Source organism: Bos grunniens, chromosome 9 (genome assembly GCF_055505025.1).
Source record: "Bos grunniens cultivar Pamir isolate PY7600 chromosome 9, Bosgru_T2T1.0, whole genome shotgun sequence".
In the NCBI taxonomy this organism is placed as follows: domain Eukaryota; kingdom Metazoa; phylum Chordata; class Mammalia; order Artiodactyla; family Bovidae; genus Bos; species Bos grunniens.
The window spans coordinates 71,943,039-72,087,217 of NC_141173.1; the positions used below are offsets into that span (position 1 = coordinate 71,943,039).

The 144,179-nt window shown below is 39.1% G+C and overlaps 2 protein-coding genes, 2 long non-coding RNA genes and 3 other non-coding genes across 13 annotated transcripts; 6 read left to right on the top strand and 1 right to left on the bottom strand.

Moving 5' to 3' along the window:
- Positions 1-725: 725 nt before the first annotated feature.
- LOC147366153 (uncharacterized) lies at positions 726-5,577 on the top strand. 2 transcript variants are annotated; one of them, XR_015133196.1, is made up of 2 exons: positions 726-978; positions 2,647-5,577. It is a non-coding gene; the product is annotated as an uncharacterized LOC147366153 (long non-coding RNA). The 2 variants fall into 2 exon arrangements; XR_015133197.1 differs by having other exon boundaries at positions 777-978; positions 2,606-5,577.
- SLC18B1 (solute carrier family 18 member B1) lies at positions 4,302-40,528 on the bottom strand. Of its 5 annotated transcripts, XM_086317900.1 has the most exons (15): positions 40,320-40,528; positions 39,140-39,482; positions 38,602-38,741; positions 27,258-27,353; positions 26,869-26,942; positions 25,989-26,136; positions 23,549-23,705; positions 16,832-16,968; positions 12,714-12,815; positions 11,314-11,405; positions 9,742-9,837; positions 7,591-7,665; positions 5,420-5,513; positions 5,272-5,324; positions 4,302-5,049 (listed from the first exon to the last, which is right to left on the bottom strand). In XM_086317900.1, the coding sequence occupies exons 2-15, from the start codon at positions 39,198-39,200 to the stop codon at positions 4,983-4,985; spliced, it is 1,392 nt and encodes a 463-aa protein (XP_086174026.1). In that variant the 5' UTR covers positions 39,201-39,482; positions 40,320-40,528; the 3' UTR covers positions 4,302-4,982. The 5 variants fall into 5 exon arrangements, with proteins under 5 accessions (XP_086174026.1, XP_086174027.1, XP_086174025.1 ...); XM_086317901.1 differs by lacking the exon at positions 39,140-39,482; XM_086317899.1 differs by having other exon boundaries at positions 39,140-40,528.
- Positions 40,529-51,865: 11,337 nt separating this feature from the next.
- On the top strand, positions 51,866-55,370 carry RPS12 (ribosomal protein S12). Of its 2 annotated transcripts, none has more exons than XM_086317905.1 (6): positions 51,866-51,924; positions 52,032-52,082; positions 52,267-52,383; positions 53,616-53,718; positions 54,157-54,258; positions 55,281-55,370. In XM_086317905.1, the coding sequence occupies exons 2-6, from the start codon at positions 52,069-52,071 to the stop codon at positions 55,341-55,343; spliced, it is 399 nt and encodes a 132-aa protein (XP_086174031.1). In that variant the 5' UTR covers positions 51,866-51,924; positions 52,032-52,068; the 3' UTR covers positions 55,344-55,370. The 2 variants fall into 2 exon arrangements, with proteins under 2 accessions (XP_086174031.1, XP_086174030.1); XM_086317904.1 differs by having other exon boundaries at positions 51,866-51,910.
- Positions 52,604-52,676, top strand: LOC147366156 (small nucleolar RNA SNORD101). The gene has a single exon (XR_015133503.1). It is a non-coding gene; the product is annotated as a small nucleolar RNA SNORD101 (small nucleolar RNA).
- LOC147366157 (small nucleolar RNA SNORD100) lies at positions 53,999-54,075 on the top strand. Its single transcript, XR_015133513.1, has one exon. It is a non-coding gene; the product is annotated as a small nucleolar RNA SNORD100 (small nucleolar RNA).
- LOC147366158 (small nucleolar RNA SNORA33) lies at positions 55,028-55,157 on the top strand. The gene has a single exon (XR_015133511.1). It is a non-coding gene; the product is annotated as a small nucleolar RNA SNORA33 (small nucleolar RNA).
- A 6,246-nt stretch (positions 55,371-61,616) lies between the features above and the next one.
- Positions 61,617-64,788, top strand: LOC147366159 (uncharacterized). The gene is made up of 2 exons (XR_015133199.1): positions 61,617-61,726; positions 63,494-64,788. It is a non-coding gene; the product is annotated as an uncharacterized LOC147366159 (long non-coding RNA).
- Positions 64,789-144,179: the final 79,391 nt, after the last annotated feature.

A 144,179-nucleotide genomic window follows, 5' to 3' on the forward strand; every position in this document is an offset into this window, starting at 1 on the left:
TAGCAATAGAAAACAACAGAGGAAATGAATATAACCATTTCACTTTCATTCTGAAAATGTTTGAATGAAAAGTATTAATATGATGTTTGCAAAAATTTAGTAAACAGAAATCTCAATTAAATAGAGTTGGGAGATCAGAGGGGAAGCTCTCATATCCTGCAAGGATAGCAGCGACCAATGGGGAAAAGAAAAATTCATCTTCTTTCCTGGCAAGGACTCTCCCAATGAAATCCTAAGGCCTGTTTGTTTACCAGTGGCCTTCCAACTTCCTTTTTCCCTTTATAAAAGTGTTCTCCTTCCCTTGCTGTGTGGGGACTTGTACATGGCTCACCATGGCTACGAACCCTGAATTGCAGTTCTCTGTTGATTCCAAATAAACCCATCTTTGTTGAAGAAATATCTGGCCATCTATTTGTTTCAGGTCAACGTATTCAAACAAAATATTTACCTACAATGGCTTTAATTCTCTTAAAAGAAAAAAAGAAGCTCTTTTCAAATTCTGATTTGAAACTGATTTCATGCCAACAAGAAACTGAAATCAGCCAACAACTGATTTCATGGCTGTAATTTTTGAAACATATAACAATGGGACTTAACTGATTTGGTGTTCAAACTTATCTTGAATGACAAAAACTTAAAAATGATAATCATGTACTGCTTTTTGTATTTGTTGTGCTACTGTTGACCATGATCAGTAAGAAATAACATTCCAGATTATTTTTGTACTGCTGATGCAATGGCACTAAACTATAAACCACAAGCTATTTTTGAACATCATGTTTCTTAGATTGTCACCTACAAATAAACTGGGATTCAAAGTGGATCTGTCGATTTTCTGAAAGAAAGGTCAACTTAAGAAAACACACAACATGGAAGTTGCCAGTTAAGTTTTATTTTGGGCAAAATGAGGACTGCAGCCTGGAAGACTGCACTTCAGATAGCTCTGAGAAACTGCTTCAAAGAGACAGATGGAGGAAGGTCAGTATATCTATGATTTTGGTGAAGGGGGAAATACATGCAATCAAGCACATATTTTTCCAGAAGTTGCTGCTAGTCAGGAGGAACAGTTTCCACCATGAAGGATTTTAGTGCTTTTCTAGATATGAGGAGATACAAGAGTTGGCCTCATAAAATAGGCTCCTGAAAATGTCTAACAACGTGAAGACCTGTCCTGCTAGTTTTTCCCCCTGAGCACAGAGTGCCTCACTTTTGCTCTCCACACTGAACTCCTTCCAGAGGGTGTTGAAACTCAGTAGAGGTGGCAGCAAATAATTTAATCTTCGTAGAGATAGAGGGTAAGTGCCCATGGCAAGTGCCAATTTGTAGTTGACAGAAAATAGTGCAAATATTTTAAGAGTTGCAGGTTGCTCTTAATGGAAAACTGAATATGTAAAGTTTTGTTTCATTTGTTAATACTTTAGATAACATTTTACTTTTTCTAAGTATGCTGTTTCAGAGTCTTACTCTCCTGCATGTTTATTTCATAAATTGAAGACATATGATACTGATACCAAAGGAAAAAAAACCATCATAACTAGTCTTTAAATCATTCCCTTTTGCAATGATTGTTTATAAATAAAAGATACCAGCTCTTTACTTCTCACTTACTAATTGTATTTAGTGAAAATCATTTGGCAGTTCAGTATTTGTTACCCACCTCTCTTGCCGGCTAGATATGAGAAGGTATGTTTAACATATTTAAATCTGGATAACTTAATAAGCAAGTAAATAGAATATTTCATTGATGTGTAATATTTAATATTTATTGTCCAAATCTAATTTCCTATGTAAAATATATGGGTTATTTGGGGGAAAAACTAATCATGCAATTACCTTACAACTCAACAGCTGTATTGCTGGGCATTTATCCCAGAGAAGACATTTTCACACAAAAACCTGTACATGAATGTTAATAGCAGCTTTGTTTTACCTAAAAACTGAAAACAACCCAAATGCCCTTCAGTGGGTGAACAACCCAGCTGTATGCCCATATCATATACTACTACTCAGTGAGAAATGACCTACTGAAACATGCAACAATGTGGATGGGTTTCAAGAGTCTTATGCTGAGTGAAATAAGGCAATCCCAGAAGATAACATACTATATGATTTTATTTATGCAGCATTCTTGAAATGACAAAATTACAGAAATGGAGAACAGATTAGTGATTGCCAGAGATTAAGGAAGGAGTAGATGTGAAAGAAAAGTGGCAGTCTGGGCAATCTGAAGACTGGGAATCTTTCTTTATCTTGAATCTACCAGTATAACCTGGTTATAATATTGTACTATATGTATTACAAGCTGTTGCCTTTGGGGGAACCTGGATAAAGAATAAGATGATCTCTGGGTATTATTTCTTATAACTACATGTGAATCAACAATTATCACAAATTTTTTTAAGTTTAATTTCTAAAAATCTGTGATTTTTATTTATCTGTCCTGTTTATTCTTTGGATTACTCTATGTCATATATGTATATAGGGTGCAATATGATCTTAACATAAAAATATTTTTTACTTATATTCTACATTCAGCCTCATTAAAAAAAAAAAAAAAAGGAGTTCTTTTAAACTGGGTACTTTTGTTACATTTTGTTACATTTAGAAGACCACAACTCAATCGATAAATTATCTGCCTCAACGCAGGAGACCTGGGTTGGGAAGATCCCCTGGAGAAGGAAATGGCAACTCACTCCAGTATTCTTGCCTGGAGAATTCCATGGACAGAGGAGCCCGGCGTATTACAATCCATGGGGTCGCAAGAGTCGGACATGATTTAGCCACTAAACCAACCAACCGTAAACACAAAGATTCCCCTTGATAGTTTTGACCTACTTCTTGGTTTCATCGTTCAAAGTTCTGCTATCATTTCTCATACTTCTAACCTTTCTGTCATTTACTTTAATATTTCAAAATCATAACATAAGGAAAGTGCAAAGTTGGTTTGGTACAAAGTGGCTTTAAATACACCAGTACCCACAGCACGTATGGACAGCGGTGTTTGGGGAGTCGGAACAAAAACTTCTCTCGCCAGACAGCCTGGAATCTTTGCGTTGACTTTGAACTTCTCTCCAACAGTCAGCAGCGCACTAACGGTAATAGGCCGACAGTCCTGAGTGACGTCTGGACGCCAGATCGGGGCGTTTCAAGCTGCGGCGCCACTGCCCTGCTTTGAGCCGCTGACGGATCCCGGGGGTGCTTTAATAGCGGCCCTACGTGGCAGAATTGGGAACTGCAGGCACTCGGCGGCATCCTTGACCGCTGCGCGGAGGAGCAGCAGCTCCGTATTTTCCTCTAGCCTTCGCCCCTGGAAGAAAAGCACTGGAATGGAGCCAGGATGCTCCGGGCCTGGCCCTTTCCGCACTGCACACGAGTGCAGCGGGCTGGGGTCACAGTGGTCCTAGAGCCGCTCCAGCAAGCGGGGGAGGAGTGATAGGCCATTTGTGCTTGGCTTGGCACTCCCTGGACCACATCCTTTTCTCTCTACATCATCACCTTCTTGCTTGGTACTATTAATGACTTTCTCAAAGCTTCCAAGATTTCCCTCTACCCCTAGTATGCAAACACAATGAGCTTCCTGAAATATGAATCAAATTCTGGCATCCTCCATTCATAAGCCACTCCCTCCCCACCTCTCCAAAGTCCTCTGTTTACTGGTCTCCAGCCTTGTGGACCACGGCCGCCTTCTCTCTGACCATGTCAAGCCTTTTTGTGCAAACTGAGGAGGGCTCTTCCCTGTCAATGGCTGCCTCATTGTCATCCTTCAGATCTCAGTTCAAAAGCCCCTCCACAGACAGGCCTTATCTAAAGGAGGATCCTCACACCTAATCAACTCCAGCCAATTACTCTTTCATATCACCAGATTTTTCTGTCATAGATAGAGATTCTGGTATTTATTTATTGTTTATCCCTTCCACTGAAATATTAGTTCCATAAAGGCTAGACTGTTTATCTTGATCACGGCTAACTTTGTAATACCAAGCACAATGTCTGCTTAGAGAAGGCATTCAATATGTTTGAATTACTAAATAGATGAAAAACCATTTAGTCTACTAAAAAATTGGGGGGGGTGGTAAATGTGGCTACTACACTATGAAAATGGGTCAGGAGGTATGAGAGCTGCTCAGCAGAGATTCACTCAAAACAACGACATGGATTTTACATGAAGTCAGAGGACCCCCTTCCCTAACACAGAATAGGTATTCCTGTGGACTCACTTGCTCTGTAAATGGGATACATCTATTGGAAATATTTAATTTTTTAAAGGATAGAACTAAAACAGAGACATTAAGAGAAATGAATAATATTAAACCAAGCATTATTTATAAGTCAAGATCCTAATTCACAGTATGTTACAAAATTGGAAGTGCTAAGTAATATTATTCTTGTATCTTTCACACAAACAAAATTTTTAGAAGAGCTGATGGCCATGATATACAATAGAGTTTTTATACCATAGGCTGGAAATTGCTTTTTGAACAAAAACAAACAAACAAACAAAAACTCAGGACACAGGGAAAGCAACTACTTTAAAAACTGATTTCACAGTAATTATTCTGTATATTTTGAGTTATCTTTACATTACTTATAGGCATGTCAAATAAATTCATTTCTTTTCCTGTTAATAAAAAAGGTACATTCACAGAATCAGTGCACTCAATAAAGTAAACAGATGAAACAGGACACCTAGAGTCAACACATCTTCAAGGCCAAGTCTAGCCACTCAAAACCACAAACTTCTGTTCATTTTCAACGACTCCTCTCATCTTTAAGATTTCAAATATGACTGTTCAGTAGGCCAGTTCTTCAGGACGACAGGATGTGTAGCCCAACACAGGATCACCCAAAACTATGTTAACATTTCCAGGATGCTCGTGTGGCGTCCACGGAGTTTTGTGCATAAAAATTAAGAAAGTCCAACACTAATGTTCAAGGCCAGGAGCATCCATCTTCCAGTCCTGTACTGGTTGAAATTCCTAAGGCTACCTTTCATCAGACAAGAGAGCAGTCCGTTCCTCCTCTGTGCCAAGGATATTTTGAAGTTCAGATCTATATTGAAAGAAAAAAGAAGCCAATCTCAATATTTCTCACCTTAAAAAAAAACTCAGTACCTACGTCACTACCCAACTATTTCCATATATGTGTCTATCAAGTAATGAGACACAGAGTGCCCAGAGATCTTCAGACTGGAAGAATGGGTATAAAATGTTGTTTTGATCTCCCACAAGCCAAATTTTAAAGGGAGGAAAAAAGGTCCAGAGTTGACCATACCTCCTCCTTCTCCTCAAGTGCTCCAACAGATAAAACAAGCCCATCGCTAGTCCCTTTAACAAAATGAAAGATATGGTTAACGTCAATTATCCAAGTCATGTTTCTCCATAAACATAAGAAAAATGAAAGGAAAAGACTAATTACTCACGCTTGTCAGAGCCCAGAGACCCTGTAGAGCAGCTGCCCACTCGAAACCAATTTTCTCATAGAGAAATCCCCCCAGCGTTGGTCCTACAAAAGCACTAACAGTGGAAAAAAGAAAGAGAATTAAATAGAGCCAAAAAAAGTTACTTCTTACGGACTACATGACCTCTTCAATTCATTATATTGAAACTACGTGTGCATGCATGCTAAGTCGCTTCAGTCCTGTCTGACTATTTGTGACCCCATGGACTGTAGCCCGTTAGGCTCCTCTGTCCATGGGAGTCTCCAGGCAAGAATACTGGAGTGGGTCACCATGCCCTCCTCCAGGGGATCTTCCCGACCCAGGGATCAAACCCTCATCTTGTCTCCTGCTTTGTAGGCGGATCCTTTACCACTAGAGCCACCTGGAAAGCCCTGAACAGGGCACTGCTGCTGCTGCTAAGTCGCTTCAGTCATGTCCGACTCTGTGCGACTTCATAGACGGCAGCCCACCAGGCTCCCCTGTCCCTGGGATTCTCCAGGCAAGAACATTGGATTGGGTTGCCATTTCCTTCTCGAATGCATGAAAGTGAAAGGTGAAAGTGAAGTCGCTCAGTTGTATCCAACTCCTAGTGACCCCATGGACTGCAGCGTACCAGGCTCCTCTGTCCATGGGATTTTCCAGGCAAGAGTACTGGAGTGGGTTGCCATTGCCTTCTCCAGAACAAGGCATTAGGTGTAAGAAAATAGAAAGTGAAAGTCGCTCAGACGTGTCCAACTCTTTTTGACCCCGTGGACTGTATAGTTCATGGAATTCTCTAGGCCAGAATACTGGAGTGGGTAGCCTTTCCCTTTTCCAGGGTATCTTCCCAACACAGGGATTGAACCCAGGTCTCCCACATTGCAGGCAGATTCTTTACCAGCTGAGCCACAAGGGAAGTAAGAAAATAATTCTACCTGAAAAGGATGATGTTTTAAATGTTTAAACAATCCTAAAATTATGACTGCTTCTGAAAAGTTGGTGCCTTATATGAGAATTTTAAAAAGATGGCATGCATTCAAAAGAGTTTTTATTATATTCTCTCCAGGTATTTGTATTTAAAATAACTCAGTACATACTGATTGATGCTAGCTACGCAGCTAGCATATAATTATCTCTCTGGTATAGTACAGAGTGGGCTCCCCTGGTGACTCAAAGGAAAAGAATCCGCCTGCCAATGCAGAAGACACAGTAGATGTGGGTTTGATCCCTGGGTCAGGAAGATGCCCTGGAGGAGGGCATAGCAACCCACTCGGTATTCTTGCCTGGGAAATCCCATGGACAGAGGAGCCTGACAGGCTATAGTCCATGGGGTTGCAAAGAGTCAGACACGACTTAGCAAATGAACAACAACACAGTACAGAGTAAAAAACAGATACAAAAATGAATGAACACTCAGCCATTAAAAAGAATACATTTGAATCAGTTCTAATGAGGTGGATGAAACTGGAGCCTATTATACAGAGTGAAGTAAGCCAGAAGGAAAAACACCAATACAGTATACTAACGCATATATATGGAATTTAGAAAGATGGGTAACAATAACTCTGTGTATGAGACAGCAAAAGAGACACTGATGTATAGAACAGTCTTATGGACTCTATGGGAGAGGGAGAGGGTGGGAAGATTTGGGAGAATGGCATTGAAACATGTAAAATATCATGTATGAAATGAGATGCCAGTCCAGGTTCGATGCACGATACTGGATGCTTGGAGCTAGAGCACTGGGACGACCCAGAGGGATGGTATGAGGAGGGAGGAGGGAGGAGGATTCAGGATGGGGAACACATGTATACCGGTGGCGGATTCATTTTGATATTTGGCAAAACTAATACAATTATGTAAAGTTTAAAAATAAAATAAAATTTAAAAAAAAATGAATGAATAAATGAATACATTTTTAAACCTGAGACATGCTCCTGTTAAAAGAACTTTAAAATATCACTTAAATAAGACAAAGTATATGAGAAAACTGTTGGTATAACCACTTATCTTGAAGTCAGATAGCATGGGTCAAAACTGCAGCAATTGCCCTAAGAGAATTATGCACCTTCCTGCAGCTCATCTGACCTCTCAGTGTCTGAATTTCTCCATGTGTAAAGTGGGAGTAGTGGTCTCCAACTGACAAGCGTGAAGTAAATTCCAAAGCTACTCACCCAACTGACCACATTGCACCAAAGAGACCTGACACAAGTCCCAGGGTACTTAATCCTTCTTCAAATCCATTTTCACTGCAAAAAGAAACAAGAGTATATTCATGATTAAAAGGGAAACTTTCATGAAACAAAGGAATAGCGTATGGTAGATAAATTAAACCAAACCAGGGATAATCTGGACAAACCCAACAGCAAGAGCACTCCATTTCTAAAATAAAAAGTTAACCTAATTTGAAGATATTCTCCTAGTTATGGTTACTCCAGGGTTTTCTAGAAATGCTTCTACTGTATATATAGGATATAATATTAAGAATCATGACCCGCATACATTACATGTTTATGAAAGTTTACAATTAAGAAACCTTAAAATGAAATGAACATGTAAAGAGAGCAATGGGCAACTTTCAGAAAGTACAGAAGCAGCTCCTTATTCCTATGAGGATTGTTGAATTGGCACATCAGAACCAACAGTTATTTTCCTGCTCAAGTTCACTTTGTGTTCTTCATCATCACATCTACTAAAGACTGACGGCCAAGTCACAAATGCCTGATGTGGTATTCAGTTCAGTTCAGTTCAGTCGCTCAGTCGTGTCTGACTCTTTGCAACCCCATGAATTGCAGCACGCCAGGCCTCCCTGTCCATCACGAACTCCCAGAGTTCACTCAAACTCATAGTACTTCATAATAAAAAGATATATTTGGTCTTCTTCCCCATTCCTGGCACAGAGCTCCTAAAATTTGTGGACTTTCCTAAAAGATGAAAGCCATTTAAAAAAAAAAAAAGTGTCTTATGTTGTATCAATGAAATGATTTTGGGACCAGCACCCAGGTTTCGTGGAGAATCAATATGGATTAGAGGGTTGGAACTTTCAGCCCCCACAAACCCCTTCCTCATAGGGATGGGAATGGGGCTGGAGATTAAATCAATTGCCAATTGGCCAATGATTTAATCAGCCATGCCCACGTAATGAAGCTTTCATAAACATCCAAAGGGACTGAGTTCAGAATGCTCCAGCTTGGGTAACCAGAATGCTTCCACGTGCCACAGTGCTGGGCCCAGATAGAGGCTCCATTGCTTGGGACCTCACTGCCCTTTGTGTCTTGTCATCTGACTGGTTTCCTGAGATCTATGAGCTAGTCTAGTAAGTTAATCAAATCCAAATCATGGGAACTGCTGATTTACAGCCAGTGGGTCAGAAGCACAGGTAACAACTTGTACTTGAAATTGGCTTCTGAAGCAGAGAGCAGTCTTGTGGGACTGAGCCCTTAACCTGTGGGATCTGCTGCTATCTCCAGATAAGTGGTTTCAGAATTAATTGAACTGCAGGACACCCACCCGGTTTCAGAGACGTGCTTGGTGGTGTGAGGGAGGAAAACACACACACTGGAATTGGTACTAAAATCATTTTACTGGTCACTCTGTGTCCTTGTATGGACCTCCATTGTGAGAAGGAAATGATGCTGAGGTCTTTCCACTGTGCTTTGGCTTTATTTTAAAATTTATTGAAGTATGATTTACAATGTTGTATTCATTCCTAACTGGAGAAGGCAATGGCACCCCACTCCAGTACTCTTGCCTGGAAAATCCCATGGACAGAGGAACCTGGTAGGCTCCAGTCCATGGGGTTGCTAAGAGTTGGACATGACTGGGCGACTTCACTTTCACTTTTCACTTTCATGCATTGGAAAAGGAAATGGCAACCCACTCCAGTGTTCTTGCCTGGAGAATCCCAGGGACAGAGGAGCCTGGTGGGCTGCCATCTATGGGGTCACACAGAGTCTGACACGACTGAAGCGACTTAGCAGCAGCAGCAGCAGCATTCATTCCTATTGTACAGCAAAGGGCTTCAGTTATGCATATACATATATATATGCTTTAACTTTTTAAAAGTAAATCTGTACCAAGGTGTAAACCAAGCCAAGCTTCTATCCACAACCCATTTTACCTATCACTGTATTAATATTACTCTATATCATCATTTATATTATTGTATAGTTGCTTATAATATTTATAACAATATTGTGTGACATGAAATCATGAAGATTTAATAATGTAAAAAAATATCCAACATCCTACAAAATTGAGAAATTCAAGAAAGCTTGTGATGTTTACTGCTAATTACAACAGTTCAAGCAACAGAATTAACTTACTGTGCGCAACTGAGAATCTCTGGGAAAGTTGGAATCAAGCCAATTCCAGCAGAGATACCATTTATGACTAATATCAGCACCAACAACCAGAGCTGACTGCAAAAAAGTTTTAGAGAAAAAAAAAAATTAACATTGAAAGAGACAACGAAGCTTCATACCAAAAAGGGCAGGCAGGATCTTGGGAGAAGTTTCTTTCACAGATTACAAGACTAGTCTGATTCTTATTCCCATCTGATCTTTACATTTTGATGGGGAAAAAAATCAATTCATTCTGCTATCCCAAGGTCTTTGGCCACACATGTCACATGCCTGGAGTCAACTTGCCTTATCACCATATAAAATCCTTTCAAAGTTGATTAAAATGTCAATATTAACATCCCTCCTTCAAGCACTTAGTTTTAAAATTCCATTGACTGAAAAAGGGCACAAAAGGGATGTGGTAAAGGAAGTGACAGGAACCTGCTATTCCTTCCGTGCCAGGCCCTATGTCAGTTACTTCATATCCACTGCTCTTTTGAATCCTTGCAGCGACCCTGCCATGTGAGTCTGTTAAAACAATTAAAGAAGACAATCTAGGTGATAGAAGCAAACTTTACTTAACACTTCATGAGGTGTATGGTCTCCTTTCAGAGGACTGCAAAATGGGATGGAAAGCAGGAAGCTTTTACAGGTAAAGCGTAAAGAACAAGGAAGAGAAAATCAGAAAATATTTGATTGGCCAGGGCCACACAGTCTATCTTGTCTAGGGTGAGAGAGCCAGAGCAGGGTTGGCGACTGGGGGGTGACTGGCTGACTGGATATACTGCTTTCTGGTCAGGAGGGACATTTACAGGGACATGAAAGGTTTCTAAGCTTTGGTTTGCTGATATGGCACCCTGGGCTGGAGTCACTCCATCCTGAGCCTAGAAAGTTATTCCAGTGGCACAATTATCACCTGTTGTGTGTGTGTGTGTGGATAAGAAGACCTAGGCTCTTGGAAGTTAAATGAGTTACCCAAGTTCACACACCAAAGAAGGCAGAAAGTCCGAATACAAACCCAAACATGAAGGACTCTGAAATCCTTGCTTTTTTCCATGTCATGTTTTGTCCCAGAGGTACCTAAAAGTCTCTAAGTAGCTCACTTTATTTTAGCAAAGAAATTATAATAAACAAGCTTTAGTAAGCAGCTACCACATACTAACGATGACACAGAAACAAAAAAATTTAGTTCCTACCTCAAGGAGCAAGAAGTAGTGAAAATAAAAAAAGAAAAGGCATATTCTAAGAACAATCAGCTAAAGGTAGATAACAAATGCTATTTTTAAAATAAAGTACAAATTGCAACTGAAACACAAAGGAAAAATAAGCATTTTTCTCATTTGATATAGATTTTATGCACTGATGTTTGCTTAGACCATTGCTAGCATCCAGTAATACTGTCAGTAAAACAAATATTTCAGTATAGTCCTAAATCTGATAATTATTTAAATAATAAGATTCAAAGATACTAAGCATATCAGTGTTACACCAAAATTTTAAAAAATAATTCTTAATAATATTTGGCCAAAAATTTCAAAGAAGAAAAAAGATTACCTCTTAATGTGCAAGAATGGGGCAGGTCCTAAGAGCATGTAGCAACCTGCTAAGGTTAAGTTTCCAAAAACCAGAAGCCATTTCCTCAGGTGCTGAGAAAGAAAGTCCAAAGAGACTTAGAGGTAAAAACCTCCCATAATCCAAGAATATAAAGAAATCATCAAGGAATATAAGTCATGATATTAAAAAAGAATACATTGAAGAAAACAAAATTTTACATGTAAGAGAAAACAGGGTAGATGGTAAACACAAAAGCAAGTGCAATCAGTATACCACAAGACAGGGTGTGAGCAAAGGACAAGATCCCTTGGAATGGGAGTATATTCTGAATTTTGCAAATGATGAGCTGTTTCAAATATAACAATTTTAAAGAAGCAGTCACCACAAGAAACAGCCAAGTAGATGCATTATCTAGAAAAATTCACCTTTTAAAAAGTATCAAATAAAATGTTTTCTTATAAACTACTGAAATGCAGGCTAAACATTACAAGGGTATGATATCCGTTCAGTTATATATATGGCTACATCTTAAAACTAAGCTCCAAACACTTTAAGACACTTGCTTTTTGTCACCTGGATTACCAAGTAATCTCCACATAATCAGTCTTCATAAATATATACCCACGTGCAACAAAGAGCGGAAACATGAAAATAAGCACCAGTATCACAGAAGCTTGAGACTTGGTGAATAGTACTAAGCCTCTATATTAGTCATCTAGACTGAATCATTTAAACCTAGTTAAAGGAGAATAGAAGAAATTTTCTTTCAGGATGGCTCTGGGATAATGATGCATATTGACATGACCAGTCCTTTCATTCTCATAGAAAAACTACATTTTATCTTTTCAAGTTGGTCAAGTCGTAAGTACCTTTGAGCTCTGTCCTGATTATTAACGTCAATCCATTTTTTTTTCATCAAGGGAATTTTTTCCTTTAGAAAATCTAATCCAGGAGTTTTTCAACAGTTTTGGCATAAGCTTCCCCTTTTCCCAGCTGAAGCAATTAAAAAGTGAATCTGCTCAGGGTGATGACAAGTTGGAAGATACTGAGAACTCACACTGAAATGTCTCCATCAGCTCAAAAAAAAATGAATATTTAAGAGTTTAAATGTTCTCACTGCCCCCCCTCCCCCACAAAAATAAACTGTGGGGATGGATATATTAATTAACTAGATGGAGTGAATCCTTTCACAATGTATAGATATACCAAATCCCCATGATGTATACTTCAAATATCTTAAAGTTTTATTTGTCAACTATACTTCAATAAAGATAACATTTAAAAAAATTTGAATATGTTCATTCTGATCAGTAGCCCTGCAGAACTCCAGAAGTACAGTTGGACAACCACCAGTCTAGACATACACAAGTCATTCTTAAATATCAATGAAGTGTACATACTGGCATTTTATCACTGAGTAGGCCCACCAGTGGTGAAGAAATGGCATAGGATAATGCCAAACCCAGGAATACCAGTCCCACATATCCAGCTGGTAAATTAAACTGTAAAAGAAATCCCGTGTTAAAGTTACATGGTTAAGTCATTTAAAAAAAATAAACATCTATCTTTTCCTTCTACATCTCTTCAGCTCTTATCACCTGCCATGAGGCTACGACTAACACTTAGCATCCTTCATGATTTTTGTCTTACGCTTGTAAATGGATTATTTTTTCATTATGGGAGAAGAAACCTAACCAGAGGTCAGAAATACAGGATGTTTTTGCTTTGTTAGCATTTGATAGTAAATATTGTATAATTACCCTTCTATGAAACACAGCATTTTTACATGTCAACCTGTGCTTTGCAAACATTAGTATACACAAAAAATTACCTGAAGAACTTGTTATAAGAGGTTCGTGAACCCCAGCCCAAGAATTTCTAATTCAAAAAGTCTGGGAGAAGGCCTGAGAATCTGCATGTCAAACAACAATCCCAGGTATGCTGTCTGTCCACAGACTAAAGTGCATTGCTGTAAAAAGCACTGACGATAATATCTATTCTATCCATCTCAAAGGGATATTAATATCTAATTAAAGAATTAGATGGTATGACACTTTTAAAAAGACTTTTATAATAGTAAGCTACCTCATAACTCTGTTACTGTTACCAACATGATATAAATGCCTTTATTGGTTATCTGAGTCATTCTCATTTTCCTTAATCTCCTTCAGTTCAGTTCAGTTCAGTTGAGTTGCTCAATCATGTCCAACTCTTTGCAATCCCATGAATTGCAGCATGCCAGGCCTCCCTGTCCACTAGCAACTCCCGGACTTCATTCAAACTCACGTCCATTAAGTCGGTGATGTCATCCAGCCATCTCATCCTCTGTTGTCCCCTTCTCCTCCTGCCCCCAATCCCTCCCAGCATCAGAGTCTTTTCCAATGAGTCAACACTTCGCATGGGGTGGCCAAAGTACTGGAGTTTCAGCTTTAGCATCATTCCTTCCAAAGAACACCCAGGATCGATCTCCTTTAGAATGGACTGGTTGGATCTTCTTGCAGTCCAAGGGACCCTCAAGAGTCTTCTTCAACACCACAGTTCAAAAGCATCAATTCTTCGGCACTCAGAAAATAGGAACCCACTCCAGTGTTCTTGTCTGGAGAATCCCAGGGACGGGGGAGCCTGGTGGGCAGCCGTCTATGAGGTCACACAGAGTCAGACACGACTGAAGCGACTAAGCAGCAGCAGCAGCAGCAGCAGCTTTCTTCACAGTCCAACTCTCACATCCATACATGACCACTGGAAAAACCATAGCCTTGACCTTTGTTGGCAAAGTAATGTCTCTGCTTTTGAATATGTTATCTAGGTTAGTCATAACTTTCCTTCCAAGGAGTAAGCGTCTTTTAATTTCATGGCTGCAATCACCATCTGCAGTGATTTTGGAGCCCCAAAAAATAAAGTTTGACACTGTTTCCACTGTTTCTCCATCTATTTCCCAGGAAGTGATGGGACCAGATGCCATGATCTTCGTTTTCTGAATGTTGAGCTTTAAGACAACTTTTTCACTCTCCTCTTTCACTTTCATCAAGAGGCTTTTTAGTTCCTCTTCACTTTCTGCCATAAGAATGGTGTCATCTGCATATCTGAGGTTATTGATATTTCTCTCAGCAATCATGATTCCAGCTTGTGCTTCTTCCAGCCCAGCATTTCTCATGATGTACTCTGTATATAAGTTAAATAAGCAGGATGACAATATACAGCCTTGACATACTCCTTTTCCTATTTGGAACCAGTCTGTTGTTCCATGTCCAGTTCTAACTGTTGCTTCCTGACCTGCATATAGGTTTCTCAAGAGGCAGGTCAGGTGGTCTGGTATTCCCATCTCTTTCAGAATTTTCCACAGTTTACTGTGATCCACACAGTCAAAGGCTTTGGCGTAGTCAATAAAGCAGAAATAGATGTCTTTCTGGAACTCTCTTGCTTTTTCCATGATCCAGTGGACGTTGGCAATTTGATCTCTGGTTCCTCTGCCTTTTCTAAAACCAGCTTGAACATCAGGAAGTTCAAGGTTCACATATTGCTGAAGCCTGGCTTGGAGAATTTTGAGCATTACTTTACTAGCGTGTGAGATGAGTGCAATTGTGCGGTAGTTTGAGCATTCTTTGGCATTGCCTTTCTTTGGGATTGGAATGAAAACTGACCTTTTCCAGTCCTGTGGCCACTGCTGAGTTGTCCAAATTTGCTGGCATATTGAATGCAGCGCTTTCACAGCATCATCTTTCAGGATTTGAAATAGCTCCCCTGAAATTCCATCACCTCCACTAGCTTTGTTCATAGTGATGCTTTCTAAAGCCCACTTGACTTCACATTCCAGATGTCTGGCTCTAGGTCAGTGATCACACCATCGTGATTATCTGGGTCGTGAAGATCTTTTTTTGTACAGTTCTTCTGTGTATTCTTGCCACCTCTTCTTACTATCTTCTGCTTCTGTTAGGTCCATACCATTTCTGTCCTTTATCGAGCCCATCTTCGCATGAAATGTCCCCTTGGTATCTCTAATTTTCTTGAAGAGATCTCTAGTCATTCCCATTCTGTTGCTTTCCTCTATTTCTTTGCACTGATGGCTGAGGAAGGCTTTCTTATCTCTCCTTGCTATTCTTTGGAACTCTGCATTCAGATGTTTATATCTTTCCTTTTCTCCTTTGCTTTTCACTTCTCTTCTTTTCACAGCTATTTGTAAGGCCTCCCCAGACAGCCATTTTGCTTTTTTGCATTTCTTTTCCATGGGGATGGTCTTGATCCCTCTCTCGTGTACAATACTACTCTTTAATTAGGCACATGGGATCTACTTAGGTCAGTATATGTTTTAACAATTTTTATCACATAATTCAAGCTAAAAATTAGCCTTTTAAAGACAGTAGTGAGATATAAAAGTCAGAAATATCCTCTTCTGATTTTAAAACAGGGTGGACCCCTTCCTTCCCTAAAAGACTGGTCGACCAATAATGGGACAGTAAAAAGCCAATTCAAACAACAGATAAGGCAGAAGAAGGGCAACAGGAAAAAAAAATGTGATAGAAAAACAGGGAAGTACATTTCTAAAGATTTTTATAAGTTAGACATGAGCAACCTGGGTTTAGGAAAGATTGTTAAAATTTTTTTCAAGGTTTGGACAGAGTTCTTAAAAGGAAGAAAAATGACTCTTAAGCAGACTTGTTGTTGATAATATGAATGGAATGTGTCATTGAAAACACAAGATATTTCTCTTATGCATTACCTCATAGATGCTCACTGCTTAATTGTAATATTATATTATTTTCCAAAACTTGGGCCTGACAGTAAAATTACAGTCCCCAAGTTTACCCATAGAATACCCTAAACTGTCGAGTGACTTGAAGGGGTTGTGTTTCTGATAATGGTACTTTCTTCATTCTAGGGCCTCAAAGTGAACACGGGCTGCAGCTAGTAGATTTCTGTCTTTATAAACACAGCTTAACTCTCTAGTATAATTAACTATCAGGCCCAGTAATATACTCTATTGCATTATTTCTTAATAATCTTTTTTCAAAAATATCAAAGAACAAATTGGTATGACATCAAACTTTAAAATTCAGTCATTTTTAGCATTAAAAAAATAGAGACTCCTGGTTCCTTTCTCCCATTTCAGATCAGTATAGTTCATAGTCTTTCACATATATGCAATAGACTAAAAGTAAATGGACCCAGAGGGGATCTGTTAGAAAAGAAGGACACCTCACATTAAATGAGCCACTCAGAACCTCAAATGCCTCAATGGAATTTAAAACAGAGGAAAGTATCCTTGTTAAGCAGTCAGGATGCTGTCCAAGCCAGATCTATGATGACTAGAGCAAGGCCTAGGAGAAAGAGATCATTTACACAAATCAGACCCCTAGTTATAGGGACATCACAGAGGGAAGGTACAGGCTATCTTGATGTATAGATTTCATTCTGCCTCCTCCTTGCAGCCACACCCGGGACTTTCTAGCAAGCAGGGCCTAAGAACAAGCAATTATGTGCATCTACCACAATGGGGAGTTTTCATCACCAGGCTACTCACCTTCTCCAAAACAAAGAGGGACAGTGTAGGATCAAGGAAGCCAAAACAGGAGCTGAATGAGGTGATGACAATGGATAAAAAGGCAACCTTGGGTAAAGTGATGAGTTTCCAGAATGAGTGTTTCCCTTTATCAGACTCTTTGGGGTAAAAATTTAAAAAGAAATTAGACTAATTAACATTGCTGAACTTAATCTTTCAGTCTACTTTCAAAAGTAAAATTGGTAAGGCCATCTTTATCCAGTAATCAAAACAACCATACCTCTGAGTTTGCCTAAAATTGCACATTATCAACATCTGCATATAAGTTATTCAAACCTAGAGGCCATTTTCAGGTACTTAAAAAATAATTTCTCAGATTCAAAAAAAAATCAACTGGAATCAGAGTATGAGGAGAAGTGGTCTTGATTATAGGTCATCATCTAGAAGGCTTTCCCCAGATGGGAGAGAGAACATATAAAGTTGCCCTTGGTGGTAGGAAAAACCAGACGCTCTATCAGGCAACAATGTGTGTGTGCTGAGGAGGAATCTGAGTCAATCAAAGAACACAAGACAATTTTTTTCTGCTTATGGAAAAACACTGGATTGAAAGGGATGCTAGTGAATCACGAGTACATTCAATTTGGCATCAAGGTCAGCTGACAGCCAACCTCGTGTCAGTCGCTCAGTCGTGTCTGACTCTTTGCAACGCCACAGCCTTTAGTCCGCCAGGCTCCTGTATCCATGGGATTCTCCAGGCAAGAATACTGGAGTGGCTTGCCATTCCCTTCTCCAGAGGATCTTCTCAACCCAAGGATCAAATCCTGGTCTTTTGCATTGCAAGCAGATTCTTTACTGTTTGAGCTACAGGAAATCCTTTGAGCTATAAGGAAGCACCAACCTCAGGTGCTGTCATTTCCCCAACAGCAACACAACTTCTGCACTGTCCCAAGCACCAGGCATGGTTGTTCCCAAGCCTCCAATCATATCCTATAACTCCCTTCTTCTTTCCCTGCTAATTTTTCAATCTCTAGCCACTCTGTAAAGCCTCATTCTGGTCCTAAGCATCCTGCAAATTTTACCTCCATTATCATGTAATTGAGCAGCCTAAACTGCGTTTCATCTTCCATGGTTTATTGTTTGATCACTTTCCTATCTTCCACCTAATGTGCTCAACAAAATCTTTGCTGAGTCAGATATCATGCCAAATCACTGGGCACACAAAGCCAAAGAAGACAAACTCAGATCCTGATCTCACAGAGAACTTACAAAAAGGTGTGGTTGAGAGCCAGGATGGAGGGTAGCATTTGTAGCATATGAGAGGGTTGCCTAATAAAGAGGGAAAGCTGTTTAAGAGAGAATTTATGAAAGTTGTAATATCTAAATTACTGTCTAAAGGATGAGCTTGAGATGAGCAAGGAAAGAAGGAGGAAAGAATAACCCAGGCATATTATCCAGGAATGGCTCATTGTGAGACTCGAAAGTGAGGGGAAAGTATTCTGTTTGAGGAAATGGAAGAGCAAAAGTAAAGAAGGAGGGTGGAGCTTGGAGTGTCAGGAGGAGAGATCATACTGCAGAAGGATGTAGTGATAAGATGATGCAGGACTTTGTAAAGTAGGCTAAGAAGCCCAGGAAATCACTAGAGGTTTCAAACAAGAAGTGAGAATCAGATTTGCAGTTCAAAGAGCTACACCTGTGGTCTCCTGGGAAATAGAGACAGGAGGCGAGTTAGGAGACTGTGCCGTGAGCTAGGCCAGGAAGCTCTGAGGGCCAGAGCAGCACTGACATATCCTCATTTCAACAGAACTCATTATGTAATAAATTCTTGGTGAATAATGATTTGGTAGGAAGCAAAGTACAAAAGAAGCATCAAGTGTGGTCCAGCTATATTTGTCAGGATAAGAGGGATACAGTTAAACTGTGGTGTTGGTTTCTTAATTATTGCCAAATAGTCAATGATGAACCAAACGCGAACCCAACCTGTTTCACTACAGATTTGACTTAGAAAAGGGCTAAGCCCACCATGTGGCTCAGTGAGGCAGGCCAGTAGGGAGACTTCACTGATTATGGATTTTGGATTGTGTATTACCAATGTTTAAAATAACAATGATAAAGGATCAACTTTAATCAATTACATTTATTGTGTATATAGAAGTATTACGGGTCTATGGCATAAGACAAACTATTATGAAATAAATAGTCCCTTTCTCTGAATGCAAGGTGGGAAAGGGGATTATCACCATAAGAACATACAGGAATGTCCATGAAAATGAACACATCATGAGTTTAGCCAAGCTGTTGAAGAAGCCCAAGTAATGAAAACTTAGGGTGATACCTGTTTCCAGAGACACATAGCAGAATCACCCAGGGAGCTTTTCCAACCTCCTTAAAAATCTCTCTGCTTCCTCCAATTCTGATACATTCTTCTTGGAGGACATGACTCCATAGTTGACAGTGCCTGCCACAGGAAGCTGCTCTGAGAGGTAAGGAAGCTGAGAGGCCTTCAGGTGTGAAGGGACAGGAAAAACGCAGAGCACTGCGGCACTACTGACTCAGCATTTAGATCAACGATTGAGAGGGTTCAGGGAAACTTTCCAGAAGAGGTCATACAATTAAGTTTTGAAGGGTGAGTTGGAGTTTGGTAGAGTGGAAGTGGGAGACAGTCCAGCTCATGTGACTTGCCTGAGAAACCTCTAACAACAGCTTTTAGTGGCTTTCAAGGTAAAGCTCACAATTCATGGATTCAGGCATTTTTATTAAGAGGATTGTCATCCCTACAGGGGGCTTCCCCAGTGGCTCAGTGGTTGAAAAAAAAAAAAATCCACTGGCAACGCAGGAGACGCAGGAGATGTGGGTTCAGTCCCTGGGTAGGGCAGATCCCCTGGAGGAGACCGTGACAACACACTCCAGTATTCCTGCCTGGAGTATCCCATGGACAGGGGAGCCTGGCAGGCTACTATCCACAGGGTCTCAAAGAGTGAGACATGATCGAAGGGACTGAGCGCCACACACAGGCATCCCTAGATGGGTGGGAGGAGGGAGTGGTGGTGGTAGGGAGACTCTAGAGGGAGGAGATATGTGTATACTAATGACTAATTCACGTTTTGTATGGCAGAAATCAGTACAACATTCTAAAGCAATTATCCGCCAGTTAAAAACATAAATTTTAAAAAACTAAATTAAAAAAAGAGGATTGTCATGTACATGACTGTGTTTTAAAAATATTTCTTTAGGGACTTCCCCGGCAGTCCAATGGTTAAGATTCTGCATTGCCACTGCAGGGCGCATGGGTTCATCCCTGGTCCCCTGGTCAGGGAACTAAGATCCCACATGCCAAATAGCATGGCTGGCAGGGGCAGGGGGGGTGGTGTTTGGGGGCGGGGGGAGCTGTGCAGGATTTTTCTTTAGCACAATACAGAAGAGGAGACTTGGCAAGCAAATATTAAGGATGAGAGACAGCGAGGGACTGAAATCGACTCTTCGTAACCCAAATCCACAGTGTTTATGGGTTTAAAAGGAAGTAAACAAGTGGAGTAGAACTTATAGAACACAAAATTCTGCCAATATCATCAAAATAAAAGGAAATTTAACTTTCCAGCCTTACCTATAAGCTTTCCTAAAACAATAATTTTTAAAGGTACTCCTTAATGGGAACACCTAAATTTATATTTATAGCTTTAACATTATAAATTGTGATATTTAAAAATATATATATCAGTTTCTCCCATTCAATCTAAATACAAGATCCTTACTTGGATAAACAGAAAGTTTGCCAAACCATTTTGTTCATAAAAATATAGTGGGCCTTAGGAAGCAAAACAAAGCATAGTGGGCCAAACAAAAGCTAGTGGAGGTGATGCAATTCCAGCTAAGCTATTTTAAACCCTAAAAGATGATGCTGTGAAAATGTTGCACTCAATATGCCAGCAGATATGGAAAACTCATCAGTGGCCACAAGACTGGAAAAGGTCAGTTTTCATTCCAATCCCAAAGAAAGGCAATGCCAAAGAATGTTCAAACTACTGCACAATTGCACTCATCTCACATCCTAGCAAAGTATTGCTCAAAATTCTCCAAGCCAGGCTTCAATAGTTCGTGAACTGAGAAATTCCAGATGTTCAAGCTGAACTTAGAAAAGGCAGAGGAACCAGAGATCAAATGGTCAACATCTGTTGGATCATAGAAAAAGCAAGAGAATTCCAGAAAAACATCTGCTGCTGCTTCATTGACTACACTAAAGCATTTAACTGTGTGGATCACAACAAACTGTGGGAAATTCTTAAAAAGAAGGGAATACCAGACCACCTTACCTGCCTCCTGAGAAATCTGTATGCAGGTCAAGAAGCAACAGTTAGAACCAGACATGGAGAAACTGACTGGTTCCAAACTGGGAAAGAAGTACATCAAGGTTGTATATTGTCACCCTGCTTATTTAACTTACATGCAGAGTACATTATGTGAAATGCCAGGCTGGATGAAGCACAAGCTAGAATCAAGGTTATGTGAGAAATATCAATAACCTCAGGTACACAGATGACACCACCCTAATGGCAGAAACTGAAGAGGAACTAAAGAGCCTCTTGATGAAAGTGAAAGAGGAGAGTTGAGAAAGCTGGCTTAAAATTCAACATTCAAAAAATGAAGATCATGGCATCTTGTCCTATCACTTCATGGCAAATAGATGGGCAAACAATGGAAACAGTGACAGACTTTATTTTTTTAGGCTCCAAAACCACTGCAGATGGTGACTGTGGCCATGAAATAAAAAGATGCTTGCTCCTTGAAAGAAAAGCTATGACCAACCTAAATAGTGTATTAAAAAGCAGAGGCATTATTTTACTGACAAAGCTCCATATAGTCAAAGCTATGGTTTTTCCAGTAGTCATGTATGGATGTGAGAGCTAGACCATAAAGAAGGCTGAACAATGAAAAATTGATGCTTTTGAGCTGTAGTGTTGGAGAAGACTCTTGAGAGTCCCCTGGACTGCAAGGAGATTAAACCAGTCAATCTTAAGGGAAATCTATCCTGAATATTCATTCAAAGGACTGTTGTTGAAGCTGAAGCTCCAATTCTTTGGCCACTTGATTCAAAGAGCTGACTCATTAGAAAAAACTCTTATGCTGGGAAAGACTGAAGGCAGGAGGAGAAGGGGACGACAGAGGATGAGATGATTAGATGGCCTTGCTGACTCAATAGACATGAGTTTGAGCAAGCTCTGGGAGATAGCCTGACATGCTGCACTCCATGGCGTTGCAAAGAGTCAGATACGACTGAGCAAATGAACAACTGGAGCTTTACGTTAATTAAAGATGCAGGAAATTTTTAATTGAGGAATAACAGGAACAAAGAGAAATAAGTACCAAGTAACTAGGCTGACAGTGATTAGAGGGGCTTCAAAAGATACCATGTTGTGGGAGGGAGGGGAAGAGATGAGGAGAGCAGGCCAGGACTCAAAGAATTACTGATGCTGGGGCCAGTCCAGCACCTAATCACAGAAGTTCTAAATACCACATCTCACAATTAACTAGTAAGCCATCTTTTCTCCCTATATGATGTTATTGATAAAGAGTAAACAGAACTCTTTCCCCTATTGCAAGAGAATCTGACCTGGTGTCAGTTTCTTAGTTGACAGCCAAGTGTTCACCTGTGAACCCAATAGGAGGCCAGTCCGGGATGCCTGACTAGAGAAACAACTATCACTATGCACAGAAAGACGACAGGCTCTCCTCCAGCTCTCGAGCTAACTCGGTGGCTGTGTCACAGTAGGAATCTGATAATGGTAAAATACCGATTCCATTACTAGGCAATCTGGCTTATAATGAAAATAATCCTTGACTCGTAAATTTCATCTGTACAGAAAGAACTATAAACCAGCCATCAGTACTCGACGCTTTGTGCCTCCCTGAGCTTGGGGACTCCTGTACCCAGAACGTGCCTTGTGGAGACCCAGGCAGCTGTGCCTATGGAGTTGTTATGGGATAGGTTGACTCCTACAGGGCATGAAGCTTCGGAGCCAAGACGATTTCCATTACTGCCTGATGTGGCCCTGAGTCCTCACACTTGAGCTATGCTGCACACACAGCTACAAGAAACCTTCGGAAGGAAGGTCTAACTTTGTCCTCCTGTCACAGTGCCTTTGGAGAAGGCAATGGCACCCCACTCCAGTATTCTTGCCTGGAAAATCCCATGGATGGAGGAGCCTGGTGGGCTGCAGTCCATGGGGTTGCTAAGAGTCAGATACGGCTGAGCGACTTCACTTTCACTTTTCACTTTCATGCATTGGAGAAGGAAATGGCAACCCACTCCAGTGTTCTTGCCTGGAGAATCCCAGGGACGAGGGAGCCTGGTGGGCTGCCGTCTATGGGGTTGCACAGAGTTGGACACGATTGAAGTGACATAGCAGCATAGTGCCTTGTAATGGAAAGATTCTTTACATTAAAAGATGTAAAGAATCTTTAATTTAGAATTCAGGAAGACATCTGGTGGGCATTGCATATGTTTTATGATAAGAAATTTAATATTTGCTAATTCTATAGGTCAGAAAGAGTTTATGACAATTTATATAAACTAATTGCCCACTGCAACATTTCTGAAAAGAGAATTGATTCTTTCAGCATGCACTACAAATCTATTAGTGATTATATAAAATGAAAGTGAGTATATGTTAAATTGGTCTCCTACAAAGGCATAAAAATACTTAAATTTAAGATTCTTAAAATGAGCAATAAATTAGGTCTTACCATAATTGGGTAAAATACACATGTTGAGGGGAACCATCAGCAGAACTATGCATCCCAGAAAAATGAAAGGCACCTCATAGCCAAAGGACTGATACAAAAAGCCACCCAAAGGAGGCCCCAGCACTAGTCCCAGTCCAGAGAAAGTCTCAAGACTTCCCTAAAAATGGGAAAACAAAAGAAAATTGAGTTAATATGTTTCATTTGAAAAATGAACAAAGCATTAATAGAAAGTTCTGAAAAAAATTCTATCCACTTTACAATTTATACACACACCACCCACCAAGATAGACCAAAAATTTAAACATGCACATTGAAATTATTAAAGTACTAGAAAAATAAAATATGAGAGTTTTTTCCTAATCCTTACAGTGAACCAAATTTTCTAATTATGACATAAAAACTCAGAAGACACAAAAGAAGACTGATAACTCTGATTACATGAATATATGAAAAACTATGGACAGCAAAAAAAAAAAGACAAACAAAGAATGGCGAAAAAGTACTGATAAAAGACTAATTTCCCAAAAGCACCATGACAGCAACTGTTAATGAATGAGGCAAATCAGCAGTACTGTGGGAAAATGGGCAAATGTTATAGTCTATGCTATGCTATGCTAAGTCACTCCAGTCGTGTCCGACTCTGTGCGACCCCATAGACGGCAGCCCACCAGGCTCCCTCGTCCCTGGGATTCTCCAAGCAAGAACACTGGAGTGGGTTGCCATTTCCTTCTCCAATGCATGAAAGTGAAAAGTGAAAGTAAAGTCGCTCAGTTGTGTCCGACTCCTAGCAACCCCATGGACCGCAGCCTACCAGGCTCCTCCGTCCATGGGATTTTCCAGGCAAGAGTACTGGAGTGGGGTGCCATTGCTTTCTCCGATGTTATAGTCTGTTCACACATAAAATGAAAACAACTCACGCTAATGTGAACTGACCACCTCTAACTTGCAGGACAGCAAAGCCCTACTCCAAATATGTTCAGCCACAAAACCTTGTTTTACAGAGCATGTCAACTGACTAGCATCTTTCTGAACCCCTCTGAAAAATATACTTTATGGAAATGGAAATAGTGTATCTGTTACAGTGGCCACCATGGCATGACAAATTGCCATAGAACCTAAAGCGAATTTATCCAGTTATACAATACATATACAGATATATGTACTTACATTAATTGTATAAATACATATGGGTATATACTTAATAAAAGTGTGGATATTTATATTTATACAGCAAATAGTTTACCTGATGGTCAAAACTTTCAAACTGTAGTATTAATACAGGTAAATGAGGGAACATGGTACTGAGCTGATTAGATCTGAGGTCTCTGAAAGTGAAAGAAAGAAAGAAAAGGAAGTGAAGTCGCTCAGTCGTGTCTGACTCTTTGCGACCCCATGGACTGTTGCCTACCAGGCTTCTCCGTCCATGGGATTCTCCAGGCAAGAATGTTGGAGTGGGTTACCATTTCCTTCTCCAGGGGATCTTCCTGACCCAGGGATTGAACCTGGGTCTCCCGCATTGGAGGAAGAGGCATTAACCTCTGAGCCACCAGGAAAGGTGAGGGTGGTGCCTATTCTCATATACAAACCAGGAGTCCTTCAGAAATGCCTGGTTCCAGAGGAGAGAAGGCAGCAGATAAAAGCTGGGACAAGAATCTGCTATGTCACTAATACTCTGTGTCAAGGCATCTGGGCAATATATGAAAATGTATGTCAATATGATGCTACCAGGCTCTGGATTTTTATGGTAAAGTAAGTTGGAGAAGACTCTTGAGAGTCCCTTGGACTGCAAGGAGATCCAACCAGTCCATCGTAAAGGAGACCAGTCCTGAGTGTTCATTGGAAGGACTGATGCTGAGGCTGAAACTCCAATACTTTTGGCCACCTCATTCGAAGAGTTGACTCATTGGAAAAGACTCTGATGCTGGGAGGGATTGGGGGCAGGAGGAGAAGGGGACGACAGAGGATGAGATGGCTGGATGGCATCACCGACTCGATACACATGAGTTTGGGTGAACTCTGGGAGTTGGTGATGGACAGAGAGGCCTGGCATGCTGCGATTCATGGGGTCATCCTTTCCATGACTCTGGGAAAAGTGGAAACAGGACTCTAGTATAAATCTGCTTCAGGCAGCCCAGCCACAATCTAGGCTACAGAGAGATAGCAAATATTACTATGGAGGCTTTTTTTTTAAGAGGTAAAAAGGAGTATTTGGTTTTGCCATTTAAGGGCTTGTAAGGCCAGGAAAAGCACCTAAGTAAGACTAAGGGTACATTTATTGACAGCCTGCTGCTGAAAGTAGAAACTGGGGTAAAAGGTAACAAACATAGAGAGTAGAAAAAAAGCAGGTCTAGAAGAATGGGCCCCAGCTTTGGCTTGAAAGGTCAAGCAAACATTTTAGCTACACTAAAAGGAAAACAGGAACAGTGTATAAAATACTTACCAATACTGTAGCCACATTGTTTGGAAAAGCCTTTGCAACGATAGAAGAAGAGGCAGTTATTGCTGCCTCGAAACTTATTGCATCAGTTATTCTCAGTAGAAAGCACATAGCAATAAACACTGGTCCTTCTGGAACTTGGTCCAAGAGACTAAAAGAGAATAAAACAATCCTCAAATGCCAAATTGATTTTATTTTTTTTTCAACTGTACTCACTGAAAACAGTAACACCTCAATCATAGTTATTAAAGTAAGTCACTTTAGAATATGAATTTTTAAGAGTTTCTTTGTTATATTTTTAGTTGGAGGAATTTGAGTCATAATAACAGCCTTATTGTCCTTTTCTTTGACATATTTTATGGCTTAAATAATAATACTAAATAGGTCTTTTGAAAAATGTAGAGTCAATCTAACAAGAACCTATGCAGAAAGACTTAGATTTAGGTCTTCCCCAAACAACAACAACAAAAAAAGCAAAATCAGGAACCTGAGAAAGACTTCTGATACATTAGCTTAACATCTATATTCTGATCTTCTTTAGCTGATTGTTTAGACAAGAAACTCACCTTTTTGCTTGAGCCAAAAAAATTTGTGACTCAGAAAAGTGAGTTAAGTTTCTGTCACTCAAGTCACAGAAGTCCTAAAGAACAGATTCAGCAGCCAAATTAATGGTGATCCCCTAGAGGATTTTTTTTCTTAAGATCAATGTCATTCATTTCATTCTCCACACCATCCAACTCCCTTCACCATTAGTCATATGCCAGGCATTTGATAATCAATGGTAATGATTGATTTAAAGAAACCATTAACCATTAACCATTTTAAACTGAAGATAAATTAGGAAATCTGTTCAGGCTCCCAAACATATCAGAACATGACTTACCCAAAGAGAACTGTAACTGCTCCTGAGACAAACATTCCTGCTACAAACATAAATTTTGCTCCAATATGTACAAGCTATAATAAACGTAAAAGAAAATGGTAAATTGATGACTGCTACAAGTCTATACTGACATAAACAAATCCACTGTATCAGGAAACAGAAGATTTGGGGAAGATATATACAGTTAACAAAAGGTAATTCTTTAGTGGAATGACAACACACATTCTTACAAACACGGAAGAAGTTAAAAATCAGTCAGCCATAAGAGGGGAATTGTCAACTGAAGCACAGTTCATAACATACGATGCTGGTTATTTCTGCATCAGTGGAAATTTTAGACTTGTAAATTAGAATAACTCATTACACCATTTAAAAAAAATAATACTTACATATTTTCCAAATACCAAAGATGCCAGAAAGTCAAACAAAGCATAACATCCAAAGATTGTACCAATAACTGTATTGCTGGCTCCTTTCTTTTCAGCCTTTAAAAAAAAAAAACAGAAAAGAAAAAGTTTGAAAGATAAACTAGCAACAGTATGGGGAAAAAATGGAGCTACTAGATCAGAGGATCATCCTCCTGTAATCTTATCTGTAAAGCAGTTTCAAAGATTATTATTTCAGAATAAACAGGCTAAGAAAGGAAAGGAAACTGTAGTAAAACTTAGTTCTCTGACATGAAAATAATTCACTCACCAAGCCTTAAACAAATTGTTAACTTTATGATCTTGAGAGAAAAAGAGCAAAACTGGAGGTATCACACCTCTTGATTTTGAAAATAGATTACAAAGGTGTAATAATTAAAACAGTACAATACTGGCCTAAAGACAGACATATGTCTCAATGGAACAGAACAGAGAGCTCAGAAATAAACCTAAACAAACATGGTCAATTCGTCTTCCATGAGGGTGCCAAGGACACAGAATGGGGAAGAGATATTCTCTTCAACAAATGATGTCAGAACAACTGGACATCCACATGCTAAAGAATGAAACTGGATCCCTATCTTATACCACCCACAAACTAAACTCAAAGCAAACTAGACTTAAACATAAAATCTGAAACTGTTAAACTTTTTGAAGAAAATGGCAGATGCGGGACTTTTTAAAAATTATTTTTATTGGAGTATAGTTGGTTTACAGTGTTGTGTTAGTTCACTGTACTGCAAAGTAAATCAGTTATACATATACACATGTCTACTCTTATTTATTTTTCCATATAGGTCATGACATTGGTCTTGGCAATGATTTCTTATATGTGACACCAAAAATCTAAGCAACAAGACAAATCAAACAAATGGAATTACACTGAACTAAAAAGCTTCACAGCAAAGAAAATGATCAAAAGAGTGAAAGGGCAATCTACAGAATGGGAGAAAGCTATCTGTAAACCATCTCCATATAAGTAGCTAATATCCAAAATATGTAAGACTCTCCTACAATTCAATAATCTATTAATAAAAAACCACCACAAAGAACATGACTTAAAATGAGAAAAGGATTTCAACAGACATTTCTCTAAAAAAGAGACATACAAACGGCCACCAGGTATAAGAAAAGCTGCTCAAGATCACTAACCATCAGGGAAATGCAAATTAAAATCATAATGAGATATCATCTCACAGCAGTTAGGATAGACAGCAATAATTGAAAGCACAGAAGATAACAAGTGTTGGTGAGGAGGTGAAGAAATCAGAACCTTTATACACTGTTGGCAGGAATGCAGAATGGTGCAGCCTCTATGGAAAACAATATGGAGGATCCCCAAAACATTAAAAACAGAACTACCATATAATCCAACAATCCCTCTACTGTGTATATACCCAAAAGAATTGAGAGCAGCGTCTCAGAGATATTTGCAATCCCATGCTCACTGTGGCACTAGCTGAGATAATACAGAAACAACTAAGAAATAGCTAAGATAATATAGAAATAACCCAAATGTCCATTGACAGATGAATGGACAAAGAAAATGTGGTATATACATAACACAGGATATTATTCACTTCAAAAATAAGGACATCTTGGCATCTGCAACAATATGGATGAAACTTGAGGAAATTATGCTAAACGAAGTAAGCCTCACAGAAGAACAAACACTGCATGATTCCGCTTGTATCAAGTATCTACAATAGCCAAATTCATAAAAGCAGAGCTTAAAATGGTGGTTGTCAGGGACTTTGGGAAGGAGGAAGTGGGGAATTATAGCTCTTTGGATATAAATTTTCTGTTAAGTAAGATAAACTCATGTTATGTTCTCACCACAAAAAGAAGAAGAAGAAAGAAAAAGTCCACAAGAAAACCCAAGGGATTTTTTGGAGGTGCTGAATAAGTTTAGTATTTTGATTGCAGTGATGAGTGAAGAGGAACTAAAAAGCCTCTTGATGAAGGTGAAAGAGGAGAGTGAAAAAGTTGGCTTAAAACTCAACATTCAAAAAACGAAGATCATGGCATCTGGTCCCATCACTTCATGGGAAATGGATGGGGAAACAGTGGAAGCAGTGTCAGACATTATTTTTGGGGGCTCCAAAATCACTGCAGATGGTGACTGCAGCCATGAAATTAAAAGACGCTTACTCCTTGGAAGGAAAGTTATGACCAACCTAGATAGCATATTCAAAAGCAGAGACATTACTTTGCCAACAAAGGTCCATCTAGTCAAGACTATGGTTTTTCCAGTGGTCATGTATGGATGTGAGAGTTGGACTGTGAAGAAAGCGGAGCACCGAAGAATTGATGATGCTTTTGAACTGTGGTGTTGGAGAAGACTCTTGAGAGTCCCTTGGACTGCAAGGAGATCCAACTAGTCCATTCTGAAGGAGATCAGCCCTGGGATTTCTTTGGAAGGAATGATGCTAAAGCTGAAACTCCAGTACTTTGGCCACCTCATGCGAAGAGTTGACTCATTGGAAAAGACTCTGATGCTGGGAGGGATTGGGGGCAGGAGGAGAAGGGGATGACAGAGGATGAGATGGCTGGATGGCATCACTGACTCAATGGACATGAGTCTGAGTGAACTCCGGGAGTTGCGGATGGACAGGGAGGCTGGTGTGCTGCGATTCATGGGGTCTCAAGGAGTCGGACACGACTGAGCAACTGAACTGAACTGAACTGAACTGATGACATCATAGATGGTGTGCATGTGTCTAAACTCATCAAGATAGATATATTAAATAAGTGTAAATTTTTGTATAACAATTATACCTCAATAAAGTCTGCCCCCAACCAAAATAAGAATTGTTAGCTTTAGCAGGCCAAAATCAGAATTAGAGTATAAACAAAACAAAAAGCCTTGGTTGAGGAAAGGTAAGCTCTGCTTCTCCTGTAGAACTAAGCCAACAGTTGATCTTGAAATGCTTTCTTTTTGGTATATTTGAGTTCATAGAATATATACTTATTCATCTCTGCCCCCAGTTTTTGGCACAGAACTCTGACTATCCTTGTAACTTCCTTAGTGATAAGAGCCCTAGGAGTAATAATGTTCTAATATTTGGTCTTTGACCCTGGTTCCTGACACCAAGCTCCTAGTCCCTTGGCATCTCTGGGTGACTCTTGGTGATTCCTGCTTGGGGATTAGTCACCAGAAAGACCAAGCCATGATTAGTTTAGAACTTTTGGTTCCACACCCCATTCTCCAGAGAAGGGCTGGAAACTGAGTTAATGATTGATCATGCCTATGTGATTAAGTCCCCATAAAAATCCCTAAGGTGTGGGACTTGGGGACCTCTGGGGTCAGTGAACACATGGAGGATCTGGGAATGTGGCTCACCTGCAGGGGACATGGGAGCTGCATGCCCCTGCCACATACCTCCCGCTCTGTATCTCTTCCATCTACATGCCCAGCTATATACTTTATTACATCCTTTTATAATAGTGTTAAGCAAGTGTTTCCCTGAGTTGTGGAAGCCATTCCAGCAAGTAACTGAATCCTAGGCGGAGAGGTGGGAGGGTCATTGTGTCTTGCCTAAAGTTTTACCTGTAAGTTCAAAGGATTTGCTAACAAAAGAAACCATTTATTACACACAAATAATTTCAATTTTTTAGATTTGGCTTAATTTCAACATGCAGTCATTAAAAAAAAAACAAAAGAAATAGAAACAAGAGAGAGAACTAACAGACAATACACCACCAAACTGAGCCAACAACCTACATCCAGACTTAAACAGTGCTGGGAAGTCCCTTGTTAATAGCAATCTGGAGTCACAATGGGAAAGGGTCCTGAGTGGTGTGTCCACCCCATGGGTGAGACTTCAAATTGTGGTTAGGGGTCTCCCACTTATAATCCCAGGCCTCAAACTGATATCATCATCAGTTTGCATGCAAAGCTGCAGCTCTGGCTTTGGGGTTCTTTGTTAACTTTTACACTGCAGTTTGCTTCACTTTGTGAGTCATAGGATTTTGTTAGACCCCAGGGATTGGCCAGATTTTCAGAGGCTCGAGAATTCCAAGACCCACTCCTTTTCTTATCTAAGCACTACCTGTGCTTGGAGGCAGGATCCGCGGTGTCCAGGCAGGTCAGAAGTAGGTCAGAGGCCCACTCTCCTGCTTCTGAAGCCTGAACAAGGTTTCCTCCATTTTAATTTCCCTAACACATGGGAGGGAGACAAGAGGCACAGGTTCAATCCCTGGGTTGGGAAGACCCCCTAGAGAAGGGTATGGCAACCTACACCAGTATTCTTGCCTGGAGAATCCCATGGACAGAGGAGCCTGGCGGGCTACAGTTCATAGGGTCGCAAAGAGTTGGACATGACTGAAGAAGCTTCACACACACACACACACACACACAACACATGGGAACCTGTAACTTGTAGCCAAGTTGGATGGAAGCTGGGGGTAACATGGAGACCTACTACTTGCAATTGGCATCTGAAGTGGAGGGCAGTCTTGTGGGACTGAGCTCTTAATTTGTGGGGTCTGGCCTAATACAGATCAGCATTAGAACTGAATTGAATGGCAGGACATCCAACTGGTGTCACAGAGAATTGCTTGGTGTGGGGAAAAGATCTACACTGCTGCTGCTAAGTCGCTTCAGTTGTGTCTGACTCTGCGACCCCATAGATGGCAGCCCACCAGGCTCCCCTGTCCCTGGGATTCTCCAGACAAGAACACTGGAGTGGGTTGCCATTCCCTTCTCCAATGCATGAAAGTGAAAAGTGAAAGTGAAGTCGCTCAGTCATGTCCGACCCTCAGCGACCCCATGGACTGCATGCAGCCTTCCAAGCTCTTCTGTCCATGGGATTTGCCAGGCAAGAGTACTGGAGTGGGGTGCCATTGCCTTCTCCAAGACCTACACATCTGGTGTCAAATGTGTTGTGAGTGTGGTAGCAGTGTGAGCATAAAGGTGAAACACACGGGAGGAAGGTTTTCCAACTCAATATCACATTTAGTTACAGGATCAAATGCCACTAAAAAAACCCAAAACCCCCAAACAACCACTTTACTTTGCTGGTCAAAAAAATCTAACAGAAAGTTCCTTAAGCTAGTACATGAGTCATCCCAAGGACCGTTCAGACCATTCAGTTCTCTATTTCTAATACCAACTACCTAACAGTTCATAGAAGATAAAGTTTCCTTTCCTGACATCAATGACACAGATGAAAGAAGCTCCCTCTCCTCCCAACATGCTGCTGAAACATTTGGAGTAATTTATCACCCATCAATGATTCCTATGATTGTTTATAGACTACTCTATCATGGCTCCTAAATTTGCTACACGTGGTGGTGCTGCTGCTGCTGGTGCTTTAGTCACTAAGTTGTGTCCGACTCTTATGACCCCAGGGACTGTAGCCTGCCAGGCTCCTCTATCTATGGGATTCTCCAGGCAAGAATACTGGAGTGGGTTGCCATTACATTCTCTAATTGCTATAGATGATATAGTGTTTATTCTAAAACTGCTTCTTTTGAACTTCAAATGCTACTATTAGTTGTGTTGTACAACTGAACAGACAGAGGTTTGAAAACCTTTCTAAAACCTTGGAATTATGGTGGATCCTTAGACCAGGTTCTAGCTATAACCATTTAAGAGGTTAAAATATGAGTTTAATTTTTTGAGATAAGATTGGCAACTTGGCAAACCATGAAGCACTAAGTCTGAAACACACATCTGTCCTCTCGGGCAGTCAGTGGTCATTTATCCAGCACCTTCTATGCATCACATAGGAGCCAGCAGTGAATATTTATAATTAGAAGATGTGACTTAGATTCATCCTTTGCCAGGGCTTCAGCTCTTCCACAAATCACTCTACTCTGAATACAGAAATGTGTGTGTACACACATACTCCCTTTAAAATCTGTCATCCACAACAGCCTTAATTCTATTTATTTATCTTTTCACTCTAACTACATTTTTTAAGATAAAAAATAAGTTTATCACTTCCTATAGTAAGTTATGATAACCATTCAATCCTTGTCTTTAAAAATATATATTCTTACATTGTGTTTCTAAATAAAGCCTACATTTCTCAAAGCATCATACCACAGGAAACCAGATGGGTGAACTCTATCTTTTTCTAATTTTGGCCCTATCACATGGCTTGTGAAACTTCCAGACTAGGGATTGAATCTGTATCCCCTGCAGTGGAAGCACAGTCTTAACTCTTAGACCACCAGGGAAGTCCAGGTGAACTCTACTTTTCATTGCTAAACTATAGGAAGGAAAGGCCCTCTCACTCTGGGAAGCACTACCTACCCCTGAAGTGCAGTCCCTAAGTGCCTGGTTGTGGGAGAGAGTGGAGAAGTTGAACCTAGAGCATTCTAGAAACTGCTTGGGTGGCATTTTGGCCCATAATTTGATGAGACTCAGGATTAACCATTTCTTTGACTTAAAGCTCAACATTCAGAAAATGAAGATCATGGCATCCGGTCCCATCACTTCATGGGAAATGGATGGGGAAACAGTGGAAACAATGTCAGACTTTATTTTTCTGGGCTCCAAAATCACTGCAGATGGTGATTGCAGCCATGAAATTAAAACACGTTTACTCCTTGGAAGGAAAGTTATGACCAACCTAGATAGCATATTCAAAAGCAGAAACATTACTTTGCCAACAAAGGTTCGTCTAGTCAAGGCTATGGTTTTTCCTGTGGTCATGTATGGATGTGAGAGTTGGACTGTGAAGAAGGCTGAGTGCCAAAGAATTGATGCTTTTGAACTGTGGTGTTGGAGAAGACTCTTGAGAGTCCCTTGGACTGCAAGGAGATCCAACTAGTCCATTCTGAAGGAGATCAGCCCTGGGAATTCTTTGGAAGGAATGATGCTAAAGCTTAAACTCCAGTACTTTGGCCACCTCATGTGAAGAGTTAACTCATTGGAGAAGACTCTGATGCTGGGAGGGATTGGGGGCAAGAGGAGACGGGGACGACAGAGGATGAGATGGCTGGATGGCATCAGGGACTCGATGGACGTGAGTCTGAGTGAACTCTGGGAGTTGGTGATGGACAGGGAGGCCTGGTCTGCTGCGATTCATGGGGTCACAAAGAGTCGGACACGACCGAGCGATTGATCTGATCTGATCTTCCATCACTAATCATCATATGAGATAACGGTATAGAGAAAAGAGAGCTCTCACTATTAAAAATGTCTTCACTGGCATCCTAGCCAAAGGTTATTCTGTATGTAGACAGGAACATGGAGTCCATGTTTCTACCACACCAAGCATCAGGGGGTGCCAGGGGGCTCACTGTGTCCCTCAAACTTCTTATGCCGATGTCCTAACTCTCAGTACTTCAGCTGTTGTTGTTGTTGAGTCACTAAGTCATGTCTGACTCTTTGTGACGCCATGGACTGCAACATGTCAGGCTTCTCTGTCCTTCACTATTTTCTGGAGTTTGCTCAAACTCATGTCCATTGAGACAGTGATGCCATCCAACCATCTCATCCTCTGTCACCCTCTTCTCTTCCTGCCTTCAATCTTTCCCAGCATCAGGGTCTTTTTCGATGAGTCAGTTCTTTGCATCAGGTGGCCAAAGTATTGGAGCTTCAGCTTCAGCATCAGTTCTTCCAATGAATATTCAGGATTGATCTCCTTTAGGACTGGCTGGTTTGATCTCCTCACTGTCCAAGGGATTCTCAAGAGTCTTCTCCAGCACCACAGTTCAAAAGTATCAATTCTTTGGCACTCAGCCTTCTTTATGGTCTAAATTTCACATCTTCACATGACTACTGGAAAAGCCATAGCTTTTGACTATATGGATCTTTGTTGGCAAAGTGGTATCTCTGCTTTAAATACACTGTCTAGGTTTCTCATAGCAACTTAGAAGATGACCTTATTTGGAGAGAGTCTTTGCGGGAGTAACCAGTTGAAAGACGTCACGAAGGGTGGAGTCTAACCCAGTATTACTCGTATCTTTGTAAAAAGGGGAAGTGCCTTCAGAGAGACACGTGTAGAGGGAAGATAATGTGAGAAGACACAGGGAGAAGTTGCCCACCTACAAGCCAAAGAGAGAGGCCTGGGACAGATCCTCTCCTTATAACCCTCAGAAGGAACTGACCCTACCAATGACAATGATTTTGGACTTCAGAGCTGTGAGACAATACATTTCTGTTGTCCCCAGTCTGTGGTACTTTGTCATAGCAGCCCTAGTCACATAGAACAGGTAACTCCAAGGGAAGGTGTTATCAAAGGGGTCGATTGAGATGTGGAAACAATAACTTCCCTGGTGGTCCAGTGGTTAAGACTCCATGTTCCCAATGCAGGAGGCACAGGTTTGATCCTGATTAGGGAACTAAGATCCCAATGGCCAAGATGTGGCCAAAAAATAGATGAGGAAAGAACATTCATTGGTCAAGTTATATCCATGTTGTTTGCTTAATAGATCTGAAAGTTATTAGTTCTCAAGTCTGGCTGAAAATGTATAGAAGTTACAGCAACTAACATTTATTGGCCCCTCATTATGAGCCATGCTGATCTATATGGTTTCAAACAAGTAAGGGATGTACTTTTAGCTGGCCCCTTTTTATAGATGAGGACACAGACTTGCAAAAGTTACTTGTGTCATGGTCATAGTAGTCCTGTCCGTTTCCATCTTGCACAGGTTCCCACATTCTCTGTGAAAGTGGGATGGGGACTTAGCATGTTCGAGAATCACACACCACAGCAGCAACTGAATACTGCTTTTGACATGCGGATCCTGCTGCATGTTAGGATGGCAAGAACGGTTGTCAAAAGCAAAATTCATTATCCTCTGCCAAAGGAGGAGGGGGCCAGGAAAAGGATGAGTAGAAACATTAATTCTACACCACAAATTAAGAAGAAGGACCTTGTTTTTCCTTGACCTAATTAGCTCGTTAATAAGAAGCATGATGGGGCTTCCCCGGTGGCCCAGTGGTAAAGAAATGGTCTGCCAATGCAGGAGATGAGGGTTCAATCCCCGGGTCAGGAAGATTCCCTGGAGGAGGAAATGGCAACCCACTCCAGTATTCTTGCTTAGGAAAGCCCATAGACAGAGGAGCCTGACAGGCTACAATCCATGGGATTGCACTGAGTCAGGCACAACTTAGCAACTAAACACAAACAAAACAGGAAAGAAAAACAGAATACACAGGGGGAAGAGCAAGTTTTGCCAGTGTGTTTGTCAACCCTAATGCTTTTATTAAAAATGAAAAAGAGCCCACTCTTCATGTCTATACCTTTTAAAGTTAGAACGCTCTCTCTCCTGCATCTTGCAAGCAAAAAACTAAATCAAATGCTTAAAAAAAAAGAAAGAAAGCACACATCCACAGCCTGCTTTTCCTCTGTCTGTATTTCACTGCTGCTAAGTTGCTTCAGTCGTGTCTGGTCCGACTCTGTGCAACCCCATAGACGGCAGCCCACCAGTCTCCCCCATCCCTGGGATTCTCCAGGCAAGAATACTGGAGTGGGTTGCCATTTCCTTTTCCAATGCATGAAAGTGAAAAGTGAAAGTCAAGTCTCTCAGTTGTGTCCAACTTCTAGCAACCCCATGGACTGTAGCCTACCAGGCTCCTCTGTCCATGGGATTTTCCAGACAAGAATACTGGAGTGGGTTCTCATTGCCTTCTCCACTGTATTTCACTAAGAAGAATCTAACACTAGTTACTCTCACTGAGTTCCAGCTGAATCAGACATGCCTTTCTATCTAGTTGGCCACTACTCCTGTTCTTCTCTGTCTTAATTCCACAGCTTCCATTCCTCATTTTCTTCCCCCCAAATCCATATCTGTCCAGTCTAATCTGTCTTGCCCAAACATTTCTGATGACTTCTCACTGACGACATCTTTGACCTGCATAGAAGGACCCTTGCCTTTGAGCACCAACCTGCCTTTTCAGATCCTCAGCTCCCATGGACCTTACTGCGCCCAGACACAAGCCCCACCATTGTCCATGGTTCCCTAAGAACATGCTATTTACTTTGCTAATTTCGTGACTGTCTCCTGTGAGTTTCTCACCTAGAGGACCCTTGCCTCTCTTGTTCACCTTGGGAACTAACATTTCTCAAGACTCACCTTGGGCTTACCCTGCCAAGTCCCTTTCAGTATTACTCCTTCTCTCCTTCCCTCCCACATCTGCCAGTCTCACTCATCACAAAATTAACCATTCCCGTCCCTAGAGTCTCCTTACACTTTGGACATCCTCTTCAAGGAGATTCAAATACTCTGCAACTTTCTTTTCATACTTTTTCCCTCCCAATGGACCGATGAGAGAGGGACATTTTCCTAATTTTTTTCCAACCCCAATACATCCAATACCTAGCATACTCTAAGGTGGGAAATGGTTGAACCTCCCACTCCCATTCAGTAAACAGAACTGAACTGGGCCAGTCACTTAACTTTGAGGTCTGTTTCTTCATTTGCAATAGGATGAGATTCTGACTATTCTGCCTATCTTACAGAGTTGCTCCAGAAACCAAATGGGATAAACATGTTGGGAAGTACACTGAAAACTAAAAAGAACTTAATGGGTACAGGGTTGTACTACTGTTCTTTTAGCAGAGAAGCCATGTTTATCGTCTTTTGTAGCACACAGAAGGAAGGACCATATGTTATCAAAGAAGTCAGAGGACTGGGAAGGACCCCTGCATCATGAGCTGAGGCTTTCCAAGACGGCATGAAGCAGAACACACAGGCATATTGTCCACACCCAGCCAAGACAGTGTCATTTCCTCCATACTGCACCTCACCAACCTCCAGATTTCAGGTGGATCCTCTAGGGGTTACTCCTTCATGTCTGTGCCATTATCCATAGACCCGAACATCACATAAAATGCTATGATTAGAAGGACCTGATCAATATTAATCAGAATTCCTCCTTGGCACAAATATTGCAACTAGATTCCATACAAAATTCAACTCAGAAAAGGGAGTGGACCATGCCTTCCTAATTCCAAAATATTCATAAACCCAAAATCCAGGAAGCTGTCACTGTCTTAATATAGATCTTTCGCAATAACATTGAAATCTCAGTTATTCAGTGCACTTCCTTTTTTTTTCTTTTTTATCGGTTGCAGAAGCCAAACAGATGAATCAAACTTCATGATGAGCAAAGCAATCTTCAGAAGGTCAATTATATTTAGGTGAATTACTTCTCAAGATGATGTTATTATGACTGATTTTTTTTCCTTCTAGTATCAAATATTCTATAAGAATTCTTCTGTTGGCTTAAGTTCTATACATTATCTTTGCTATATGCAGGTTTTCACATTCTCCATACTGTCAAGTGAAATTTGTCAAAGGCTTTTAAAAAACATTAATAGTTCATATGAATATCAAAATGTCTTACCTCCTTGGGGAAAAAGGGTCCAAGGATAGAATAGCACATCATGGAACCTAAGTTAATGGAAGCTGCTGATATCAGTACAAAAATCTGTTCTCTTGAAAGCCGCCTGGATGTCTCCACTGCACCTCCTGGAGGGCCATCACCTTGAAAGCAAATAGGCTGCAATTAAATACGGTAATTGGGGCTACTGATCAAAGTACAGAAATGTCATTTCTGTGTACAGACAATGTACTCTGAAGGTAATATCTGCTGAGCTAAAGGCTATTTTGAATATAGCATATTTGGTCTAATGTAACACAATCCTTGTATATCACTGCAATTTTCAAAACATATCACTTTCATTTGCATTACTATTCCCTATTAGAATTTCAGTGCAGAATTTATCAAACCATCTGCTTTGTTTTGCCTTCACCTTAAGGCTTATTTGTTTCACCTTTAATAGATTCTTTCAAGAATGATGAGGTCACAGGATGCTCTCCAAATGGTACTATCCTCTGAAGTAATGTACTTTCTCAGGTTGAAAAGTGAAAGTGTTACTCACCCAGTTGTATCCAATTCTTTGGGACCCCTTGGATTGTAGCCCGCCAGGTTCCTCTGTCCATGGAATTCTCCAGGCAAGAATCCTGGAGTGGACAGCCATTCTCTTCTCCAAGGGGATCTTCCCGACCCAGGGATCAAACCCGGGTCTACTTCATTGCAGGTGGATCCTTTACTGTCAGAGCCGCCAGGGAAGTCCACATTCACAGGTTACTAGCTTCATATGCTACATGGACTCAATCATGTTTTAATCACTTCCTGTTAGTGGTTTATTAAGGTGGCTCAGTGGCAAAGAAGCTGCCTGCCAAGCAGGAGATGTGGTTCGATCCCTGGCTCAGGAAGATCACCTGGAGAAGGAAATGGCAACCACTCCAGTATTCCTGCCTGGAGAATCCCATGGACAGAGGAGCCTGGCCGGCTATAGTCCATGGAATCTGAAACAGTCAGACATGACTTACTGACTGAACAGCAGAAAAATTATTGAAGTGTAAGTAGGAAAAAACAAACTAAATCATTCAATTGGAGAAGTAATACTTACAGTGGCAGCTCCTGGAAAAACAAGTGTCATAAATCTATAAATCAGTAGTGTTTTACAGTAATTACTGGTCTTCTGCATCAATTAACTTAATATTTATTCCCAGGGCTAAATTACCATTTAATTTAAAGACATCAGGTCAATTACTCAGTTCCAAACACCCAGTAAATCTATTTGCAATTTTTAAATTATACATGGTTTTGAAAGAAAAGAAGTTTAAGAAAATATATTTTGTATTTTCTGTATTTTCAGAGGTTGCCATTAAATCTGTGAGACAGAAGCAAGTCTTAAGAAGTTTTAAAAATTTTGGTAGTGGACGAGGAAAGGAACTGAAAGAGTTAAAAGGGTTAGGGGGATAACAGTGGGGCTGGAACTGTCACCATTTGCACTTTCCTAAAGGGCATTCTTATTTGAATGCATTCTTAAACACAAACTACTTAAAAGTAGAGCCACAGAAAGTCATCAGAGACCACATCCTGTCACGCCAGTATCCAAACTTTAACCCTTTCCAGGGAGAAAAAATACCCACTGCCAGGACCCTGCCTTTTCCAATCTCTCTAAAACAAACCAAGCTAAAAGCAATTCAATCGCTGTTAAAGACACAGAACCCAAGCCACAGAGGTGCAACTGGCCTCCGGCTCTCCGTCACCTCCTGGGGGGCGTGGGCCTTCGGGGTCTCCCGGTGAGTCCATATGCGGTGCGCGGTCTCGGCGGCTCCCGGGTCCAAGCCCCTGGGACTCGACCTCGAACGAGCAGAAGCGCAGACGGCCACCGCTCAGCGAGGCCTAGACATCCCTGATTGCCTAAGGACAGCGCGCCTCAGAATTCCACGCAGACCTGGACAACAGCGAGTAGCTCCCGGAGGCGGGGCGGAGAGGGGGCGGAGCAATGACTTTTTTTTTTTTTTTTTTTTTTAAGGCTCAGCCTGTTATCCACCAACAGCCAGGACCTGTTCTGTCCACAAATACTCATGTCTTGTCCATTTTCTTTCTGTATGGGAAAGAAAAATAAAAATGAGTCTGTATTTCATATAACTGAACCCCATATCTTAAAATGAGTAAAATTTAGGAATACCAAGAGTAAGAAAGGAAGCTTATGTAGACACAGAAAAGATAGGTAGTACATAAAATTAAAAACTGGCTTCCCTGGTGGTTCAGTGATTAAGAATGCACCTGCAATGCAGGAGAGTGTGATCCATCCCTGGGTGGGGAAGGCCCCCTGGAGAAGGAAATGGCAACCAACTCCAGAATTCTTGCCTAAGAAATCCCATGGACAGAAGAGCCTGGTGGGCTACAGTCCACGGTCGCAAACAGTCGGACACGACTGTGAAATTTAAAAATGCAAATGTGAATTAGAAAATTAGGTTTATAACGACTCTTTTTTTTTTTTTTTTAAGTAAAATCAAGTTTATTTAGAGAGATGCATATTCCATAGGCAGAATGCAGCCCATCTCAGAAGGGGAGAGTAGCCAGGACATTTTATTGAGTGAGTTATTCTTTAGAATGGGTGAATGGCGTAGTGTTTGTAACCACTGAAGCCAGACATTAGTAACCTGGAAATGAATTAACTGATGTGAAGTACTCTGAGTTTAAAAAAAAAATTGCAAGAATTATAATGAATGTTGAAGACACATGGTGGAGTTGCTGGGAGAACCACTTCTGGAAGGAGAGGCTCGAGGTTCAGTTCAGGCACTTGTCCTCAGCGGGACATACCCTCCTTCTGCATTCCTGGGATTGAAATAAGGAGGAAGGAAATTGAAAATATTTTTTAAATTTTTTTCTAGAAATTTCCAAAAAGTGAAACTTGAATTTGCCAAGCAGAAGCAACTATTTGTAAATTATTTAAATTTCATTTATAACATTTACATTGCATTGGGTATTATAAATCATCCAGAAATGATTTAAAGCACATAGAAGGATGTGCTATAGGTTATATGCAAAGGCTATGCCATTTTATATAGGGGACTTCAGCATCTGTGTTGGGGTGTTGGGGGTCCCAGAACAGATACCCTTGGATATCCAGGGATGACTGTACTAGCTGATTGTGACTGCGTCACAGGTCAGTTTCTCCATCTGTGTGACTGGGATTGTAACGCCTGTCATGGAGAGTGGTTGTGAGCACTGGTGATAAAGTATGTGAAGGGCTTGGCTCTGGAAAGTGAAGCCTGCTATGTTATTCTCACCCTTACAATTTTCTGGCACAAAAAAATAGAGGCTTCACTTATCTTCAACTGATTTACTGTTTGGGAAGGGTTAAAGTTTAAGGAATGGAAAATTCTTAATTTGGGGCCAAGATAAAATACAATAACTTAGGACTATTGAGCTACTCTCCTGTGCCAGGCATTGTGAATTCAAAAATAAGTGAGCCCCATCCAGTCTCTGCCCTTAGGTAACATATATACTCCCTTCTAGCAGATAAAACAGACACCGATTAACAATTTATTATAATGCAATGCGTTCTGTAAGAGAAACATATTGGAAGAACTGTTTACTTGTATTACAGTGTGTGTCGAAGATTATGTAAACATTTCTGGGAAAGCAAGTAGGTAAGGAGAGCCTGTAGAAACACTAAACAGGATTAGCTCTAGCAAAGTTTTCTTAAAGTGGACTCCAAAATCTTTTTGATCTAACCCCTGCCAGTTTCTCCAATCTTATTTTACTCTACATTCTTGCTCCAATCTAACATCAAACCATAGAAGATAATGTTCTTGAATTACTTATTTGATGACTGCCTTCTCCCTCTCTTTTTTTTTTTGTTCTTTCTTTCCAGACTGTTCTTTAAGCAGCTATTGGATTGCTAGACTGGTCCTCTTACTTATTACTCTACTAAGAAGTTTCCTTAACTTCATCTTCCAATCAATCCTTCAACTGAATTTTTAATTTGTTGTAGGCCTGGCGTGCTGCAATTCATGCGGTCGCAAGGAGTCGGACACAACTGAGCTACTGAACTGAACTGAATTTGTTGTCATCTCTTTCTCTGTATCCCTAGTCCCATTCTCTCCCTATCAACAATAATTCTTGCATGTTTAATACAAAATTTGTTTGTATATATTTTCATAAAATGTACATTTTTGTTTTGCAACTATCTTTTAATTTACATAAAGATTTTGTGGTACATATATTCATACTCCTGTCTTCCTCTCACATCTAACCTCTCCTTCCAATCCTCCTTCCAGATCCTTAGTGTTATCATGGAAAATATTATCATGTTCTTATTTTTCTGCACCCACTGTAACAAATAACATGAATTTGGCAGCTTAAAATAACACAGCCCTGCAAGCCAATAGTTCAAGATCAATTTCACTGAGACAAAATCCAAAATAATCTCTTAATCTCAAGATATTTAACTTAATCACACCTGGCCCCCCCTTTTTTTTTTACAAAAGGTAACATTTATAACTTGCAGGGATTTAGAATTTGGACATATCTTTAGGATCCATTATCAGCCTACCACAACTATCTATTCATGTTTTTATATGTTCATCTAGACATATATACACATATGAAACATTTTTTTTTCTTTACAAACTAAAATGGAATAATAATATGGTCTTTGTTTAAATGTTACCTCGAGTTCAGTCTTACCCCTCTATCCAAAATACAGCCCCTTAACTCTTTGTCTCTTCATCCTTCTTTATTTTTCTTCCTAGTATCTGTATCAATCCAGGTTGCCTGTTTCTATTAAAATAACTGACTTCTGTTCATTTGAGCAGAAAATGAATTTACCCTAAGTTATTTGGTAACACATCAGGAGGGTTGTACACACCACTCAGGGACTACATGCCTAAAACCATACCCAGTGTTTATTGGTTGCGTGGTATAGATCTTTTTCCATCCTCTTACTCTTAACCTATCCATATCTTGGATATTAAAAATGCATCTCTAATAGACAGAATATATGATTTTTTAAAAATCCATTCTAATGATCTCTATTTTTTTAATTTGAGCAAATAGCTTATTTACATTTAAGGTGAGTATTGACATGGTGGGATGGGATTTAAGTCTACTATTTTAAAAAATTTTATTTACTTATTTGTTTTTGGCTGTGCTGGGTCTTCATTGATGCTTCTGCTTTCCTCTAGTTGTGGCAAGTGGGGCTACTCTTCGTTGCGGAGCACAGGCTCTAGGCGTGGGGGCTTCGGTGGTCGTGGCGCGTGGGTTCAGCGGTTGCGGCTTGAGTACAGGCTCAGTAGTTGTGGCACACAGGTTTAGCTGCTCTGCGGCATGTGGGATCCTCCCGGACCAGGGATCAAACCCATATCTCTCCTGCATTGGCAGGCGAATTCTTTACCACTGAGCCACCAGGGAAGTCCCCTAAGTCTACTATTTTATTATTTGTTTTATATCTTCCCATCTGTTTTTTTTTTAAATTAGTTTCTTTTTTATTATGGTCTTTTTGTCTAATTGAAAACAAATTTTGGAATTACATTGGAATTTATCTGTTGTGTTTCTAGCTATGTCATTTTGTGTTATTTTTTAGTGGTTGCTTAGTGTTTTCAAAACACATTCCTAACATTTCTGGTCTATTTTGAGTTAATATTGTAGCACTTTATGCAAAGCATGAGAACCTTACCACCATATAGGTCCAGTTATCCAGTGTCAGCTTCCAATTATTTATGTTCTAGTTTTTGTAAGTATTACAATTTTTTGCTTTAAATAGTTGTATGTATTTTTAATTAATAGGTGTATGTATTTTTAATTAATAAGAGAAAAATAATGTATCATGAATAATACTTTGTAGAAACTCTGGATTCTCTTGTGTTCTTTCAAAGAGTTTTGATTGCTTTTTCTTTTCTAATTTCAGCAGAGTTAAGCTACCTTGACTCAAACTTTATGATTAGATAGCATCACAAACTCAAGGGACATGAATCTGAGCAAATTCTGGGAGATAGTGAAGACCAGGGGAGCTTGGTGTGCTGCAGTCCAGAGTGTCAGAGATTTGGACAGGACGTTGTGACTGAACAACAACAATGAACAATACGCGTGTGTACAGGGGCCAATCAGAGATTTAGCTGAGTCTCTACACAGAATCACTACACAGAATACTGGTCTTCACTTTCTGGCTCTCTCCTTTCTGGGACTACCCCTCCCCTCCATTTTCGGCAGCTGTGTTTGCTCTAAAGTCTGTCCTCTGGTTTTCAAGGCAGTAAAATTGAGGCCCTCTGACTATTAGCTGTTCCACGTGGTGCTGACTGCAGGCTCCCCTCATACTGAAATCCATAAACATGGGAATGCAGCCAGTGCCATTCCTTTTCACAGCTGTCAGTCTCCAACCCCACTGTCCACTTCTTCTGCTTTGGGCCATCCTCCAGGATCTGCAGGTAGTTGTTTCCAAACTTTTTAGACTTACATTTGTTATCTGCAAGAGGGTTAGTCTTGCAAAACCACTAGTAATGAATATTTATTGTATTTTATTAAATTATTTAACTGTGATGGATAGGGTGAAAGATCTTCATTTAGTCATATAGTAAGCCAGACAGTTTGAGAAGCACTAAAACTCAGCAGTGGCCACAGGACTGGAAAAGGTCAGTTTTCATTCCAATCCCAAAGAAAGACAATGCCAAAGAATGCTCAAACTACCACACAATTGCAATCATCTCACACGCTAGTAAAGTAATACTGAAAATTCTCCAAGCCAAGCATCAGCAATACGTGAACCGTGAACTTCTAGATGTTCAAGCTGGTTTTAGAAAAGGCAGAGGAACCAGAAATCAAATTGCCAACAGCCACTGGATCATCGAAAAAGCAAGAGAGTTCCAGAAAAACATCTGTTTCTGCTTTATTGACTATGCCAAAGCCTTTGACTGTGTGGATCACACTAAACTGTGGAAAATTCTGAAAGAGATGTGAATACCAGACCACCTGATCTGCCTCTTGAGAAACCTATATGCAGGTCAGGAAGCAACAGTTAGAACTGGACATGGAACAACAGACTGGTTCCAAATAGGAAAAGAAGTACGCCAAGGCTGTATACTGTCACCCTGCTTATTTAACTTATATACAGAGTACGTCATGAGAAACGCTGGGCTGGAAGAAGCACAAGCTGGAATCAAGATTGCTGGGAGAAATATCAATCACCTCAGATATGCAAATGACACCACCCATATGGCAGAAAGTGAAGAGGAACTAAAAAGCCTCTTGATGAAAGTGAAAGAGGAGAGTGAAAAAGTTGTCTTAAAGCTCAACATTCAGAAAACAAAGATCATGGCATCTGGTCCCATCACTTCATGGGAAATAGATGGGGAAACAGTGGAAACAGTGGCAGACTTTATTTTTCTGGGCTCCAAAATCACTGCAGATGGTGACTGCAGCCATGAAATTAAAAGACGCTTACTCCTTGGAAGGAAAGTTATGACCAACCTAGATAGCATATTGAAAAGCAGAGACATTACTTTGCCAACAAAGGTCCGTCTAGTCAAGCCTATGGTTTTTCCAGTAGTCATGTATGGATGTGAGAGTTGGACTGTGAAGAAAGCTGAGCACCAAAGAATTGATGCTTTTGAACTGTGGTGTTGGAGAAGACTCTTGAGAGTCCCTTGGACTGCAAGGAGATCCAACCAGTCCATTCTGAAGGAGATCAGCCCTGGGAGTTCTTTGCAAGGAATGATGCTAAAGCTTAAACTCCAGTACTTTGGCTACCTCATGCGAAGAGTTGACTCATTGGAAAAGACTGATGCTGGGAGGGATTGGGGGCAGGAGGAGAAGGGGACGACAGAGGATGAGATGTCTGGATGGCATCATGGACTCGATGGACATGAGTTTGAGTGAACTCCGGGAATTTGTGATGGACAGGGAGGCCTGGAGTGCTGATTCATGGGGTCGCAAAGAGTCAGACACCACTGAGTGACTGAACTGAACTGAACTGAACTGAACTTAAAATAATTTGTAAAAGTTCCTGTAACCAAAATCTCTGGAGTTACCTTGTTTCTATCATTCCCTAAACCTGATTGCTCAGCAAACCCTTTTATTCTCAGAGCCAACTCATTGCTACAAAGTATATTCATTTTGTAGTGGGAGGGGGTGGGGGTGTGGGAGGGTTATGTAGACCATAGGTTACTCTGTTGCATGCAGTGAACTATAATTGATACAATATTATCCAAATTTTCTATTACTTGTCCTAATATAAAAAAGGAACAGCTGTCATTTACAAATAAAGAAACCATTTGTAATCAGAGACGAGGGAAGCTGACAGCAACTACAGCTAAGTGTCATGTGGCTGAAGTCATACAATATCTCAAAATGACTATGGCAGACCACATAGATGCTCAACATTTACTAAAAGTTAAAATTAGTGTTTAAATGATGCCATAGAATGTCCAAACCATGTGCTAAAGAGCATCTCATCAATTCTCTGCTTCATTTTACAGCCGAAGCACTTTTGAGACCCGGAGATTAGAAGTACTTTGACCAAGACTACAGAGTCAGAAAATAGTATAGAGTGGAATCTATATGAAGAATTCTTAACTACCAGTCTGCCTTTTAACTTCTTTGTTGGGGTTAAAACTGGTTGTGTAAGAAGGACTTTTTTTTCCCCTTTAATGTATGTGCTTAGTTGCTCAGTCGTGTTAGAGCCTTTGCAACCCCAGGGATTGTAGCCCACCAGGCTCCTCTGTCCACAGGGATTCTCCAGGCAAGAATACTGGAGTGGGTTGCCATGCTCTCCTCCAGGGGGTCTTCCCAACCCAGAAATCGAATTGCAGGCAGATTCTTTACTGTCTGAGTCACCAGGGAAGCAGTCCCCACCCCCCCACCCCACCCCTTTAATATTTTAAGTTTTAAGCACAGCAGCAGACCTGCCTTCATTCCAATGATTCTTCAATAAAAACTGCAGTTGTCGAGTACATGTTAGTGCATCAGGACCCATTTTTCAAAAAAAAAAAAAAAAAAGTTACACAGATAACAGCAGAGCTGGTCTATAGGAAGCAGTATTGGGAGCTGAAATTTTGCACACCCAGGTTCTCCTTGTTGGCCAAGTGAATAAATTGCCCATGTTGCTGGTTTACAATTAATTTATTCATGAATATTAAGTATTGCCTCTAATTGTTTCGTTCCTACCAATCCTGAACCAGGCCTGTGGTGAGCTGCCACAGCACCCAGACAGCTCTGGGTAGCATCTGGTAGCAAGGAAAACAAGGGCTGAGGAAACATTTTTAGTAATACTTCAGAAAACTTACACATTATTTTTACAAACTGCTACTTAGAGACTTCATTAATCTATTCCACTCCACTCTCATTCATCTATTTTATTCTTTTTTATGCTGTTTCCTCTCACCAACTGCTTTCTCCTTTGATTTGTCCTTTGATATAATTGGATTCTGCCAGAGCTATTTTTCAGCTACAATTATTTTTCTTCAATATGTTTAAAATCATATGCTACATAAGCCAAGGCTAGACCTATGTTCTGGAGCTTCAGCAGGATAATAGTTTTGAGTTGTTTTCATGTTTTTAGCTTCCATTTCCATCCATTATATTTATTTCTACTCCCCAAAGTGGAAACATTTAAAAGTTTTCAAATTAAAAGTGGTTTTCTGGGATTCCCAAAGCCTCCAACTAGCTCACAACAGGCATAAATTTGTCACAGAAGATGTCAACATGGCTTTCTTTTTGGTGTGCTGACTATCCAGATGCTTCTTTAATCTTATTTCATTTCATGAATTCATTTAGTACACACTGGTTTAGTGACTCCAATATGTAAGTCACGGTACTGAATGCCAGATGCTTTAGGACAGGAGAAAGGTTATATTAAGAACCTTTCCATGTATTCTCCTGTGAAGTTATTTATAAGGTAAGTAACTATGTCACTGGAGAAGACTCTTGACAGTCCCTTGGACAGCAAGATGATCAAGCCAGTCAATCCTGAGGGAAACCAACCCTGAATACTCACTGAAGGACTGATGCTGAAACTGAAGCTCCAATACTTCAGCCACCTCATGTGAAGAGCTGACCCATTGGAAAAGACTCTGATGCTGGGAAAGATTGAAGGCAGGAGGAGAAGGGGCCGACAAAGGATGAGATGGTTGGAGGGCATCACCGACTCGATGGACATGACTTTGAGCAAGCTTTGGGGGTTGGTCATGGACAGGGAAGCCTGGCGTGCTGCAGTCCATGGGGTCACTAAGAGTCGAACGTGACTGAGACTGAACAACAGCTACTACTTCACAGGCAGTGGTGAACACTTTTAACAATTATCTCTTTTTACTCCTCATAATATTCTAGTATTATCACTTTACTGGCTCAGAAAAATAAGCCATTTGCCAAAGGCCACAGAGTTAGCCAGAATTTGAACTCAGCTCAGCTACGCCCCACCACTCCCTGATATAAAATCTTTCCTGTGCACTGGTTTAGCTTCTGTTCCCACTTTTGGTCTTTTAAGTAAAGCTTTTTTCAGTTCAACACAAACATCTTTCCTAGTATTTAAACTGTTCTTCATCCCCTTCTTTTTTGACATCTGTCGTGGGTTGAATTGTGTCCCCACAAAATATATAGGTCAAAGTCCCAATCCCAGCACCCCATATCAAGACCTTATTTGGAAATAGAATTATTCTATATATAATTAATTTGGACACAGAGACAGATATGCACACAGGGAGAACATCCTGTGAAGACTGGAGTTATGCTGTCACAAACGAAGGAACATCAAAATTGCTGGCAAACCTCAGAAGTTAAGAGAAAGGCATGGAACAGATTCCCCACCTTAGCGGTAACCAGTCCTGCAAATACCTTGATTTCAAACTTCCTGTCTTCAAAATTATGAGAAAATAACTTTGCTGTTTAAGCTACCAGTTTGCCATACTTTGTTATGGCAGCCTTAGCAAACTAGTACATCTACACTTAAACGATTCAGAAACTCAGATTTCTACTGTTGTGTCTTTTTCTGCTTGACACTGCAATATTCCCCTTCTCTGTTTATGTGATTTTTTACATGATGAAGGTAGAACCAGTGGTATCATTGCCAAATGTGAGATGTCAAGAGTTATCTTTGAAATCTTGATCTCCCTCCCACATTTGGGCAATCATCCAAATGGCTGAAGGCTTAGAAGCATCAGCTTTGAAGTCAATGGGGCTCAAATACCAGTTTCCACATTTACTAGCTGTGTAGCTTGGGCAACTCCTTAAGCCTAAGTTTCTTTCCCCATTAAAAGGGCTAACACCACCACTACCACATGAAGTTTCGATGATACTTAAGGGAGAAAATATAATAATTAGTACATAAACTGACATCTAAACAAAATTACCTATTATCATTAACGTTTCTAAAACACACAAACTTTAGAATTTATTTTTCATAGGTATTTCAGACACATATTTGTATACATTATTTAAGCGTTATAATCTGCCAGTATGAGAGTGACTCTAGCTATTAACTCCCCTGAGGCCTTCAGGTGTTATCAACTTTGGCTCAAATCTTAATCTCACCACAAACATGAGAGCAGCAGGAATAAATATACTCATCTTTATAAACTGTTCCCCACCTCCCAAAAGCTCAATAGTTAAGTGAATAAGTGAACAACTTTTTAGGATGAGCTATGGATGGAAATAAGTAGGTTCAACATGTATACAACAAAAGCTTGAAAGTTAATATTGAACAACATGGATTAAAATTCCATTACATCATTACTCTGGCTAATTCTACCTCACACTCTGAACACGTTACTCATTGTTTTTTGTTTTTGTTTTTGTTTTCCACAGTACTCAAAAATTTAACATTATCTTTGTTTGTTTGTTTGTTCTTCGTTGTTCGCTGGATTCATGGGTGCTAGAATCCCAGGGACGGGGGAGCCTGGTGGGCTGCCGTCAATGGGGTCGCACAGAGTCGGATACGACTGAAGCGACTTAGCAGCAGCAGCAGCAGCACCTATCAAACGCTTAATAATTGCTGTCTTGGCTACTTGTCAGAAGAGGAAGTTAGAACACAAGAAATGACATCAGGCTGTATTTCATTACCATGTATTTCATTAGCGTTCGAAATGCTGGTGGGGGAATGGTCAGTCAATGCAAAATTCAGAATATTGCTTTCTGAGAAAGTCAAAGTTAAAACTGACTTCTCAGAGAAGATTCCACTAACTCCGCCAGTCCTGGAAGGCGAAATTAACGCCGGATTTCTCAAAGACTACGTTTTCTTCTCTGTATTCCCAGACCTTGTCCCTATGTTTGGTACACTGTGTTTCAAATGCACCTGCTGAATCCCGATTTGGGCGGGATTACGAATCCACCGGGCAATTTAGCGTTAAAAACAAAACAAAACCCTAAAAACAAAAACCCCCAAACCAAAACTTCTTTTAGAACCAACTACATTAGGGAACCGTAACCAATCATTAGGCTGGCCAGGGGTTTCACTTAACAGTGGTCAGCAAAGTGGAATTTGAGATGCGCTTCAGAAGTAGCGAAAACGTGTTGGCTGTCGTTTCAGGAAAACACAGACACACAAGTACGCGCGCAATCACCCACAGACTGACAAATCACGAACATTCAGAGTGACTTAGAAACGAAGCGAGAGTGTGCCGCTCAGGGAGGCCCAGTTAGCGGGGTCGACAGGAAATTACAAGTACGGCGTAGTAAGGGTTAAAATTTGGCACCCTACTCCAGTACTCTTGCCTGGAAAATCCCATGGACGGAGGAGCCTGGTAGGCTGCAGACCATGGGGTCACGAAGAGTCGGACACGACTGAGCAACTTCACTTTCACTTTTCCCTTTCATGCATTGGAGAAGGAAATGGCAACCCACTCCAGTGTTCTTGCCTGGAGAATCCCAGGGACGGGGGAGCCTGGTGGGCCGCCGTCTATGGGGTCGCACAGAGTCGGACACGACTGAAGCGACTTAGCAGCAGCAAGGGTTAAAATTAGTTTTCCACCTCAGCCTGGGGTGCCTGGGCTCCCAGAGCTTTAAAAGATCGCGCGGACAGCAGCCGGGCCCTTCTCGCGCTCCGTAGAAGAAGCTCTCTGGGCCTCCGCAGGCCGCGCCTCCAGCGGGAAATGACGTTAAGAAGCTGCCCGCGCTAGTGCCTGCTTCGTGAGCCAATGACCGGCCGAGCAGAGTCAGAAAGTTAGTAAGAGTCCTGTCTCAGGACCGCCTCAATCCGGAAACAGAAATTCTCCAGGCCCGGCATTGCCAGAGCCAGCTCTTCCATAGAAGAGAGTGCGCACGCGCCCAGGGGTCCTGGGAAACCCTTAAATACCGTCATGCGGGCGCAGTCGTTCTCTTTCCCTGCCGCCGCGGAGCCGCGCGGAGGCGGAGGCTCGGGGTGAGTGAGGCAAAGTAAGGGTGTTGGTTATGCAGCGTGGCTGCATTTTACTTGGAGTTGGCGTTGAGTATGGGGGGCTAATCGGGATCATTTCTTTAACTTATTGCTGTTTGTTTTGCAGTGCATTCAAGATTCGGCTCCACCCGTAACCCACCGCCATGGCCGAGGAAGGGTGAGCCCAGGGCTGGGTGGTGGGGCGGGCAAAGCGTGGGCCTGGACCCAGTCGCGTGGTTTCTAGATGTGCCCTGGAGCCGTAAGCGCATCTGGCCTACCTTGCTGATGACTGCCGAGTCCAAGGCGTTAGATTGTGGGCGAGAATTTACCACATTAAAAAACTTCAAATTTTTGTTTTTTAGCATTGCTGCTGGAGGTGTAATGGACGTTAATACTGCTCTGCAAGAGGTACTGAAGACCGCCCTCATCCACGATGGCTTAGCACGTGGAATTCGCGAAGCTGCGAAAGCTTTAGACAAGTACGTGTATCAGTCTCAATACTGTGGGTTGTTGGAACCGGAGCAAAACTGCAGCCGAGGGAAGAAAGCGTGAAGTTCATGGTGTTAGCACAAAAGTTCTGAATGACATCCGTTCTACAGGAAACATAGGAAAAGGTATCAGCTCAGAACTCTAATGGCCCGCTGAGTGTGTGGGTTTTGAATGGGGATGAACGTTTGATTCTTGAAGTAAAACTACAGTGTTTGAATGATGACTTAAGTTGTCGGATACCCCTTCACTCCTTCTATGAGTGAAATCTCATAGTCTGACAAACCTGTAGATTTGGGGACTAATTTCATTGTTAGTTCGGGAATAGATGGGAACCTTCATTTTGAACTTCGGAGACTTAAACCACTAAATTACTGTGGCAGAAACATTTGGATTTAGCATGAAGTCTCCACTGTTCTTGCCTGGAGAATCCCAGGGATGGTGGGGCCTGATGGGCTGCTGTCTATGGGGTCGCACAGAGTCAGACACGACTGAAGCGACTTAGCAGCAGCAGCAGCAGTTAGTAGTAGCTGTAGGGGTCAATGTGGATGAGAAATACTTGTAAATTTACTCAGGTCTTTGGGCTGGTTATCTTGGCAAAACAACTTTTTAAGATTTAAAGCCAAAATTAAGGACCACTAAGCTGCAGTCCATGGGATCGGAGGAGTCGGACCGACTGAGCGACTTCACTTTCACTTTTTATTTTCATGCATTGGAGAAGGAAATGGCAACCCACTCCAGTGTTATTGCCTGAAGATCCCAGGGACGGGGGAGCCTGATGGGCTGCTGTCTATGGGGTTGCACAGAGTCGGACACGAGTGAAGCGACTTAGTAGCAGCAGCAGCAAGCTGAGTGAATTTAAATCTATGAATTTGGGGTGAATTTGCCAGTGGAACCAGCCTTTCTTGGAAAGCTGGTAGAATCTACTTTACTATTCTGCAGGAAAATACTGTGCAATATTAGATTGGGCCCAGTAACAGGTAACAGTTAAACAGTTGCTATATGTGAAATTTAGAGTTTTACAAGTTTTTGAAGATTAGGTGGTTCTATAGACAGATCGAAGTAAAGAAATAATATGCTTTCTGGCAGCTACTTCAAACTGAAGTTGTGTTCTCCAATGCCTGGTTAGGTTTTTGCCAGTGTATCCAGTGCAAAGATAATTCTCTTACAGACTGCAGGTGGATTTAGACCCAAATTTTAGTTTCTGTTGGATTTTGCATTTCAGGCGCCAAGCCCATCTGTGTGTGCTCGCATCCAACTGTGATGAGCCTATGTATGTCAAGTTGGTGGAGGCCCTTTGTGCTGAGCATCAAATCAACCTGATTAAGGTAAGTTACTCTTTGGATTTTGTTTTTGTGAAAGAGAAATCAGCTTATTGTAAATTAGGCCAGTTACAGACGTGTGTCCACATAAAGGTTATCCATAATTTTTGTCATACCAGAGAAAGTTTGTAAAGAACTCTTCTGCAGGTCTGAAAAGCATCACAAACTTGGCATTTGTTGGCTATGCTAAAGCTAGTTAGGGAAGCATTTTTATTCCTGAAGATTTAAATGCTAGTTTTACGTTGATACAGAATAACCTGCGTAGGGTATTGATAGGTTTCTTTGGGCTGTACATGATGACAACTGGCTCCCTCTACTGAACCGTGGTGAGGAAACTGCCATGTCACCCTATCTGACTACAGCCACCTTTCATCTAATGTATTGTCAGTAGTATTAGTGCCTACTTGTGTGGTGATTTATTTTTGTTCTTATTTCCTCTAATAGGTTGATGACAACAAGAAACTAGGGGAATGGGTAGGCCTCTGTAAAATTGACAGAGAGGGGAAACCTCGTAAAGTGGTTGGTTGCAGTTGTGTGGTGGTTAAGGTAAGCTGATATTTATGTCTGGCATAAATGTTGTACTGGGTAACCATGTCTGTTTGGAGAAGTGATACTAGTTACATTACCATGCAAAACTTAAAAGCTTAAAAGTGATCTAGGGTTCATTATACAAAGTATGACTGTTAAATTTTGTGGTTAGATTTTTGTCCCATCCTTGTGTATATTACAAACACAAACAAGTTACGGTAAAATTGTCAGAAATGACACAACGTGGAATTTTGTGTGAATATTTGAATGAGTTTTATGTAGATACCTTCTGTCCAAGTGACGTTAGTGTGTCAGATGATTGTTTTTCAGTGTGTTAGTCATGCAGTCATATCTGACTCTTTGTGACCCCACGGACTGCAGCCCACCAAGAGCCTCTGTCCGAGGAATTCTCCAGGCAAGGATACTGGAGTGGCTAGCCATTCTCTTTCAGGGGTAATCCTGACCCAGGGATCAAACCCGGGTCTCCCACATTACAGGCAGATTCAAAACAAGCAAAAACATCTTAGTGATTGATTCTGATATAGAAAGTGAAAATGAAACTCATGGTGCTGGATAATACAGTTGTATCAGATATAAATATTGAATGTAATAGTTCTCAAAGTGTAAATGAAATAACAATTTTTGGCCAGGCCACAGGTGTTAGTTTCAGCAAAAATCTCCTGGTCAATAATTACAGAGTTAACCCTGTAATAAGTCTTAAAAGCAAATGTGTAATTCTCAACAGACATAAAGTCTTTCTTACAGAAAAAGGAAATAAGCCATAATTAAGCCAGCCAAAGAATCTGCTAACCTGAATGTGTTTCTGCAGAAATTTAGAAAATGCTGGCAATAGGAAAGCCATGTTACGAGCCTTAAAGACATTGAAGTCATTAAGGTCCCTGAAAATGGCTACAAGGCATTTTAATGGTGGGAAATACTTAATAAGGTGTGCTTTTTTTTTTTTCTTGGTAAAGCTTCACTAACTGGTGCTAACAACTTGGGAGTTTGTAAATTTTAGTAAAATCACATTTGTTTTTTAGGACTATGGCAAAGAATCTCAGGCCAAGGATGTCATCGAGGAGTACTTCAAATGCAAGAAATGATGAAATAAACTGATTTCTTGTTTTCCATCTCTGGCTTTTTATTTGGGGCAGGAAAATTAAAGTGTGTTAATGAAGGACAAAAGATTCATTGTAAAATAACTGGATGCATGCTGTTTGTCCTGCTTTCTAAGTGAAAGCATTTTTCCCAACCAGTAAGTAATTTCATTTGGCAAGTAGAGCCCAAGTGAAGATAGGCTTGGTGATGGTCAGGGTTTTATTGGGTGGGTGTTTATGACTGACAGACTAATCTATAGCCTAGAAAAGTAAACTGGACAAATCAGCAACATGCAAAGGGAACTGGATTGGATTTAGGCTGTGGGGCACTAGAAGGTATGTGAAGTGCAGGTGTGCTTTTGTACAGCCCATTAGGGTAGGTCAGGGTTTCTTGTTTAAATATCAGTCACAGAAACATGTGCTTTCATGTACTCAAGTCCCCAAAATTCTCACGGAAAGGCAATGGTGATCTGTGTACTTGAAGCCTCAGTCAAGTTGAGATTGTAGGAATATGAAATTCCCGTATAGATAACCAAGTGGGGTACTTTGAGTTTCTCTTAGTTTACCAGTCTAAGTATGCAGTGACAGGGCACATGGGAAAAGGAATTAGTTTTAATTGCAGTTTCTTTATATGTCTTAATAGATTCTCTGTATATTTGGTGCTGTTTGAGTGTGTTTATGCAGTGGGAAAACCATATGTTTGATCTTTTATGGGAAATAGTGTAATTCAGGCTAGGAAAAATAGAATTACTGCAATGTGCATTTTCATACTGATTTCGCTGGCCTCTCTCAAAATTAGTGCTAGGAAGGCTTGCTTTGGCCTTTGTTATTCTCAGTTCATGAAGTTGTGTCTGACTGCAACCCCATGGACCTGTCCATCATGGGGCAGTATAATGGCACAAAGCCCTTGATTAAGGGACATGAGTTTGAGCAAACACCAAGAAATGATGGACAGAGAAGCCTGGCAAACTGCAGTAAATGGGGTTGCAGAGTTGGGCAGGACTCAATGAACAACTGAATTTTTTCCCTTTTTTGTGTAAGAGTAAGGGGTTTCCCTGGTGGCGTAGCTGTAAAGAATCCACCTGCATTGTGGGAGACCTGGGATCAATCCCTGTATTGGGAAGATTCCCTGGAGAAAGGAATGGCTACCCACTCCAGTATCCTGGCCTGGAGAATTCCATAGATTGAGCAAGGCAGGCCAGTCTATGGGGTTGCAGAGTTGGACATTGAGTGACTTTCAGAGCAAGAGGAAGAGCTATTGATCTAGACAGTGGGTTTACTAGGCTCTTCATTAAGTAATTAGCTAGCTTGTGTTCCCCAAGCTAGATCTCTAGAGTGTCCTCTGCTCCTACCTTGTTTCACAGTCCATAGACACCAGGTTTCAATGGCCCCAGTGTTGGATCTGCACTGCTCAGTTGCAGTCATGTTCTTCATAATCTGTTCTACCTCTCCTGAGGTGCATCCTTCAAGACCCAGCTCTAAGAATTTTAGTTGTGATTTCTGGTTGTGACTTGTCTGTAGTTTATATGAAACTGAAGTTGCTCAGTTGGGTCGGACTCTCTGACTGTGACCCCATGGACTAGCCCACCAGGCTCCTCTGTCCATGGAGTTTTCCAGGCGAGAGTACTGGAGTGGGCTGCCATTTCCTTTTCCAGGGGATCTTCCCGACCTAGGGATCGAACCTTGGTCTCCTGCACTGAAGACTGACACTTTTACCATCTGAACCAACAGGGAAGCCCAGGTTTATCTGAGGGAGCTCATCCAAAATGTCAGGGCAGATGCAGGTATCTTTAGTGGGGAAAATAGCATTACCAAAGGAATTCTGGCCAGTCCATTACATGATACTGTTTTTTTCTCCCAGGGAGAGTGAGACTTCAGTTCACTTGAGCTACAAGAAAACCTCCATGGCAGTTTTTTTCCTGTTCCTAATTTTTTGTCTGGTTCTGACTTTATTAAAATTTCTAGTATGTGTATTTTTGGTAAGCCACTTCAAATTCTTAACAAAGAACAACCAGGACATCCATAGAAAAACTGTAAAAACGCTGTATCAGGCTGAGACCTGGAGGCAGTGAAACCACTGAGGGTAACAGGCAAGAAGGCCAGGGGTCTCCAAACGGAGGAAATAGCCTGCAAGTGTCAAACGTTTTTACCTCTCTTATGTGGCAGGAGGAAAGAAACGAGCGATATTTTTTCCCTTCTCTATACAAATTTAAAAGGTTTCTCTTAAAATACTGTGTTGCCATAATGACACTTGGTTTCACCTGAAGTTAACTATTCTCAAACCTGGTGATAACCAATGCATTTTTATTGTAGAAATGTTTGTCTTAAACTATGCTAATGTGCTATGCATTTACCCCAAACTCTGTCTTCAAGTCAGTTCTGCCTCGTGGCTTAGAACCTACTTGACAAACCAGTATGTTATATTCAGATATTGTTCCCCTAATCTATGTAAACGAAACTATTTGTATGGTAATCTGTCCTTCTACAAGATTCAAGTTAATCATTTTATGGCCCAGATGAACCATTTGGTGCCAAGATATCCCAAAATGCATCTTATACGTGAAGGGCCTGGTGCCATTATGAGTTTTAAGACATTGCTTTCTTTCAATTAACAGACTGCTAGTGACTATAACATCCAGCTGAAGACTAGCAGGGGGGTACTCTTTCTGCTCCCTTCTGATGCCTATGTCAGAAGCTTTCTCTATCTCCATTATACTTAAATAAAACTTCATTACACAAAGCTCTGAGCGACCAAGCATGTCTCTGGCCCCAGACTGAATTTTTCTCCGGAGGCCAAGAATCCTGGCCATCTTTTCATTCATCAACAACTTTTCACCACTATATAGGTAGAGGTGTTACAAAGCCTGGAAACATGGAAATACCTGTTAGTATTACTGAAGACCAACCTAACCCTTAATATGGTGCTTGAATTTGCTTTTTTAATTGTCTATATAGATGAGTGTACAAAGAGCTGGGCTCAAGGAAAATGTTAGCCACAAGCAAAATTTGAATGCACCCTACACTTGATCCATGGTGGGAAGAGAGGGTATTTAACCAAGGAGGGGAAATAAGATCTTGGCCTTCATTCCAGGCTGAGGATGGGGCAGGTTGATGGCACAGAAGGATGGGCTTTGTCCCAGCTGGGGTCCTCATGAAGCTCAAGCTGCAAGGCAGAATTTGAAGCAGTAATATCTAAGAGCAGCGGAGGTGTCATGGCTGGGCTGTAGAGGTGCCCAAAAGGCCATCACACCTTCCCAACCTCCCAGTGAGAACCTGTTGGGTGAAGTCTGAATCGTTGCAGGTGCTCAAGTGCTGGGGGAAGAGGAGTAGTTGGGGATCAAAGTCGAAGATGAATTTCCCAGAGGGTGATCAGTTTGGGCTATATAAATAATACATCAGTGTTTAGAAGGACTGGTGGTGATGTTGCTCTCGGCAAAAACTTCAACCCTTTTTAAAAAGCACTGCTTACACTTCGGATGGCATCAGTTCAGTTCAGTCACTCAGTCGTGTCCGACTCTTTGCGACCCCATGAATCGCAGCACGCCAGGCCTCACACCTAAATTAATGCTTTATCACGTGTAAGATACTTTAGCTTTTTATCCAAAACCTACAAGGCCAAGTCACAGCTGATGAGAATTGCATTGCAACCTGGGTTTTGTTTGAAAAGACTTAGAAATGAGGGAGGTGGGTTGCCCTGAGTTTTTTAAGACCTGCACTAAAATGGACAGTTTTCTAAGCTCTCTCCTAATTTATATGAAGCGTACCTTCCTTAAGAGTGTTGACTTATGTTCAATGACTACCTTCACCACATACATTCCTAATTTGTTTTCAGTGGCACATTGGCTTTGGGAAGGGAGTGAACAGGAGAAGAAACCGAAGTGTTTTTGTAGGTAGAAGCTGAGCCTCAAATTTACTGTTAAGGAGCTAAACTGGGTTGTGAAACAAAGACTGGTGGTTATTCCATGGCTCCGCCAACCTGGAGGATTCCGTTAACCTTGCGTTTTCTGATGATAAAGGGTACATCTTAGTGGGATTTTTCGGTGCTATAAGGACAGAATGGAAGGGCATTTTCTTAAAAATATTGCTTATTTTTTAAGAAAATGTACAGTAAGACCACATTTTGTAAAAATTAAAGGAATATAAGGGCACATCCCTGCAGAAGAAAGAGTTACACATCAAGGTTTTAATGGTTGTTTCTGGAAAGGTGGGTGTTTTGCTGCTTTTGCTTTTTTTTTTTTTTGCTTTAATGTGCATTGCATTTTTAGTAAAAAATTCTTGAAGAAATGAAAGAATGGTACAAGATATTCTTAGGGTTAATTTTAAGTAGCATTAACATAAAGCTTTAACAATTTTTTATGTTTTGCAAACACGTGGTTTGTCTAATAAAAATGGCATTTGGATGCATCAGGACAGGTTTAAAAGACTGAATTTAGACCTGGCCAGCAGAGGGCGGTAAGAAGCTAGTGTCAGAGCGACCTATCCGTGTGAAGACAAGCATAGACTATACTGCAAACTCCCAGTAGAAAAAGATTCTCCCACCCCCTGGAAAATTGTTGGGCTTTAGTGTACTATTTCTGGTTGCGCTTGCTTTTTTGTCGTGATATTGCAGAATCCACACTCCCTAGCTGGGGAAGTCAATAGTGGTGACTGACTACAACTAAGAAATTGAAACTCCACATGTTCCTAGAGGAAGAGGTTTTGCTCTGTGATAGTCGATTGTGTATTCTTATTAAGCCTCTTTCTCTGCCACTATACCAAGAATTTATCTGATGCCATCTGAAAGCCAAAAGGTTTCAGAGCAGGCCTATTCTGAAAAATGGGCATAATTTCAAAAGCAGCAAAGCCACAGCTGTACTCTGGATTATAACCCACTGTACAGCTCCATGGAAGCACTGACTTTGTTCTGAGCTGTATCTCTGGTGCCTAGAATAGTGCTTGGTGTGGTAGGTATTCAAATATTTTCTGTCGGATGAGTAGATATGAACTGCCAATTTATGTTTAGTTAATATGAGAGTTCTCTTCATAGGCTTAAATTCCTCAACCATTTTTGACACTTTAATTTCTTCTTCTTATTTTTTTCTGGCAACAGGATGACTCCAAGTTGGGCCCCTTCTAGACTAGGATGGTGCCAAATTGTCTGAACTTCCCCTGTCTCCAACTCTCCTCTAGGGAGCAGGGCAGAGAAACATATCCTATCACAATATGGGGTACATGGCTCTAAGAGTCTGAAAAAATAATTTTAAAAGCTATTATGAGACCCGGGAACAGTAAAAAGCACATGAGTTCAGGGAAACTTTTTACACTGCAGTGATTTCTTTTTGAAGCCTATTTATTGAGACACATTCCAACAGCACAGTATTGTACAACTGATGTGAATTAAACCTTACACAAATGTAGTATTTGTCTTTATTTTTCCATCTCTCAACTGCCCCCAACTAAAATTTACAAACAGATGTAAAAATCCCATTTGAACCTGGTTGGCTTGTTAGAGAAATACGGGGTCAAAGGCTTGTGACATTTTGTAGGGCTGACACCGGGTTAAAAGGAGCAAAATGCACATAAAAAAATAAATATGAGATCCATAAGGGGAAAATAAAGTATTAACATACAAAACGCTGCAAATTAAAAATCCTGTCTTCTCTTTTAGATTTGATGCTTGGATATACTTTAGTGAGTTCCAGGGGTCAGCAGATGTGTGGCTAAATGGGTGTGTGTTGTGTCTTGCTGGGAGGTACCTACCCACATGTGGATCATAAAGTGATACAGTTATGCCATTATTTAGTAGGGAGTATACATGTATAATTTTAAAGAAGAAATAAAACCTTTTCCATCTCCATCCACAAGCTGCATTTTGAAATAAAATAATCCAGTTCAAAATTTGATTCCAGATTTCTGTCATGTGAAGAGTCTAGAAATTTTATTTTCAAGAAAATACGAAAATGATAATGTGGATGATGTTAACGTGCAGAAGCAAAGTTCAAAGCCCTATGTGGAGAGGAACCTGTGAGGTTTTTTTAGATTTTTAAATAACTGGTCAAGGCATAACACTTGTTATTACCTTTATTATTGCCTGCCTAGTGTTACTGTGTAAAGTGAGGCTCATTCAAAGGGTCCCAGGTTGCATTGCTGCCCTGTGGAGTCTTGCTAATAGACTACAGGGTGGATGGAGGTTTAGCTAACATTCAGTTACAGTTTGAAACTATCCTTTGGGTGGTAGTAAAAATAAGACAGGTTAAGAAATGAGCTTCTCTTCAAAGAAATTTCTGTGTTTTGGTAAATCTTCTAAGGACCTTTCTCCTATCAGGCTAGTAGAACAGTGGACAACAACAGTGTCTTTAATGAAGCAGTAACCTGCCTGTTGGATGAATCTCAGGACTCTCCATTTTCAGGTAAGATTACAGATTATTTGTGGCAAGTGAAGGTAACATTTTTAAAGCAAGCTGTATTTCTGAGGGATGCAGGAGAGAAGAAGGCAGAGAAAGACAAGACTGGAGAGGAGTGATGGGCGGGTGGAGAAGGAGACAGAAAGGAAGAGAGATGGAAGGAGGGAGATGTGGGGAGGGGAGAAAGAGAAGGAGAGAGGGAAATGATGCATATCAGGTTATTATGAAACAGTTTAAAAGATTTATTTATTCTACACATTATTTTCTTCAGTTAAAAAAGAATGTCAACATTCACCTTTGATTTTAGAAGGTCAGCATTCACTTAACATTAGAAATCATTTGTTGAAAATAAATATAATTTAGTTGCATATAGCTGACCAGTCACACTTCTATTGCATTGAGTACTGCCCCAGTAGTTATTTTCCCTGGTGGGTCTCAACTGAAATGGTATCTGTATGCTTTAATCATTGCCAGTCCCCAGACTTGTGCTTATGTGTTGAAATTTTTTCTCAGCAGCAAAGTAAAATATTTTGCTCTACCTATACAGTTCAACTCTGCCTTCCTAGTAAGGCATTCACATTTGGCAGTTACCAACCAGTTTGGATAAGAGATGCAAAGTATTATTTATTGCTTTATCTAAACTGGAAAATAACCAAAGAAAAATTTCCCCAACATATAAACAACATGTAACAAAAACAAAACCCCTATGTAGCATTGAGTGGAACAGCATGTAAACTGTTCCTTTACTCCTATAATTCTATGATTCCTTCATTTCTGCTTTGGTACTGTGATAATGAAAGTTAAACAACTGTGAAAAGAAATACAGACATTTCCTTTATCTTGACATTTGGCTGTCCTAGGCAGTTCCCAAACTGCTTCCTGTTTGATTTTAGTCCTTTGAAGGGGTTCTTACGTAATTCTGGGTTCTGGATTCTATTTAAGATGAATCATTTAGTGTAAAAAAATTATATTTCTATAATATCTATCATGATTACCTCTCAGCTTATTTCTAAATGATACACAGTTTAGGGAATTAGACAAAGTCTTCTATTTAATGGCACAAGTGATATTCTTTAATACGATCATCTAAAATAATCATTAATGGTGACTGTGGTAAATTATTCTCTAGAGTTAGTAGAATCATTACTGGCTGTGTTATTTTCTAGAAGTAACTGTGTATGCCGACCAAAACGTGGCCTTGCTACTTTCTTCCTGTATTTCTGGAGAAGATGCTCTGTCTTGACCAGAGAGGACTGAGCTGGGAATGTAGGCCTGAAGTCTCCCATTGCAGACTCTACTTGCAGTTAGAACCTGAATTTTTTCAGTTGGAAAGACCTGAAAAATGATCTCATTTGGTTCTCTTATTTTCCATCTGAGATGACAGAGCCCCATATCCCAGGATATGCTCCAAGAAGCCTCTGGACATGAGGCTAAACTGATGATAGGAACTGTCATTTTGTTGAAGATTAAAATATTCTCTGTTTAATATATGTGGAAGGAATATACTTTGTAAATTGATACGGGTATATTGGTGAAGAATATCAGGGATGAGCATCATAAACATACAATGAGTCCAGAAATGCTTTTTAGTGCCTGAAAAATAAGCTAACAAGGGCAATTTGTTAGCTTCCATGGAGGTGTGTACAGATGTGGAAGAATTTCTTTTACAAAGCCAGTATGTATAAGCATCATCTCCCTCAGGCCATCATTTGCACTGTACACTTTGAGTTTGTGCAGTATTTTCCTGATCTGCACTTGTTCCCTTTAATTTAGGCCACCAGCAGTGATGTAGGACAATGGAGTCTCCTGAATTAGGGACTTAACAACAGAATCCTTGCTGGGCCCTTAATACACAGGTGAACTAGCAGATTCAAGGATGTGCCTTTAAAGAGAAGGAAAGACGAGGGGAGCCATTTGTCCGGAAATGAGTGATGTGAAGAAAACCTGCCTGAAGGTGAAATCATGAAAGAGTATTTTACAAAAGATTACAGCTAGTTCTTTGCCTTGCCATCAAATAAAGTAAAAATTAATGTAATTTTTGGAAGCAGTTATAAATAAAGGAATATTGCTATCTATAATTGGTTGTTAGGGGAATTGGACTTTTAAAAAATAATCCAGGATTAGGTATCCATTCCATAGTGTTGACAGAATGTTGCTAATATTTGCAGAGAACAACCTGCTTTTTAAAGATCTCTTTAAGATGAATGAACCTAAGACATAGATTCTCATGCTAGACTAACATGCAGTTCCTGTCCACAAAAATCTGGAGAGACAATTGCATTAACATGCCAGTTATTGATTTGTAGTAATAACAAGAGCAGAAGAAAAACTATTTTTTTGAGATATGGAATTCTAGTGGATATGTTTTCAGATTCTGAAAATTAGAGACAAAAAGAATCTTTTGAAAAGTGCCTGTATTTTCTTGTATTTGTGCTTTGGTGAAATTCCAGTGTAATTTCTGTTGTTGTTAGCTTTTGTCTTCCACTTCCTTGCTTCCCTTTGAGTGTTTCTAAATTTGGATTCACTGGAGAGAAATAGAATGCCTTAGCCAATATTACAGTTTACCATACATGATTGTTATTTTTAATATTTTTAAATGTTTTATTTATGTTCACATTGTACAAAATAGATCATTAAAATTTAGGTAATATGAAAACCATATTCAAAAACATCAGAGCTATCAATTTAATGTTTAGATAAAGACTTCAAAACTTCTCAGGAATAGCTTCTATCTAAAACATACCAAATTTAAAATTATTATAGCATTGCCATCTTGAATAAAATTGGTTTTAATTTACTGGCTGAAAAACACTTTATAAACGAGACAACAATCTCTAGTTCTCCACTTTGCATTCCTTTCGAGGGTCATTTCAGGACATTCTGTGCAGTGACCAGAAGAGGGCAGCATGACCTCAGCTGTGGGAAAAGCTGCTCAAACCAGTGCTTTCTGAATTGAGAAGGCTGGAAGCTGACGAAGAGCAGACTTAGAGCAGCAGGTGCTGCAGTGTGTCTATCAAGCAGGATACACAGGAAACAAATGTGAAATAAAACTGTTTAATGCCTCTGAATGCTGCGGATTTTTACGCATATTTTCCAGAGCAATCGCCCCTTCCCTTGTAAAAATGAAATGGGTCAGATGTTGAGATTTTTATGGGATTTAGAAAGCTGTACATGCCTAACTAAGACCTTGACTCCCCAGCTGGGGGATTTCTAATCTCTATTTTTATTTTTCCTATGGAGTCGTGATTTTCTAAGAACAGTAGACTCATCTTCCTTATTTCTTCTCAAATTTCTAAAGTGATCTTAATGATAAGGAATAAGGAACCCAGATCTCAGGCTGAAAAAATTACGTGTATGCATCTGAACTATTACCATCTGTTTTGTTGCAATATTAGTGCAGGAGAGAAAAGATTAGATTGGTAAATCTATGGACCTCAAGATCTTAAGACCTCAACTTCTATTTAGTATCCAGTTTGCTTTCCTTGAGGGGGCAGCTTCCAGGGAATCCAAGCCTGCAGTGTGCAACTGGGATATATTTTGGTGAAATACACATATATCAATATCTATATCTCTCTATCTCTATCTCTATCTATCTATATACATAAATTTGCATGTGTGTAAAGAACTTGTATGCTTTCTTAGCTTCTTTCAGGAAATTTAACCATGGCGAATTACCATGTATTGGTTTTAAGAAAAAGAGGAGAAAATGAGGGCCGAAATTGAGAAATTTTCTTGCTACCTATGTTAGGTCTTCACCCTGGTTAGAAAAGAAAAGATTCAAAGGATTATTTTACATTGGTGAGTTGCATTCCAGCCTCAACTTTCATTTAAAAATTCTGTATTCTTTAAAGTTTCATTTAGGAGATATTAAAAACCTTACTTCTGAAATATGGATTTCTGTTGCTCATTTTCATTTACTTTTCATTTTTAATTTCCTCATGTCTGCATATAATCTGCTTTGGGTAGTGCTTGCCTTTCCCCGACCCTGGCCCCATTTTGAGAAAACAACCCTTCCTTAATGGCATAAATTTGACTTGTGTATTCTAAATAGAACATTTTATTAATATGTTCATTTTTTTCCATTAAAATCTTGGGTTAACAAATGCATAAATATAGCATTTATGGATTCAGCAGGTGAACTTGAAATCTAGTTTACCACTTGGCAGCTAATATCATTGGCAGGATTACTTTATCAGAAATAATGACTTAAGTGTGAATTTGAATAAATGAAAACCATAGACATTTAATCATAATGTGGTCAGAGGTTTATCCTGGCTTCCATACTTAGTGTGTGTGCACTCAATTGTGTCTGACTTTTTGCAACCCCATGGACTGTAGCCCACCAGACTCCTCTGTCCTTGAGATTTCTCAGTCCGGAATACTGGAACGGGTTGCCATTTCTTCCTTCAGGGGATCTTTCTGACAGGGATCGAACCTTCGTCTCCTGCATTGGCAGACGGATTCTTTACCACTGAGCCTATACTTAGTAGGGAGGGAATATCTGATTTTAAAACCCATTCCGCATTTCTTTTTCAATATGCTGGGTCTCCCCATTAAATAATTGTAAACAAAGACACTGGTACTAATTTTCATCCCTTTTGACAGATGAAGAATTTAAAAATTGGATTTGACAGGTTTTTGGTTTTTGTAAGGCTGATGTCTGGGCAACAGATTGGTTAGTATAGGTTGTTATAGTGTCCATACCAATCTGCTTGATAAGGGTATTGCAGTGCGCGCACACACACACACACACACACATAATGATTGCTCAGCCCACACTGGCTTTATGGTCAGTAATTGGGGTGGAGGCTTGGGTGTGAATCCTGGTTTTCCTGGTTAGTTATCATAAGATGCTAAAAAGTCATTTAGTTTATTTACATCCCCATTCTTTTTCTCTAAAATAGAAATACTATTACTGTTTCATAGTTTTGTGTGTATGTGTGTGTGTGAAGATTAACTGAGAAAATATATGTAAAGTGCTTAGTTTAGTGTCTAGAAGATAAATGATGGTGGTTATTATGATGATAAAGAATTATCACAGCAGATTTGAATACATATAAAAAGTATAATCAGACTACTTTTTCTTTGCAAATCCCTAACCTACATAAAGATAGCTTTAAGATCTGTTAAAAACTTGGATATCCTCTAAGGAATAGGTTATAACTTTTCGTTACACAGTGCTTGAGACAATATATTTGTGTAACCTTCTCAGAAAAGTTTTATAAATAGCTTTCATAGGCCATGGACTTTATTAGGGTCCTGTTCCTAAGGGATTCATAGAAGCTGGTCTGAAGATTATTTAAAAAGATTATAGAAAACTGTTCTGCCCAGTGGGAGTTTATGTCTGTTCAGACTTCTATTCTTGGCTTCAGCTCTCAACTGGCTTTGCACCTCCATAGATAACATGTGTGTTGAGTTAAGAGCATTGGTTGTGGTCATTTGGAACTTTTATTCTGAACAGTATTTCCCAAACAAGAAAATTTTGCTCTGTACTAGCATACTGGATGTTTAACACAAAGTGTTCAGTTTATTTCTGTAGAATTACTCTGTTGTTTTTGCCTAAGAAACAAAATAAGTATTTTGAAAATCTTGGTCTTTTCCTTGAAAACCCTTTGACTTTGGGTCCTTTGTTTGCTTGTTTGAACTTTAAAGCTACTGTAAGCTGCTGCCATCTTGACAGTTCCACCAAGATTCAGTTCAGTTCAGTTCAGTTGCTCAGTCATGTCCAACTCTTTGCGACCCCATGGACTGCAGCACGCCAGGCTTCCTTGTCCATCACCAACTCCCATAGCTTACTCAAACTCATGTCCATTGAGTCCATGATGCCTTCTAACCATATCTTTCTCTGTCATCCCCTTATCCCACCTTCAATCTTTCCCACCATCAGGGTCTTATTCAGTGGGTCAGTTCTTTGCATCAGGTGGCCAAAGTATTGAAGCTTCAGCTTCAGCATCAGTCCTTCTAGTGAATATTCAGAACTGATTTCTTTTAGGATGGACTGGTTGGATCTCCTTGCAGGCCAAGGGACTCTCAAGAGTCTTCTCCAACACTACAGTCAAAAGCATCAGTTCTTCAGCACTCAGCTTTCTTTATAGTCCAGCTCTCACATCCATACATCACCAATGGAAAAACCATAGCTTTGACTAGATGGACCTTTGTTGGCAAAGTAGTGTCTCTGCTTTTTAATACGCTGTAAGGTTGGTCGTAGCTTTTCTTCCAAGGAACAAGTGTCTTTTAATTTCATGGCTGCAGTCACCATCTGCAGTGATTTTGGAGCCCCCCTACATAAAGTCTCTCACTGTTTCCATTGTTTACCCATCCATTTGCCATGAAGTGATGGGACTGGATGCATGATCTTAGTTTTCTGAATGTTGAGTTTTAAGCCAAAATTTTCACTCTCCTCTTTCACTTTCATCAAGAGGCTCTTTAGTTCTTCTTCACTTTCTGCCATAAGGGTGTTGTCATCTGTGTATCTGAATTATTGATATTTCTCCTGGCAATCTTGATTCTAGTTTGTGCTTCATCCAGCCTGGCATTTCACATGATGTACTCTGCATAGCAGTTACATAAGTGGGTGACAATATACAGCTTCAAGGTACTCCTTTCCCGATTTGGAACCAGTCTGTTGTTCCATGTCCAGTTCTAATTGTTGCTTCTTGACCTGCATACAGGTTTCTCAGGAGGCAGGTCAGATGGTATTCCCATCTCTTTAAGATTTCCACAGTTTGCTGTGATCCACACAGTCAAAGGCTTTGTTGTAGTCAGTAAAGTAGAAGTAGATGTTCTTCTGGAACTCTCTTACTTTTTTGATGATCCAACAGATGTTGACAATTTGATCTCTGGTTCCTCTGCCTTTTCAAAATCCAGCCCGAACATCTGGAAGTTCACTGTTCATGTACCTTTGAACCTGTCTTGGAGAATTTTGAGCATTACTTTGCTAGCATGTGAGATGAGTGCAATTGTGCAGAGGTTTGAATATTCTTTGGCGTTGCCATTCTTTGGCATTGCCTTTCTTTAGGATTAGAATGAAAACTGACCTTTTCCAGTCCTGTGGCCACTGCTGAGTTTTCCAAATTTGCTGGCATATTGAGTGCAGCACTTTCACAGCATCATCTCTTAGGATTTGAAATAGCTCAACTGGAATTCCATCACCTCCACTAGCTTTGTTCGTAGTGATGCTTCCTAAGGTCCACTTGACTTCACATTTCAGGATGTCTGGCTCTAGGTGAGTGATCACACCATTGTGGTTATCTGGGTCATGAAGATCTTTTTTGTATAATTCTTCTGTGTATTCTTGCTACCTCTTCTTAATATCTTCTGCTTCTGTTAGGTCCATACCATTTATGTCCTTTATTGTGTCCATCTTCGCATGAAATGTTCCCTTGGTATCTCTAATTTTCTTGAAGAGACCTCTAGTCTTTCCTATTCTGTTGTTTTCCTCTATTTCTTTGCATTTAATGCTAAGGAAAACTGTCTTATCTCTCCTTGCTGTTCTTTGGCACTCTGCATTCAAATGGTATATCTTTCCTTTTTCTTTTGCCTTTAGCTTCTCTTCTTTTCTCAGCTATTTGTAAGGCCTCCTCAGACAACCATTTTGCCTTTTTCCATTTCTTTTTCTTGGGGCTGGCCTTGATCACTGCCTCTTGTACAATGTCACGAACCCCCCCGTCCATAGTTCTTCAGGCACTCTGTCTCGCAGATCTAATGCCTTCAATCTATTTGTTACTTCCACTGTATAATCACAAGGGATTTGATTTAGGTCATACCTGAATGGTCTAGTGGTTTTCCCTACTTTAATTTAAGAGCAAGAATCCCTCAGAAGAAATGGAGTAGCCATCATAGTCAACAAAAGAGCCCAAAATGCAGTACTTGGATGTGATCTCAAAAATGACAGAATGATCTCTATTCATTTCCAAAGCAAACCATTCAATATCACAGTAATCCAAGTCTATGCCACAACCAGTAATGCTGAACTTAATGGTTTATAAGACCTACAAGACCTTCTAGAACTAACACCCAAAAAAGATGTCCTTTTAATTATAGGGGACAGGAATGCAAAAGTAGGAAGTCAAGAGATACCTGGAGTAACAGGCAAATTTGGCCTTGGAGTACAAACTGAAGCAGGTCAAAGGCTAACAGAGTTTTGCCAAGAGAACACACTGGTTATAGCAAACACCCTCTTTCAAAAACACAAGAGAAGACTCTACACACGGACATCACCAGATGATCAATATCAAAATCAAATCGATTATACCAGCCAAAAATGGGGTAGCTCTATACAGTGAGCAAAAACAAGACCGGGAGCTGACTGTGGCTCAGATCATGAACTCCTTATTGCCAAATTCTACCAAGACTGAGTCATTCTATTAGACTGGCAGGTCCCTGACTTTGAGAATGGTGTCATTTGGTTGCTAAATCACGTCCAACTCTTTTGAGACCCCATGGACTCTAGCCCTCCAGGCTCCTCTGTCACTGGGATTTCCCAGGGAAGAATTCTACAGTGGGTTGCTATTTCTTCTCCAGAGGATCTTCCCAACCCAGGGATCGAACCCACATATCTTGTGTCTCCTGCATTGGCAGGCGGATGCTTTCCTATTGAGCCACCAGGGAAGCCTGACTTTGACAATCAGGCTGTCTTGTTTTTTAGGAGTCAAAAAGAATGGAATGTATAAGTTATAAGTATTTTATTCTTGTCCCTACACCCTTCATCATCCTCACCTAGCAATCCCCTAACCCTGGTTAATACAGTACTTCTCCTGCTCCATCCATGAACCACATAGGCATACACCACTGCAGAAAAGCATACAGCCAAACCAACAGGTTTCATGTTGAATATATAAGAATGCAGGTAGGAGGTTAAAATTGTGGTGGCAACTTGATGTTTCTTCCTGACTGTTTCTATTTTTTTCTTACTGAAATAAACAAGGTCACCAACCAGAATCAGCATGTGGGGTGAGGTGAAGATTTGAGGTGAGAGGAGAGTGACAAAGTCCACGAGCAAAGCATATGATCCCAAATCCCCTTCAGATATTGTCCCTGTTACTCAGTTCTTATTTAGAGCAGAACTACCCACAAGAGTTGCTTATACTCCCCGTCTTTGGTTCTGCTTCCAGTTCATCTTAAAATCACTCCAGTCATATATTCACTCAGAATTTCTCTGAAACTTCTCAGGGTCACTGGTGAGTTCAGTTCAGTCACTCAGTCATGTCCAACTCTTTGGGACGCCATGGACTGCAGCACGCCAGGCTTCCCAGTCCATCACTAAGTCCCAGAACTTGCTCAAACTCATGTCCTTGTTGTTAAACTTAATGGTCACTTCTCAGCCCTTATCTTTTTTTTACTTCTCTGTAGCATTTGACAGTTGACCACTCCCTCCTCTCTGAAATACTTTCTAGTCTTCTGTTTTTTCCTATTTCATTGGCTCCTTCTTCTTGGTCTGAAGAATCACCAATTCTTCATCCTGTCTCTGACCCAATGTTGGAGAATGCAAGTTTCATCCCTCGAATCTCCTCTCTGTCCACGCACACTCTTAGTGGTCTCATCCACACAGATGTGGAGGGCTTCCAATGTATGTCTGTTGCAGACCTTTTCCCTGAACTTTGGAAGCATACTCACACTGCTTACTTGACATCTGTGGTTGAATATGTAACAGGCTTCTCAAACATCTGGTATTTCCTCGAAAAACCTCCTTCCTTCCTGATTCTTCCCCATTGCAAATAATTACAACTTTAGCCTCTTAATTGCTCAGGCTAAAAAGTTGGGAGTCAAACTTGCCTCCTTTCTTTCCTATATACTCCACATTCAGTCTGTTAGAATATCCTGTTGCTTTCAAGATACAGACAACATGTGGTCACCTCTTAGTCCCTATAGAGAATAGAACAATCTGATGTCACATGGTTCAAGTCCATGGTGAGCATCACAAAAGTAGCAACATGAGTAAGGATACATTTTGGACAAGTTTATAGACTGATGTTGCTTTTTCTTCACTACCAAACTCCAGCCAGTCAAATATTCATGGAGAGGTGATGATAATAAATCATTTTTTCATTTTCTTGGCATCTACACCCTCCAACCTTAATACCGCCTTCACTGTTAAATTTATTTAGCATGTCCTGTGATACTTACATGATACTTATTTGCAAAATAGGATTAACAAACAGACTATCACAAGTACACCTGTGTCACAAGAGCTCTAAAGGAGAAGCCATCTATGGAGGGTAAATAAGAGGCACTTACATGGTCAGAGGAACTTAAACAGAAGGGAAAAAAAACCAGATGCTGCAGAACCTGGGGGCAGGTTTTTATATCAGTTCTACAAGGGTAGAGAGAAATTCAGGAGAAAATCTCATATTCACCTGTGATGCGGAAAGCAGGAGGCTGGGCACTCAGGGGATCACAGGCATAGTTTTTCAACCGTGTGTGTATTGGCCTTGTGTTTGTATTTGCAAGTATGCACAGAGCTCATAGACTGAACATAAAGAACAAATTGTTCTTTATTATGGGACTTTCCTGGGGTCCAGCGGTTAGGATTCTGTGCTTCCATTGCAGGGTGCATGGGTTCAGTTCCTGGTCAGGGAACTAAGATCCTGCATGCCACAAATAAAACAATTTTTAGAAATTATAAAAGAACAAAGTGTTCTTTATTATAATTTTAACTTAGTGCAGCACCTAACAAAGGGCTTTGCATGTTAAAAATACAAGCACTGGTTGAATGAGTAAATAAAAATCTGAAAAATGAGCACTAACTATAGTATATTAATGTTGGGTTGGCCAAAATATTCATATGGGTTTTCCTGTTACTTCAAATGGAAAATCCTGAAAGAACTTTCAGACCAACCCAGTAAGTTAACACTTGGTCTCAGTGTAATGTTTTGCTTATTTAATGCTGTCTTGATTAGAATTTGTTAATTGAAAACAGCCAGTTATTAAATCTACCCAAGAGATACATTGAGATACATATCTGTTTACTTTGCTAAAAGTTAATTGCTGTGATTTTATACACCTTTTGAATCTACCGCTAAAGGAGTTACAGAAAAATCTATATTAATCTGTCAATCATTAATATACAGCCATTGTGACTTACATGTATAAATTTATAAACTAGATGCTCATGTTGTCAAGTTACTGCTTATTTATAATTTGCATCCTGTATTTCCTTGGCCACTTCTAACCTGATCAAAAGTACAGACCAGTGAAAATCCTGTGCCTCTACTGGGTGAACAAATAAAAGATGTGTCTGCAAATGGAGGATCAGTAGCATCATTTTATGCATTTATGAATGAAAGAGTTCAGCTTTAAATCAAATTACTAGAATTTTATCAATGCCTCTATAGTTACTTCAAAAGCTGATTTTGTGCCATTGAATGTCACTAGGTAAGAGGAAAATGAAAAAATGCAGTTCATATGTTAGATTCATATATACATTGAGGTGCAGTGTTAGGCTTCAGATGAAACACGGGGCTCCTATAGAATTTTTTACACACTGTAAAATAAGCGTCTGCAATCCGATACTTCACACATTTCTATTAACCTTTGACATTGAATTTGTTCTATTCTGATTGTTTTTTCATTGATACAAGTGTTTGGTGAGGAATTAAGGAGCTTTCCTTCACAAATGTTTTGTTTGATTTATAGCATTTTTCGCTGTGATATTCCTGGTTAGAATACTTTACTGTTGAAATCTTTAAAAAAATTAGTTAAATTCCCAAAGGATAATGTGCATCAGTTCTATGTTAAGCTCTTTGTTCAGACTTATTATTTCTGCCTCCAAAATGTGTTTTCACTAACATCATAGCATGATAAATGAAAAAAGTGTGTGCACAGCTTAAAACATTTGGAAAAGCTTCTATAAGTTGCTTTTATACTGGGAAGTTTACTTTTTCCGTAGAGATATTTCTTTTTTAAAAACGTATTTATTCATTATTTTTGGCAGTGTTGAGTCTTCATTGCTGTACAGGCTTTTATCTAGTTGTGGTGAGCAGGGACTACTCGCCAGTTTTGGTGTGCAAGCTTCTCATCATGGAGGCTTCTCTTGTTGCCGAGTACCGACTCTAGGGAACACAGGCTTCAGTAGTTGCAGCGTGTGGGCTCGGCAGTTTTGGTTCCCGGGTTCCAGAGCACAGGCTCAGTAGTTGTGACTCACAACTACTAGTTGCTCCCAGCCTGTGGGGTTTTCCTGGGTGGGGGATTGAATTCATGTCTCCTGCATTGGCAGGTGGATTCTTATTCACTGAGCTACCAGGGAAACTCCCATAAAGATATTTCTATTCCATACTCTACTGTCCCACATGTTTCTGAAGCATGAGCATGAACTCTGTAGGAATTTTATTTTTGGACTCAAAAACTAGAGTTGTATGGTAGACAGTTTTTGTTTAATAGAATTCTCCAACCTTCCCCTTCTTCCTTACATAGACATTAGTTTTATTTCATTTTTCTGAATATTTATGTTCTCTTCCTTAACTTACAGTACAAAAACCTTCCAGTTAACAAAGAGCTAAGTATCATATTCATCCTTCATTTTCCATACTATTTCATTCTCCTTTTTGACCTTTCTAATCACTTTCTTGCCTCAAGCACTTAATAGTTGTGAAACATCAAAATAAAGTACCATCACTTAGATAGTCCACGTCGCTGAGATGATTTACCCTGTTACACTTCAGATCTGCTCTTCCCCATATGGCAACCGTATTGGGCTATGGGTGGTTGTTGAGTACTTGCAGTGTGGCTGGTCCAAATTGAGATGTGCTGTGACACTCGATTTCAAAGACTTGGTACAAGTAAAAAGGATGTAAAATATCTAATTAATAATTTTTATGTTGATTACATGTTGAAATGGCAGTATTCTGAGTTTACTGATTCAAAGAAAATGTCTTAGTAAGAAATTTTTTTTTTCAAATGAGGCCACTAGAAAATCCTTTTGAAATGTAGCTACCAGAAAATGTGGCTTGCATTGTATTTAGATTAGACAGTGCTGCTCAACACTAGCCTTCCTCAAACCTGGTTACCCATGAGAAGCATTTAGGAAACTTTAAAAAAAACCTCACAGTTTCCTAGGTCTTACCAATTATTGTATCCAAATAATGGACATGGGTCTTAGGAATCTGTACTTTTAGAAATCTCTCCTGATAATTTTGAGGATGTCAGTTAGTAGAGCAATGCTTGAGAACTTCTGCTCCAAATGCCCCTCTTTTGCTACCTCATGGCAACACTTTTTGGCCTGAATCTCATGTATTAAAGGAAATAGTATTTTATGTGACTGACTATGGTTGTGGGAAAAACACAAGAACAAGTCCCTATCTACTTGCTAAAGTAGTTCCCTTTCCTTAACCTATTTAAGTTTAGAACTTTAAAAACCAGCTTAGTGAGTTAAGTATTTGAATAATGCTATATCTAATTTGGGCTTTCCAGGTAATGCTAGTGGTAAAGAACCCACCTGCCAATGCAGGAGACATAAGAGACTCAGGTTGGGTTGGGAAGATCCTCTGGAGGAGGCATGGCAATCCACTCCAGTATTCTTGCCTGGATAATCCCATGGACAGAGGAGCCTGGCAAGCTACAGTCCAAAGGGCCACAAAGAATTGGACACGACTGAAGTGACTTAGCACACATATATATCAAATTCAGTTGGGACCAGCAATGATCATTTACCTAACCTTTTCTTAAAGACATTTTACTTACTCTTTTAGGAACAGTTTTAGACACACAGCAAAACTGAGAGGGAGGTACATAAATTTCCCATATACTCTATGCCCTCACACATGCATTCAGTTCAGTTCAGTCACTCAGTCGTGTCCAACTCTTTGCAACCCCATGAATCGCATCACGCCAGGCCTCCCTGTCCATCACCAACTCCCGGAGTTCATCCAAACTCACGTCCATTGAGTCGGTGATGCCATCCAGCCATCTCATCCTCTGTAGTCCCCTTCTCCTCCTGCCCCCAATCCCTCCCAGCATCAGAGTCTTTTCCAATGAGTCAACTCTTCGCATGAGGTGGCCAAAGTACTGGAGTTTCAGCTTCAGTATCATTCCTTCCAAAGAACACCCAGGACCGATCTTTAGAATGGACTGGTTGGATCTCCTTGCAGTCCAAGGGACTCTCAAGAGTCTTCTCCAACACCACAATTCAAAAGCATCAATTCTTCGGTGCTCAGTCTTCTTCACAGTCCAACTCTCACATCCACACATGACCACTGGAAAAACCATAGCCTTGACTAGACGGACCTTTGTTGGCAAAGTAATGTCTCTGCTTTTCAATATACTATCTAGGTTGGTCATAACTTTCCTTCCAAGGAGTAAGCATCTTTTAATTTCATGGCTACAATCACCATCTGCAGTGATTTTGGAGCCCCAAAAAATAAAGTCTGACATGCATAGCTTCCCCAATATCAACATCCCTCATCAGAGTGATGCATTTGTTACAATTAATTGATGAACCTAGTATGAGACATCATCATCACCGAAAGTCTATAGTTTACATTAGAGTTCACTCTTGGTGTTGTATTGTTTGCTTTCAAATATACCAATGGAGTCAGGGGGAACAATGTATTCATTTACCAAATATTTGATTTTAACTTAAAAAATATGTATAGACATTCCATTGTCAATCTTTTGATTTAGGGCCAGAAGGTTTTCTTGACATACTTATCTGCTGATCAGAGATCTCTAGTATCTTTCTTTCAATAAGCAACATCCAAAATGCCTTCTTTACAATTTCCACTTCTGTTTCTTTAAAATGCAGAATGATCTTAAATAAACATATGAGGCAATTTACATACATAACTTTCTAGATTATTGTGATCTTTCTCCCTAACCTTCTGTAGTTTTGTCACTTAATTTGGCAGAAATCATTTTTCTCCTTATCTTTCCAAAGCATTTCACTTAGCTTCCACAGTGATAATAACTCTTTGTTTTTGCTTTATAAGTTTATAAAATATTTATTAAGTTACAAAATTTCGATAAGAATTAAAGTGGTCACAGTCAAGTTTGAGAATAAATTTATTTGGCTTTTATTAAGCATAAAACTCAATGTACAGGCTTCTCAGATGTAGATTGCTGTTGAGAGCATTCAGAATTTCCTGGGCATCAGTCTATATGCTTAACAGTAGGAAAGGATAATTAATTAATGGGATAGATAATTAATTAAAATAATTAATGGATAATTAATATGGTGAATTAATCTGACAAATGAGTTAATGGACAGTCATTGATAGAAGCTAGACTATAAAAAATAAGGATATAAATAAGAGTAATGTAACTGATATTTATTGAACACTTACTATGTGCCAGACATGAACACTTTATATATATATCATACCTCATTTTCACTCACAAACATCCTTTGAGGCATGATTTATAGTTAGTCTCCTTTTACGCTGGAGAGAATTGAGACTTCCAGAGGTTAAGTCACTTAAGGTCATACAATTTTAAGTCTGGAGATAAAATTCAAACCCAAGTCCGTTTGATCCCGGAATCAGGGACCAACTTTTAGCTTCAAAAGCCTAACCTTGGCGAGAGGGTTCATGCTATCCCTTGCTGGAGATCTCACTTGGCCTGACATTGATCTATAGGATCAGGTCAAGGGCAGAGACCCTGCAAAGCAAGCAATCACCATAACAAATAACTTGCATGTGTGTCTTAGATCAGAGGACAACTCTATAAAGCTTTTTAGAATATGATGGAGCATCATGTAATGAATGTATCTAATGTCTTAAACCAATGAATAGATGGGGCATTTTAAAGCAAATTTTGCTGAGACTATTATTTGAGCTAGAGCCCAGGCTTGAAGGAAATAAATAAATTCTTATCCTCATTTCTGGACACTCTATCCTGGGATCCCCAAACCAGGTATTTATCATGCTGTCTCCTTTGTGATGCTATTCTTTGGTGTGATAAATGTGGCTTCTTGGAAAGGCTGCTTTACTCCAGCCTTGAGGCAGAATCCTTTTAGCTCAAAGAAAAATAAATTGGCTTCAGAAAAAAAGGATCATTGTCAACTTTTTAATCCTTCCTTTTCCATCTTCTTTTTCCTGCTATGGCACCATGCATAGTTCAGTCTTCAGGGATCCATTGTTCATTTCCGGAAGAGCATCAGGTGACCCAGATGTGCACTTTGAGTGCCTTTTAAATGCTTTGTCACACCCATATTTGTATGCAGTAATTAATCACCCATGGATCAATCACCTGTAACATTGCCCCAGGCTATCTCTGCCCCCACCACAATTTTCCTCCCACAGGAAAGTGGGGTGGCTTAGCTTTGCCAAGGTGTCATTTGGTAATAAAATATTTTTCCAAGACATTTTCCAGTGAGCTATGGAGCACTTACAGTGATTTGCACCTATTTTCTTGTCTTTTCAAGTGAATAATAGCATTTACTTTCTTTGAAGTATAATTATGCCCAAAGAAGTCATTCTATTTATTTGGTGGTTCTAGATTTTCTGAAACTTTACTTTTGAGTCTGCCACATTGAAAATGTTTTTTTCTAGTGATAATTTTGATCTGAGTGTTAAAAAATCAAGCTGTGTAGCTTCTTTTTTTGCACTGTTAAGAGCAATCAAAATTATTCTGTAAAGTTTTGAGTTCATAAAAACTTGCCAGGGAAGTGAGCAACTTTGTGAGTGTCTTAAACTCAGTTGGACATAGATTGGCGATGCTGTGTCATTTGAAGTTAAAAATTTCTGAATGCTGGAAAATAAGCAGCTGCCACAAGTAGGTCCAAAGGGAATAAAAATACTGAAATTTCTCTTCTGTCAAGGCTGTCTCTGGGTTTCTGTGAGACAATATTGAACATGAGTTTCATCTAATTTCAAAAACATTAGCTTTATGGCTAAAGAGGCATCACATTGAAAAGAAATTCTGTCATTGTTTTTCGCATTTCAGGGTTGGAAATTAAATTGAATATCAAAAGTAGATGGGAAGCTTGCAGATGTCTTTATAGATGGACAAACACCAAAGGGCACTGGAATTTGGATAATGGCTCACATGTGTTTTGTAGAATAGATACTGCTTATGTAGTAGATCAGCAGTCTACTAGCATCACCTTCATCTTCAGAAGACAAATTTTCCATCATTACCCAAATCTTCTTAAATCAAAAACTCTGGGGAATTCCCTGGTGGTCCAGTAGTTAGGACTCGGCTCTTTTACTTCCAGGGCTGAGTTTGATCCAGCTGTGTGGCGCCACCAAAAACAAAACCAAACGAAACAAAACAAAAACACTCTGAGAAGTGGAGTCCAGTATCTGAGTTTAAACATCCCTTCAAGTGACTCTGTATACAAATGTTTGAGAAATTGTTTTATTTAGAAGGAAATTTTGCCATCTTCTCTCCAAACTCACATTTCATAAGTGAAGGTTGGAGGCTCAGTGAAGTTGTGTAGTTCATCTAAGATATTATCAAGTTGCAAGGAACAATATCAAACAACAATGATTTAGTTAATGGACTTTTTGTATGGTATCACTAATCACAAGTCTTAGAGTCTATTGTGTGGACTCCGGCATCTTTCTCACTGTCTCTGTTATTTCTAACATTTCTGACCAAAGAATGACCTTCTCTCCTCTGTTCTACCTCATGGCTTCTGCTTATGTCTTTTATTGCCTAACTGTTTTTGCTTAATGCCTTCCATTGATAGTTTTGTGTTGATTTGTTTTGTCTTGTTTTTCAGGTTCTTTATAGTCCATCACCTGTATTCCACTCTGTATTACTCTTTAAATAATAATAAACTCTGTATTATTATTTAAAATCTTTAAGAGAGAGAATCTGGTATAAATTATGGAGTTCTTCTATGAGACAGAACTCTAGTGCCAGACCATCTCATTCATTCATTCATTCACTCAACAGCTGTTTATTGAGGTTGTGTGTCTTTATTCTGGACTTTGGAGATAAAATGAAAAAGATAAACAAAATATTCAGGTCTCCAAAGCTCTTAAATCTTAGTTGGGAGGCTGGATAGAAAATAGACCAAGAATAAATATTTACAATTCCACAATCTTTTATCTGTGATTCTGAAATTCAAAAAGCTCTTCAAACTGAAAGGTATTTCCTAACTCAGTTGGCAGCAAAACCTGACCTGACTTGAACTTCTCTGGCAGCAGAACGTGACCTGGGGAAAGGTGAAGCTATTTGTAGTCTTTGTTTATCCCTCTTGGTATGAATGCCCATGCACTGCATTGAAGGAATGTTGGTGTTTGATTATAAGGATTCATCACAAAACCTGATGGGAGTATGCCCATAAGGCCTTCATAAAAAGTCTAAAAATATAAATTTGGAAGTTCAAGTGCTACCAAGGATTTTGGATAAAGGTTACAACTCTGTAATCAGGGTTGTGAAAGTGCTATGAAGAAAAATTATCAAGGAAAAAGGATAGAGACAAACAGGCAATGCTCTGTTGATCCTAAACATTAATGATTTTTATTGTTCTCAGTATTCATCCAACTCTGGGAGCAGTCACTAAAGTGTGGAGATGAAGAAATGTAATGACCAGACAGAGGAGCTGTTGCAGATAAGTCATGCAAAAGGAACGTGCTAATTTCAAAACTTCTAATCCATTCCCACCAAGTAATTCCTTAAATGTAATGGAAAATATTATTAAAATTATAGCCTGTTCTGGTTGAACATTAAGGCTTTTAAAGCATTTAGAGTCCAAGGAGATGGATTTAAATGATGCCCTTCTATAAGGAGGGCAAACATATGTTTAGAGAAATGATGAGTAAGTGGATTAATTATTGACATGGACAAGAGAATATGAAGAGCAAGAGGATTTGAATGATCCCTCTGTGTGTGTGGTCCAACCTAAGCAAACAAGTGACCCTGTTTTTTACATGCAGAAACAGCATATGGAAATCTAGGCAATGTTAGTGATAGCATCAGTCATGCCAACTTCAAATTCTGTGCCACTGTTTATATTTAAATTGTTTCTCCTTTTATACTGCATGCAATATAGTCTTCACCTGCTAGAAGTATTATTACTAAGCTGTTATCAACATGTTTCAAAATATAAGTGCTGTCTGACTCTATTGCCTTTCCCTATTATTTTAGTGTATAATTTGTAACAGTATTTAATGTACACTGAAACTTTTAAGTGACTTCTGGCTTTTTGATCTCTAAAAATTTTAAATAAAAAGTTATGTTTGGCAAAGGATCATGCATTGAGATCCACAAAATCATAGTGCTGGGTGAAAAGTTAAGAATTTCTTCATCGTCCCCCTTGGCACGTGATCACAGGATCTCTGCTTGGATGCTCAAAGTAATAATACTCAGCCACCTCTATTTCTTTTTATCACTTTATTTCTGCATTATGTGGAGTAAAATACTGTATTTGCAAAAGTGCCTGGTTGTGTTTTTTGAAGTTGCAGAGACTGGTCTATTCTTCTAGTTTTTGACATATATCACCATAGTCTATCTTCCTCTTTCTTTTGCCAAGTTGTCAGAAAAATTAATCTGTGCAACTTTTCCTCATAGCTCATGATTTCTAAACCAATCGTTCTCCAGTAGACATTTATTTTGTATTGTTCATCTAAAGTTGTAATGCCCAGATCCAAGCATTTAGTATTGTTTTGATCCATACAGAGTAGAATGACGCTAAAAGTTTCCTAAATCCAGAACCATACTGTTATTTCACATTCCTGTCATATATTTTCTTATTTATGTTCTTACTTAGAGCTGTCATCTTTGGCACTTTCCTGGCACCTCACTTGGGCTGCTCTGTATCTTGGATCATGGTTGATGGTAGAACTGCTTCACAGTTTACTAGTAAGCTGGTAGGGTGATGTGATCCTACACATAAGAACAGTTCCAGATAACTGGAAAAAATGATTACATTCACTGAAACTTTAAAACCAAGATTTTCATTCTGTTTTAAATTTTGAGGAGTAGTACAATCGTTAACCCTGTGGTTCACAGTATTCTCATTGCTTTGTGCCCTACATTTATTGATTTTAGAAAGCTGAAATAGTAATGGCTTCAAGCAGTGTTGATGTATAAAAAGTGTTTTTGAGAAAGAAAAAAGCTATCTTATTTTTGTACTTGTTTTCTAGAATTGACCATCAGGATTATGGTTAGAGGATTTCTTAATTTTTTTAACTTCTGTGCTTAGAAGAATGAGTTACAGTGTTGATTACAGATCTTCATTGCAGACCCGCAGCTTACGAGGTTAGGGAGTGATTTATAATGTTGACTATAGGTCAAATTGTCTTTGAGAAAGCTGTGCTTTCAACACCACAGGATTAAACGGAAAAACCAAAGGGAAAAACAGTATATTAAAAACAACCGTCCTCCCAGCTCCTATTCTCAGCCCCCCTCTCCCCAATATCCTGGTTTATAAACCAGTGTAAAATTGATGCTGGTGACTGAAGGTCTTTGCCTCCAAGCATGGACTTCCTCCCCTACCGTTTCATTTTTCCCAGACTTCTCTGTCTGTGCTCATTACTTTCACTCACTCTGGTTCTATCAGGATTATTAAAGTGGTTGGGTCCTGCTTTGTGGTCTCTTCGAAAGGAAACTCATAGCTGCAGCCAAAGATAATGGAGGAAATGTCACTTTCTTGGTTTTAGTACCACATTGCTAAGGGAGTTACATTGTGTCATGAAAAATTCGTTGGTTACCAGATTTCCAAGACCTCACTCATGGATGTAACCCTTATGCAATATCAATAAAGGCAAGAATCCAAGAAAGCCATATTAAACTCCCCGATGGGAGTTATATTTTCAAGATAGTAAACTTTGAAATGTATTACGTATGATCCTTTTACAGAGAAGGCAATGGCACCCCACTCCAGTACTCTTGCCTGGAAAATCCCATGGATGGAGGAGCCTGTTAGGCTACAATCCATGGGGTCGCTAAGAGTTGGCCACGACTGAGCGACTTCACTTTCACTTTTATGCATTGGAGAAGGAAATGGCAACCCACTCCAGTGTTCTTGCCTGGAGAATCCCAGGGACGGGGGAGCCTGGTGGGCTGCCGTCTATGGGGTCGCGCAGAGTCGGACACGACTGAAGTGACTTAGCATGATCCTTTTAAATGTTATAACTGATGTCCTGGTTATAGAGAGTGAAGTGGCCAAAAACACAAGTAAAAATATAGAAAATAATAGTTTAGAAAAACTTCCATTTAAATATTCAAACAAACTGGTTGTGGCAATAATGTATACTGCATATTTGTCTCACAAATGCATTAGGCATTTACTTAAGATTTTAAATGGTCTTACATTTTATGTTTTATTCCAACCTCTTCCCTCATTCTGGAATTTTCAAATTGACAAAACTTTCTTAATTGTACCTCTATTTAACGTGGATAATTTAGAAATTAGAAATTCTAATTTATCTGGTATAGAGCCAAGTTAAGGTTTCTCTGGTGGCTCAGATGGTAAAGAATCTGCCTGCAATGCAGGACACCGGGGTTCGATTGCTGGGTCGGGAAGATCTCCTGGAGAAAGGAATGGCAACCCACTCCAGTATTCTTGCCTAGAGAATTCCATGGACAGAGGACCTGGTCTGCTACAGTCCTCAGGACTGGAAAGAGTCGGACACGACTGAATGACTAACAAACACACACACACCTAGCTAAGTTACCAAAAATAGATGTGTGATATTATTTTTCATAAAGATTATTCTCTTGGGAAAAAACTATTGACAATGATAAAGTGCCCATATTTTATTCTTATAGCAGGTAATACAATCAGAAGACTTTGGGGAGCAAGTCCTTAACAAATGTAAAATATTTCTTTGGAGGAGTCTAATTATTGACAAATTATAAGAGTCTTCAAATGTGCACTACTGTACAAATAGACTGTATTTCCACTGAACTTGTTTAATGACCTTGTAAGCTAAAAGCAAACCAAAGCCGAGTGGTTTATCAATGTCAACAACACTAGCTAGATGAAACTTGAGTCACATAAGAACTCCTTAAGTGTATATATGTTTTTCATTATCAGTTCAGTTCAGTTGCTCAGTCCTGTCCAACTCTTTGCAACCGTGGACTGCAGCACGCCGGGCTTCCCTGTCCATCACCAACTTCCAGAGCTTGCTCAAACACATGTCCATCAAGTCGGTGATGCCATCCAACCATCTCATCATAATAATTTGCTTTTAAAAAGGCATGTCTATATTAAAGGTGTATGGGAAACAGAATTGCTTTCTGGAAAGAAATAACCAAACACTGAAGTGTAGGCCACAGATGATCTTCAGGTATGAACTCTGGATGGTAGAGGACATGTGCTACTTACAAGTCTTCCCTAGTCTCTTCATCCAGTTAGAATGATTCATTTAAAACTTGACATTTCCTCTCTTCCTAGTTCTAAAAGCAATGCAACCTATTTTTAAAAACAAGCCCCCAAAATCTTCTATAGTTTTTTCCTTATAATTTTATTGAAGTATAATATAAAAGAAAATTGAAGCAGAAAAAAATTTTTTTAAATTCTAAAGATAATTGATAGCATTACCTCCAAGTAATCTTTTGACTCCAATAATCTCTTCCAGGTTTACATTGCCACTGTAGTCTGACCAGGTTGTTCTATCTCAGCTTTCCTGTTGTGGCTGTTCAGTTGCTTTTGGCTGAAATTTTTGTGACCCCATGGACTGCAACACACCAGGCTTTCCTGTCTTTCACTATCTCCCTGAGTTTGCTCAAACTCATGTCCACTCTGTCGTGATGCCATCCAACCATCTCATCCTCTGTCGTCCCCTTCTCCTCCTGCCCTCAGTATTTCCCAGCCTCAGAGTCTTTTCCAATGAGTTGGCTCTTTGCAGCAAGTGGCCAAAACACTGGAGCTTCAGGTTCAGCATCAGTCCTTCCAATTACAATTCAAGGCTCATTTCCTTTAAGATTGACTAGTTTAATCTCCTTGCTGTCCAAGGGACTCTCAAGAGTCTTCTACAGCACCACAATTTGAAAGCATCAATTTGGTGTTCACCCTTCATAGTCCAACTCTCATATCCATATGTGACCACTGGCAAAACCATAGCTTTGACTACATGGACCTTTGTCAGCAAAGTAATGTCTCTTCCATCTAGGTTTGTCATAGTTTTTCTCCCAAGGAGCAAGTGCCTTTCAATTTTGTGATTGCAGTCACTGTGAACAGTGATTTTGGAACCCAAGGAAATAAAATCTGCCACTTTTTCCCCATCCATTTGTCATGAAGTGATGGGAATGGTTGCCATGATCTTAGTTTTATGAATGTTGAGTTTTAAGCCAGCTTTTTCACTCTCTTCTTTCACCTTCATCAAGAGGTTCTTTAGTTCCTCTTCACTTTCTGCCGTAAGGGTGGTGTCATCTGCATATCTGAGGTTATCAATATTTCTCCCAGCAATCTTGACTCCAGCTTGTGCTTCTTTCAGCCTGGCATTTTTCATGATGTACTCTGCATATAAGTTAAATAAGCAGGGTGACAATATACAGCCTTGATGTACTCCTTTCCCAATTTGGAACCAGTCTGTTGTCCCATGTCCAGTTCTAACTGTTGCTTCTTGACTTGAATAAAGGTTTCTCAGGAGGCAGGTCAGGTAGTCTGGTACTCTTATCTCTCTAAGAATTTTCCACACTTTATTGTGATCCACATAGTCAAAGGTATTAGTATAGTCAGTGAAGCAGAAGTAGATGTTTTTCTGGAGTTCTCTTGCTTTTTCTATGATCCAGCAGATGTTGGCAATTTGATCTCTGGTTCCTTTGCCTTTTCTAAATCCTGCCTGTACATCTGGAAGTTCTTGGTTCACATACTGTTGAAGCCTGGCTTGAAGGATTTTAAGCATTACCTTGCTAGCATGTGAAATGAGTGCAACTGTACCACAGTTTGAACATTCTTTAGCATTGCCTTTCTTTGGGATTGAAATGATAACTTATCTTTTCCAGTCCTGTGGTCACTGCCGAGTTTTCCAAATTTGCTGGCATATCAAGTGTAGCACTTTAATAGCATCATAAATTAAATTGTATTATTACTGCTTTTTAACAACCAATATTTACTTAGAATTACCAACATCTGGAGAAAAGGGAATCCTCCTAAACTGTTGGTGGGAATGTAAATTAATGCAGCCCCTATGGAAAACAATATGGAGGTTCTTCAAAAAAATGAAAAATTCTACAATTTTGGTACTTGCTGATGACAGTTTAATGTACTAATTTAAGTTATTCCTAATATTCATGGTCTCTATTTAGATCAGCTGTGCTTCTTTCCATCATTTTCTTAGATCCCAGTTCTGGGTGGCACAGGCACCAAAGTTTGGTGTGAGCGAATGGTGGGGGCTGGGGATAGGGAGTGGTGGTGGGCAAGGGAGGTTCAGAAATCAGCTAGCCAGGAGTTAATAGACTCTCAGATCAAAGTGACATTAAGAAATTGGATCCTCTAACTCCTATGTCCTCAAATCTCTCTTGCTAGTTGTTTCTCCACCCGGGAGAGGCCGGTTATGAGACTGACTCCAAGTACGGACAATACACTATAGTCCAGGTCCCGTCCAGCCATGGAAAACAGTGAGAACTCTCAGAGGACTAGAATGGAAGCTGTCCAGGATTAAGGTTAGGAGCACTCAGTGCAGAGGCAGAGCTGGATCCTTCAAGCATTTCTTTTGGAAACTGAGCTTGGAAAAAAAAGAGAATAGGGCCTAATCCCAAAGATTTGCAACGCAAGAACCATGAGGATGTTTGGATGGGTTAGGAAAGAATGTGGCTTCCCTGGGTATCTGGAAGAATGTGCAATAACTTCTGAACACTATCAAAACTTCTCACTCTGTTCATGGTTAATTCCTCTCCTTCCATGTCTTACTGCAGCCCTAGAGGTCTACCTAAGAATTGACGCTTTTGAACTGTGGTGTTGGAGAAGACTCTTGAAAGCCCCTTAGGCTGCAAGGAGATCCAACCAGTCCATCTTAAAGGAAATCAGTCCTGAACATTCATAGGAAGGACTGATATTGAAGCTGAAACTCCAGTTCTTTGGCCACCTGATGTAAAGAACTGACTCATTTGAAAAGACGTTGATGCTGGGAAAGATTGAAGGCAGGAGGAGAAGGGGACGACAAAGGATGAGATGGTTGGAGGACATCACCAACTCAGTGGACATGAATTTGAGTAAACTACAGGAATTGGTAATGGACAGGGAAGCCTGGCGTGCTGCAGTCCATGGGGTCACAAAGAGTCGGACATGACTGAGCAACTGAACTGAACTGAGGGGTCTACCAGATATTCTTCTGGGCACTGATTTCTGGACTTCTTCTTTGACATGGATACTGAGATGCTGATTTTTTATTAAAAGAATTACAGTAAAGAAATACTGTCAGATTTCCCCCAAATATCTGAATAATTTTAAGGTAGCAAGAAGTCACTAAGAGAATGCTTTTAGACCATTACAAGTTGAATTACACCCACCAAGTATTGTAGTCCTTGAGCCCCACTGAATCGAGTGCTGTGGGCTGAATGGAGCAGTTCAACTGCAAATCAGCGCAGACTATGATCAGTGTCAAAATGGATTGTTTCAAAGGATGAGTGTGATGGAAGTTCAGAAAAAAGAATGGACTCCATGGACTTGAGTGACCAAGGGCCCTGAATGGAAGAAGTGTCACTAGTTAGACCTTAGGGTATTCAGAGAGAAGATCAGGGGTACTTATCATATACATTCTCTGATGACAGAGAAGTTATGTTAACGGAGATGGTGAGGAACTTTGGCTAAAACAGGGGTAAAATTATATTTGGGTTTGAAAGTTAGTCTGAGGAGTATAAACTTTATACTGACGGTAATGATGAACTATTGATTTATGGACCAAATCTTAAACCAGAGCATCCTGATAAATTAAGGGTTTTAGGAAAGTTATTTGTCTAGCAGAAATGCAGTTTGGCTTGGAGAGTGAAGAACTGGAGTCAGGGAAGTCATTAAGCGGAAATCTCACCGAGGGTGGCAAAGGCCTAGAAAAGGTAAGAAGGAGAAGAGGATGAAGTGAAGTAGCACTTTCTTTGTGCTGCAGAAATTATGAAGAGTGAACACGGGACCTCAATTAAGAATGAGCAGAACTTTGGGAAGTGACAATCACGGTGTTCCACCCCGGGAGAAGAAACCTACATTCTACATGGAGAAAATGACTCAGTGCCTTGATTTTGTGTGACAAATCTTCATGACACAACTAGCTTAATTACCGAGGCTTTGAGCTCTGATTGGCTCCACTAACAGGCATTCTGGAAAGGTTTTTCTAAGAAATTAACTCCATGGTGTATTGAGGCCTGTCGCATCTATATTGGTTCTAATCTTTCTGACATGGTTGTACTTGCCAAACTAAGCATGTCAGTTTTATATTCATCACTTTGGCTGAGAATATTTGGAGCAGGAAAGTCAATTCCATGGCTGGAATTTTCTGGGTACATGGATTTCAGTGCCCTCAGATGGTTGCCACAACTTAATTCCTGCAAGCTGCCAAGCTCCTTGTCCTTGAAGTTCTTTAAAAGCAAGTTTCAGAACCCTAGGAGATAATGCAAGCAATTGGTCAGCCTTCTACTGTCCACTCTTCTTGATCCTAAACTAAATTATTATGATTTTATTATTCTCCCAACACTTATTGACAGCCTATTATGTATCAGGTTTGCCCCCATGGAGATCATAAGGTAGTGAGAAAGTCAAATAACCAGACTGGGAGTAAAATGAAGCCTCAGACATACTATGAAAGGTGCAGTGTAAGATAGGACTCTGGAGCCAGACTGCATTCGAACTCCAGCTCTACTACTTACTAGCTGTGTGACATTGGCCAGGTGACTTCACATTTCTGTGTCTCAATTTTGCTATCTGTAAATGAAAATAATAATAGCATCTAGTTTATAGAATTATCTTGAAAATTAATTGAAGTGATGTAAGAAAAGTGCTTAGAACAACATTTGGCACAAAGGAAGTGTTCAGTAAATATCAACCAATATATTTCAGTCCAGAGGAAAGATGGGTGCAGTGAAACAGAGCATGGGGCAGCTGGTTCTTGTTGGTACAGGCTAGTACATACGAGAGCTTGATAGCCAGAGTGTACTTTTACTGTCATGGCATCTGTCTTGATCGGTCAATTTTGATTGATGGGGAATTGTGTTATATGGGTTGTTTATTTTTACTTATATCATCTCAGAGTCAACATCATTTGTCCTAAAACATGAATAAGTAAAATGCTTGCCAAAAATGTAGTTTCCTGGATCCCAGCCCAGTGAAGTTTGATTCAGTTAACATGGTATGGACCTAGAAATATTTTAAATAAGCACTGCTGCCCTCTGAGAAGCTCTAAATTGGAGGGTCAGGGAAGGTCATCTAGAGGAAGTACCATTTAAACCAAGATCTAAAATTCTAATATCTGTAGGCAAGGAGGTGGTGAGAGCAGGATGGAGTAGGAGATCATTCTTCTCTGAGGGAACTTCCTGGGCAAAGGCTCAGAAGTTGACGGAGAGAAGTTCAGAATGGCTGTAGTACTGAGTACAGGGTGGAAGCAGCAAGAAAGGCTCTGATCACAAGAGCATCATAAGCCATGGAGCTTTATTTTATCCTGGATGAGGAATAGAAAATTTCTCACAGAGTTTAAGGAGCGGTGACAGGACTGTATTCACACACTTGAAGAGCTCTGGTTTTGTGCATAGGGAAGAATGATGGGCAAGTCAGAGGTGAGAGGCCAGCCAGTGGGTTCTCTAGCAAGAACTGTCTCCTTGGTGGCCTGTCTCTGTGCTCACTCTTGCACACGGCTCTCTCCCTGACTCCTCTTTCCTTGACCTTTGGACCGCTCTTGGCTCACCCAACCACTCAAGTCTTATTGGCTTTCTTCATATCAGTGTGGCCTCCCTGCTTCAGTCCCTGGCGAGACAGACACTCTGGCCTCAGTGCTTGGTCACATAGGTGCCTGAAGAAGAGGAGAAAGAGGAGGGAGAGGCTGGAGGTGACTCCAATGTGCGATGTAGGAAGGCACTTCATGTCCATATCTCTCTGGCCACAGAAGTGGTAACGAGTAGCAGTCGTGCCTAGGAGAGTACGGTGCAATATGTGTGTGAGTGGCTCAGTCATGTCTGACTCTTTGCAACCCTATGGACTGTAGCCTGCCAGGTTCCTCTGTTCATGGAATTCTCCAGGCAAGAATACTGGAGTGGATTGCCATTCCTTCTCCAGAGGATCTTCCCGACCCAGGGATCAAACCCGGGGTCTCCCTAATTGCAGGCAGATTCTTTACCTTCTGGGCCACCAAGGAATCCCAGTGTTCAGTAAGTGCTCATTAAATACTTGCTTGAAAGAAGAAGAGCTCTGTCTCAGACAGGAGACACATCCATAGATACCCAAGGGCAATTCTAACTGCTACAACCTTGTCACTGTCAATTAGCAGTCATTTTAATTCATCCGTTTGATCATACTTTCTTCTCTTTTTTTCCTCCTTATTCTCTGTGTATTCCCTAACACGTAAAGACAATTGGACATCATTTTTTTCATTCCGGAGTCGATCTCAGAATGTTGTATTTTAGAGATGCTTGTTATCCTGCTGCTGTATCTTTGGCTTTTTGGAATTATTTTGCCAAAGCAGAGAAAGTCCAAATCCTAGAAACCTGTTCCTCTCTAAACTCACTTCATAAACCAGTCCCGAGTCATTTTCCACAATACAACTGAAAAAGCAAGAGGAACAGTTGGTAATAACATGTAACACTTACTAGCTTACCCTTTAGATCCTGTCCTTCAGCCAGCACTTTGGTGCGGGGTCCCAGAAGAGCAAGTAGTGCAGAATAGGGGTTAAATAAACTGCTAAATTTTCCAAGGGCCATGTTTTAAAACCCTGGGATTAGTCCCTGGAAAACCATTTATTTAAATAATTATTAAAACAAAGTTATAGATGATGCTTTTCCCTCCACCTGACCGGATGTTTGCTAGAGCTGGGCTGTACCTATGGACAATAGGGATTAGGAAGGCTTTGCTATTAAGGGCCAATTGTGTGTTTAATCGTTACTGCAAGAAAAATGAAATTTACTGGTAAACTGTGCAGAATTTGAAAAAAAGTACCCTTTTTCCTTTTGTAGGAATGTGGATGCTAACCAAATGTGTCCGCATGGTTTCAATTAAGCAGAGGAATGTTAAATGTAAAGCTAAATTGATGAAAATAACCAAACTTTCTGACAAACCAATAAATTGGAGTCTAGAACTCATTGCCCATACTGTATGGCAGCCAGAGAAACATTGCTAGATCATCAATTTTTACTTAATTTTTTTAGTTAGTTTATACTTGAAAAGAAGAAAGGAATGCTAGGCAAGTAATTTAAATTCTTCCCAGCTATAAACAGAGAATGTGCACACTGGATGTGGACCTTACCCTTCACCGTATGCAATTGAATGGATTGTTTATTCTTTTAGCAATTTCCTCAGTGAAATTTTTGGAAACCTAAGACAAAGTTTTCAGGGAACTCTTATGTCAACATTTTGGCAAATGATCTGGCAAAATGCTAGTCATTGGACTATTTTTCTAAACTCCTCAGACTGCTCCATAGCAGTCCTTAATCTTTTAAAATGATGTTTTAATTTTCCTGCCCTCAAATTTTTTTACTCCTTCAAGCTGCCATTGTGTTGAGATGACAATATTTTAAAAGAAAGTATGAGTTTGGAGAAAATTCTAAATTTCTTGCTGAAGACAGAGGATAAAATTACATAGTCAGAATCTAACTCTTTTCACATTTCTGCATATGTCAGAAATTTCTAGGGCATAAATTTACCTCTGAATAGGTCTTTTTATTTTGTGGGAAATGGCAGGAAATAAACTGTTTAAATAAAAAATAAATTGTGGAAGCTGGGGCCATCATCTTTACTACTGTGATAATTGTGTGATGTGAAATGCGTACCCTTTGCTGAATCATGGCCAGGGAACCCAGATGCCACATCTTGGTCCCCACCACCCTACAGATTCAAAAGTCTCCTGAGATCCTCGTGCTTACAAAGTAGAACTGCTGCCAAGTGTAAGGTGGAGTCTCCTGGTTTTCATGGCCCTGACTAAGGTTCAGAAATTGCCAGTGTTCTAATTTGGAACATTCCTAGCCAAAGGCCTATCAAAATCTATTTTTTGCTATAATTTTAACAACATAGGAGAACAATCAATTTTTTAAAATTAGATGATCATCCAGCACATTTTGTTTGGTGATTGCTCAGTAAGTGTTGTTTCTGCCAAATTATTTTTTTTGCGCTGTCGTGAAATAGTCTCTTTATGTGCTTTAAGATCAAGTTTTCAAACCCCTTTTCAACGTTTTTCTAATTCACCTAAAATTTAAAATCAGATATAATTAAATATATTATATCTTTACTTAGACTCCACCTAAATTTCACTATCTATTTAATTTCACTGCCTATTAAAATGGTATATAGAAGGGGGAAACAAGCTCGTTTGAGAGGAGGTAACTCAATTTTTCCTAAATTTACCTTTGGATAATTGTTTTGAATGGTTCTGACTTCACTCACTTAATATTGCTGCTACTGTATCCTGTTAACTGCTGTATTTAATACATATTAAGATGCTCTACTGATTATAAAGTATTCATAGCATTTTATTATTAACCATTCAAATGTATCATTTGCACATTAAAACTTTATACCTTAAACCTCTAAAGTGCAGTGAAGTGAAGTCGCTCAGTTGTGTCCGACTCTTTGCAACCCAATGGACTGTAGCCCACCAGGCTCCTTGGTCCATGGGATTTTCCAGGCATGAATACTGGAGTGGGTTGCCATTTCTTTCTCCAGGGGATCTTCCCGACCCAGGGATCGAACCCAGGTCTCCCATACTGTAGGCAGACGCTTTACTGTCTGAGCTACCAGGGAAGGCCTTAAACCTCTAAGGTATAGATAAAAATGTTGAAAATCTGAGTTTTATGATAAGTCACTAAATATCTCCTTCCAAGTTCAGTAGATCTGAAAATATTTATTGTGCTCAGCCTTGGGATTCAAAGATAAAGATTATTAAATGATCTTTGCCCTATTTAGAATTCAATAGAGGTTATAGTGGCTCAGTGGCAAAGAATCCACTTGCCAATGCAAGAGTGGCAGGTTTGATCCCTGGGTTGAGAAGATCTCCCAGAGGAGGGCAACCCACTCCAGTATTATTGCCTGGAGAATCCCATGGACAGAGGAACTTGGTGGGCTAAGGTTCATGGGGCCGCCAAGAGGCATGTACAACTGAAGCAACTTAGAGTGCAAATATGCAGAAAATTCTTTGTATTTATTTTCCAAAATAATAGTGTGAAAATTTCCCATATGCCAGAATCTTAGACACAATCTCAGAACAACAAGAAAGCAAAATGAGAAACTTTTATGATTGGAATATTGTTATTTTTATTTGATTTTCTCAACAGAATGCAGAACAAAGTAAAGATCTTGTTTTGGGGAAATATATACATTTTCCCTTTTTTTTTCCTGCTTGAAATTCACAACAATGTACAGAGGATATAAACATACAACATATTTAATAAATTTGTATTTTATATGAATTTTGATGTAAATATTCAAATTCAAACAATTGTTTGGATAAATCCAATTCATATATGAACAACATAATTTTGGTCACCAGGAAACTTGTGTAACCTACTTGCTAGTGGATTCCTTTATATTCTCTTTTCAAAAATGCTGAGTTGTCAGTGTTAATTACATTGTAAAAAGAGATTAGCATGGAACTCAGAATAGGCTCAGAATTCAGATAGAACACCTTGTTCCTAGTTCTTATTTAGGCTGTGGCATTAGCTGTATTCTTTTGCTTCTCCATATTTGGAATTGGTAAATTTCTATTAAATAACAATCTATAGGAATTCACTAAAAATAATTTTAATTTTAAGAAGTTTAAAATAATAATGATAAAACAACAGCAACATAAATAACAGTAGTTAACATTTATAAGGCTGTTTTAAATATACATTTTTTAAATCCTTATAATACGTTATGGTTGCAGGTTATCAAAATTATGTCATCTGAAAAACTGAAGTTTTGAGAAGTTAAATGTCTGCTATGTTCTTAAAGTATATTTTTTTGAACCTCCTTTGGATTTTTTCTCAGCATTTTGTTTGTCTTATATAAATATTTATGGTGATAATAGGTATATCTGAAAACCCAAAGCCAATTCTCATCACCACTCTTTGACAGATTGTGTGTAAATATGTGTGTGTGTGTTCATATAAATGCTTCTCTAAATAGTGTATACAATCTGGTATAATATATAAAATTACTAAAGAAATGCTAAATTTGAAATTTTAGACTAAAAATAGGATGTTCAATTATTAGTAGCAATGAAGAAATATTTGAAAATAATATAGATGTTTAAACAAATGGGAGAGGGGTTACATTCTCAGGCAGTCCTTGAGATTTAGTGAGAAACCAATGGGGTCCTTACAACAGTCTTTAGAAAATGCTTTTGCACTGGATGACCTTTCTTTCCCCTTCGGGCTATAACAAAGGGCATTTTGTTAAAAGAGTAATTTATATCAAATTCTTTTCTGAGCCTAAGAAGACCAGATTTTTGCTCCTAGGTTAGATTTCTCTCATCCTTCCAAGGCCAAGTTTTGCGGGGGGGGGTGGGGGGGGGTGGGGGGTGGAATCTCTAAAAGCAAGATGCAATAAATACATGAACTTGCTAGTAATATTTAGTCACTTAGTCTTGTGACTGTGGCAAATCATTCATTTGAGCAGAACCCAAAGGGTTTTTATTTCCCTTTATGGGAAATACAATCTGGGTGAGATGGAGAAGGTTCTTTAAGAGGAGAGGTTTGTGGGTCACTTCAAAGTTACATGTGCTTACCCAGGGCTCTCTCCTTGAGGAAAGTCTGTTAGCATCAGCATCCACATTTCTGGTTTTAGTTTTGAATGCATTTTTTCTCCTCCACACTCAGCCCTCCCTTTCTGGTTTTTTTTTTTTTTTTCCTGGTAGTTTTGCAGTCCCCAAACACCTCTCTCAAGACACAGTGTAGATAGAGGCTTGGGATGTGATGCTGAACCATCAGCCATGATTTAGAGCAATCAAGGCCCCCTGGATGTATTTTTCTACTTTACTAGCAGTTTGATAACTAAGGACTATAAATTTTGAATAGTGATTCCAAATCCCTGTAGACCATCTGGATTACAATTCACATTCCATGCTATTTTATAGAGAATGACATTAGCTTCTCCTTTTTTTTTTTTACTTTACAATATTGTATTGGTTTTGCCATACATCAACATGAATCTGCCACGAGTGTACACGTGTTCCCCATCCTGAACCCCCCTCCCACCTCCCTCCCCGTACCATCCCTCTGGGTTATCCCAGTGTACCAGCCCCGAGCATCCTGTATCATGCATCGAACCTGGACTGGTGATTCGTTTCACATATGATACTATACGTGCTTCAGTGCCATTCTCCCAAATCATCCCACCCTTGCCCTCTCCCACAGAGTCCAAAAGACTGTTCTATACATCTGTGTCTCTTTTGCTGTCTCGCATACAGGGTTATCGTTACCATCTTTCTAAATTCCATATATATGCGTTAGTATACTGTATTGGTGTTTTTCTTTCTGGCTTATTGCACTCTGTATAATAGGCTCCAGTTTCATCCACTTCATTAGAACTGATTCAAATGTATTGTTTCTAATGGCTGAGTAATACTGCATTGTGTATATGTACCACAGCTTTCTTATCCATTTGTCTGCTGATGGACATCTAGGTTGCTTCCGTGTCCTGACTATTATAAACAGTGCTGCGATGAACATTGGGGTACATGTGTCTCTTTCAATTCTGGTTTCCTCTGTGTGTATGCCCAGCAGTGGGATTGCTGGGTCATATGGCAGTTCTATTTCCAGTTTTTAAAGAATCTCCACACTGTTCTCCATAGTGGCTGTATTAGTTTGCATTCCCACCAACAGTGTAAGAGGGTTCCCTTTTCTCCACACCCTCTCCAGCATTTATTGCTTGTAGACTTTTTTAAAAAAAATTTCTGGTTCTTTAGAAATATTGAAACATGGTATTTTATAAATGCTGAGAAACTATGATGGTTGATGGTATTCTTGTATACATTTCTTGTTTTGGATGATGTTTCCTTATTTTTTTACTTATAGAAGTAGCAAATCATCAACCCAAATAGGTTATTTGAATGTACAGACTCATCACATAAAGCCCATTATAAATACTCATCACATCCTTGATGATACAGTGAGAATATCTTTTCTCATGTAAAAAATGGATTCTATTTTGAATTTTTAAAATTTAGCAAACATTCACTGAGAACTGTTTCAATATCTTTGCTGTTCTAAGTGTTGGAGAGTGAAAAACAATGGATCCTGTACTCAAGTAGCTTATAGGTTAGAATATTTAATTTCCACAAAAGTAGTTCTATGCTATGGTTTACTGTGCTTATTAAGAATACATTAAATATTATAACCAAAAAAAGGCAGTGATTTTTAAGATATGTTCTTAGCGGAACTACTGTTTAAACTGTGGTGTATTAGTAGACAATATTGCTAGGAAGTGTTCTGCAGTCAAGTAAATTTTGAAAATGCTGATTAGGCAAAGTTCAACAGGATTCTTTTTATGCTCTGCTCCAGGAGATGTGATGGTGTGTGAGGTGTGTGTCTATGTGTGTGTGTGTGTGTCTGTGTGCTCAGTCGTGTCTGACTTGTTGGGACCTTGTGGATTTAGCCTGCCAGTCTCCTCTATGCATGGAATTTTCCAGGCAAGAATACTGGAGTGGGTTGCTGTTTCCTACTCCAGGGGATCTTCTCAACCCAGGGATCAAACCTGAGTCTCCTGCATCTTCTGCATTAGCAGGCAGATTCTTTACCACTGTGCCAGCCACCTGGGAAACCCAGGGTGGTATGCAACATTCCCAATTTACCTGAGCTCAGAATCCTTTTTTCCTAAACATCTCCAGGATCAGGGTCTTGTGGAACACAATTTTTAGTAATGGAATGTTCATTTTTAATGACTTTAAGGTTTTCATTAAAGGAGGCTTGCGGCTAGAAACACCTAAGTGACAGTTCTCAGGGGACTGAAGGATTGGCTGTGTGACAGTCTGCTTTCACTGTTGGAGAGCACTCCAAGCCTGTTAGCCTTTTACCTGACAAGGTACTGCTCAGAAAAGCCTACCTTCTGCCTTGCCTTGTTCCCTCAGCCATCCCACAGTCTTCTGCTGATAAAAGATGGGAAGCACGGAAAGGAAGTAACCAGGAATGTCACAGAGCAGTGGCAGGTGCACTGACATGATGGCAAATTCCTTGGCTTGATCTGGAGAGCAGCTGGGTCAGATAGCACTCCATGAATCTCCTGGGATAACTCAGATCCATGACATATTCATAGACCTGAGTATTTGTTTTACCAAGTGGGATGTTTCCTGAGCTTTTGTTTATACACAGGGCTCGTGAAGGCAGCTGTGAGGGATGTGGCCAAGACATTCCAGACACCAGCCCTGGCCCCTTGGATTTTCCTTGTATGCAAACGCCTATTTTAGGTGAGACTTCTAATGACACTCTATAGATTTTAAAGTACTTTCACATAATTCATTGCCTTTGATCCTTTAATCAGTCCTCTGAATTAGTGTAGCAGGGACCCTTTCCACTTTAGAGATGAGCAATTTAGATTTAGAGATTAAGAGATTTGCCTAGAGTTACATGCTAAGGAAATAACCAAATCAGCATTAGGACGCAGGCATAAGTGCTTCCTAAGAATCACCTTGAGATTTAGGAGGCCTGTGATATGGCCAAAGGTTCTGCCGTTCTAATAATCTTGCAGGTGATTTTGATATGGCTGATTCCTATGAGATTATACTTTGAAAAACAAGATTCTAGACTAATTGCCTTACATAAATAAAAAATTAATTGAAAAGATATGGGCAATTTAATTCATTCCTTTGTTCAAAAATTTCCAGTGACTTCCTGTTTCACTCAGAGTGAAAAAGCCAATCCCTTTGTAATGGCCTATGTGCTGTGCTGTGCTAAGATGCTCAGTCGTGTCTGACTCTTTGCGACCCCATGGAATGTAGATCACCAGGCTCCTCTGTCCATGGGATTCTCCTACTGGAGTGGGTTGCCATACTCTCCTGCAGGGAATCTTCCTGACCCCGGGATTGAGCCCACGTACCTTGAGTCTCCTGCCAGTGCAGGTGGGTTCTTTACCACTAGCGCTGCCTGGGAAGCCCATGATGGCCATGAAAGTGAAAGTGAAAGTCGCTCAGTCTTGTGCGACTCTTTGTGATCCCATGGACTATACAGTCCATGAAATTCTCCAAGCCAGAATCCTGGAGTGGGTAGCCTTTCCCGTCTCCAGGGGATCTTCCACCCCAGGGATTGAACCTAGGTCTCCCACATTGCAGGCAGATTCTTTACTAACTGAGCTATCAGGGAATCCCATATAGTCTGGTGCCTGATACTTCTCTCATCCTCATACTCCTGAGAGCTTTGATGCAGCTGTGTCAGGGATATTGAACTTGTTGTATACTTTGCTTGAATCTCCTTATGGCTCACCCTCTCAGTTTCTTTAAAATTTTTTCACATTTCATCTTTTCAATGAAGCCTTCCTTGATTTGCCTATTTAAAACTGTAAGTCCTAGTCCTTTATACGCCCAACCTTCTTCCATGCTTTATCTTTATTTACTGAACTTGCTACCTTATGACAAAGTATATATTTTATGTGGATGCCATCAGAGTAGGATTTTTTTTCCAATTGCTGCTGTATCCCAGCACCGAGAACATGTTCTTGCACACTATATATTCTGTACATTCTGTATACTATATACACTGTACATTCATATACAAATGAATCAAATTAATAGTGGTATACTATGTATATATATACGAATGAATCAAATTAAAAATAAATTTGGTTTAATAAAATTATGTGCATTCATCATATATTGAACATCTGGGATGCTATTTATATTGATGGTAGAGTATTTCAGATTCCAATCCAGTGATAATCCAATGATAAATTTCAAAGTTTGTTAAAGTATTTTAGGAAACATTGGTTTCAGTGGGGGCATTACTTTATGGGAAGTAATCTACATTTGTAGTAAACGCATCAAGGAACTAGTATATGTGAGAAGGTCTTGGCATGGATTATCAGTGATTATCAGCTTCTCAACAATGTTCCCCTAGCTATAAATATGGCTCACTTTCATAGTCAATGATTTAATGAGAGACTGTAGTCAAATGGAGTCTGAGATTTTGAGAAGCCTAGGCTATACTTCATCTGTTGTGTGACCTTGGGAAAATTATTTAACCTCATTGGGTCTAAAAAAATGGTAACAACAGTGGGTTAATTGTGATGATTAAATGAAGCCTAAATTTTTTTTGAGAGCAGGGACTTTCTCTTCAGTAAGTATCACATATGAACAGTGTGTTAACTACAGTATATTCAATAAAACAAATACTTGTTGAATGAATGAATAATGTGTGTAAAATACCTAGACTAGTACAGGCAACCAATAAATGGTATCTAAATAATAATTATTAGCAAATTAGCTATATATCTTTAGTTATATAGAACACATAGAAATTTGAGAGCATATAGTAGATCCTAGCTGACTTTAACTGTTTATTTTTTCATTGGACAGGATTGAAGATGTTTGATTGAGTTTACTGATCAGAATTTTTTTTTCTCTTTTTACCATTTGTTTTTTCTTTCTGTTTTTGGCCATGCCTCTTGGCATGTGGGATCTTAGTTCCCTGACCAGAGATGGAACCGTCACCTCCAGCATTGGAAGTGCGTAGTCCTAATCACTGGACTGCCAGGGAAGTCTGAGATCAGAATTTTAAATGCTAGAGTTAGAAAGTGTTTTTATTTGCTTTTCTTTTGATGACAAAAATCATTTAATACTGAAACTGTAGGTGGGGTTAAAATAGAAGCCTAATACATTTTGGTTAACAGTAATATCAAAGTAAAATTTCCTTGTTTTTTTCTATGAATTTGATGGTAGACCTATAAGTTAATAGTCCTGATGCTTTTAACTGAGTTGATCACCCATGGTCTCCCCACACGGTGCTACTACAGCAGAACCTAGATGTAGCACTTATTCAGTTATACCACCTTGTAGGCAGATTTCTGCTGATGTGTTCATTGGCTGCCAGCACAGCATTGGCCATCTTTACTTCGAAACACAGAAGAGTTAATAGCAGAGGAACTGAGATTGAAATATTAGGGTTACAGTAAGTAATCACATACTGTTAAATTATTTGACTCAGTTCCTAATCTGTTAGTGAAGTCACTCAGTCATGTCCGACTCTGCAACCCCATGGAGCCTACTAGGCTCCTCCATCCATGGGATTTTCCAGGCAAGAACAATGGAGTGGGTTGCCATTTCCTTCTCCAGGAGATCTTCCTGACCCAGGGATTGAATCCGGGTCTCCAGCATTGTAGGCAGACGCTTTATCGTCTGAGCCACCAGGGAAGTCAATCTGTTAAAGGTGGATAAAAAGCACCTGCCTTATTCATTTTTAACGTAATTTAGAAAGGACAAGTACTTATTTACCCAGGGATGCTTTGATTGCAAGCAACAAAATAACATCTGAAGTTTGTTTAAATACAGGGAGACTTTTAATAAGATATCCAGTCATATCTCATGAAACCAAAGATGCGATGTGTCACTAGACATGAGTGAGGTTTTGGAACAGAGAACTGGAAAGCCCTCAGAAGCCACTGCTCCTTAATCAACTGTCTCTCCTGTGTAACACTTATGTTCATTATGTGTTTCTGATTCATTTTGTAGGTTTCCCCCATAGATTGGCTTTGTTGTTTGGCTCATTAACAGACCAAGTCTTCAGTTGATAGTCTCTAATCTAGTAACTGGACAGGTAGAGTATGCTCAGAAAACCAATTCAATCTCTCTGTGTTTCAACTATAAATTCCCAGAAAAGGGAATCTTAGAGACCTTGCTTGGGTTAGGTGTCCCCCTGGTCCGATCAGCTATGGATCATTCATTTCTTGCTGCTCATTCAGTGGGTTCTGAGGGAACACTCTCTTTGAGATGGGGTATAGACCGACACTTTAAGAGTGTTATGTGCAAACAAAATGATTGGCTTTCCCAGTTCATGTCTTTAAACTTAATTGGAGATTAAAATGTAATATATGAAAAATTTAAATTGATCATCTGTTTTTACCAGCAAACTGGTTTTTGATGTAAGACATTTCTATTGTGAAGATAATTGACTTGATTATCTATGACTTGAAAAGGTTAACTTACTCAGAGAAGTATGAAGTGATGCAGTGAGGGAGTGTGTGTTCATAGTGCTTCACTTGAGGTTTTACTATCACAACTTCCTTCTCCCAACACTTCAGTGACACCTGTTCACTTAACTTTCAGCTTCTTTTATCTGAAGTTAAACAGAAAATTAAACAGAAAAAACAAGGAAACAAAATTCTAGGAAATATTTAGACCATTATAAAAACACAGAAAGAAAAAGCTTGCCTGAAAAGTTTTCAAAAAGTTATATCTCTGAGGTATATGGTCTATTTCAAATGATCTGTTTCTTTTTCATTTTATGTAAACACCTATAAAAATGTTAACCATATTAGTATTGACTGGACTTCAGTATGTTTTTTTGGTTACCTGAATACTCTGGAGACTCTCTTCTTTCTCTTTATTAATGTCTTTTCAAAGATTTCTAAATAAATTTTACTCATATTGCACTCACAGCATATGTGGATATAGAGAAAAGTTTGGGTCGTATGAACTACTATAAAAAATAGAAAAAACATAGATGAAACACTACTTAAAGGTACCAGTTGTTCATATTTTATCATATTTCAGTATTTTTCATTAGTTTTTATGAATTTTTTTCAGACTGTATATGTGGCTTGACACTCTTTTTTTCCACTCACTATTTTATTATATGACAATTCTGTGTCATTAAAATCTTCATAAACATCTTTAATAGTGTCATAATGTTTTGCCAAATGAATGTGCCATATAGTAAAAAGTTGTGTTTCCTTTTACCCTGACAGTGGGTGTTGAGATTGTTTTATATTTTCCTTTATTAGAACTGCCATATGTGACATATTTTTTTAGGACATAATTTCCTAATTTTTTTATTACCATGAGGAAAAGTGCCCCGAAATAATTACTTGATCAAAGTTTGTCTTTTTTCATGCTTCTGAAACCATTCCCAAATTTCTTCCAGACTGTCTATACTATTTCACAGATCCATCAACAATGAGACGTCTCTCCTTGCACCCTTGTGATATTATGTATAATCATTAAAAATAAAACAGATAAAAAACCAAAACCCTCTGTTACTTTTATAGGGAAAAATAGTATTCCATTTTCTTGGACAACTAGGGAGGTTGACCTTTTTTTTTCCATATTTAGTCACTTGGATTTCTTCTGAGGAGCATCTGTTTGCATCTTTTGCTCATTTTTTTTTTCTTTCAGAGTCCTAGTGTTTTCCTTAACAACTTTCATGAACCTTCTTTTTATTAAGTGTGTAACATTTACCATATAATTTAGAAATATCATATTTTACATACAGATGCTTGACATTTTTAATTCATTAAGTCTATTGTTCTTGCTATAAAATTTTCCTCCTGACCTTTATTTTAAAAATTTAAACTTACAGAAAAAATGAAGGAATAATCCAGTGAGCCCTATATACTCTTCAGTTAGATTCACTAGCTAGCGGTGTTTTGTCAGTTTTTATCCCCTATTCTTTCTACCTCATATAAATGACACGTACATATATATGTATTTGTGTGCATGTACATTTTGGGGTGTGTATGTGTACCTCATGGCGCAGACAGTAAAGAATCCACCTGCAATGCGGGAGACCTGGGTTTGATTCCTGGGTTCGGAAGATCCCCTGGAGGAGGGCATGGCAACCCACTCCAGTCCAGCAGTCTTGCCTGGAGAATCCCCATGGACAGAGGGATTCTACAGTCCATGGGGTCACAAAGAGTCGGACCAGACTGAATGACTAAGCACGCACACGTGCATCTACACATACGATGAAAGAGATTTACTTATTATTGTTGAACTATTTGAATGGAAGCTTCAGACACTTGGTTGACAAATTTTTTATTGTATATATTTTAAGAGTAATAATTCTGATGAATAAGGATATTCTCCAACATAACTACAATACTATTAGTACAATTAATAACAATTCCATGATATCCAATATCCAGTTCATATTTGAATTTTCTCTGTCTCCCAAATAAACCTCTTATATTCTTTTATTTTTGTGCAAAATCCAATCAAATTTCATACATTGCGTCTATTGTATGTCTCTTTCATTTACTAAATATTTTTTAAAGAAACCGTTCTCCTAAAGTGATTAAACAGGTTTCACCTATATATTCTAATAATTTTTAATTTTTTCTACAACAAATTTTCATATCCAATTGCAATTTATTTGGGCTATGGTGACTGTTGAATATCTAAGATTATTTTTTCTTTCTAAATAGCTTATTTTCTTCCAGCAAAATTTATAGATATTTCTTGAAATTCTCACTTATTTCTGAAATCTTATTTCTAAGACCTTATTCAGCATTTATTAAGTTCATATTCATATTGAGTAGAATCTGTTTCAGATCATTTCTCTGCTCCATTTATCTTGCACCAGCACAATATAAATTTAATAATTATAGATTGGTAATAGATTTTAATACATGGTTACTCTAATCATCAGTAATATCATTTTCCAATGACTTTAAAATTATTACGTAAGTTTTGTTCCTTAAATGTTAAGTATTTTAAAAATTTCTCCCTCCATTATATTAAGAATATCACATTGATATTTTTATTTTGAATCCAATACTCCTCTAGAATTATCTTTCATTAAAGTTGCATATTTCTTTTACTTGGTAACTCTTGGTACTTACAGGAATGTTAGTCTTTATATTAGTATCACTCAATAGCCCTTAAAGCTTAGGTGATTATATATGGAATATTGCTTGAAATATATGCTATTTACCCAGTCATAGATGTTCTAAATTCTATCCCAAGATGAAACCACAGAGCACTGCAATTCTGTACAACATGTATTACTACCTCTTTCTTCTGCCTAGATTCACCCTTACTGTGCTTATGAAATTGTACATCAGGTGAAGCCTTTAACACAGACTATTAAAAAGATGCCTGTATTAAATTTGTTGATATATCAACATTAAGGATGCTATTTGTGACATTATGCAGGGTCTTACTTGTAAGAACCTGTGGGAAAGTCTTCTTTCTAGTCTCACTATCAAGAGTATTTTTCCCAAATAGATGTAATGTTTTAATCTTATAGATAGTAAATCTTTTACTTTACTGTTTGAATTTGTACTTTTGCTGTTTGAAATCATAGAGCAAAATTTGTGAACCCCATTCTTTTATTTATCCCTTCAGGTCTCTGACCATTAATGAATAATTTTTTAAAATTCCTAATTTTTCTACTTTTCTTCTAGGAGTACATACTTGGATTTAAAGGGTGTTTGTGCTACCTGCTCAAATTGCTGCTTTAACTGGTTTATTTGTGATTTTTTTGCCTTTCGTTTTAAAATATTGCACACTTACTTATAAACCCAAGGAATGATTTCAGGGAGCAGTAAAAGAATGGAGAGAATACCCACTATGGTAATAATGAGCTAAAGTCTCATGTTTTAAAGACACTGTAAGTTTCAGCTTAGCTCTGTCACTGGAGCAGGAGTGTTGTAAACATTTGAAAATCTCTACATCCAGGCCTAGACTGCCTTTGCTCCATTCATCCCATAAACCTTCACTCACACCCTTCAAAATATGAGAGTATTGACCTCATTAGTATTTATGGAGATTTTACTTCCACACACCCTCAAGGCTCTTCAGGGGCTCTTAATATTAGAGCACCGATTGCAACAATTTAAATCAGTACAGTTATATATTCCAAAATGTTCTTGTAAATACGGAGTGCACAACAGTCCCTCTTCCCCAATTCATGGAGGGAAAAGAATTCTGATCCCATATTTAAACAGCTTCCCTTGTGGCTCAACTGGTTAAGAATCTGCCTGCAACGCAGGAGACCTGGGTTCAATCCCAAGGTTGGGAAGATCCCCTGGAGAAGGGACCCACTCCAGTATTCTGGCCTGGAGAATTCCATGGACTGTATACTCCATGGGGTTGCAAAGAGTCAGATATGACTGAGCAACTTTCACATCACTTCTTGAAAGGAAAGGATATTTTAATCACAGTGGGGCAAAATCTCATGACATGTCCCAGAATATTCTGCCATCAGACAGAATAAGGTGATGAGAGATTATTTACACATATGTATCAGAGAAAAGGACTGTATATTCTTGTCCCCTTCCTGCAGCTTTCTCTTTTGATGAATGGTTTTCTTAAAAAGTTAATATCTTCATTGTAATATAAGGTACTAAAGTATATGTATGTGAACACATGTATGTATACCTCTATTTTCTCTCGGTTTTTTGTAACAAGCCCAAAGTTATATTTATCATGACATCTCTTCATGTAGAACAAAGAATCTAGAAAAAGATTTTACACCATTGTCTTGTGCTTGGCCACATGGCTCATGAGGTTTTAGTTCCCTGACTGGGGACTGAACGTGGGCTCGAGGCAATGAGGATGCTGAGTCCTAATCACTGGATGGCCAGGAAATTGCCTAGAATTTTTGTTGTTGTTGTTATGGTTAATAAATAGTATTGCTACAGGGGCTTCCCAGATAGCTCAGACAGTAAAGAATCTGCCTGCAATGCAAGAGACCTGGGTTGGATCCCTAGTTCAGGGAAGATCCCCTGGAGAAGGGAATGGCAACCCACTCCAGTATTCTTGCCTGGAGAATTCCACAGACAGAGGAGTCTGGCAGGCTGCAGTATATGGGGTCACAAAGAGTCAGACAGGACTGAGTGACTAACACTGTCACTTTTTTTTTCAGTATTGGTATAAGAAATAAAAAGATTCAGTTCAGTTCAGTCGCTCAGTCATGTCCGACTCTTTGCGACCCCATGAATAGCAGCACGCCAGGCCTCCCTGTCCATCACCAACTCCTGGAGTTCACTCAGACTCACGTCCATCGAGTCGGTGATGCCATCCAGCCATCTCATCCTCTGTCGTCCCCTTCTCCTCCTGCCCCCAATCCCTCCCAGCATCAGAGTCTTTTCCAATGAGTCAACTCTTCGCATGAGGTGGCCAAAGTACTGGAGTTTCAGCTTTAGCATCATTCCTTCCAAAGAAATCCCAGGGCTGATCTCCTTCAGAATGGACTGGTTGGATCTCCTTGCAGTCCAAGGGACTCTCAAGAGTCTTCTCCAACACCACAGTTCAAAAGCATCAATTCTTTGGCGCTCAGCCTTCTTCATAGTCCAACTCTCACATCCATACGTGACCACAGGAAAAACCATAGCGTTGACTAGATGGACCCTTGTTGGCAAAGTAATATTTCTGCTTTTGAATATGCTATCTAGGTTGGTCATAACTTTCCTTCCAAGGAGTAAGCATCTTTTAATTTCATGGCTGCAGTCACCATCTGCAGTGATTTTAGAGCCCCCAAAAATTAAGTCTGACACTGTTTCCACTCTTTCCCCATCTATTTCCCATGAAGTGATGGGACTGGATGCCATGATCTTCATTTTCTGAATGTTGAGCTTTAAGCCAACTTTTCCACTCTCCACTTTCACTTTCATCAAGAGGCTTTTGAGTTCTTCTTCACTTTTTGCCATAAGGGTGGTGTCATCTGCATATCTGAGGTTATTGATATTTCTCCTGGCAATCTTGATTCCAGCTTGTGCTTCTTCCAGTCCAGCATTTCTCATGATGTACTCTGCATATAATTTAAATAAGCAGGGTGACAATATACAGCCTTGACGTACTCCTTTTCCTATTTGGAACCAGTCTGTTGTTCCATGTCCAGTTCTAAAAAGATTACCTTTTCACAAACTGAAATAATAGGCAGATAAAATCAGGACCAGAAGTCATGGAAACAAATAATTGGTTTTGTTCCTAAAAGGACAGATAAGGTTATCCAACCTTGTTCCATTGCATAAGAGGTTAACCAGTCCTTCTGAAGAGCTGGAAAACATTTTACTGGGTGTTAGGCCTCCATCCGGAGAAGGCAATGGCACCCCACTCCAGTACTCTTGCCTGGAAAATCCCATGGATGGAGGAGCCTGGTGGGCTGCAGTCCAGGGGGTCACGAAGAGTCGGACATGACTGAGCGACTTCACTTTCACTTTTCACTTTCATGCATTGGAGAAGGAAATGGCAACTCATTCCAGTGTTCTTGCCTGGAGAATCCCAGGGACAGCGGAGCCTGGTGGGCTGCCGTCTATGGGGTCGCACAGAGTCGGACACGACTGAAGTGACTTAGTAGCAGCAGCAGGCCTCCATCTGAAGAATTTGTTCCTTGTGTGCATTAGATTTTACATGGTACATAGCCAAGCTTTGAAGAAGTTCATTCAAGGTAATTATGTCTCTGAAATTATAGAATATTTTGGATTAAAGTCATAATTATTCTGTTGCCTAGCTTTTCTTTCAATAAAAATGGCAACTACCAAACTGATAAGATGCAATAGTTTCTGAAAAGCATGTGGCTGATTGACATACTATTTTCAGCTTTTAAATAAGTAAACTGTTCATAGAAACATAAGAGAAGTCTTTTTAGCAGACCAACTTTAGATATAAATGGTATTTTACTATTTTGCTGTCAATCTTGGTTCCACACTGAGGTTCTTGCTTTATTCTGCTTAAGGATCTATTATTGTTTTAAAGTGATACTGTGTAGAAATTATGGATTCATTTCCTTGAAGAGACACCAAAGCTGAAGGGGTCAGGGTAGAATTTTCTTTAGACTTTATGATCAAAGAGCTGTATTTTATACTATTCAACAAAATTAAACTTTAACTTCATCATAGATTTTTCACACTAACAGCCAAGTGTCGTTGCTTTTGATTATCTCTGTAATGCCCTTGTCTGTCTTCTGATGGTCACCGTTGCTAGTAGGAATTCTCCTTTAACAACCTGGGGTACTTTATTGGATACTACTGTGCTGTGCTGTGCTGTGCTCAGTTATGTCCAACTCTTTGTGACTCCATGGACTGTAGCCCACCAGGCTCCTCTGTCCATAGACTTTTCTGGGCAAGAATACTGGAGCAGTTTGGCGTTTCCTACTCCAGGGAATCTTCCAGTCCCAGGGACTGAACCCACCTCTCTTACATCTCCAGTACTGCAAGCAGATTCTTGACCACTGCACCACCTGGGAAGCACCTTATTGGATGACAGTGCCAAATCTGGAAGTGCCTGCTCTAGCTCCAAAAAATGCATTTGTATTTATTGAATATTCTTGTAGCCCATATTTTTGAAAATGGTTGATACAAAAATAGTGTGTGAATCACTGATAGCTTTTTTTAACCTAAATGTTTGATGATCACATGTACATTTCCCCAAATCATCTGGGTAGGCATTTGCTGTAATTTTCTGGGAGTCATTTCCACATACATGTCCAGCCTTGACAAAGCAAAAGAAGAACAGTGGCCAGACTTATTCTGAGCCAGCATCTGACCTGGTTGCTTTCTCTCAAGGAATTACCTATCAATCAGGCATGATTTCTAAGAACTGCTTTGTTATGTTTGAAGCATAGCTATTTATTACTTTTAATAGAAAAACACAGGAGCTGAAGAATAGTTTTTTAAATAGAGCCAGCGCATGTAACTTCTTTTTATAAAATATTACAAAAATCCTTCCTTCCAACTTTTGCATTCCAATTGAGCCTAATCACTTTGCAGGTTTTGATGATCCAGCAGGTATGAAGCTCTATACATTAAATGCAGTGTTGACAAAGGAAATTCACAAGCAAGGGTTTCATTAACTGAGGATTAAGCTAAAACCCTTTCCCAGAATTGCCAATAAATGAGACGCTAATCTAAAATTTCACATTAAGTTTAGTACAACTAAAATGTGTGTGTTCGCACATGTGTGTGTATATGAGTAAGGGCAAATCCTAAAATGAGGTTTTTTTTTTTTTTTTTTTAGTTGGACTGGAAAAGTACAAATTTTTCTGGTTATTTGTAAGTACAACGTACTAAGCAAGAAAAAATTCTACAGCCTAAAGCAAGCTCTGTAGATCTGTCTAAGTAGATGCAGAAATACATAATTGAGAGATTCAAAAGCTGAGCTCTTTACTACCTTATATGGGTGGATTTAGGTCTGATTTGAAAGAATATTTTTAATATTCATTTTAACAGAATTCATTTTGTAAAACAGGCTGCTTGTAAAGTTGATCCTGAAAATGCCATTCTGAAAGAATACTTTGCATATTTTATTTTATTTTCTATTATATTTGGATTTGGTTATAATTATTAAACTGACCTAAAATTAGAATGAAAATATCTCAGATCTTATTGGCTTTTTTCAATACTGATTTAGGTAAAGATTTTAGAAACAATAATTGATTGTAATTGCACATATCAGAGGAAACCTAATTTTATGATTAAATTACAAAGATTGGCTATTTATTAGCTGTGTTTTTCAGTTAACAGTATGAGTTTTACCAATGTTAGGTTTGAATAATTTGAACTGACACTGAACCCAATGGAGAATTGGCTTGTTAAACTTCAGTGTGTTCTGTTGTGATATAATTTCAATCACGGAGGTTGTGACAAGTTTGAAGATGTTTATCAAATAATTGTCCTGAGGGCTTCAAATCAAATCCATAGAAGATTTGGTTTAGTTTTCTTTTTGTGAGGCTAATATGTTTTATCTGACCTCTACAAATGAGTCAACAAATCTTTGAGAAGTTAAATGACTTGTCTTTGACACTGCATCTTGTTTGTATATTGTAAATGGGGGACTAGAATGCAGGTAGGTTTCCCGTCATCCTGTTTAGCATTTCCTTCATTGCATCACACTACATTTTAATTAATTTATTAATTTTCACTTTAAAAATGTAGACTAATTCCAAATATATAGAAAGTTCAGATTATACTCATACTCAACCTACAGATTAAACAAGTAATTGTCAACTCCTAATCAGTCTTTTTTTCATCTCTACCCCAATTTGGAAGTCCTAGAAGAGCCTGCCTGCCAATGCAAGAGACCTAAGAGATGCAGGTTTGATCCCTCGGTTGGAAACATCCCCTGGAGAAGGAAATGGCAACCCCCTCCAGCCTTCTTGCCTGGGAAATCCCAGGAACAGAGATTGGCAGCTATAGTCCATAGTGTTGCATAGAGTCAGACGTGACTGAAGTGACTTAGCACACAAACCAGTCTTTTTCCCATCTATATCCCAATGTACTTTCTTTCTCCCAATTATTTTGAAGTAAATCCTAGATATTACCTACAATACACACATACGCAAAAGAAAGTTTGTTTATAATAGAATTATACTGGTGTTTCTGCGGGATGACAGGATTTTAGCCTTTCTGATAAATGTGTACCTGTTTTCTCACAGGTGGAAATTCCTAGTCTCAAGAGTTTGTTAGAATTAGAATATGAAGAAAAAAAAAAGAATTAGAATATGATCTAATTTGCTAATTACTAATTTGCTTTTATATAATGCCAACCTAATAGCTTCTGAATAACAATACCAACCATATCACTAGCAATATTATTGCTGAGAATTGTTTAATTTATGTATGTGTATATGTGTGGTATGTGTGATTCTTTTTATTCTCGGGCTATATACTATTTAGTTTAATTCCTCTTCAGTTACTTGGAGATGACAATAAACTACTACAAAATAAAATTAGGGAATTTTCAAGCAGAGGAGAAAATTCTCTAGAAAGCTACAGAAGAGTATATATGGTTACATAGTTAGGCACAATGTGATGAATTGGGTAGGTAATGAAAAGCAATTCCTCTATATTTTGCACTGGTCCATTGTGGTGAAATTATAACCAGAATGCCATGCATACTCTCCAGTTCTTTTCCAATGAGACAAGTGAAGCCATTATCAGAATTTAAAAAAAATATTCTTAGAGACTAGGATAATACAAGTAGGAAGGACACTGGTGGGAGTGGGAGGAGAAACATCAGAATTACTCAAAACGGAGAAGCAAATGTTAAGGGAATAATTAAGCCACAATCCTCAAATATGAAATATTTCCTTTGCTGATGAATATTAAAATCAACCAACCAGATTTGAGTATTTTTATAACCCCCAAACAGCTATGTCTTCTAAGAGAAGCAAGAATATATGAGACCTAGATTCTATTTTTAGAGTTAATGCTGTAATAGACATTCTTAGATTATCCTTCAGGGTCCTCTTCTCTGGCACTGGTCTCAAAGCAGGTGTCCCAGAGCAGAGCTTATTTGTGTAGGGGTGGTTATACGGACTTAAGCTGGGGTCATAATATTGTGTCTCTGAGGAAGTATCGAGACTAAAAGAGTTAGTGTACATCTGAGTTAGCCTCTTGAACATAGGAGATGTATAAGTCTGGATGTATGGTGTGGTCATTTCTTGTTAGGTGGATGGAACTGCAACGAAAAAGAAGAAAATAGAAGAAAGTAGATCTACTCAGAGAAACAGTGAGAAGAGCTGGAAAGAACAGTCCCTTAACTCCGAAGAGTCTCCCAGTTTCCACTTTGATTCTTTCTGGAGGCTTAGCTATTAATATATTTCTGTCATTGGATTCTGTGAGATACTTCTGCACACTTTATTTGCTGTTATCTGTTTATTTTATTCTTTCATTAGTCACTACTGTATATGAAGAACATGTTAAGCTAATATTGTAAGATTCACATGGAGTTATGTCCAGATTGATTATATAACACTTGGCAATTACACAGTAGCTGGGGGGACTTCTTGAATTCCCTGTGTTGATGTTTCACACTTTTCACCGAACAAAAGATGAGAATGGATGCTAAGTGAAAAGGACGTATTGTGCTGGATATCTTCTTTTTGCTCCTCCAAATCTACCACCTACTCTTCCTTCTTGTTTGATGTCTCCTTAGACATCAACATCCTCATTGTACAGCTTTTCTTCCTTTCAGATTTCATTATTTTATTAACTTTTCCTCCCCTCATTCCTTTGGCCCAGGATGTTTAACTGTGTTATTGGACAGTCTTTGTTGGTTCCCCTGTAGCAACATGTTTGTCACAGTATCTTTATAATCAACTCTCCTTAAATTATCTTATGTCAAGTGCATCAGCAATTTCCTTGGTGACCCTAACTGCTGAAGACGTAATAGTTTGTGATGTGTTGAATCTGAGGTCTTGGAGATTCACATTGAGGAAAGTTTCAAAGAGAAGAGATGAGGAAAGGCTGAACTGGTGACTTACATTTGGGAATCAGTAGCAGATAACTATTAACAGAAAATGAGATCACCCCTGTGGAGCACTATGAGGAAGGTAGATTACTGGGAATACAGACATTTATGGGGCAGGCATAGGCTGGAGATCTCATAAAGGAGGATAAAATGCACGCGTGTCAAATTATGAGAAGAACCCAGAATGTGCAGCATAAGGGTAATAAATGGGGTGGAGGGTTTTAAAAAGGACTGTCGTTCTCAATGTGTGTACAGCAGAGAGAGCTAGTAAAATAATAATTTAAAAAAGAAAACTCTCTTATATGTGGCAATTGGAAAATGTCCAATTGGAAAATCGATACAGATCCAGTAATGTCATAGGGGACAGAAGCTAGATTGAAGCAATGGGTTGAAAAATTAGAAGTAGAGCCACTTTCAAAAAAATATTTGTTAAGAAAGGAAGATGAGTGACTGGACCCAGTGACGTGGCAAAAAGTCTCCAAAGAGACTATGCTTTCTGGGGAAAGGAGTCCTTCAGTACTCCGGAACTTTCTTGTAATACGCTTTTCCCTTCTCCTTCCCTCTCTTTTTGTCGTTATCATGTTAAATTGGTCTCTGTTGTTTGAAAACAAAAGAACTCTAATTAAAACAAACATTCTCTTTGGAAATAATAAAACTAATTACTACTTCCTACTAGATTCAAAGGAGCTTAAGAAAAATTTCAGAATCACGGATAAAGCAACCAATGTGAAACAATAATAGCAATTTGGATTTATTGAGAGTTTATCACATTGCTGTCACTGAACTCTTAAAAACATCCCATATAATCCTCACACAGCCCTGTGAAGGGACACTATGACAAGTGGCCCCTAGAAACTGAGTAACGTAGAGCTTAAGAAGGTTAACTTTTATGCCCAAGATTACACAGTTAATATGGGACCTCAGAGCCTGAGCACTTAGCCACCATGCATTGATTTTGGAGCTAAATATGAATACTGAGTATAGAATTGGCTAATTTGAAAACCCCAAAGAGACATTTAAACAATGACCTGTAGATGGGGGAAGATACAGTCAAACTTGAATCATGTTACCTAGTTAACAAATTGTTAATATGCAATAACCTGGACTGTACCAGATTAAACTTTTGAAAGTCATTATTGATTAAATGAAAGAAAGTGAGAATACATTTGAAGAACATATTACCTAGTGACACAAATACTGCTTTTGTACAAATCTTTGGAAATAAAATGACATTTAAACTAAGAAGAGGGAAATTTCCAAAATGTTTGAGTAGCAGATCCAGTCTACTACTGTATACAATTTGAAAAATCACAAGCTTTATTGTTTTTTCCTAGTTCTCAGTACAAGTATGTCTTTTTAATGTTTGGTGGGAAACAGAAGTATCTGAATTTTTATTTTGACTTTTTTTTCAAGGTAGTCAGTGGAATCAAAACTCCTTGGGACTAAAAATATGTAAAACAAGTGTACATGAACAGTACTTTAAAATGCATTCAAGTTCATTAGAGTCATATCCACCACTCTTATGTGTGTCAAATAGAAATATGATATGGCTTAAAAAAACAAACATTTTTTTTCCCTCTTAACAAAAGGCTCTATTTTCTACCTCAGATAAGGATGGTCTCAAGTCATCAATGGCTGAACTGACAGAGTAAATCTGAAACAAATTGCTGCCACAGTAATCCGTCTTTGGTGTGACATGCTGATCGGGGAAGAAATCACAAGTATCTCAGAAATGAGTAGATTTCATTAGTGAACAATACATTCATTGTCATCCAAAGAGATGAATGTGATCTTTTTTATCTTTACACATTAAAATAAAGTACTTTTTAAGGAACAGACATGTTTATCTGGATAAAAGAAAGGATCACCTAGTTATCTTTAATAATTTTGAATCTGATATGGATAATTTAAAACAAATACATTTTATTTAATCTTTTATTTATTTAAGTTGCTATGGTCTGTATGGAAATATTATTAAATATTATTAAATAATAGTCATGTGAAACAACAGTAAGGCTTAATTAATGTATTAGTCTACCAAACAAAGAAGCATCATTGTTCAAAGGTTTCTTGGGGTGAAAATGGAAAACAGTAAATTTTTCATGCCCAAGTTTGGTTCTCATTTTATATTTTGTACCTAATGACCACCCTCCTTGCCCTCTAGAATCATATTTTATATAACATTTCAGGGCTCCCATAAAAAATACCATAATTATTGACCAAACTACAGGTCTAGTTGTTGAGATGGGTCAAAAGGCTTGATCTGGAGAATAGAACTGAGGCCTCTTTTTTTTTTTCATCTATACAAAGAGAGTTACAGAAGGGCTGTTTTAGGTAGATTAAAATATGATACTTGTAATATATGTTAAATAACTTATAAAACTATTTGATGTGATAATCAATTTTTTAAAAAATATGTGAGAAATGTTTTAAATATGAATCAGATTTGAAAAGTACTATGTTAAAACCTCAGAAACATTTTTTTTTTAATTCTAGGATTTAGAAAGCTCTTCAATAGCAAACAATTAGAAAATATAACTTCTTCTGAGTAATTTTTACAGGTAAAAATCCAAATGTACCAAAAAATGGTACTTAGTTTTCCTTGCAGACCAATTCATGTAAGGTTTCAGATCTAGCAAGGAAGACCCAAGTGTGTTTTTTATTAAAGCTTAAACAACCAGCTAGTGTAATGTTCCTGAAGTTTCATCCATCATGCTACCAATTTCTTCATGCTAGGGAAACATTATATTCTCTTGTTATATCTCAAAGACAAGAAATACATTCAAGAAGTTTTGCTAGTGACAGATGAATAATTGAGAGAATGAAAGTCATAGGCAGCATTGTGCTTGCTAGAAGGTGTTTAGAAAGGAGGGCAATGAGATTTCCAAAGCATTTTACTGTAGTATGAACCATGCCCAGTTGATCCTTAAGTGGTGAAATCTGGAGACTTTTGCATTTTTGCTGATTCCACAGAATTCAGAGCTCATTCAACAGTTAGCAGTGGAAAAAGTCTCAGAAATCACCATGTTTTTGGGTAAGGAGAACATGTCATTATGCAGAACGTGTAACACAATTAGGACAAAGTTTCTGATAGAAATGATAACATGATGCAAGTTTTGTAAGAGAGCTCATTGCTCTCATATTGTTGGTAGATTAACAGAATTTGGAAGTTCTTTAAAATGAGGAAATATTTATAAAATTAAAAATCAGACAAATGAGTTTTGCTGCTGAAGAAATTACTCACGGTTAGTAGAGCAAAGCAGGCTGCTATTCCAGATACGTTCAAGAAAACTCACATGTTTCCCACTGGTGCTGACCCTGCTCTGGATGTCTCATGTGAAGCAGAAAGTTGTGATCTCAACATTTTAAGACTGTTCTACTCTACCATTTGGACTTGGAAGATGTCTCAATAAGAAATTAATAAGAATAAAATGAAGATCTAATCTGCACACAATTCTTTTCCTAATCCAAATTTAGATGTACAAAATGGGATGAAAGGGCATTTTTCTTGGACAAAGGACACAACATAATATAAAACCAAAAAACCCACAGTGGCTTTGGTAAAAATTGATATGAATAAAACAAAGTAGCTAAATCTTCATTTATAATTTATATTGTAAAATTATTTTGAAAATAAGTTCAGTAAATGAAAAACAATTAAAAGTGGAAATGGTTAACTGTACCACTTTGAAAATTATCAAAAGATTAAACTGACAATGAATTTTCTGAAAAAAAAATCAGTGTATATAAAGGTTGATCACTAAAGGTAAAATCCTGATTAGAAAGTTTATTTTCATAAATGTGGATCCAGATTGCACTCAGATGCAATATAGTAGATCCAAAGGTCCATAAGTTGTAACATTTTATATTCAATTTTATGAATTATTCACTTGCTGACAATTGTTTCACTTAATACCAGTTTAATGATTCCTGAATGAGGATAAGACTGACTAGTTATTTCAGTGTTTCACCCAAAAGAGTTACATTCCGTAAATACACTGAAATTTTTGTGGCACAATAAATATTTAATGCTTTCTGATATGGTCACTCTCATCCAATTTTGATTCAGTAAAGCATCACAATGGTTTCATAGTCATGACATTCTGCCACTGTTTGGTTTTAAAAACAAGAATAATTTGTGCCAAACCAATAGTCTATTTTGCTAGAATTCATAATAAATCCAAAGATTTTTCTGCATTTATTTGAGCATTTAATACTGAAAACATGAAACTAGAAAATTTAATTCCAGAAGTCCAGGACAAGTCTCATGTTTAATGACTAAATTCTTACCAATAAGTCCATTTACTGTATAATATTTTTAAAATATTTAGGACTCAGTTTTTTTTTTCAGCTGGCTTTTCATGATTTTCATGGTTATCCAGGCTTGAAAATTTAGTCATCTTTCTCTCCCTTATTTTTAATATCCTATCTGTTATCAGTCTCTTTATGCATCATGAATAACTATTTTCCTTATTTCACAGCCATAATCAGCCTGTACAGAGAGCATTTCCTGCCTGGACCACAATGGTTTGCCTGCCTTTCCATTTCTCACTCCTCACTATTGTTTATACTGATTCCTTACAGCCTGGATTTCCTTCAAATATCTAAAATGACTTCTTTTATATCAGACTCAAATTTCTGATTCTAATATTCAAGCTGTCCAAAGTCTGTCTCATTTTACCATCCAACGTTCTCTTCCCCACATAAGCAGTCTTCTTTAATCAGATCATTGCTCTCAGAATCTGCATGCAGGTGTCATATCCTCACTTTGTTCACACACTGTCTGCCTCTCTCCAACTAGAATTCCTCAGTCTTGTTATTAGCACTCTGTTGTTCCTCACCAAGCCACCTTTGAACATACATTTCAGTTTCTATCTCCCCCTTCAAGTTTTTTCTGGACAGCCCCAGCTTATGAAGGAACTCTGCATGTAACTGTCTCTCCCGTATAGCAGCAGTCCCCCACTTATTTGGTACAGGGATCAGTTTTGTGGAAAACAATTTTTCCATAGACTGGGTGAGGGGGCCGATCATTTCAGGATGTTTCAAGCATATTATATTTACTGAGCTCACTGAGCAGGAGGCAGTGCTCAGGCTGTGTGTTTGTAGCTGGGCAGGCTTTTACCTGGTTGCAGAGTGAGGGCTACTCTAGTTGCGGTGCTCAGGCTGCTCACTGCAGTGGCTTCTCCTGTTGTAGAGCACAGGCTCTAGCCCTAGAGCACAGGCTCAGTAGTTGTGGCGCACTGGCTTAGTCGCTCCGTGGCATATGGGGTCTTCCAAGATCAGGGATGGAACCCGAGTAATGAGTCACCAGTGAAGCCCCCAGATTGTTATTATTCTTTCCTCAGTGGCATATCAAAGCCAAGGTGCTGGCAGCAGTCTGCCTTGAGAGAAAGCAGAAAAAGATGTGCTGCCCATAAAGAATTTAAAAACAATACAACCAACTTTTAATCAATCTGTTTTTAAAATAATCGAATTGCTATGATTCTTTGTCACACTTAGCCTTATGGTTAAGAATTTTCCTATTTGTATATTTGTTTGAAATCATAAAGATTCCATTTCACAATACACTTCCAAAACTGTAATCTGCATTTATTTCTTTGGAATCAGGTCTAATCAAATATCTCCACAGTTTGAAAAGTTTGAAATATAAATACAAACTCTAAGTGAATACACATAATGACAGAATTAAAATAATTCAAGTTCTGTTTCTTCCTCTTTAGTGATCATCAGCCTCTCATCATTTATTTCTAAGCCAGTACTTGACAAACAAGACTGCCATAGTATCATAGGAATTGTGAACACAAACTGTGCCCAAAGTGAGCTAGAAGGATCTAGAACTGTTAAGGACTTGCTCTAAAAATGAATATGTGTAGCTGAGTCTCTGTGTCTTGTGATCAGACTATAAAACTGGACATTTTCTCCAGGAGCTTTTACATATAAAATAATATTTATTAAATAATAAGTAATTAAAATGTGCTAATTTGAAGCTCACACGCATATGTAATTACAGCTCAACAGTAACCATACCAACTTGTAAGGGCTTCCCTGGCGGCTCAGATGGTAAAGCGTCTGCCTGCAATGCAGGAGACTGAGGTTCGATCCCTGGGTCAGGAAGATCCCCTGGAAAAGGAAATGGCAGCCCACTCCAGTACTCTTGCCTGGAAAATTCCATGGACGGAGGAGCCTGGTGGGCTACAGTCCTTGGGATCATAAAGAGTCGGACACGACTGAGCAACTTCACTTTTCTTTATGTGAAAGACACTTTTTAAAGTTAAAATGAATAAAAATATTCTTTAATCAACTACAAATAAGGATAGATAAAAAGAATCTAACTACATTGCCTATGATTACACAAAGGTTGATTTTGATAAAATTATTTACAAGTTTACGGAAGTTAAGCTTCCAAAACAGAAAATGTCTTGTTGTCTATTATTCACTATTGTAATTGACTATATGTGGGTGTAAATTTTTTCTTTTTCAAAAAAATACATTTAAATGTTTAAGTATATATTTAATGTGTAAAATATTAATTCATTACATTTTCCCACATTTTAAATTTAACATTTATTTTATTTTATTTTATTTTTTTTACTAACATGAATATATATATAAAAGTTCAGTAAAAGAAAAATTCACTGCTTACATTTTTTTCTCTGGTCATATTATTATTTGTTTCATTACATGGTTTCATTATATGATTACAACTGGGGATAATTTTGTTGATGAAGAGGTGTTAAAAATAATTTGCTCCAAGTAAGTTGCTGGTTCTTCATTAGTAGTTTAGATACCTAAAAAAAATTGAAAAAAATAAATAAAAATTTTCAACATCACTCCAGCAAATGCTAAGGAACTAAGGAAGAAGCCCTACTCTTAAAAAAAAAAAGTTTAAACAAAATACGTAGACAAAGGTAGACATTGTTATTTTAAAAATTATTTTCTTACTGAAAGACAAGAAAGAACTAAGCATAGAGTTCCTTGTGGAGATAGCCACCGACATTGGAATGGCTAATTGTCATTAAAATAATTCCAGGACTTGTTAGGTAGCATAATTGCTTATGTGTGCCTGTGTCGGCCTGCGTGTACTCAGTCATGTCTGACTCTTTGGGACCCCATGGACTGCTGTAGCCTGCCAGGCTCCTCTGTCCATGGGATTTCCCAGGCGAGAATACTGGAGTGGTTTTCCACTTCCTTCTCCAGGGGATATTTCTGACCCAGGGATCGAAGCTGCATCTCATGCATCTCCTTCATTGGCAAGCAGATTCTTTACCCCTGAACCACCTGGGAAGCCAAGCATCACTGGTGCCACAAAACTTCCCCCCATATTTAGGAGATGCCAGGAAAATGATCGGCTCTGGAAATTTCTAAAGAATATTTTAAAGTTGTTTTTAAAAATTTGTGTTTAACCCAGGTTAAAAAGTCCAAATAGTAGTGTTAGTCACTCAGTTGTGTCTGACTCTTGTGACCCCCAAACCCACCAGGCTCCTCTGTCCATGGGATTCTCCAGGCAAGAATACTGGAGTGGGTTGCCTTTCCTTTCTCCAGAGGAGCTTCCCAACCCAGGGATCGAACCCAGGTTTCCTGGCTTGCAGGCAGATTCTTTACTGTCTGAGCTACAGGGAAGTCCCTAAAAAGTCCAAAGCAGACACTAATAACATTTATCTCCCTTTAGTAGATTTTATGATCAAAACAAATCAGAAAACTTTATTTTTATTGAACTATAGTTGATTTACAACTTTTTTTTTGTAAAAAAATTGTAATTTTTAAAAATTTCTGCTGTACAGCAAAGTGATATTTATATATGTAATATATTATATATATATATATAAAGAATGTGTGTGTATATATACATATAGATTTTTCTTAAATGTTTGAATATCCCAGATAACAAAACCTGCGCCACCAAGGGCATGAGGAAGACTTCCAGGTAAAAACAAGCCTAACTCCTTCCAAAATGCTTGGAACTTCTTTAATGAGAAATAAAACTTTTACTCTAGAATTAAAATAAGGCTTAAAAACAAAGGGATAAGTGTTTGTATCAGATCCTCTCAGATGCCTTTTCTGAGTATAATTTTTGCTAAGGGAAAATTTACTAACTGCACATTAGCTACAGTTAGTAAATGTAGCTAATTTACTACATTCCCCATGTAGGGGAATGGCATGAAGGGAGGCAAAAAGTGAAGGAAGACTTAGCCTTCGTAAACTAGGCTGGTTTATGGTCTCTTCAGCACATCTGTTCACATCTCTCTGAGATACCTGATCTCAAGCTACTCACTGGGTTTTGACTACCTTTAATTTCCTTACGTCACATGATCTGTTTTGCTGGAACATTTCAAGCCTTAGAATGTTCATGACCTCCTCCTAACATCAAATTGACTTCCACATCTGGTTACTTAAAGAAAACCTTGAGAAGTAAGAAATGGCTAATATGAAAAATGAATCTCTGCCAAGATAATGATTTAGGGGCATTATCCCTTCCCAGCCAAATGAGTCCATGTATCTGAAAGTTCTTAATCCAGGGTGGTTCCAATGGCCAAGTAGGAAGGTAATTTGGTTGGAGTAGAGGCAATTCCTCAAACAATTCTGAACAAGCAGTTTCTTACTCTGCCTATGATGGGGCTCATCCTGTGTCTAGATATTCTGTAGTAGTATGGAGAAATCTATACCAGACTTGAATTTTGCAGCCAAGATGAATCCTTTCCCAAAAAGCAAGACTCTTTGGTATGCATCTAGTAGTCTAGTGTCTCAGCAGAGACTTAGAGCATTATTAGATCCACATATGTTTTCATGGACAAGTGACTAGGGCTCTTCAGTAAATAAAACAAAGGGAAAAATAGAACTAAAAGGAGAATTTATAGATTTTAAAATGACACAAGTGATGAGTCAAACAAAATATTTTGTATGGATCCTTACAAACAAGCTGAAACCAAACCAAACCAAACACTTAAGAAACAATTGGGGACGTTTGAATAGTAATAGGACATTCAGTAATATTAAGGAAACGTTAAGGACTATGGTGAATTTTTTTTAGAGTGAAAATGGTATTGTCATGTTTTAAAAAGAATTACTGTCTTTTAAAGACACACTCTGAGGTATTTAAAAATGAAATGATATGACATCTTGAATTTGCTTTAAAATTCATGGTGGATTTACTGTGAGTTGATAATTATTCAAGCTAGGTCTTGGATACATGCATGGTGGATAGACTCATGTCACTATTTTTTGTATGGTTGAAACTTTTCTAGAATAAAAGGTTAAAACTACACTTTTAAAGCAAAATAGCTTCCAAGTTTAGTATGATTTTCTTATATGAAAGCTTGGTTTGGAATTGAACACTTGTCATTCATTAGTCAATTACCTGTTCTATCAGTCACAGGTGCTGTTTCCCAAACCACTCCCAAATTTAGATGCTTAAAATAAAAACAGTCATTTGTTTTTATCCTGAATTTGTAATATGGGCTAGGTTAGCAAGCACAACTCATCTTTGTTCCATGTAGCATCTGATGATGAAGTTACCTGAGGAGGTCTGGAGGATTTACTTTGAAGATGACATTCACTAATGATGGTAAGGCAAAGTTGGCTTTGTTAAAAATATTCAATGACATTCATTAATGATGGTAAGGCAAAGTTTTTTCAGGAGCATCACCATAAGAATAGGGACCACTGAAGTGAACTTTTACAGAGAGGGAGAAAGATTGGGTTCAACTCTGATTGCAGCATCAGTTCAGTTCAGTTCAGTCCTGGGATTTCTTTGGAAGGAATGAGTACAGCATAGGCAAGTGGAAATTTGTTGCCAAGGGATACGGTTGAGGGGAGTGGATGGAAATTTACTAAGAGGAAACATCAGCAGAAAGGGAGATTCTGGCTACACTCACCTAACAGGATTCTTACTGAAGACAGGCCAGGATGGCCAGACATCATCTGGTGGATGATGGCAGATGAGAAACCTGATCAGATATCAAGGGTGATCAGATACCAAGGATAGGAAGACTCTGGTTAAACTGACTTAGCAGGGTTCTTGCTAAAACTAGATCTTACAAGGAAGTGTACAGACAGGCCTAGGAAAAATTTCAGGAGCCTGACCAAACTTCGTTCAAGAAAAGAACCTTTGTCGGTTGGCAAGATGGTGCTGGCTGTCAGCTTGAGGGTTCAGTCAAGGCTGTGAACTGGGGGCCTTGCTTCCTCTCTACTTGAACTACTTAGCCTACTTAGGGTCATGGTGCCTATGGTCCTACAGCAAGAGTCCCAAGAGACAGGAAGTAGGACTCCAGTTTCTTGAGATCTGAACACAAAAGCACAGTATCAGTTCATCTGGCTGTAGGTCAAGCAATCAGAGGGCCTAGATTCAAGAGGAAGGAACATAGACCCACTTCTTAACAGGAAAGTGTGAATAATTTTGGGGCCATGTTTCTTTTTCTTTTTTAATTAAAAAAAAAATGTTTTTAAGCTGCACCCCATGGCATGTGGGACCTTAATTCCCTGACCAGGGATTGAACACATGCCCTGTGCATTGGAAGGTGGAGTCTTAACCACTGGACTGCTGGGGAAGTTCTAAAGTAGAGTTTTAAAACTGACTTACTGGCCTTCTTTACAATCAATCACAGAGCCTCAGGATGGGTGTCAAACTACAGAACTGCCTTATGAAAATGACTAGAGTAAAAGTTACTGATGTTTGGGGCTTGAGATAGAATTAGCTGGTAGGGCTGGCCTCTGAGTACAGATGAGTATGTTCTTCACATAGCACGCAGGCTAAGGTAAGAAAGGGTGAAACAAGTTAGAGGAATCGACATGGCTGGGTGTTAAATGTGGTAGCAAGGAAGGTAAACAAACTATTGCCAAAGTCCTGAATGTGCCTGCCTCTCAGTATCCCAGCTGGGTCATCAGAATGTTCTCGGCTGGCTGGGCTCTCAGGAGCTCGTCTCGAATTCTTTTGTTTCTACTCCAGTTTTGTGATAGTGCCAAACAGTTACTGCCACCCAGTTTTGCCCACGAATGTTGATAGAAACAAGGGATTCAGAAGTAGGGTAGAAAGGTGGACACATTTTGTGAATAAGACTGAAGACTAGGTAAGGGGTAGTTGGCACACTACTTGGTTTATAACAGACAATGAAAAACTTAGATTTCCCCCCCAAAGTCTGAAGACAGTCATTCAGCTAAAAACGTTCTCAGGGTTAGAGTCAAAAGTAAGTAATGGTTTGAAATAAAAATTTTTCTTCTGAGCCTTTTTAAAGCTCATTTTTTAACCTGTGTTTCGTGCCAATCATATCTTCTGGGAGCCTTTTTCCACTTAACTGATTTTCATCTGTCTTTAAGGAATTATTTTAATTGATACATTTGCTTTGTTACCTGTCTCTGATGGAGCTGTCATGTTGGACACCTCTGGATTCAGTTGTCCGTGAGACATTTATTAAGTATATCCTGTGAATTGTGCTTGGCCCTGGAGATCCTGGCTATTGAGATTTTAAATGAAAAATATATTTCATGAGAGAAGTACGAAAATGCTATGGGAATGCAGTGAAGAGAAATAAACTTTGCCTTGGGCAGTTGGGGAAAGCTTCATGGAGCAGGTGATATTTGAGCTGAATCTTGATGGATGGGTGGGAGCCTGCTAGTTGGAGAGAGAGGAAATAACATGTTCAAATGTCCAGAGTTGTGAAAAATTCATGATATGTCATGTGATAGAGAGGTTTGAAGAGCTGACTCAGGGGGAATAATGTGATTGGTGAGGTGCTCTGGTCATTTTTTTTCTTTTTAATCTAGAGTGAGGAGAAAAAATTCCAAAGAACTAAAGCACTCTGCATCACAGACTAGCAAAACATCAGCTCCAGTAAGTAACCCCCATGCCCATCTTGGGTACTGTAAAGAACCACATAGGCTGCACTAGGGAATTTGACTTTCCACTTACAGGCAAAGGAGAGCCAATGGGTGACTTAAAACAGGTGAAAGAAATGATCATGTGTCTTAGACAAGGTGGTGGTTAAGAGGGTGTATCCATGTGAGAGGAATGGAAGAGGCAGAGTCAACAGGATTTACTGTTTTATTGGCCAAAGACATGAATGAAAATGATAAAGGGAGGCATTGAGTTTGGGTACCTGGTACTATGGTGATGTCATTTATGGACAAAGAGGAGCTTTTTGGAGGAGGGGACAGTGAAAGAGATGAGTTCACCGCTTGGCTAGTGATATCTGAGGAGCCTAAAGTACATCCGGATGTTGTTAAATGTCAGATGCCCAGGAGAGGTCACAATGATGTTTGTGTGCAGTAGGGAAGTAGCTGTGGAAGTCGTGGAAATAGATATCCTTTAACATTATTTTCCTTCCAAAACAGTTTGGACTTAACTCCTTCATTCTACAGAATGTAATTCTTATGTACTTCATATATATTTCTGGACTTAAAATTGAGCTTTAAAAGGATTCTGTACAGTTTGATTAATTTGGCACTACACCAGTATTTTTTAGAACCTTACTTCCTAACAACTCTATTAATATTTAAGGTGGTTTGGGGAAGTCACATCCTTTTAAAGCTTATATTCTCTCATCTTAATCCCCAGGTTCAATGGTTCTTCACTCATTCTTACCTCATTCCCTTGACAAACTATTTTCCTCCAATTTTCTCTTTCTCTTCATTCTCTTGACTCTTGTGAATGATTATCTTTAGTCTAAAGCTCTTCTCATGCTGCTGTGTGCCTCAGAAACTCGTCATTCTTAGTCATCTTAAGATTTCTGTCTAAGAAATACTTGTTTTCTTTTCCCATATTGGTAAGCTGTCCACATTCCTCTGGTTATTACTACTTGTTTTGGAATTAAATGAGTTTATGTTGTTAAATAATTCTATAACTATTGCCATTATTCAGCTCCTTCCAGAAATGATAGTGGAAGTTATAAGAAAGTTGTAGCTATTATGTACTGTGCTCCACTGTGCATATAACACCAGTAAGCAGACTTTTATGTATGGCTAAGAGTCCATCCTAAAGGAGACCAGTCCTGGGTGTTCACTGGAAGGACTGATGCTGAGGCTGAAACTCCAATACTTTGGCCCCCTCATGCGAAGAGTTGACTCATTGGAAAAGACCCTGATGCTGGCAGGGATTGAGGTCAGGAGGAGAAGGGGATGACAGAGGATGAGATGGCTGGATGGCATCACCGACTCGATGGACGTGAGTCTGAGTGAACTCTGGCAGTTGGTGATGGGCAGGGAGGCCTGGCGTGCTGCGATTCATGGGGTTGCGAAGAGTCGGACACGACTGAGCGACTGAACTGAACTGAACTGAAGCACAAATTTAAGGGTGTTTTATATGTATGTGTTTTATGTGTGTGTGTGTATGTGTATATATATATATATGTGTGTGTGTGTGTGTATATATATATATGTGTGTGTGTATATATATATATATATATATATATAAGCCTGGAGTAGGAAATGGCAACCTATTCCAGTATTCTTGCCTGAAAAATTCCATGGACAGAGGAGTCTGGTGGGTTACAGTCCATGGGGTTGCAGAGTTGAACATGACTGAACACCCACACACACATATGAAGTCACTTGACACTGTGGTACCATCAGGTGTGTGTGTGCTCAGTCATTTCAGTCTTGTCTGACTCTGTGTGACCCCATGGACTGTAGTCCCCCAGGCTCCTCTGTCCATGTGATGCTCTAGGCAAGTGTGCTGGAGTGGGTTGCCATTCCCTCCTCCAGGGGATCTTCTGGACCCAGGGATCGAACCCACATCTCTTTTGTCTCCTGCATTGGCAAGCAAGTTCTTTAACACTAGCCCTACTTTGGAAGCCCATAGATGCAGTAGACAGTCTCGTTTACTAAGGTCAAAATCACAAATCCTATGGCTGACTTGTCACAGGAAACAGGTCTGGAATTTGAGCTCTGTATGGGCTCCCCAGATGGCTCAGCAGGTAAAGAATCCACCTACAATGTACGAGACCCAGGAGACATGGGTTCAGTCCTTGGGTCGGGATGATCCCCTGGAGTAGGAAATGGCACTCCACGTCAGTTTTCTAGCCAGGAAAAATCCTATGGGTAGAGGAGCCTTGGTGGGTTACAGTCTACGAGGCTGCAAACTGAGCGACTGAGCATGAGTTCAGTGTATTCTTATCACCTGTGTGTTTTCTCCTAAAATGCCAAGATGGCTGAGGAACTCTAACTGGAACCCCATTCAGTGACAATGGAGTCAGTGAGCACTTCTGGTCAAACTCTGCCCTCCCAGTGTCAAAAATAATCTAGATTACACTTCTTTTTGTTAGGAGGCCGCAGCCTGTTTTTAAGCACTGGATTCATTTATAAGCATTATTTCCACCCTCTAAGTTTTGAGACTAGCCAATATCAGTACACATAAAGTTGTGCTTCCTGGTATCCCCAGAAGATACCAGGTTGGCCAGCTGTTTCATGTGAAGAGTGGCAGTGAGACAGCCTATTGGATGAGCTACATTAGTAAGGACAATCTGTTTGAAATATATTCCCCGATGAATATTCATATTCAATCACTGTGCAGCCAAATGACATTTCTGTGTGAAAATTTGAAAATAGTAAATTTACTGTTTTTTTGGACAGTCATGGTAATTAATGGACATGACTTATTTTTTTTTTTTTGCAATAAGTCTATTATACTTAGCTCAATATGCCAGCAAATTTGGAAAACTCAGCAGTGGCCACAGGACTGGAAAAGGTCAGTTTTCATTCCAATCCCAAAGAAAGGCAATGCCAAAGAATGCTCAAACTACCACACAATCGCACTCATCTCACACGCTAGTAGAGTAATGCTCAAAATTCTCCAAGCCAGGCTTCAGCAATATGTGAACCATGAACTTCCTGATGTTCAAGCTGGTTTCAGAAAAGGCAGAGGAACCAGAGATCAAATTGCCAACATTCGCTGGATCATGGAAAAAGCAAGAGAGTTCCAGAAAAACATCTATTTCTGCTTTATTGACTATGCCAAAGCCTTTGACTGTGTGGATCACAATAAACTGTGGAAAATTCTGAAAGAGATGGGAATACCAGACCACCTGATCTGCCTCTTGAGAAATTTGTATGCAGGTCAGGAAGCAACAGTTAGAACTGGACATGAAACAACAGACTAGTTCCAAATAGGAAAAGGAGTTCGTCAAGGCTGTATATTGTCATCCTGTTTATTTAACTTATATGCAGAGTACATCATGAGAAACACTGGGCTGGAAGAAACACAAGCTGGAATTAAGATTTCCAGGAGAACTATCAATAACCTCAGATATGCAGATGACACCACCCTTATGGCAGAAAGTGAAGAGGAACTCAAAAGCCTCTTGATGAAAGTGAAAGTGGAGAGTGAAAAAGTTGGCTTAAAGCTCAACATTCAGAAAACAAAGATCATGGCATCCGGTCCCATCACTTCATGGGAAATAGTTGGGGAAACAGTGGAAACAGTGTCAGACTTTATTTTTTGGGGCTCCAAAATCACTGCAGATGGTGACTGCAGCCATGAAATTCAAAGACGCTTACTCCTTGGAAGGAAAGTTATGACCAACCTAGATAGCATATTCAAAAGCAGAGACATTACTTTGCCAACAAAGGTTCGTCTAGTCAAGGCTATGGTTTTTCCTGTGGTCATGTATGGATGTGAGAGTTGGACTGTGAAGAAGGCTGAGTGCTGAAGAATTGATGCTTTTGAACTGTGGTGTTGGAGAGGACTCTTGAGAGTCCCTTGGACTGCAAGGAGATCCAACCAGTCCATTCTGAAGGAGATCAGCCCTGGGATTTCTTTGGAAGGAACGATGCTAAAGCTGAAACTCCAGTACTTTGGCCACCTCATGCGAAGAGTTGACTCATTGGAAAAGACTCTGATGCTGGGAGGGATTGGGGGCAGGAGGAGAAGGGGACGACAGAGGATGAGATGGCTGGATGGCATCACCGACTCAATGGACGTGAGTTTGAATGAACTCCAGGAGTTGGTGATGGACAGGAAGGCCTGGCGTGCTGCAATTCATAGAGTCGCAAAGAGATGGACATGACTGAGTGACTGACTTGATCTGATCTCTGATTTAAGAAAAATCTTTGCTTTTTAATGTCTTTTTTTTTTTAATATCCATATAGAAAAATAAGCTTACTGTGGCAATATATTGCACTTGACCAATTTTAGTTACTGGTTATGACAGAAACCCTTTCAAGAGCAGTATCAAAATTGTATACATTCTAAGGATTGTATTTTTGATGGCAAGGGTTTAAAGGTACATGGTCAGTAAAGATTTCTTCTATTTTTTGACTCTATTAGCTCCTTTAAAGGCAAAAATCATGTTGTCTATTTTCTTATTATTATGGGAAACAAGATCATTTAGAATATTTCACTTTCTCTCTTTTTAAATCTTGTGATTCTCCAAAGTCTATTAAATCTTATTTTTCATTAAAAAAATTGCTGGGGGTTCTCTTTCAATCTTGGTTAAACAATTCTTTGCTTGATTGCTTTATGTCAAATCCACATAGAATTCTGAAGTGGGCTCCACTCTGTCTCCATACCTGAGAGAATACTAGATTTCCTATTTCCTCATTTAAATGAGTTCTCAAAGTCAGCATTTTGATAATGACTTATAATGAAAACGATCCTTTTAGAAGGAATGCCTTGCTATTGCTACAGGCAGGAGGCATTTTGGGTGACTGAACAGCTTAAGCCATCTTTCTATTTGAGAATAAATGATGAAGGGGAATTTGAATGGGTTACCAAGTTATAAATTAATCTTGAGGTACTCAACTGATTGTAAACCACCTGAGCTTTCCTCTCAGCTTTTAAATCATATGATATCAATCTTTGCTCATTTTCCTCTGGGTAATTTGTTATTATGCTTATAGTAACCAACTCCATGAGACATTAACTGGCAATCCACGTTACCAGTGAGTATACATTACAGCACTAAAATAAAAATAAACTCATTGAAGAAATAGCTGGAGACCTCAACCATGCTTTTCTGTTGGTGAAATGGCATGACAGTTTGGGGATTTGTAACTGAGAATAAATTTAATTATGTCACTACCTTGCTGCTGCTAATTAGTGCCTGAGATGTATATCAGGAGGGCAGCACAGACCAGGCTGGGAAAAGAGGGATCATTACAAAGCTGGGTGAAGAACTGGGCTGCCTCTCTCACTCTTAAACCATCTGAAGGGAGACTTAAATTCGATCCTGGGAATTCCTGTTTTTGTTTATATTAGCAAGTTATTTTTCTCTTTTCTTTAGTGGAATAGGGAAGCAGCTTTATAACATTTTGCATCGCCGGCATGACGTGTTTTGCATACCTGTAACCTTTCAATTAATGTTATTTATGTTTCAATAAACCACCATGCTACTTTTCCAGATGTTCTAATCCTTCATGTAAATGAATTTATTAGATCCAGCCACCAGACTCAATGAAATCTGCCAAATTCACTGTCTGGGCCACATACCATGGCGTTTAAGCTATATTTGCATAAGCTTGTTCTGTAAGTGTAATCTTATGTATCATCTGCAGAGTTAAAATTTCACTAATGTAAATCCCTGACAAATCAAATACAGATGTAGCTTTTTGCCCTCAGGGTTGAGCCTGTCAATTCTCTGCTCTCATATCTACCTCCTCTTGGCTGCTGGGCCCCTCCTTCTTGAATTTTTTTTTCCAAGAAGACTAATCTTTTAAAATTGTTTATGTAAATACACTGCAGATATTAAACATGGTGGTGAACAGTGGTTACCTTGGTCTTCTTTTAATCATTCTGCCAGAGTGAAATGATGTTGGCAAGGTAGAGGGAAGGTGGTTGTATTATCTAAAAAAATTTGTCCTGCCAATCAGTGGATGCCAGACAGATTGTTTCAGTTTGCCTAGAGATGTTTTAGATAAGGAGGAGTCAAGCTCAATAAATGGATTAATGTCAGCCGGCAAATTCCATAACGTGGCCAAGGTAAATTCAATAATGGACCAATAGGGAAAGAGAAAGGGGGGCTTGGCTTGAACAGCTGGGGTGGGGTTGGGGGAAGGGGCTATCTATTCATGCCCAGTCTTTTTGGCTATTGTCACAACCTCAGTGAAAGGCAGGATTCTACTTGAGTTTCAGTGATTAGTTTCAAAAACTCATGACAGGTTTAAGCCCTGTATAAAAAGAGGGAAAATATGACTGCTGAATGTGGAGGGTGTTAGTGTTCTTTGGGTTTGTTTTTGATTATTTTAAAGTCTAAATATGTTTCCTCTGCTGGTGCCCAGTTGCTATTTATTTGGCTTTAGCCTTTGATCCCCTTTATGCTGGCACATCATAAAAAACATATTCCTGCTCAAGTCTTATATTATGTAGTTTGTTTCTGCTCAGGGTGTTCACCAGGCAGGGCTGTACCCACTGAATAAACCTCTCTTTGTTTTTGATAGACTCCAGGTGTTTATCGCTATAAGGTAGTAATGGAGTTAACCGCAAGAAGCAAACTGGAAAAAGAAGGAATTGAGGAAAATTCTGAGTTTGATAACTTAGGAGTCTGCCTTCTGGCAAAACCCCCAAGGGAATAAATACTCTAAGAAAAAGGGGCCTTGCTTCTGCTTTCTAATCTAATGGGAAGAAATTGGGGTTTTAGTAGGCATAGGTGTTCATTCATTTTATTTCTTCTGTGAGTTTCTTTGAAAGGGGCCCACAGCCTTTCCCTCCCCCTTGCATTTTCATCATGGTATTGAAATGAATAACAGGGGTGATTCCAGAGGAGATTACTGATATCCATATTCTTGATCTCAGCTAGAGGGATTAATGCCAGAAGCAATTCTCTACCTTTGTTAACTTTTTCTTTCCTCTTTTGACGCAGAGGGAGGGCAGGGGACGGCAATAATATTGGTATGAGTATCTAACAACTAATGAAAGTAATCAGAGTTCCTCTCTTTCCCTTTCACATTTCAATTGGAATTCTTATTTTTGCATTCCTTTTCTATTCAAGCAGACATGATTTTAGGGAGTCAGAGACCAATTTAAGGTCATTTTGTGATTGTGTACAAGATTATTGAAAAGTTTGCCTACTTGGAAATGTCTACTTTCTCTATTTATATAAATGTATGTAGGTTCTCTCTGTATTGAGTATCAAAGCCAAATTTTAGACTCCTTCAGGACCCAAGAACTAAGGGAAGGTCTTCTGGAAAATGAAGTTTTGCTATCAGTAAACTAAGAGTCCTGATTTTTTATAAATTATTTTTTATCTGCTCTAACAAATTTTTTTATTATTTAATTTATTTTTTATCTACTCTATTTTTTTATCTGCTCTATTTTTAGCCAAGTAACAAAATTGTGGGATTAAAAAGTATTCACACAAATATATTACAAAAAGATACAGTGTCTAAGGAATATACACATAATAAAATACTATTATGAAATAAGAATTTACTATTTTAAGAAATTTTTGAGCAAGTGCTAGACATTGCTCTAATATATTATATGCTTGAGTTAAAATGTTTAATTCTCCCACCGACTGGTCTGTGAGGTAGTCACTAATATTATCTTTATCTATTGAGGAGGAAACTGAAGCATAAAGAATTTAGCTTGTTTGCCCCACTAGCAAGAGAATGGCATAGCTAGGGAAAAATTGCAGGCAGTTTGGCTCTAAAGTTTTTGTCTTGTGTCAGGTTTGTGTGAAATACAAATAAGGGTGGGTTAAATTTCCTAACTTTCAGAAATGTATGCTGCTAAAACAAAATTTCTAGTTAACAATATTTTATTTGAAATGTTTAAGAGAAATAAGTTCCATAAAAAGGAGAACTTAAAAGTAAATGTTCTATTATCTTGCTTAACATTTTTCTCACACAATATATAGTGGCCCTGACGTGATACGTCAATTCAAAAGCTAACATATTCACTGTCTCTGCATAGAATTTTATAATATCATTTAAAAGCTTAATTTGGTATCCACTTTCCATGTCTAAATAGTGTGAACAATAAATGTGTATATATCATCTCAACCAAAAATGGTACTCAAAAGACTACAACTTAAAGAGACAAAAATCTAATTTTTGGTCTTTCCAGAGCAGCAAGTTGTTTGTCTTTCCTTCCTTTCTCCTTCCTTCCCTCCCTCCTTTCTTTCTTCCCCTCCCTCTCTTTTTATTCCTGGGATACAGTGTTAATCCAATCAAAAGTTGTCAAACTCAAATTATATTAATTCCCTAAATAAAAAATTAAGAAATTCCTATTTGTTATCTTAGAAAGTAAGTAGCTATTAAATGCAAATTAGAAAGAAAATAATACCCTAAAGAAACTCTCCTATTAGCTTTTTCAAAGGAGAAGGAATATTTAAGACACCAGCAATTGGGTTGGGCATTTGATCCCTCTGTTTATGTACCAATAAAAGGACTAGGTTGGCATTCATGATAATTGCACTTCCCTATTTATTTAAATTCCATTTCCCTGTTTGGAGCCATATGGCTGAGAGGGAAAGATTGAGAAGGGCCTGCAGTGGTGGTGGTGGTGCTGGTGGTGGTGGTGGTGGTGGCGGTGGCGTAAAAAAAAAAAAAAAAAAAAAGATTGAGAAGGTAGTAAAAAGTTTTGTTTTTAGGATGCACTATTTGGTAGCACCTTGTTCTTGGGCCCTCTTCACAGACATTTCTGGATCCATTTGTATTCTCTTTACAAAGACACATAGTCCTTTTTGGACACACTCTCACCTCTCTATGCTCCAACACACACAACATTTAAGGGTGTATATAAACAATGGCAGAATATAGCATTTCTTCCTTTCCTCTTTATGTTTCTCAGGATATATATAGTGGTATTCGAATGTGTGTAGAGCAGGTCTTCAGGCATCTCTGCAAAACTCAATACATGGGAGTGGAATTGCCTCTGGAGAGTCATACAAGATGCCCTTTTAGGTACCTTGCAGTTTCTGTGGTTTACATGGCAAAAATTCTTCCCAGGGAGTGGATTTGGGCTAAGCATGTAGGTGAACAGAAAATCTGCCATTTAATCAGCTGGAAAAAAAGATGTTCTTTCATTATAGGGGACTGGAATGCAAAAGTAGGAAGTCAAGAGACACCTGGAGTAACAGGCAAATCTGGCCTTGGAGTACAAAATGAAGCATGGCAAAGACTAACAGAGTTTTGCCAAGAGAACGCACTGGTCATAGTAAACCCCCTCTTCCAACAATACAAGAGACGACTCTACACATGGATATCACCAGATGGTCAATACTGAAATCAGATCGATTATATTCTTTGTAGCCAAAGATGAGGAAGCTCTATACAGTCAACAAAAATAAGACTGGGAGCTGACTGTGGCTCACATCATGAGCTCCTTATTGCCAAATTCAGACTTAAATTGAAGAAAGTATGGGAAACCACTAGCCCATTCAGGTATGACTTAAATCAAACCCCTTACGATTATACAGTGGAAGTGAGAAATAGATTCAGGGAATTAGATCTGATAGACAGAGTGCCTGAAGAACTATGGACATGACATTGTACAGGAGACAGTGATCAAGACCATCTGGAAGAAAAAGACATGCAAAGAGGCAAATGGTTGTCTGAGGAGGGCTTACAAGTAACTGAGAAAAGAAAAGAAGCTAAAGGCAAAGGAGAAAAGGAAGATATACCCATATGAATGCAGAGTGCCAAAGAATAGCAAGGAGAGACAGAAAGCCTTCCTCAGTGATCAGTGCAAAGAAATAGGAATAGGAAAGACTAGAGATCTCTTTAAGAAAATTAGAGATACCAAGGGAACATTTTACACAAAGATGGGCACAATAAAGGACAGAAATGGTACGGACCTAACAGAAGCAGAAGATATTAAGAAGAGGTGGCAAGAATACACAGAAGAACTATACAAAAAAGATCTGAATGAGCCAGATAACTACGACGGTGTGATCACTCATCTAGAGCTAGACATCCTGGAATGCGAAGTCAAGTGGGCCTTAAGAAGCATCACAATGAACAAAACTAGTGGAGCTGATGGAATTCCAGTTGAGCTATTTCAAATCCTAAAAGATGATGCTGTGAAAGTGCTGCACTCAATATGCCAGCAAATTTGGAAAACTCAGCAGTGGCCACAGGACTGGAAAAAGTCAGTTTTCATTCCAATCTCAAAGAAAGGCAATGCCAAAGAATGTTCTAACCTCCACACAATTGCACTCATCTCACACGCTAGTAAAGTAATGCTCAAAATCTTCAAGCCAGGCTTCAAATATACATGAATTGTGAACTTCCAGATGTTCAAGCTGGATTTAGAAAAGGCAGAGGAACCAGAGATCAAATTGTCAACATCGGTTGGATCATCGAAAAAGCAACAGAGTTCCAGAAAAACATCTACTTCTGCTTTATTGACTACACCAAAGCCTTTGTGTGGATCACAGCAAACTGTGGAAATTCTTATAGAGATGGGAATACCAGACCACCTGACCTGCCTCCTGAGAAATCTGTATGCAGGTCAAGAAGTAACAGTTAGAACTGGACATGGAACAACAGACTGGTTCCAAATAGGAAAAGGAGTTTCGTCAAGGCTGTATATTGTCACCATGATTATGTAACTTCTATGCAGAATACATCATGTAAAATGCCGGGCTGGATGAAGCACAAGCTGGAATCAAGATTGCTGGGAGAAATAGCAATAACCTCAGATATGCAGATGACACTACTCTTATGGAAGAAAACAAAGAGGAACTGAAGAGCCTCTTGATGAATGTGAAAGATGGTTTAAAACTCAACATTCAAAAAAACTAAGATCATGGCATCCAGTTCCATCACCATGGCAAATAGATGGGGAGACAATGGAAACTGTGACAGACTTTATTTTTTGGGGCTCCAAAATCACTGCAGATGGTGGTTGCAGCCGTAAAATTAAAAGATTTCTCCTTGGAAGAAAAGCTATGACCAACCTAGACAGCATATTAAAAAGCAGAGACATTACTTTGATGACAAAGGTCAAAAGCTAGTTAAAGCTATGGCTTTTCCAGTAGTCATGTGTGGATATGAGAGTTGGACCATAAAGAAAGCTGAGCACTGAGAATTGATGCTTTTGAACTGTGTTGTTGGAGAAGACTCTTGAGAGTCCCTTGGACAGCAAGGAGATCCAACCAGTCAATCCTAAAGGAAATCGGTACTGAATATTCATTGGAAGGACTGATGTTGAAGCTGAAACTCCAATACTTTTTGGCCACCTGATGAGAAGAACTGACTCAATTGAAAAGACCCTGATGCTGGGAAAGATTGAAGGCAGGAGGAGAAGGGGATGACAGAGGATGAGATGTTTGGATTGCATCACTGACTCAATGGATATGAATTTGAACAAGCTCCTGGAGTTGGTGATGGACAGGGAAGCCTGGTGTGCTTCTGTCCATGGTGTTGCAAAGAGTTAGACATGACTGGGCTACTGAATTGAACTGAATCAGCTCGAGCCTTTTCATGCAGGCTTGAAACTAAACCCTTCTCCCATGGCAAATACACACTGCTGGCGCTAAAGACTCCAAACAAGGCCAGATTTGCCTGCACATTTGCAAAATGATGACAAGTAGAGGAATAAATCATTTCTCCTTTCACTCCAAGTTGCTAACTATTGCAACACCTCCAGCAACAATGATGACAACACCCACATGCGGGAAGACATACACCCTTACTCTCTCGCTGCATTTATCACTGCCTCCCCTCTTTCTTTCCAGCTGCCCAAATCTTAGCATGGCCTTTTGTCACAGGAAATAACATTTGGAGAGCAGAGCCAAAAGGATGCGCTTCCCAGGTGGCTCAGTGGGTGAAGAACATGCCTGCAATGCAGGAGGCGGGTTCAATCTCTGGGTAGGGAAGATACTTTGGAGGAGGACATGGCAACCCACTCTAGTATTCTTGCCTGGAAAATCCCATAAACAGAGGAGCCTGGTGTGATCTGTGTCCATGGGGCCGCAGAGTCAGACATGACTAAAGCGACTGAGCATGAGAGCCGAAAGGATATGCATTTTATCTCTGTCTCCAATTATTCTGATAGTCTCCAGCCTACCACACAGTTAACACTGTGACCAAATTGCTTTGTCCCCATGTTTAATTTACTGAACTGCATTTGGCATCCTGTCCTCAGTAAGCATTGAGGCAGGCAAGAAGAAGCAGTCTTAGGAAATGATTGTAGTCTTTCTTGAAATGATGTTCTTAAGTGCGCTGTTTATCGGTGTCTTCTTTATGAGTCCTCAGAGCGATATTTCTGTTAAGCCTAGGCCAGGAAAAGCTGTTCTCCTGAGAAACTGGTATATTTCTACCTTACAGACACAAGGCATCTTGTAACTGCTAACTGAACAAATATTTAAGAAAATAAAACATTAAGATTGTTGCCAGAATATGCAATTTTCATGTTGCTGCCAATAATTCTGTTAAACAAATGAGGGCTATTTCATTTCAAATACAATTGTTCTATCACTAGTCATGAAATCTGCCAGAGTCTTTAAATGCTTTTAGGGAAATTGTTTGAGTTTCAGCATTTCCATTCACGAGAGATATCTACGCTTTCAGGTAAGTGAGAACGGTGATGAGGATAATTTGTTTTCAGGAGTTTTAATTTCTTTGTTTTCTTTTTTAAAAAATTTAACCTACTCACATGATTCTGAGAATTTTTAAGTTGAGAAATTCTGTTGTGGTAAGGCAGAGAAATTTATTGAAGTCAAGAAAAAAAAAAAAAAATCCCAGGTCTACAAGGCTCCGGGCTTCCCCAGTGGCTCAGATAGTAAAGAATCTGCCTGCCATGCAGGAGACCTGGATTGGGAAGATCCCCTGGAGAAGGGCATGGCAACCCACTCCAGTATTGTTGCCTGAAGAATCCCATGGATAGAGGAGCCTGGTGGGCTGCAGTCCATGGGGTCGAGAAGAGTCAGACACGATTGAGCATCTTCACTTTCACTTTTCACTTTCATGCATTGGGGAAGGAAATGGCAACCCACTCCAATGTTCTTTCCTGGAGAATCCCAGGGACAGGGGAGCCTGGTGGGCTGCCATCTATGGGGTCGCACAGAGTCGGACATGACTGAAGCGACTTAGCAGCAGCAACAGCCAGAGCAGCTAAAACCCTAAAGTCTCCAGAGATTTTACTCGACATATTAAAATGTTAATTGGAGGCCTTTTATCAATTTCAGCTACCCACTCCAGTATTCTGACCTGGAGAATTCCATGGACTGTATAGTCCATGGGGTTGCAAAGAGTCGGACATGACTGAGTGACTTTCACTTCGCTATATCAATTTCATTTGAATAAAAAAGGTATAGGCTTTAAATTGGAAAAGACTTGACTTTGAAAAATGAACAAAAGTCTTGAAAAATTAAGGACAAAATTAATCTAGTACCCATAGGATAGTGGTCTTGAACCCACAGCCTCAGCATCACCATCACCTGAAATGCAAATTCATCTGCTACAACAGAAGCTCTGGGGATGGGGCCAATTATCTGTTTTAACAAAACCTGCCAGTTATTGCGATGCTCAATAAAAAGTTGGAGAACCCCTTCCCTAGAACGAGTCTCAAATTACTCTCTGGTGATGGGACTGAGTCAAAAATTTTCTCACACCCAGACTGATTGTTCATAGGCTTGATCTCTTAGAAGGAGTTGTTCCGGGCTATAGGATACCATATTGTCACCCTGCTTATTTAACTTATATGCAGAGTACATCATGAGAAACGCTGGGCTGGAGGAAGCACAAGCTGGAATCAAGATTGCTGGGAGAAATATCAATAACCTCAGATATGCAGATGACACCACCCTTATGGCAGAAAGTGAAGAGGAACTAAAAAGCCTGTTGATGAAAATGAAAGAGGAGAGGTAAAAAGTTGGCTTAAAGCTCAACATTCAGAAAATTAAGATCATGGCATCTGGTCCCATCACTTCATGGGAATTAGATGGGGAAACAGTGGAAACAGTGTTAGACTTTATTTTTTGGGGCTCCAAAACCACTGCAGATGGTGACTGCAGCCATGAAATTAAAACATGCTTACTCCTTGGAAGGAAAGTTATGACATACCTATATATCATATTAAAAAGCAGAGACATTACTTTGCCAACAAAGGTCCATCTAGTCAAGGCTATGGTTTTTCCAGCGGTCATGTATGGATGTGAGAGTTGGACTGTGAAGAAAGCTGAGTGCCAAAGAATTGACACTTTTGAACTGTGGTGTTGGAGAAGACTCTTGAAAGTCCCTTGGACTGCAAGGAGATCCAACCAGTCCATTGTAAAGGAGATCAGTCCTGGGTGTTCTTTTGAAGGAATGATGCTAACGCTGAAACTCCAATACTTTGGCCACCTCACGTGAAGAGTTGATTCATTGGAAAAGACCCTGATGCTGGGAGGGATTGGGTATAGGAGGACAAAGAGCCGACAGAGGATAAGATGGCTGGATGGCATCACCGACTTGGTGGACATGAGTTTGAGTAAACTCCAGGAGTTGGTGATGGACAGGGAGGCCTGGCGTGCTTCGATTCTTGGGGTCACAAAGAGTTGGACACGACTGAGCGACTGAACTGAACTGAACTGAACTGATAGGATACCAGATTTAGGAAGTATCACTGATCAATTTTATATTTCCTCCTGCATTCCAAGGTATTGATTCAAACAAATAAACAGAAGTTATTCAAGTTTTAGGGCTTCCCAGCTGGCTCAGAGGTAAAGAATCTACCCACCAATGAAGGAGATGCAAGAGATAAGTGTTTAATGCCTGTGTCAGGAAGATCCCTTGAAGGAGGAAATGGCAACCCACTTCAGTATTCTTGCCTGGAGAATTCCATGGACAGAGAAGCCTCGTGGAGTACAGTCCGTGGGGTACAGTCCATGGGGTCGCAGAGTTGGACATGATTGAATTACTGAGCATGCACACATTCAAGTTTTATGAATCATCAATACATTTTTCTCCATATGGTACTTTTTCTTCAGAGAGGGAACAATTTTCTCTGATCTGGTGAGATTTTTACTGCAGATGTATTAGCTATAGCAGAATAGGCTGAGTATTTATAAAAATAGAAGCAAATCCACAATATCTATTAATTCTGTCCTTTCTGCAAGTTTTTGAAATTATAAAAATAATAATTCTCATTCTATAAAATGAAAACAAACATTATAATTTTTTTTCCAAAGGACAACTAAAGTCTCTTATAGACCCCATTACTTCTTGCTGTCTTGTCAAAGTCCTGCTTGCTTATTTATTCTTCAGAGGTAGTTACTGTGAAGTTTGGGGTCTAGCATCTTTCTAGAACTTTTCTAGCTGATGGAAACAAAAATGTCCCTTTAAAAAAATGCAGATTAAAATATACATTCTATTCTGCTACTTGATCTTTTCCATTGAAGTATATTGTGGGACAAGTTTCTGTAGCTAAAATTTACAGAAAATATAATCATGAAAAAATCTTAAGTTTTTATAGCTTAAGTTGCTATACTATAAAAGGATCAAATTACTTGCTTTCTGTAGGTCTTATAGTGTGGTTAGGAAAAAAAGCACTAATTTAGTGAATCAAAACAATAAAGAGCTAAATTACCAGGGATGATTTTATGTGTGGTTTGGTAATGAAGACATGTGAGAGATTTCAGTAAGGCTCAATTGCCAAAAAGTTGTTTATATAATAAGAGGCAGTTAAAATGCAAAGAATCAGGATAAGTAAAACAGAAGCAGTGGTGGTGGTAGAGTCACACTGAATGTTTCAGCTTTTCTCAAATAGGAACAAAGTCATAATAATGGCAGATTTGAACAAGGCATCTGCAAGGATAAATTAAAAGACTGGTCTGCAGGGAAGAGGATTGTTTGGTATTAGTAGGAAATCCACTGGACTTGTGGGAGAGGGATAGTACATTTGACATGCAGGCAGATAGAGTTAGACTTGAATTGAAAAATTTAAATGAAAGTAAAAGTTAAGACATTATGTAAGATGGCCAAGAAGAAACATCTTTCCTTTTCACGTTTATCTAATAGATGCCTCATCCTTTTCAAACACACACACACACACACACACACACACACACACAGCTCTTCCTTTTCAAGCAGTTTCATAAAAAGAGTAGTGTTTAATAGTACCTAATTTTGTAGGATGCATGTTTCAATAATTAAGATTGAAATTTGAATTAGCATGATTTTGTTATGTGATAATTGAGAAACTCAAGAATTGATTTGCATAAACGTTGAATCCAGGGGAAGAGAAGTATGGATTTAGAAACTGTTGCGTGTATATGTTGAAGTATAGTTTGTATCTATATGTTTTCCAATCAGAGGGTTCATTCTGAACCACAGTCAACTCACCACTTGTCACTCACTCATTAATTACTACTCACGGTAGTAGTTTTATTTTAAAAATACAAAAATGGAATAAAGCATATGCTTGGCAGTTTTCCAAGAAGAAACTTTTTCTGACAAAATTAATATATGTGTAATATATATATATATTTCCCCCCACCCTTTGGCCTACAAGATTCACTGACCATTATGGCATCAAAGTATAATCATCATTGCCTAAGGCTCCAGCACTGAATAAGTAGAGAGTAAGCTGGTTTTGAACCAGACCGAACAGTTAGCAAGATTTGTTTACTTCTACTTCTTAGAACAAGATCAAATGAACAAATTCCAAGCAAATGGTATAATAGAAGGAGACAAGGGAAAATGAGTAACAATATACCCTCGCTGACCTTTTCCCCTATATTAAGATGTGATGTTCAAGATTTCACAGTTTGTCTCATGCTCCTGATTCATACATAGGATACATAAGATTTTCCCAAAGAAAGCAGCAGAGTGTCACAATGTTACAAATTTATTTTTAAGCCCTTAAGTCTTCTATAATGTGCTTGATTATCTTCATAATAAAGACAGCACCACACTAAAGAACTTCTCCAGGCTTTAAATAATAATAAAAGATGTTGAGTGGGTTTTGTTCATGCCCTTTCTATGTGCTACACAAATTTAAATACGCAGTTTGTTTAAAACAATGCTAAAAGGATAAATTAAATAATCTCCAATAAGATGGAAACACCTTAAAGGCAGAAATTTGGAAAGAACCAAAGTCTCAATCTATGCACATTTCCCAATCTCCCTCTGCCTTGTTTTTCAAAATCCAGCTCTATTTTAGGATTTAAGAGTATTATATCTAAAATGTTCCTTTTTCCCATGTTTCTTTCCATTTTTTTTTTCAAGCTTCACACTGTTGAGAGTTTGGTCTAAAGTCTGGGGTGGTTTATGGGCACCATTTGTTTTAGTCTGCTAATCTTTCCCAGGCTCTCCCTACTTTTAAGACACATTCTAATTTGGGGTCACATGGATCATTTATAAGGAAATGCCTTTTTGTAATTCACTTGCCCCTACATATATTTTTATCTGTAATATTTACACAGCTAATTTGACCAGAGGATAAACTGCTCTTGGAACATGAGTGATTTCTGTACAGAGAACAAATATAGTTGCAATCAAGATCTGCATGATTAGGAACGGGTGTGCAGAGTAATTTGGAATTCAGGGCAGTTACCAGTGCAGCACACGAGTAGATTTTTAGATGTGGTGGTGAACTGTTGAAAAGAAATTGGCTGAGATTTGAGCGTCATTTGAAGTGGAAAAAGAAAAATAGCTTGTTTTGGAGCTTCATGCCCTTTTCTTCCTTTGGTACCTGAAAAAAAATTTTTTTTTTCTGGTTTGGAGAAAACTGAGGCACCAAAGACTCTAATCATTAATAAAAAATGGTTCTTCTCTGTGCAAAGATTATCTGTCCAATATACCTCAGAAAAACCAGATCTACGAAATTATAGATGGATTCTTATTGCCAGGATTAGAATGAGAAGAATAGATTACAGTGTTCTGTACTCCAAAATGTTTGATATTGGGTTATTTAGAAATGTTTTGGTTGCAAATAATACAAACCTGGCATAAATAGTTTCAGATGAAAGCAAATTATAATATTACATCCTAGAAATCCCAGAAGTAACTAAAGACTTCAGGTTGGCTAGTAACTGGTAACTGGCCAGTAACTCTGGTTAGTAGCTTGGAGACGGCTCTGGAGTCAGGGTTCTTTGTCTCTCTCACACTCTGCCTGGGACCATCCAGGCTGTTTCCTCTCCTGGTGTGAGAGAAAACCAAGAGTGGTCAGGGACGATCCCTTCCTGGGTCACTTCCAGTGGGAGAGAGACAAAAATGTCCTCTCCTTCAAATAAGGAAGGGTCTTTCCCTTCAGTCTGGCTACAACTTTGACTCCATAGGAAGAGTCAGGAGAATGCCACATGCTCAGGACTGAGTAGTGGAGATCTACCCTGGGAGCTGGGCCAAGCCTCAGCTCCTGTTTTGTTGACTGTAGTACTGAAATAGTATTTGTTTGCTACCATTTGTGAAATACATTTTTGTGTGCCACAGTTTACATTTTTATTCTTATTGGAGAGGTTGAAGTTAGTAATGGGGAATTAGTATTTGCAAAATAGGATTGGGAAGTAGAAACAAAGACTGAGTTCCACTGAACTATATCATATAAAAGTTGATTTATGGGTATCATCTGGGAAACTAACCTCCTTTAAAAGCACCACATCTATGGAATAATGCACTCTAAATTAAAAAAAAAAATCAACTTCCAGTTAAATAGGTTGTGTTTATTCCCCACATTTAACACAGAGTCTGGCATAGATAGGTATCAATCAATACATGTTGAAAACACGTATGACTTAGGAATACAACCTGTTGTAAGTTAAGAAGGTCTGTCTGCACGTCAACCCCTCTTTCAAGGAAATTTCACTGGGAGATATGACATACATAAGAAAGTGTTAGTGATCAATAGAAGAAAGAGTGTAATAAAATACTAAATTGAATACCACCAAGAATTCCAAGTATAAACTGTACCCATTAGGATTAAAGAGCAACAAAGAAAAAGATAGCAATTGTTGCCAGAATATGTACTTTTAAGGACTTAAAGGAATGTTGAACCTGGAAAAAAAATAAAAGGGGGAATCAATATATTACAGTATTTTTTAAACTATAACTTAACAAACTGTGAAATTTAGAAGAGTTCTCATCATGTGTTTGGTATTTAGATTCTATAACCATAAATATATGTTAAAATATCAATAATATCTTAAATCAAACTATTACTGTTAACATGTCAAATTTTTTTTCAGTCATGAGATTGCATCATGTGTTAGAGTTTCATCAGCCATAATTTTAAGAAAAATATTTTTCAGTTTGAAGAACTCACACTGTCAGTGACAATTGTCCTAGATGTGTTTTCCTTCTGTAGAGCAGAGCAGGACCTAGTCATGTGGGAGCAGGTCATTGCCTTTGAGTAATGCATTGAGGAACCTAGGAAGCCTCTCTTGCCTCAAAATATCTCTCCTTTTCTACTGTCTGCCTAGCAAAGTCTCATCTCCAGATAGTCATTCCTTTGGGTCAGCATGACTGCTCTTTTCAAAAGCTAGTCATTTACTTCTTAATATAAAAAGTAGCCGTAATATGTTCTTTCCTCTCTGTAGTTAAGCCTGGCCACTGGGCAAATTCATTAGCACATTGATTGACACCTGGCATGAGGTGGACGTGATGTAAATCTCTGGGTGACAAAGACAGATGATAGTCTCTTTCTTAAGAAGCCCATCACTGAGTTGACAGTCAAGCTTAAACACTGAGATGTGATAGGAAGTGTCACAGGGATAGCAAGACTGATTCACATACTAAAGAGGAAGGAGGGACTATTTTGTGAGAATACAGAAGTCTAGCACAGGGAAGATGGCAAAAAGAGGGCTCTGAATTTGGTGGGATGAAATTTCTAGGGTAATGAATAGGGAAAGATGTAGCAAGATGAAGTAAAGATAGCACAGGTCGTATCTTAATTATTTAAAAATAATTTTATAAGTGAAAGCTTTTATAAAATAATCTCTTAAATTGAAATTTTCATGTAACATTTGTTTCAAATTTATAATCAAGATTGTGGTCAATTCATAACCTTTTACAACAGAATGTGTAAGACAAATGTTACAAGATATTTCTGAATATTGTGGTGATGTCACTCTTCTCCTTCATCTCTGAAATACATACCAGATGAAGGTAAAGTGACAGACACGTACACAAATGATGGTAATAACTGTAGGATTTGAAGTTACTCACGACTGACAAACCGTCGCAACATTCCTTGCTTTTTTCCCGAATACTCCTCCTCATGTCAACAACAATTTCCTGTGCAAAATACCAGAACAATTTCTCCCACAATTCAGCCTCACAGTCATCACCTAGACATCATTTCTAAGTTATTGTAAATATTCATTTAGACCATAAGTTCTGATGGTGAGAAACATGAATGTGTGTGTTGATTGGTCAATAAACTTGGTTCACAGCACTATCTTCAATCATACATTACATTTATGTGGTTGTCAACTCAAAAGAAACCACCATCCATGTCTGAAGGCTGAGCTTTAGGACTTACACATCAAAGAACTTGCTAGGTT

Bases quoted from the DNA above. Each gene is read 5' to 3' on its own strand.
- SLC18B1 (XM_086317903.1), bottom strand. From the start codon at position 39,238: ATGGCTGTCCACTCCAGGATTCTTGCCTGGAGAATTCCATGGACAGAG. The intron at 26,943-27,257 runs GTAAGTATTATT...CGTTTATTATAG, and splicing joins CTTTGGTATTTGGAAAATAT to CTTGTACATATTGGAGCAAA. The intron at 16,969-23,548 runs GTAAGACCTAAT...TTTACCCCAAAG, and splicing joins GTGTATTTTACCCAATTATG to AGTCTGATAAAGGGAAACAC.
- RPS12 (XM_086317905.1), top strand. The intron at 52,384-53,615 runs GTACGTGTATCA...TTTGCATTTCAG, and splicing joins GCTGCGAAAGCTTTAGACAA to GCGCCAAGCCCATCTGTGTG. The intron at 54,259-55,280 runs GTAAGCTGATAT...TTTGTTTTTTAG, and splicing joins GCAGTTGTGTGGTGGTTAAG to GACTATGGCAAAGAATCTCA.